Source organism: Ascidiella aspersa, chromosome 5, assembly GCF_963924565.1.
Source record: "Ascidiella aspersa chromosome 5, kaAscAspe10.2, whole genome shotgun sequence".
Classification (NCBI taxonomy): domain Eukaryota; kingdom Metazoa; phylum Chordata; class Ascidiacea; order Phlebobranchia; family Ascidiidae; genus Ascidiella; species Ascidiella aspersa.
Genome location: NC_139451.1, coordinates 17,720,584 through 17,864,762, shown reverse-complemented (window position 1 = coordinate 17,864,762; position 144,179 = coordinate 17,720,584). Strand labels below are relative to the sequence as shown.

Sequence of the window (144,179 nt, the reverse complement as noted above, 5' to 3'; positions counted from 1 at the left end):
AACAGTCGGGAGTCGGAACCGGCAATATTCCATAACTTAACCCAGTAGTTGTTAAATTTTTTTACAGAAATTTCGCAACGTTCCCCCAGCAATTTTTTTAATCGCTCACGGTTCCTTAAAAATATACACAAATAAACACAAAATTATACGTTGTTTTTAATGGTATCAATGAGACGGCGCACTTGCTTCTTTGGTATTAGCTCGGCTGTGTTAACCTCTAACGAATCACTTTATTTGAGTGAAGAAATCACGGACAGTTTTAAAACCGTGACTGTATAGCCCACAGTGTCAGTGCTGCAAAGTGTAAAAAACGTAATTCTTATTAGCATAACGGCAACGCAACACCATGACGTCACAATGGACAATTCAACTTAAAGCGAGCAATAACCTAAACTAATCAGCTTGGTTTGGAAAAGTAAGTTGCACAAAAAATTTCCTTCTTCGGGAGCGTCGTGTTATGTAACGTTACGTGCTTTGCGGTCACAGAAAATTATCTTGTGGACCCCAGTTTGAGAACCACTGGCTTAACCAAACGAAATTAAAATATTTAAAAAAAAGTGCAACAGGAACGTAAGAGCCACATATAACTGCGTGAAGAGTCGCATGCGGCTCGCGCGTGTTGGCCACCCCTGGTATATAATGTGTGAAAATATCAGTGGTCAGCACTAGGGTTGTTGGTCAGCACCAGGGAGAATTAATTAAATGTTTGGAGCTAAAATAAAATAGTTTTAAACATCATAATGATGAAATTGGGCACAAATATTTTCGTCAGGATTTTCATTTTTCAATCCTGTTTCCCAGGAGTGAAAAGATCTGGGAACAAGAGGAACCCTAGTCAGCACAGCTCCAGAAGGGCTTGGTCACAAATTGTAAATTGTTTTATTTGTTGTATATGGGCTGTTGATCTCCTTCAAATAAAGTTGTATGTAACAACAAATTGCAGCAGGCATCTGTGTTAATTGTCATGTTTCAAACAGCTCCCACTGAGCCTGTCCATGTCAGTTATAAAACGACAACAAATTTTAGACGTAGCTTTATTTTAGCACTGCAACAACCAGAGTTTCCAACTTCTAAATTGGTATACTGTACGCTTAAATATTGAAAAAAGCTTTTGTGGTAGGATTTCCAACACAAGGTGTGTAAAAACATAATTGCACACCTTGAAAGTTGTTTCTGTATGCCAGAGATCTCGGCGTAAAGTGCACTGAAATTCAAACAGCAGACTGGTGCTTATGTACTGCATGGTGGCTAATGGGTAAACGAGACATTTGCTACTTCCCCTAAACGTTGCTAAGTTTGTATAGCAAGCTACCATTTTGTACACTTAATGGCACCTTTCCATGAGAAAACACATAAAGCTACAGTGTTAAAAGAGCTTCCCTGTTGTTTGTTGAGAGGGCAGCCAATTACATAAACTACAGAAACCCTGCATATGCCCCTTCTGTGCCAATTTATTACATTTCATTATAACTAACCTACACTACAAGTACAAGAAGTTACTGGGCTGGTCTAGAATCCTACCAAAACGCACATTATTTGGGTTAGGGTGGGTCAAGTATAATAATTAAATAATGAATATAACAACACTTAACCCACCCACACGCACGCCCAAAGCCCGCTCAGCCGCGGTCATAGCCGCGGATTCCATGTAAAATCAACGTATAATGCGGCCAGCCACTAAAAATCGCTCAAACGCGCAAAACTTTCGTCGCGATAACGGTTTTCATTCTTGTATTATCAGTCGCGCTAATTTTACAAATAACGTTATTACAGGAATTACAGCCGCGCAATTTCAAGCTGCAAAATCGTGGTAGGATTCTAGACCAGCGCCAATGAAATTTATAAAACTATGTTGCTTGAAAAAAGCGCCTTTTAGCCTAGATTCGCGTTTTCCCGCGTATCAGTCGCAAAAAGGTAAAGGGGAGTCCCCATCCAACGGGAATCAGGCCTTTCTCTTTCTATGCTAACAGGCGTGATCCTGGAATCAGGAAATCATATTCCTTTGGCTTATCTTTGCGGCAAAAATGCAGTATGCTGTGGCATCGCTAAGCCAAATTTGCCGACGAATCGGGTGGATTTTGCAGTACCACAAAAGTCGATCACAGGCATGCCAGAACTTCAATTGTCATGCACTGTTACGTCATAAACGATTTAGTTATTATTAAATTCGCTATAGGCTACTTATTGATGTAGTTTTACTTTTTAGTCATTTTGTTTTTGCTCTCTGAATTGTTTTTTAGTATTGCTCTAAAACTCAGTAAGTTGCTGCTCGAAACGGTTTGCTGGCGTATTTATTTGTGTTCGATACGCAGTTCATACAATGGCAAAAGCTAAACAACTAAAGTTTAAACTTTTTGCCCAGACCCCACCTTCCTAAATTTTTGGCTGGTTACGCTACCGGTGGCTGTGCTTTAAAAATATCGCCTTTTATACTTTCCCTGTTTCTTATTTTCATTTTTGTAATAAACGTGAAAGTGTGGGGCGCAGCCACAATGAAAGAATGTAAACATTAAACATTCTATAAACATTTTTTCATTGTGGCTGCGCCCCACAAAAGCATACCGCTAATTTTTTTTATCTTTATTAGTACGATACCGTTTTTGTGATTGTTAAAGAAAAGCGTGGCTTGAAAAAATTAGTGCCACACCATCTAGAACGTCACCGCACGTCACTGGAAAATAGGTGACATTATTGACGAGTTTAGTAGCAGATTCGCTGACTTTGATTCACTGAAAGCAGAATTGGAGCTTTTCAACAATCCACTGGAAGTAGATACTGAGCCTCAACCGTCTTATGTCCAACAAGAATTATGTGAACTGCAATCAGATCCTTTTCTTATGTCAAGAAAAATTGAGCGTTACGACACCTTTTGGAAACTTGTAAGCTACGAGCAGTTTCCACGCTTAAGAGAACTTGCACTGAAGATGTGTTCCATGTTTGGTAGTACCTACATTTGCGAAAGCACTTTCTCAATTATGAAGCGGATAAAAAGTGATGTACGAAACAGAATAGCTGATGAAACGCTGGATGCCTGCTTACGATTGTCGACAACTGAAATCAATGCTGACAATGAAGTAGTAGTTAAAAGCAAGAAACAATAAATTGTTTGGTTATTTTGTTTGTGCTTTATCTATATTTCCCTAATGTAAAAAAACACCGCTCTTGGCTAATTAGTTCGGTAAGCTCGCTTATTTAATATAGAGTAAAACTTGCAGTTTATTGGTTACTTTGGAGTTTCCCCGACTGCGGCCCGCAAGGCTTTCTCAAATATTTTTGCGGCCCTTCATTCTGTCAACTTTAGACCACCCTGGTTTTTCATATTATTCTCGAATTTGTAAAAACTGTAAGTGTTGGCAATTCGTTTTTAGACATATCACAGACGGTTGCTATAAATTTGTAATACTAATTTTACACTTTATGTAGATTCAGTGATTAACTTCTGTCGGGCCGCTTTTGTTAAAACAACCGTGATTCGTCGAAAATTCAAGCGTTGTTGCAACAAACCAACTTTAATGAGGCGGAAAACGTGTCTGAAAAGGTTTCACATTTGTAAGTGAAAGTGATAGAGTTAAGTACAAATTTGTGACTTGTGTTTTAATATCTACACTCACTAAAGCAGGGGTCGAGAACCTATATGGCTCGCGAGCCTTATATGGTTCTTTTGGTGACGCCATAGATATGGCACGCTTTTGATGAAGGATGTTGTCCAAACTGTATATTTTATTTATTTAAAACAAACAGTAGCTTTTTTTCCGCGCTTCGCGTAAATTCTATGTGGCTGTTTGTTCGTTTGACTGAATCCCTTATGATCTGATGGCCCTGTTCGTAACATGGCAGACCGTAATGCTTTTTTTCGCGCGCTTAATATGTAGTGTAGAAATAAAATAAACAGACCTATTCAAATCATTATTTTCCCGACCTAAACCAGATTTTTAACAATAATTTATGGCGGTCATAGAAATAGAACCAAAAGTATTCAGCATTTAAGGCACCCTTATAGATAAAAAGGTTCCCGACCACTGCACTAAAGGGTCAAATCTCTCAGAATTTGCTTTTTAGTGAAGTGATTTTGGGTCATTACAGAAATTGCTTTTTAGTGAATTGATTTTGGAATACCACATAAATTGCTTTTTGGTGAATTAATTTTGGGACACCATGGCGATTCGCAACGCTGTTAGCTTCGTTGCTTATTGACTGAGAAATAATTTTTATAGATAAAATCGTAGTAAATGTAAAAAATTTGGCCATGTATACTGGAAGTCGTAATCTGTGTCAAAGTTTTTCAAACTTTCAGTGTAGGATATACTTTACGCTAGAAACAATACAACTATTAAAGTAATGTCCCATTTGTTTCTATTTGTAGATGTTCCAGTGTTATTATGCAAAATCCAAGTCCTAAAGCTGATCTAATAGAAGATATTTTCTTGTATTGTCACATCTTTAAAGTACACAACTCGTAGTTCATCGCATGAACTTTGTTGTCCCTAGGTGAGAGCGAAGTGATAACTTATTAGGTATATACACTTTGTCCACACACACACGCACATTTATATATGTATACATACATATATGTCGCAGTGAATGCAATAACCGTTGGTATATAAGCCGATACATTGCCCCAGTTAGGAATACAGCCAAGCTGTTTAAAACTTCTCAAAACACTTGGCAAGCGTGCTTAAATAGTTTGACAAATATATAGCGATTGAATTTTTCGCCAAATAATCTTGGAAAAAAATACACATTAAACGAGCTTACACAATCCTCAATGTAATCATTTATGTTACTATCTTACCTCTAAATTCTATGATATTTAATTTTGTGCGTTTATCCTTTTCAATATGTTATTATTATCATTATGCGTCATTCGTCTTGTTTGCATTCCTTTATTTCATAATTGTGTCAGTTTACTATGCTGCGTCATTCTTTGCTGGGTTGTGTATTTGGGTACTGTTGGCTGTTGCTCATATTCGTTATCTATTTACCGCTCTTTTTTGTTACAGAAACTATGCTGTAATTTGTTGATTGAAGCTAAGGAAACGTACTCCGTCTTTTATTGTTAGTTACTTTACTCGACAAGTTATTTGCATGTATTCTGCTGTCTATTTGCGCTTTTCACAACACCGCTTGCACAACTTGCAGTCAAAATATAAACGGCCCGCATGATTTAATTTAAGCCATAATTTTGTAACATATTTAGAAAATATGATTTTGTCCTATTTACAGTGGGTAATATCGCGTCTTCAACTTGTGATACTGACATACTTCACATGTTTTGTTGTAAATTTTGATTTTATGATACTCGCTTATAAAATTATTTTGTCTTTGTCAACTTTTATATTCCATCTTGTCCCGCCGTTCCAAACTGTTGTAAACCGTGGACTATATGAAATACATGCAGAAATCTTCACGTGCTGATAACAAATTATTAACCAACGGCTGTTGTAGATCGTTGGTGTGTAATCTTGTGGACCGACGGGGCAAATAATTAATAGTGAGCAGTGTTCCCTCTAAGGTGCGCAACTGCGCAATTGCGCAGCCACACCAGACAAGTTGCGCAGTAAAAATTGCCTTTGCGCACTTAAATCATTCTCATACTAAAACCAAAAATCTTCACTTTTTTGTCACAAAGTTGAAGCATTTCGCATTGGCTATCTTTTCATTGATGTTTGTAGCTTAAAGCAAGTAAATAACTCCAATTCGCCTTGACCATTGTGATGTAATAAATTACTTTGTCTAATCGGTTTTCATCATCCATGCTGTGTATGTTTTTTATCTTTCGTAGAATTAAATGTCTACTCAGGAAAATCAAGAAAAAAATAGTTTAGAACAGAACCCAACACAGCAGTGGAGTGTTTGACAATAGTTCGGGATCTTGAAACCGAAATTTATTTTCAGGACGTAATTTTTTTACACAAATACAGTTTCAACACGACTTAGGTGCAGGTACAGCTGTGGGGTCAATAATGGCGCCCTCACAAATTGATAAATGCAAATGAGCGGATAGTTTGTGATTCTTGATTGTGTGCCAAAGCCGTCACGCATCCTATTTTAAAAAATTAGACACCTTGTCAATTTAACCCAAATATTCGGATATTTTCTCACGCGACCGCTATGTTGCCATATGCTTGAACATATTTAACTCGATTGCAGTTGCACATGCAAGTTTATTGAAAATATTTGTTTCATCCTTTGTGACGTCATCTTTAAAATTTTCAAGCATCGCCACAATACAAAAAACATTGATCTGTCGCGGGGCCCTGTCAACGCAGCTTTAAAATATTCTTGCGCACCACAAAAACATTATTGCGCACTACAAAAAATATTTGCGCAGTAGAAAATTTTCTTAGAGGGAACACTGATAGTGAGTACACTCGACGAGGGTATTCCCTGTAACATATAGTTTGGAAAAAATGTCCACTGAACCAGTGGTTCTTAACCGCCGATCCGCGTCGACTTTCTAGCCGGTCCGCAAATTATATTACAATTCATAATTACAAATCCAAGATGTTGAAGGCTTGTCAGAAAATTCGACAGTTGCGTAATTTGCAGCATTGTGACATAACATAGGGTTACAGGTGTTCTTTGAACATGAAGAAGTAAAAAACGTTTTTCAAACAAGTTTAACTTAATATAAACGACTGTTCAATAATAAAAAAACTAACGTGCTTGTAAAACTCAGTGTAAACCACGATTATAGAGCTCCACTTGGTGGAAATAAGTTACTTTTTCATTAGGTAAAAAACATGGGATGCTGAAAAAGAGAAAATACTAGATAATACACATGGTTTTTACGGTTACATGCTGGGCACATCGTTCTGCTGTGCAACAAACGTCAGGAAAAACATAAAATAAATAGGTTGAATTTTAATTGAGACTTGTTCCTTGGTATTTAGGCATCTCTGCTGTCATCAGGTTGTGCATTTGGAGCAGTTCTGGTTGCCTGTTATAAACCATTCAAAATAAATATTCACATATAAGTTAAGCAGGTCATTTAAAATTGCATGATGCGCCAACTTTATATTGCTTCATTTTTGTTTTCACTTTTTGTTAAACTACATAGATATAGTTTAGGTTGTTAAGGTGTTTTCAGTAGTAATGCACTGAATGTTTATTTCCACGCTAGTGCCTTAGGTATTACTAGAAGTGATTCGATCAAAAAATTGTTACGGCTTCAGTAAAAATAACTCTGGAAGTTTAAAAGTTAAGTTAGCAAAGCGCTCTATGACCGATTAAAATAACAGCCCCAAACTACAAATGTCCCAGCAGGGTCATAACAGGAATTGTCTTACTTACGGGTATTAGTAAGTTGTTTTTTCTTGCAACTTTATTTGGGTCCTCCTCTTGTTTTTCCTTGTATACAAGTTTTAAAATTTTATGTGAACATTCCTTAAGTAAGCGAGAACACTCATCGCCTGCCATTTCGTTCTGACTTAATCCAACAAATTCGATCTAATATAAAAACTCAGCGTTATTATATTGAGCTGGATACATACAAGTATTGCAAAAAATGCTAAAGCCCGCAATATAAAAAGGGTGCCACACAAGTAATTAAAAACATATTGTAGTAGCAAAACGGCCCTCTATGAGTTTATATTATCCAAAATAGGCAAAAATAAGCCATTTCTAAGAATATTTGACCATTGAAACCTTAGAAACCACCAGAAACCCTATACTAATAAAATTTAGATATTTTCAAGAAAGGTCACCAATGAGGTTGTCGTTTACATAACACGGAAGAAACGTGGCTCTGTAGGGTAACGACTAGCCTTCTATCATTTTGCTAAATATCATTGTTCTAAATAGTGTTTTGGAACCTATGATTCCTACCTAAACTTTTTTTGTAACAAGCCATTATATTCGGTAATCTATGCCATCGCTGGTTCTACAGGGGTGAATCCATGTTGTTGTTTTTTTGAGGGGGGGTAGGCACACAGTTTTGAGATATGACGATCCAAGGTTCGTCACAATTTGACGTCAAAGTTGAGTTAACCTAAAGAGCGTGCTGTTCTCCAACGAATTGATGTTTAGTTAGTGGTCAACTGAAGTTATGTTAAATACGTTAAAAGTTATTGCGTAAATAAATAGCCTATTGGCTCCACATCTGCACCGAAGTTTTGCATTTTAACACAAACATTTTGCACAAGTCGCATTTTCTAGAGTGTGAACTAATAATAATAAATCTATTCAGCGCTACGGTTGACACCAAGAAAGAGTAAAAATATTTGTAGCTGAAAACAATACTTTGAAATGGGCAAAATTTAAAGTAAATGAAAAAACAGTTATTGTGAAACATGCACGAAGGACAATTTTTGCATTTAGGTCACGCAGTTAAATTTAGCAAAAACTTGTCCCTGCATTTTTGCCGAATTATGCTTATTACTTATTAGGTACACATTTAACGCCATCCGAGGCATTGTATTGGAACATGAATAATTTATCAGACAAATTTATTTTAATAGCTTATAGAGCTGCCAATTCCAGTTCCTTTCGTATAAAACCTTAACCATTGGAAGGCCGCATTTTTTTATTTATTTTAGTGTATTGAGTCAAGATACAACAACTGAGGGAGAAACCGTGCTTCCAAGGGTTTAGTCTTATTGAGAATGACTTGCCGTCCAAAACTAATGTGTTGTTATCCGTGTACGCTTTCCTAATATTTTGCATAATTACTTTAAACCTATATCTGTTGCGACCAAAGGAGCAGTCTTAAGTAAACCCACAACATACGCACTTTTACTTCTCACAACGAACCACGTATAACTTAATTAGAATGAAAATTACACGTATGTTGATGTTGACGATTTATCTATCACCAATTTTTTTATTTAAAAATTCTGCACAAGCCTGTTCTACTTTTGTACGTTTATGTCATGTATTTAAATTTAAAGAAACGTATTACGTTTTGTTATTGATGTATAAGGATAGCAATCGTGTAGATTTTGTGGAATAGTTTATATTTCAAGATGGGAAAATACAATACAATAATAGATCTTATTGTTGTCTTTACCGGTTGGTTTAAGTTGCTGATAGCAGCGCTTAAGACATCCAATTGGTCGACGTGTTTAAGACATTCATCAATCCACAAAACTTCCACTTTCGAAATACATCCGGAAAGAAGTTGAATTCCTCGTAAACCAAGGTCATTGTAGGCTAAACTTAGCCATTTTAACTAAAGTTGTAAGCGTATTAGCTAAAGAGAAGTCTTTGATTAAGGCTTACTTAACGTAGTTAGGTAATTTAGGCACATTTTTTATGGATTTTTAATACAGTTTTATAAAATATCTCTATGTCTTTAAAATTGTATATTAAACAGTTTTATTAGTTCATGGTTTGCACTGGTAGCTATATGTTGTGCCTAACAATGTGTACTGGCTTTAGAACAAGCTTTTTGTACATTGATTTTTTATAAAATGTCTTTTTATGCCACACCATGAATAAAATCCAATACAAGACATTCAAAAATATGGTCAAAATCGATGTGTAGACAAAATATTTAAAAAACACGCCAGAAATTATTTCAATGGATATGATTCTGAGCATACAATGCCAAGCCTGAACTAAACAATAAACTAACTTGGTTTTGCAGGCCATTCATCGCAGCGGTGAACATTTCCAAGTCAGAACCAGACACAGCGCAGTCGTCCAACCACAATCCCCCAACGTTAAACAAACATCGCGACAACGAATCCAAGCCTTCCTTTCCGAGTTTGTTTTGACCAAGAGCTAGTAAGTTGATCTGGCACAAAATAGCACAGCGTTAAGGAATAAGCAAGTATAAGAATTAGTGACACACTTTTCAGAACAGGACCATTATACAAAACACCGAAACTCACACCATTGAATGATAAGTGACTACCAATATGCTGGAAATCATTTTGCACCTCCTTACATGCAACAATACATGCACTTTTGCTCTTACAAAAATGCGTGCAATTTACTTTAATATTTGCATGGAAATAAATAAAAAAATCTGCTAAAAAAACGGTAGACATGCAGGGTTGCTGACTTTTGCTGACTAAGGTTGCAGGGTTTTTATACCTTTAGGCGTCGTAGGAAAAAAGTTTTTAGCCATTGTTTTTTGTTTTGTTTGTTTTTTTGCATGCTGAAACATAATAACGATTGGCAATTGAATGGTAGTATATGCATAAACACGAGTATACCTTGCATACCTAAACGATATCACTATTAAATGTTATTCTCTAGCAAATTAATTCCTAAATAACACGCAAGACGGACAAACAAAATTCTAACCTCCATTGCTACTACGTACGTTTTTTACGTTTTAATTCGACATGAAACTGACCGGTTCCTCCATAGCCGCCAGTGAATTGGTAAAATGGTCAAACTGATCTCCTGGTACGATACCACATGCTCCGAAGCCGAACACTCTTATGTTGTGAACGCAACTTGAGATGAAGGCAAGACCGGCAGATCCAAATCGGTTCAAGCTCAAGTTGAGTAGGTGCAACTTACAAAAGACAAACGGACTTAACCTTTTGTAAGTGAGGAGACATATCTCAGGTCCAAAGAAACTAATAACTGTTTAGACAGAGTTTTTTTGTGGCTTTACACAGTGCAAAAATATGTATTTAAAGTATTTATATCATAACTTCACTTTATGGCAGGGGTCGGCAACCTTTTCCTAGTCGCTCAGAAAGGTCCCTGCGGGCCGCACAAAATTTTAACTAAGAATTGTGTTATTGAAATGTTAAAACAACTGTGAATCAGCCGGGCCTTGGACATTTTTTACACTTAAAACGTGTTTAATTATGCATTAACAGGGGCGGTAAAGTGTTGACGCAAAGCGCAAAAGTGTAATAAAACAACTTTTAGGGAACGCGATAACATTTCAAGTTAATCTAGCTGAGTGTTTGTTAACCGTTTTAAGTCAAGGCGCACCTGGCGAGCGAAGCAAGCGCGATTTTTTTTTAGGTAAACCGGTATTTCTTTTAAAATTCTTGTAAGCTTTTATTACATTTCCGAAAATAATCAATCAAAAATGTTGAAAAAATATATGTCCAATATTTTTTAATATGTGTTCCGCGACGCACTTGGCAGCCTTCCACGGCGCAACGGTAAAGAAGCGCTTATCTAGTTGAAAAAGCAGCAGCAAAGCGTCAACAAACCATACGTAGAATGATCATTAACAAGTAAAACTCATAGTTAAAAACATGAGTAAAGACAGGATCAGACGTTTTGTTTAAAGGAAAATATATTTCGCCAAAGTGGCATCATCAGTTCCTTAATTCGAATTCATTCTTTACTCATGTTTTTAACTATGAGTTTTACTTGTTAATATACGCGTCAGCGGAGCAGTGATCGACTGGCTAAAACCTGCCGCCGATGGTTTTCGATTCTATAAAGATACACCCTATTGTAGAATGATCATATCACGCTGTTTAAACATATGAGACTATCTACGAAAATATGTTATCTTATTAATTATTATTTACTTAACATTGTGTCATAAAGGGGATGGAAGCACTGCAAAATACGGAATATTTTTTCTAATTTAACGAGAACTACAAGCTACTATCTTACTCGATGATCCATGTTTGCGATCGCGCAGGTCAAAACTTCCAAGTCGGCTCCGACTATTCCACAGTCGATCAAGCGAAGAGCGTTGATCTTATGAACGCATCGGGAAAGGCATTCTAGCTCGATTGCAGATAGCTTGTTTCGACTAAGATGCAACTCGATCAGCTGCAAAATGTGTCCGGATTAATTATCACGAAAGTGGAGTGATCTATTGTTTACATTTATTTGTACTACTGGCATTGTATTTTGGACGAATACAACTTTATTTATTATAGTTTTTCCTGTGTTCACTGTTAACTTAGGTCGGTGATCTTCTTGTTTTAATATTTACAATTTCGTTTTGTGACAGATAAAATTTTATTAAAGATTTTTTTTAGTTTGGAAAAGTTATAATTGTTAAAAAAGAGTGTAGTGAATTTATACCTGAAAATTGTTTTGAGTTTGTTAAAACTTTTATCAAAGCGGTTAGTTTAAGTCAGCTAATTATACAGTGTAGCTCATGGGTCGGAAACCTGTGGCCGTTGATAACGACATACGGCTCTTTTAATAACTGCTCGAACATAAACTTTCCGAAGCATAATCGTTACGAATAAACTTTTTCTGTAGTTTTTTTAACATAACAATTTATTGGTAAAAATCAACAATCAACAAAACAATTTCTTTGTAATAACCGTGCTTAAAAAAACAGACGGTATTTCGGTCGCTTGAACTTGATATGAAACGAAAAACAACAAACGGAATATACCAGTTGATCGTGAAAACCTTGAATGTGCTTTCAGATATCATGCCATACACTGCAGAGATTGCAGGCCTATACTGCTGTAATTATTATGTTTGCCCCCACTTGTGCATGTGAAAATTCATTCTTAAAATTATAAAACATTAAAATCAACCTGCGATCTCATTTACCGGATGGATTGGCCTTAATGCCTTTATGAAGCTAAACGTCTCAGCAGGATTAGAAAGCAGGTTGTTATTGAGATTATATCCAGATATTTACCGTCTAAACTTGTTGGGTTTGGTCACAATCAGGGCTGCGGAGTCGGAGTCGGGACTCGGGACTCGAGGAGTCGGTTTGTTTTTGCCGGAGTCGGACTCGGGATTCGGGACTCGAGTAAGACGTTGCAAAACTACCCGAGTCCCGAGTTCGAAATGCGCATGCGCAGTACCAAATTTTAAAACCGAAACGGACGCCAAATGGAAATTGTAAAGGCGAAACAGCATATGTTGGAATATTTTCCAACCATGTATTTTGAGTGAATGAATTATACGACACCCCTATAAGTGGATTGCTGAATATCCGCGTTATTTTAGTTACGTAAATTGGTGAAATACAGGCTGTAGAGTCCGGGCCGGACTCGGGACTCGACAAAATCGCACATTTGACCGGAGTCGGACTCGGGACTCGGGAGTCGGAATCGGGTTAATTTTTTTGGCCGGAGTCGGACTCGGGGGTCGGACTCGGGTTATTTTTAACCGACTCCGCAGCCCTGGTCACAATACACATGTGATTTATATCAAGTTTAAATAATTATTATATAACTCTAACAGAAATACAATAAAAAATGTAGCTTTTTTGGCTGACTAGCCAAAACCGTTGCAGACCCCTGTACCTGGTGCTTTTTAAGACCATATGCAGGTTGTCTAACTTATTTAACATAAGCAAGATTCGACTTTTTTGTGAATCACCTTTCTGTTATATCTTCTACTTATTTTGTACTTACCGGGAAGGTGCGATGAGCAATGCTGTCACACAAAATATTAAAAGCTTCAATGGAAAAAGTTGGACATTGAACCAGTTCTAGACGGTCGACTCTGTTTATACATTTCGCAAGAAGTGTCATGCACGTTTGGTCCATTGCGTTCCGACTTAAATCCAGAAATGCAATCTACATAAGTAATAATAAAGTTTGGTAATTTGGTATCTCTAGTTGATTGCTTATAGGTTAATGGAAAACGGAATAAAACAAGTCAGTATTGATTTTACTGTTTCGTCTACTAAAGTATTTCTTAACTTTTGTACCATACATCCCCTCGGCGCACCGGTTAAGAAACGCTGATCAAATTATTTGGCATTTTCACAAAGAAAGTTAAAAAGAACAACAAATTAAATACTTATAATACCTACAACTAACTTTAAAACCAAATTGCTTTAACAAACATAACTGCCAATATTACGATATTTTTTAAGTTTGTTGAACAACTCGTGGCCCTGTTTCTATTCTTACGATATGAGTGTATAAAAGGTTTCTATTGAACTTTAGCTAATTTTTGAAAAACGTTTATATAAAAACGAAGCAACCGATAGGCTAACAAATAAAGTATTTTAGTAACAATGTAAAATCAAGAAGTAGGCTATGGACGTTATTAGCTGAAGGACAGGTAGTATAGCGTGTTGAAATATAAAATCAAATTTATAGGTTCAGACATACTTGTTAATATATATTATAGGGTGTTGTGTTTAACAAGGTTTTTGCTTTGTAAACAGATTTTTGCTTTGTAAACTTTCAATTTTTCGTTACCGGGTTCTCTCTTTCTAAAAGTTTTTCTGCAACGAACGCAAACTTGTCCGGTGTCATGGTACATGATTGTAGAGCCAGCTCATCCAAGTCAAGAATGTAAGGAGCCAGTAACTCGATGTCGAAATTTGCTTTTGAGACGTGGAACTTTTTAATCTGTTAAAAATATTTTGTTGTATAGGAGGTATGAACTAACATATTGGCGAAAAACTCCAAAAACGTTTACAATATGCAATACCTTTAATAAGAGTGACCTATATTTTTTATGTTTTTCGGCTGTATTTCATGCCTAATGATACTTTTCAGCAATCTTATTAACTTTAAATCGACTTTGATTTAATATTTACGTGTTGAGTGTACAAACCTTGTGATTTGTAGCAACAATTTTCCTCAGAAAATGCTGGAGGGATTTTGCGGGAAAACTTGCCGCCTCGCAATACGCCCCGATATTTATCGTGATCGGGTGGTTAGTGTTGCACAGAACATAGCAAAGACTGTCTGCCTGACTCGGAAGAATGGTTCGCGATAGCAAAATCATTCCGGGTAAACGCTGAGCCAAGTAGCTCGTGAAATCCTTGTCGCGCAAGTCTTGGGCTAAAGCGCAAATCCTAAACAACCTATAATCGTCAGGGCGATTTTGAAACAAATCCCATTCCACCCTTGACTCAATGGTTGTGAGCTTCGAAAGGGGCATTGGGAATTCCCTTACGCATGTTTTTGCGTAGTCCCTTGCCATTTCCACAACAAGATTTTTCAGATGCATTCGTCTAAGAGAAATATCATCTGCGGAACGAAGGAAGATGGGTTTGATTTTCTGCTGTACTTTTGGGTTCAGCATTCCGAACACAAAGCGAAGCACCATTTCCCATTGGGATTCCTTCAGTTTTGGTAGGAGATCACAAAATTGTTCAATGCTGGTGGTGAAGAGAACCCGAAGCGCCGCAAAGAATTCCTGCCAGAGCAGATGCGAGAAGTAGTAAGTTTTATCCCCCTCGAGAATGCGCAGATGAGGAGTGCACGATGAGACTTGGATGGTGATAAAATCCTCCAGACCATACACTTCAAGATCGCTATCTGCCAAATCCCTGGCGTCGAATGTCACCTTCTTGTTCAACATTCCCTGAAAGGCAAGGTGGGCAATTTTGGCAAGAACATTTATATCGCGCTCGAATTTTTCAGATCGAACACAGTTGCCGAGAAACGACATGAACACATCGGCAATGGAAAATAGGTATTCGTCGTCATCCATATTCAAGATATAAGGCACCACAGTTTTGGCAAAAACCGGAATAAAACACAACGCCCTTGCTGACGAGTTGTGACTGAGCACGAATTTGACCCGTTTGAATTGCTCCTCGGTTTGACAAATTCTCCTGAAAAGTAATTCCTGCGACGCTTCGTTTAACCCAAGCACGTTGACAGTAAACAAGGGCTTGTATTGCGGATGCAGCAGATGATAAGCAGTTGGCCTTGAAATCAAAAGCTTGTGCGCATTTCGAAGAAGACGGCCTGACATAATGTTCTTGAAAATCACGTCGGGCGTTGCGTGGTCAAATAGGCCAAGTGCAGGAGCAACGGTGGCAGCGTTCAAACGCCGCGCTTCATCTAAGCCATCCATGATAATGTAAACGTTGGCTGAGTTGTTTAAAATCTTTAGCAACTCTGCATCGCTTTCTGCAGTGTGCTCCCATTCCGGATGACCAGAGTGTGTCAGAAAATGTAGGACGCTGATGCGGCTTCCAAAATTAAAATCTCTTAAGTTCAAATGGAAAACGTAGGAATGGTTAAAATTCTCTAAAGATTCAGCAATTAGCTTCAAATGCTGCTTGCCTAGTGTAGTCTTACCAATGCCCGCAATGCCAATAATGCCAACCCTTTTTCCGTGCTGTTGTATAAAGACCTCCTTCGCCTCTTGCGTGACGATTTGAGACTCAGTTTGCCTGACGGCGTCCAAATATGCTTCCTGGTATAGTTGGTGCAAAGCTATAACTTCGGTTTCATTTTGATCGAATGTGTCGTAATGTCTTGTGCTCGCTCCGCCGAACTCCTCGCCTGTTTGTCGATTTTCACGAATTATTTCGAGAGGCACCGTTTCCAGACTTTCGATAATGGATCTAGTCCTTTTTATCGTAGCTTGTTTGAGTTTCCAATCTAATGAAAGCAAAACCAATAAAGTTGAGTAAAAGTGGTGACCAAGAAACTTTACATACAGTGACATATAGTTCCTAAAATTTACCACACTACTTCACCATATAGCATCTATATATTGACACACACTCGCAATGTAATACACTAATGTTGCTGGAATTAATTTGCTGAGATATCTAGAGATTGGCCTGGCAGGGCCTGGCAGGGCAAGGCGGCCACAAAACACAACAGCGCAAGTTGTAACCAATTTTTGTTTGTTGCCGTGTACAATTTGCCAAAAAATTGGTGCGTCTCTAAGCCCAACAAGTTAAGACTGTCGCAGTTACAGTATCAGCAAATAGCATAAACATTTGAGTCATATATAGTCTAATGGAAACAAGGCTTTGCGTGTGACAAGCTGGGTGTAAATTAAATTGTTAAATGAGATTGTACACTATATACGAACAGGATTTAGCAGCCAACGAATTTATGGCCGTTTCTCGACAAGCTTTCACTGAGCCTGCGTAGTTCAGTTTGTACAGCGACAATTCCGGTTTGACCGGAAGTCGGGAGTTCGAACCTTACTACAGGTTATAGTTGTTTTTTCTAGACAGGAAAATCCTAAATAAGGCGACTTGTTTCGGAGGGCTTTCCGGTGGCACCATGTGTACAAGCATGTTACATTGTTACACATACATTTTGCAGGACCGGTTGGTTGCGGATCAAATGGTATTTTATGAATGGATGTTCCATGACTTGTGCTTGTCAAACATTGCCTCGGAGAATTGAATATTAAGAAAAACCTAATGAAATTTTCGGCGAACAATATTAGTCTTTCATATGCGCTGTGCTTTATTAGTCCTTAATGAGTATTTTCATGTACTACATCATTCACTTTAATAAAAAGTGGAGCGAAAGAAATCTTAGGCTATTTCACGCAATGGTAAACATTTATAAAGCAATATTAAATTTAACCCAGTGTTTCCAATACTTTTGAAATATTTTGTACGGCCCTTGCATTTAAGCCAATGGTTCTTAACCTTTGGCAACCTGTTGAATCCCTATGTTATTCTGCAAGCGTTCGTCGAACCCCAAATTTACGCTCAGTATCCGTTTCTTTATCCTAGCAGCTAAAACTGGGCATATTCAAATTATAAACTTGCATTTATATAGGTTAAATTGACAACTTTCAATTTATATCGTTGCATGACACCTTGGCACATAAAAGAGATTGGAATTTAGCTTGAAATAACAGCATTTATGTTTCAAAGGACATTTAGCTGTCTTCGATCGAACCCTGGTTAAGAACCACTGCTGTAAGGGCTGACCATCGCCGCCCGAATATAAAAATTAGTGTCGAACGTTATTAATATTTCGATAACATTTTAACTGTACTTCATAATATGTCGCGGGGCCGAAATTTATTAACCAGGCGGCCGAATCTTGACCCGACTTAAGTTAAAACCACTCTTAATATATTATTATTGGACGATGCAACAATGACCTAAATAAGTAAAGTATGTCTGAACAACTTAACATAGGTTGCATACCCATTTTTATAAACAGTTTAATAAGCAACTCACGCAAAATAGTACGAACAGTTATAATAAATGTCTGATCCAATAGAAAAATATTTTTTTATATTTGTAGGATAACAAAAGATTTCTAGTCATGTTATATGTCTTTGTGAGATAACATTCCTAGGTGGAATAACATAACTAGAAGTCTTTGGTTCAATCTCATATAAAGCGTATAGTGTACTACGTAGGCCTACCCAGTTCGTCAACGCAGAACCCTTTTTCACCAGTTTTGTCAACAACGTGGAAGTGCTGTGTGACGTCAGAAGCCACATAAACGGTATTGCCCTGAACTGGAAAGGTTTGGATAACCTGAACAACATAATAAAATATTTGTTTATAGCCTTATTTGTCTATTTCTAAATCTGTAAAACAAGTGGAATTGTTTTAACGACAAACTGTATAACAGTGTTGGCAAGCTTTCGCTCAACTGTCGCACGGGCGGGCGATAAAAACACTTATAAAGTCACAACCAGAGAGACGACTGGTCTCCGACTATAACCGTACGTTAGGTGTATTGGTTTCATAAGGAAGAATATGGCGAGGAGGTACAATTTTCAGAATTTTGACCGGCTATAGTTATATTTGGAAGTCTGCAAAACCTCAAAATCAGAAGACAAAGGAATGTACATAAATATTTTTCGACGCCTTCGACGCGTTTCATCATACCCCAATTCTTTTGGCTGCCTATATGATATTTGGTGATATTGTCTATTGTCGATCGCCATACATTTAGGTGTGCCTTCAAATTGTTTTAGTTCTGTTGGTGTGCCGCAAGTGGAAAAAGGTTGCTAGGCAGTGGGCTATAGTATACTAATGTTAGTATTGTATTTAGAAATAACACAGCATTGAGCACATGCTTACTATGGAGCAGGGGCGGGCAACATACGGCCCGCGGGCAGGGTCCGGCCCGCGACGGGATTTTGAGCGGCCCGCAGACAGTTTCCGGTTGTTGCCCGCGGTCACATTCTGCTACAAATAATAGTGATTGCTAGTTATTCTTTAGTTCTTTGTTTTCTTTGTGTTTTTAAATTCTTTGTTTTGTGTCAACATTATATTCAGAATTTACAATAAATGTTTTCCCATGGATTTGCTAAGAAACGTAAATTTGACGAAGAATGTCGCGAATTTAACAAGGATTGGATGCAAAAATATTTTTTCACTCAAGTCGGCAATAATCAGAATTTTCTTTCGAATGACAAAATCTGCCTGATTCCGAATGGTGAAAACAAACGATTACGGTTGCGAATCAATCATAAAGAATGTTTGGATGTTATAAGATGAATATATGTCGCTACTAAATACATGATTAGTATTGATGCTTTTAGTAGCGAAATATTGTTATCTTATAACATTCAAATATACTGATTTTTGGTTTCCCAAGTTTATTTTTTACGTCGGGAAAGAAAGCAGAATGTTTGATGTGCAATAAAAGTGTTGCCGTGTTTAAATAGTACAACTTTAGCCGCAATTATGCGCCAAAACATGCAAGCTTTGGCAGTACCTAATCCGGCCCGCCAAGTACTTTATTTTCCCATATCTGGCCCGCCGACCGAAGAAGTTGCCCGCCCCTGCTATGTAGTGCAGAAGTTCACCCACTTCGAGAGGCCCCAAACTAAAAATGGTAGTGAATGTATCAAAAGATTTAACCCAGACATAACTTAGAAACGTCTCGGTGAGCGGTGACAAACTTTAACTTCGTTGTTTAAATGTATACTTTTTAAACATTTTATGATAACAACTGCAGCAATCAGGCGCTGACCTATTTTGTGACAATTAAAAGTTGGTCTAATTACATTAGACTTAGAGCATGGCGGCCAAGAGCTCAGAGTGAATCCCGAAAAAAGCGTTTGTTTGATTCAAAATCGAGAAAAGGTGTAATAAAAATAATTTAGAGCAACTTTTTTTTACACAACCTTGACTTGTATGTATGGCGTTGTGGTACCCCTTAGAAATAATAAATTGAAAAGACAAAACTTGTGTTTGTAGAGTTGCATGACATAACTTTGGTCCATCTAATCAAAATGTTTAAACTTATTACCGCGTGTAGAATATTTCTGAAGAACCTTAGCTTACATCACTACGTCAACAACGTGTCAGTGGATAAACTAACATTTATTAAAATAATATAAATTTCCTTCGTTCATTGTACAACTATAAAAAGCCTTCTTTCATTGTATAACTAAAATTACGTCTTTAAATACATTAGGTCGAAAACGTAAACGTAAAGACTGCAATATTTATCACGTTTGAATGGATTTTCTAATCGCCCGCATGGATGAGGTCATTGACCCAAAACTAATTTGCAACTTTAAGTAAATAAATCCAAATAATTTAGCTATATGAGCGAGTTTTATTTCGACCTTTGCGCAAATCTTGGAACATGGCACTCTTGTACAAAGACCATGGTGATTTAGTATTTATAAATGTTAGCGGTTCGGGCGAATCACTTACTTCTTTTAAAAACTGGATAATAGGCTACACAAAGTAGCATAGCCATAGTAAATTTACAAGAACCTTTTTAAAAAAATGATAAAAGTTTTAGCATACATTGTCAAGTGTTAATGGTTTACCTTAATTTACAAACGTGTGACGGCATAACGATATTATGGCATAATTATATATTTACCGAATTAATGTTTAGTCTCCATATGTGGCCACTCGCTAAGTTCTTGTGCAAAAATGCACATATTTCTTTCAATTTATAACGAATTTTGATGATATCATAACTTCGATTTATGAACTTGGTCAATAGAAACAGTTTGAAACTTGCAGCTTACAAAGAGGCAAAGAAGAGGTCATTATGACGTCATAGACACGATTTTTGTGAGTTTCTGGGATTTAATTCCTATTAAATTAGCCAATAATATCTGTTACAAGTTTGCTTTATGATTAGACCTTTTCTTTTTGATTTACTGGCCTGTTTTGTTGTTTCAGGTGAATTTATCGGCATACCTTGTCATTATTAATGCATGTAAAACGCTAGTATTGCCACTCAGGGTAAATATGGCCTTTGATAGAGAGCGACCCTCATCTATCTGGTGAGTTTCAAATTAGCTGCTGGTTATTTTGTTTAACCGCAGATACAATTTTGTAGGTTTTTCAAACTCAGGTGACTCCAACGCATTAAAACAATAAGGATAACAAACAAAATAATTTAATATAATGCTAATTTTAGCAGTGTTGTAATGACTTAAGTCAATGACTTGACTTAAGTGCACTTAAGTCACTGTTTTCAAATGACTTGACTTGACTTAAGTCATATGGGCAAAATGACTTGACTTGACTTAAGTCTTTTGGACAAATGACTTGACTTGACTTAAGTCTTTTGGACAAATGACGTGGGTTAAAATGAAATGTTTTGTTTAAGTCTTTTTTTAATAAAATTGAGGTATTTATCCAAAGTTTGCACATAAAACAAATCGCTTGCTATATGTTGCGTTTTTCTTTTATTCTTTACTTCAGTTCATGATCGCACTAGTTTTAAAATTCTTATAATTTAACGTTTTATTTTTATAACAAGGACGTGACTTGAAGTTGACTTGATCTAATTATGACTTGACTGGGAATTGACTTGGCATTTATTCAAAAAGACTTGACTTGGACTTAAGTTTGTTTATAAATGACTCGACTGGGACTTAAGTCGTTTTGAAACGACTTGTTTACAACACTGAATTTTAGTACGCAAAGGTATTGGGCATTTTTCATACGAGAGGTTTAGCACGAAAAAAGATTCACCCAAATGGAGTTTAACCGGGGGTCCAAATGTACAAAATGTTGGATATAATTTTTGTTTAATCAACAAGAAAAAAAAAACAGAAACACACGTGGCCACTCCCCCAAAGTGTTTTTATGCCTAAAACATCGAAAAATAAAAGTTGCAACTTAAACGATATAAAACGGACAACTTAACGAGATAAGGCGTTTTGGGCTTTGTGCGAATCGATACAACGTTCTAGCTTTTGTATTGAGAACACCTGTCCAATCAAAAAATTTAACTCAATAAACGAACTGTGTGGTGTCCATAAGATTGCTTTTTATGACGTCACATTTAGATATTCTTTGTGATGTCACACTTTGACATAACCTTGTGACGTCACGGTATGATGTAACTATTTGACATCACGGTATGACGTAACTGTGTGACGTCATCTCTAAAAAAATGTTTTTCGCAGAGTATACAACACCACAAATGAACCTAAGGAATCACTAGTTTAATAGGGGTTCCTTTTAAGTTTACACTAAAATTAAGCATTTTGTAGCCAATCAGTAAAAAGAATCTTTGTTTAATGTTTACATTTGGGAGTAAACTTAGAACAATCACTTACTGGGTCAACGCTGCTTCCTTCGCTCGCCGACGCCACATCGTTTTGCTTGGATTGCTGATTTCCCATTGAACAGGGCAAGGCAATCAATCCCTTAAAGGAACTTAAAAACTACGTTTGGACTTGCTGTCGTACAAATAAACGGTGGTCTGTAAGTTTCCAAAAAAAAATAAAATAAAAATAAACGGTGGTCTGTAAGTTTCCTTTAAATAGTTCATTTCTTAGCCTTATTACTGCAACAACACTCGTCTGTCTTAACTAGTCCCTGCAGAGTGTAGCCTATAGCAATGTTTCTTAATCAGGTGAATGGTTCACCCCAGGGTGAATAATTTTTTTGCAGGGCTGAACCAACTAAAAGGGTTGAATAAGGGTGAACCGTAAGAAATAGATGAGATAGCTTGCGAGCAGAGCGGATATTCCGGGTGTTAATTTTGGTAGACGAGATAGTTTTATCATATCATGAGACAAGGGTGAATGAAATCTGAAGATAGATGCTAGGCGTGAACAAAACTAAAACAGTTTAAGAAGCACTGGCCTATAGAATGCAACGCATATTGCTTAAAGCCTTAGGCTAAATATAACTGCTTTGCGACTAAAGTGGTGAAATAGTGAAATTTATATGTTGCACCAACGGTTTTGATGGTTTAAAGTTTCCTAAATCACTAAAAATATATTTAGATCCGAATATAGCCAGATAAAATGAGTCGCATAAAAGTATTTTCACCACAGTTCGTCGATGCAAGGTATAAATCATAACCGCTTAATCTATTTTGTTTTAATTATAAGAGAGTTCTTCCGACAATAACACAAAATCGTGCAGTAGCGGCCATTAGAAGGCTGCAGCCGGTTTTCACGTTTTCACGTTATTCGCGCCTTGTTTTCTTTTTTCGCCTCGTTTTGCCACCTTTTTTTTTTCGTCGTTTTTCTTCACTGTATATATACCTCTGCAAGGTTACAAATTTATATGCCCTGATGAAGATTACCTGGATAGGTTATCGAAACGTCGGTACAGAATAAATTATTGTCGGAAGAACCCTCTTTATAATTAATATAATGCCTGGCAGCAACAGTATATTCATCTATTTTGTTTTGTTAATAACAAATCCAAATAAAAACATGGCCTAACGAAGCGTCAGAAAACAAGTAACTACCAAAAGCGAGGGTAGACAGGCTTTTGTTGTTAAATGTCTGTAAAGCCACAGCAACACGTGGGCTAGACAGGGATTATGTCATTCACCAAATATGCATGGTAAGCAAACTACCCTTTCCTGTTCATTGTGGAGCTACAGTAAGTCCATGCACCTACGTGTTCATTTTGAATTAGGCGATGAGAAATAATGCGTTTCTACGGGGGTATGCGGATTTAATATTACCGAAGCATGTATTATGCTTATGGTACGATTATACCAAAGTATATGTTGAAAATAAGATTTGTTGTGTCTTTCGCGGACGATACGCCTCTTGAAAGAGCAAAATATCTGTACTTAAATACTTTTCTTCGTTTCTATCGCTGAAATTTTAGGCCTAAGCTGCACAAAAAGTAAACTTAAAACGCACTGCCTGCTCGCAGACACGTTACCTAAATCTATGCCGTAACTGCCGAAAAAGCTGATGAATTCAAACAGAAAATGACGTACAATGAAGTAACTAAGAGATAAGGTTGTTGCCAATAAACTAAAAAAAGTATCGATTAGCGTAGCATAACATTACCAACACCAGCCGATAAAGAATCAATAGGCTACTAGGCTAGCTTCGAATTAGCAGATACTCTGAACTAAGAAAGTAGGATAGCAATGGCACAAATTTTCTGTCCCGTCCACTGATGTGGATATGTTGATTGATAGCAAATTAACCCCCTAAAACCACGAAATTTAGCCCCAGGAGTAAATTTACCCCATGTTAAGAAAGGCTGCTCTATATAACTTTTTTGCCTATCAAGAATCAGAACAAAGCGTATATCCATTAAAATAGCACCAAGCAACGAGAAATTATGTTACCTTAACGTGTACTTTGTTTGTAGTTTGGTAAAACTTTATAATAAATCTACTATTTTACAACGTTTGCAATTTATTCACGACTGCAAACTCTGTCAAAAATGTTTATGCCAAGTGGTAACAACACGCATACATTTAGCCACAACAATCGTGACATGTTTTCAAACTTAACACGAGAAATGTTTTGACGAATCGTAATGAATATGCACGGCATGGCACTTTCTTATTTACTTCTCAACAATAACCTTGCCAATGGCCCTGTAATGTTAAATACTTCCTTTCGCTGACTACTTTCAAGGGGAACTACTTTACGTCTGATAGCAGTCGCTTTGCCACATGTATATTTTTACCCACTCCAGCTCGATCTCGTGAACAGCGTCACGAAATGTGTGGGTTGATTAACACGAAGGGAGCAGCATCAGTGAACATGAGTATTCGACGTTTGTAATGGCTACAATGAATGAAGCCTAGAAACGTCACGCCTGAACGATATTCCATTTCAGTGTCAAGACGTAACGACAAAGGGCGTTACAAGTATTCTCGCAGAGAGGTCTATGTAAAAAATGCCCGAATTAGACATATATTAGACAAAGTATTTCAAAAGACTGTTGTTATAAAAAACTTAACAAGTTGTTTAAAACCCCTTACAAAATTCTAAATTACTACTTTTTCAGTTAATAGAACAATCAAATTATGCCAAGTGCCTAAAGTTGCTTAGATATGATATTACGTACTGTCTAATCATCAACAACGCAACTAAAACAATCCCTTTCACATAAAGTAAATCTCAGGGGCATACTCGAACCAATAAGTTTCTCACGTAAGCGCACTTGGGAGTAATTGAACTACATAAATGATGATTCGCTTCGTTGGACCGTGACTACAACAGGGCTCAACACTAAAAGCTGCACATTGTGCGCACAATATGCACCTAATAGTGCACATGACAATTCCAAGTCACGAACTTTCGATTTCAAAGAGTAGGATGTCATTATTTTGCCACATCCAATAATTTACATGGATGCATACAAAGTTAGTGGTGGAGTAATAATTAGGGCCCGCAAAAGTCAATAAAGTTACAATTTTTTAAGGACCTCGTATGTCCACGAATCAAAGAATAAAGTTGTTTTTAGCACCTAGGGGACTGTTTCTAAGAAGTTTATAGGTTAAAATAAAGTTAAAATTTACAATAAAGTTAAAATTTTTTAATAAAGTCAAAATTTGTCAAATTCTGTTTTTTGCCATTTTTTGTGTTTCTTGAGAGTAATTTTTGTAAAAATCGTCGTGGAAGCATTGTAAGTCAGGAACTGCGACACAACTAAACCATATTAAGCCATAAAAGCAGGAAAAATGTCACAATTCCCACTTGGATCAGCAGTAACTTTTATCGCAAATTGCCAATTTTTTTATTTATTGTTTCGTATTTGTTACGTGCTTAATTAGCACCACAAAATTATCACCGGTTGCTAATTACGCCGACTGTAAATTCTAACATTCATTATTAATTTTGCGCCTTTGTTCTTAAATGTAGGGCTAGGAATTAGGTTTTCGCATTTCGAGACATGTACAATTAATTGTAAGCACGTAACAGTATTTAAATAATTCATAAAACACTTTTATCTTCATAAACGCGGTCTTTTCGAAGGTCAACAGTTTGGATTTTAGGAATAGCCTACTGACATTTTGTAATACAAAAATGCCTAAGCAAGCTAAATCTATCGCCAAAAAAACCGACGCACTTTTTATAATCCATAAAACACCTTGACTTTGCGACAAAATGTTACGTTTGGGTCTGAAATCGACGAAATATTATGTTTTTGAGTAACTGGCATCAATTCAAGGAAGAACTGTGGCCTCTAGAAACAAGCAATTTCATTAGGTTAAAATAAAGTTAAAATTTATTAAAAATAAAGTTAAAAATTTTTTTTTTTTTTTTAGGTTAAAATAAAAATGGCCCTAGTAATAATATTATACTCGCATAAAAGAATGATATGACGTAACAACTGTCAGTAACAGACAACAAAAAGTATACTAATTAAGAGCAAGGTTGAAAGCCATTGGGATAGACTTCGCCTGTAAATGTCACAACGCTATCTGAGGGTTTCCAAGACAAATATTTGATGAACATGAATTTTATTTTATATTAAATATGACATCACAAATACTTCATAACGGAACGTAACACAAATACATAAGTAAACTTTAGGATATTTACTGTTCTCCGTCAAACTCGTGCACATAACTGCAATTAAATGGAGTATGAATATATTTAAGGAAGAAAAAGCGTTCGCTCGAAGCTCAAACAATTTTGCGTTTGTTAGATTTATATTGCCAAACTTTTTTTTTTCAAAGGATACCTTTTGTTCTGACGTAGCCTACTAATTACATATCGAACGAAATGATTTGGGCAAATATGTTGTGAGCTGTTTACCCCAGCTATATGGTTTACAAAAAACATTTAAGTTTGTTCCAAACGAAACATAGCGTTAAAAGTGCTAAATAAGTTAAAGAGGTGTTAGTTAACGCCTGAAAACTGCATTGAGAAAATTTAATTAGCAAAATGTGCAGTTTTGAATTTATGCAGCTAGCCTACGATACATATAAAATGCGTAAAAAAAACATCTTTCAGGAACACGATAACTTTTATCGTTTATTCATATGGTCTAAACTGGCAAAAATTGTGATTTGAATTGGGCCTTCACACTTTATTTTTTAGAGAATGCCATAGAACTCCTGGCGACTTTGAATTAAAAAGTTTTTTCCTAATCAATAACAAAAACATAAAAAGTCACGTATAATTTGCTTGAAACCCAAAACATTCTGCATTTACCTTGTTAAAACAGGCCAAAATACTATCAAATTGGATCACTATCGGTAATGTAGCAGCCGTGTACTGCTCTCGACCTATTTTCCTTTCGTATCACGATCCGTCAATATACAATTTCCGTTCTCTTGCGCGCAAGAGTTGTATTCTAACGAGTTTCGTTCATGGCCTCATCAGTATGTAAACGAAATTATTTTTCAGTAGCCGTGTAAGTTCCCACAGCTTAGCAACGTGTGAACTCATTTCCTCTTTGAAAATGCGATTTATGATTTATAGTCAATGCATTTTTGGTTTAAGATGAATGTCCAATTTAAACTTAACTATATTACAAATTCGTTTTTTTCCATTTGCGGGATTACCTAAGTTGCAGTTTGCTAATTGTTACATAGACAACACTGTCACTTGCAAATCGCCACATTTCTGCATTCTGTGTACTGTTTGATGACAGCTGATCTAGTCGTTTTCATTCATTGTTTAGTAGCTGTGTGATGCATGCTTTTACTTACAAAGGCTGGGAAAATAAGATTTTAAAATATATTATGTGAATCTTATTGTATGCACTATGCATGTCTACTTACTTTATGCAGCTGTAATGGAGACTTAGAATAGGCCTATATGTTACACAAATCAACCTTAATATAACCAGACCAATGAACACCCAATAACCCCCCAAAACTAAATAAACAAATCTATGGTGTCGTCAACCCATTTCAGCTTATTCTTTGACACCTTCCCACTCTTTGCAAATGCATTGCTCAGTTTTCCAGTCAATGACGAGGCTGCTAGTACACCAGGTTGATATAGCAGCAGTAACAAGGTATTTTTATAAGTTGTTTATTGAACGAAATTGTCTGCTGACTAGTTAAAAAAAAGATGCCCAAAAATCGGACTATACAACATTTTTATCTAACCCGAAAGTACATCACTAATTATTCTAAGATTTTCAGCCCTAACCCTTATTAGTAGGGACGGGGATAACAAACCGGAGCCCAAATTAGCGGCGCCGTTTAAACTTGGGAATTAGAAAATGTAGGCACCTAAACGGCCGATCGTCCCACACCCTCTTTCTTCGCATACTGCTTTAGGAGTGATTTTGGCCAGATTAGGTCTATGCTTTTGCGGGTATTGTTGCACATTTGGCTTTTATGCAGTTGATATTTAGTTTTAATACTACGGTAGCATAGAATTTAAAGCGCTGGTTTACTACAACCTAGCACAGGGGTCGGTAACCTACGCCGCCTCTTTAACAAATTAGACACAAGTCCATTTCACATATTTTAACTACGAAAAATTTTACCATCATTCTACGTCCGGCTTGTTTACATTTTGATGCTATGTTTTCCCCTTGATCAGCGCTTCTTTACCGTTGCGCCGTGGAAGGCCGCCATGTGCGTCACGGAAAACGTATTCACAAAGTTGGACATATATGTTTTAACTTTTTTTTTCGGCAAAGTAATAAAAACTTGTAAGAAATGCCGCTCGCCAGGTGTGCCTTGATTTAAAAACGTTAACAAACACCGACCTAAAACTTTAAATATTTTCGCGTTCCCTTAAAAGTAGTTTTATTACACTTTTCAGGAGTAGTGTGGATGACGACGTGTGAACTCTAAACGCTCATTTTCGCGCTTTGCGCCAATACTTTACTGCCTCCTTACACGTTTTTAAGTGCAAAAACGATCCGAGGCCCGGCTGATTCACAGTTGTTCTAACATGAAAATACCAAGATTTTTAGTTATCATTTTGTGCGGCCGGCAGAAATCTTTAAGTTTGGTTTTGGCCCGCGACTAGAAAAAAGGTTGTTGATCCCTGACCTAGCATATTTTTATCGAGGGAGTTGATATATTGCCAAAATTGTTTGGGTTGGTCACGTAATATTGTATAAGGAATATTTTTTACCACATATTTATTTGTTGTTCGCATTTTTATTTTTAAATCGGTTCGTTACTTTTCAAGTGGTAGGATTCTAGACCAAGGGCGACTTTTCTGCTTTAGGTCTTGTGTGTTAGGAGACTTGGACTACTAGGTTTATTTTGGCTTTTTACATTTTCGTTTCTCTAAACTGGATCATTTTTTTCTTCAAATTAGATTAGAATTACCTCATCCTTCAAAACCAAAATTGCATTGAGCAAGAAAGGACTCTTGTAAGAATGTGAACTTTTGTGTGCTAATAAATTTGCATTTTTAAGCATGGCGTCCTTAAAGCCTAATAGATGATCTAGAAAAATGTCGAAGTTTTTTTCAATTCCCTTTTAATCAGAGCATACAAGCAACTTACAATCCAGATTATAGAATAGGCCGCATATTGCTCAAATTCATTGAATTGGAAGAAAAATTAGAAGTATCTCGTTGTCCCAAGTCTGGTGTGTACCCTACAACACTATCACTCACGTTTTTAAATGTGCGTTCATTATTGGCTGTGGTCCCGCACTTAAGTTGTACCAAAACTAAATGTACGTTAAACGAATTTTTGATGACAATTACATCGCCTGACCTAAATAATGTACGGATTTGCTTGCAAATGTCATTATAAAGATAAGCGTTTCAGAAATAAAAGATTTACGAGACCTAACTCTAAAAACGACAGAAAGCCTTCTTACCGGTACTAAACTCACTACGAGCATGCATGAAAAACGTAACACAAAGAAACCACAGCGAAACAAAACCAAAATGAATTACACAATATGTACGAATGTGGTGATCGATCCGGTCATAAAGCAAAACGTTCTGAAAAAAATATATAGCTTATAATGTGGAGTGCTTTAGATGCCGACTTTCAGCTAAATATAACCACCGGTATAAAACCATATCGTATAAATTGCCGGTTTTTCATTACACGCCTTTTTTAAATCCTGTTTCTTATTACCCAAAAACACTGTTTTGCATAATGCTGGTCGAAACCTATTGTTCGCGTTTCCATAAGTTGTGTCAAGGGACACGGCCACAAAAGAACCCTGCGGGCAAACGCGACGGAATTTTGGCGAAAACTATTGAAAAAAATATTTGGCGTTAAAACAAACAAGTTGGAATGGCTGGGTGAGTGGCTCCGAGGGTGTCCAATATTCGATGTCGTCATTAACGCCGGCGACAATGGTCGATAACGTCTCGTCCGAATTTTGCATGAAAGGCGCCGGAGGTTCTTGAAATTTTTAAGTCGATAGAAATCGGCGAATCCAGCGCTGTATCGTTTTGATATTCATCATTATTTTGTTCTGCGTTATTTAAACAGTTGTTAACATCTTTACTGGTTACATTAGAATTCCAAATATTTTCCCAACAAGCTGTTGATTGTGGATTAAAGGAATTCATTCAGTTTACACAATTTTTGAAATCCGCAAACGCAATATATATTTTTAGCGCCTTCTATTACCAACCTCTTCTTTCAGATGTCGATCAGTCTGCGTCTTCTTCGTGCACACATTTGCCTTCGCCTCTGTTGCCTGCACCACCAAAGACTTCCCGGACTTTGGTTACCGCGAAGGACTTAACAAAAAATCAAAACGACGCTCCTGAAGAAGAAAATCTCTTGTGAAAAAAAATTCAGGAAACTTACTTTTCCAAAGCAAGCTGATTAGTTGTTCATTCACGTTATTGTACACTTTGAGTTGAATTGTCCATTGTGATGTCATAGTATTGCATTGTGCTAATGAGCGTTACGTTTGTACAGCTTGTTGCGCTGTCACTGTGAGCTGTACGGTCACGGTTTTTTAAAACTGTTCGTAATTGCTTCGCTCAAATAAAGTGATTGGTTAGAGGTTAACACAGCCGAGCTGATAGCAAAGAAACAAGTGCACCCGTCCCATTGATACCATTAAAAACAAATGTTATTTTGTGTATATTTTTAAGGGACCGTGAGCAATTTAAAAAGTTGCCGAGGGACCGTTGCGCAATTTTTCTAAAAAAGTTAAGCCTTCCCGCGGCCCTTTGGTTTCGCCTCTTTTGCCTTCACCACCAAAGCCTTCCCTTTGGTTTCGCCTCTTTTGCCTTCGCCACCAAAGCCTTCCCTTTGATTTCGCCTCTTTTGCCTTCGCCACCAAAGCCTTCCCGCGGCCTTTTGGTTTCGCCTCTTTTGCCTTCACCACCAAAGCCTTCCCTTTGATTTCGCCTCTTTTGCCTTCGCCACCAAAGCCTTCCCTTTGATTTCGCCTCTTTTGCCTTCGCCACCAAAGCCTTCCCTTTGGTTTCGCCTCTTTTGCCTTCGCCACCAAAGCCTTCCCTTTGGTTTCGCCTCTTTTGCCTTCGCCACCAAAGCCTTCCCGCGGCCTTTTGGTTTCGCCTCTTTTGCCTTCGCCACCAAAGCCTTCCCGCGGCCTTTTGGTTTCGCCTCTTTTGCCTTCGCCACCAAAGCCTTCCCTTTGGTTTCGCCTCTTTTGCCTTCGCCACCAAAGCCTTCCCTTTGGTTTCGCCTCTTTTGCCTTCGCCACCAAAGCCTTCCCTTCGATTTCGCCTCTTTTGCCTTCACCACCAAAGCCTTCCCTTTGGTTTCGCCTCTTTTGCCTTCGCCACCAAAGCCTTCCCTTTGGTTTCGACTATTTTGCCTTCATGGTTTCGCCTCTTTTGCCTTCACCACCAAAGCCTTCCCTTTGGTTTCGCCACCAAAGCCTTCCCAGCCTTTTGGTTTCGACTATTTTGCCTTCATGGTTTCGCCTCTTTTGCCTTCACCACCAAAGCCTTCCCGGCCTTTTGCCTTCACCACCAAAGCCTTCCCGGCCTTTTGGTTTTGACTATTTTGCCTTCATGGTTTTGCCTCTTTTGCCTTCACCACCAAAGCCTTCCCGGCCTTTTGCCTTCACCACCAAAGCCTTCCCGGCCTTTTGGTTTCGCCTCTTTTGCCTTCACCACCAAAGCCTTCCCGGCCTTTTGCCTTCACCACCAAAGCCTTCCCGGCCTTTTGGTTTTGACTATTTTGCCTTCATGGTTTCGCCTCTTTTGCCTTCACCACCAAAGCCTTCCCGGCCTTTTGCCTTCACCACCAAAGCCTTCCCGGCCTTTTGGTTTCGCCTCTTTTGCCTTCACCACCAAAGCCTTCCCGGCCTTTTGGTCAATAGATGTCTCTTGTCATATGAAAGAAGTTGACTTGGGCACTTCAAAATGAAAATATTTGGCTTCTTTCTTGGCGCAGCTAGAATGGCAGCGTTAATTTTTGATACTTTGCTGCCTTCGCGGTTTCAATGTTGAGGGTGGATGCCACAACAGGACACCTGTAGTAACAAAATGCACAGATGAATTACAAATATTGATTTTTGAGAATAAAAATTTCTTGGTAATAAACATAAATATAATTAGGATTGCTGTAGCTCTGGCTTATTTACCTTGGTATTGGAATATATTATTTTGGTCATGTTAATAGGATGACCTATCTGGAGGTTGATGGTTGTAGCAGACTTTCGGGTCGGTCTTCATTTGGCTTAGGTTACTTAGAATATTGTTTGTTCCAAGAGTCAGGTCAACCACATCGACAAACGGAAAAAACAATTCAGACTCTCCAAGTTAGCCCAGGTCGGGACTACAGAGTTGGATAAATTGTTATTGTAATTGATGAAATTAATTACAGATTTTAATGTAATTGAGGGGCAATTTCATTCTGTGTAATTTTAATTTAACAAAATATTAGTCTTTACCAAAAAAATCGTGTAGACCTTTAATCAAGTCTTTTCCACTATATAAATGACAGTTTGGAGCAATGAAAATTCTGCTGAGTTGCAAATCAATGTGACGCCCATGGGGGTTGTTTATATTGTTGACTTAACGAGCCAAATACCACCACTGAAAATGTTGTTTCTGTCTACAATGAAGAATTTTTTACATATTATCAAACATTTATAAATATTTACTAGCCTAAAAAGCTTAAACAACAACAAACGGACTCTGATTTGGAGGGAATAACATAAAGGGTCCAGGGGCGGATCTCGATTTTGGGGAGGGCATTAAAATTGTTATGATATCACAAAGTGGCTTATAATTTAAAAAGTAGATGTCAAACAATGAACACATGAGAGATCTCCACTTATTTAAACCTTTTATACTGATTTCATGCTTTGTTGTGTTAATTCTGCTTTTGTGCTGTCTGTCCAATACTTTACATTAAAATTCCACATGTGAAAATGAGTTGACTGAAGAACAATGGTTCAAGACACTTAAGTTTTAGCAGTTTGGACTGTATTTGTTACTTGTTAAGCCCAATTTGAACTATGTTTAGTCAGAACAAAATTATATGGTTCATTGAGATCTAAGTTGTAGACAGGGGTTGGGCACAATGCCACCCTAAAACAACAAACAATGCTTTAGCTGAGAATTACACGCCTGCAAAATGTAAACTTTCATATTCTAGGTTTTTCTATTTCAGCAAAAGGTCTCACTTGGATGTACAATAAAAGTTGACCCCCTTGGATTAGTACCGGGTAATTTTTTGCAGAAATTTAATGTTATTTGCAATAAGGCAATTGCATTGTGTCATCACCCCTTTTAAAACACGATTAACACAATGTTTAATTTTTGCACTTGGGGTGACATTTTTATGTGGCTTCTATGCAGGATAACAAATGTGGAGTCAATGTTCGAACATGTCTGTCAAAATCAGCTTAATGAAAACCAATAAAGAGCATGAACATTTTTGTGTGCCAACTGTTTTTGTAAATTGAAGTTTACCAACTCAACTCAAATATTAAAGGCATAGGACAATTACCTAAGGGTATGAGGCAGACAGGTCAAGAGCCACTGGTCTAGAGCAGTGCTCCGCCACCAATGTGCCGTGGCGTTCCCGGAGGTGTTTACTTGTGTTTAGTCAATTTATTTAATTGTACCCTTTACAGTATAATTGAATGAAAGTAATAACCAAGGTGTGTACTTTCTAAATTTTCCATAATATTTAAAACTAAAATCTATGTTACATCAATCGCCCGAAGTCTGATTTCAAAACAGTTGTTTAACTAACTCAATAACATAGGTATAAATATTCCGCAATTGTTTTCTAACCACAATAGAATAAGATCTAAAACCGCCTAAATATACCTAAACCTGTCAGAATAAGTTTGTAGAAGTGGGTTAATTATGAGTTCTCATTAATGTCTTTTGCCTCGGTCAATTAACCTTTCTTCTCCAATGGGATTATCTGAGTCTGATTAAAGTCCACACAGTTTTTGTTGGCTGGTGTTAAGCAAGCCAGCAGGCAACAACCGTTCCATTTATTCACTATAGACATGTCTGGGCTATATTCATATAATGATCTGGCTTGTACAAGTTGAGAATTTGCATGAAAAAATGGTGACACGGAAATATAATATTATACAGCGGCCTACTTCTCAAAGGGTGCGGATGTTTGACATGGCGATTACTCATATCGTTTTTTACAGTATGTCAAACACAGCACATCCATTATGTGAACTGTGCAGTGGCTTGGTTCACAGATGAAAGCTGAAGTTTTTGGTAAGCGACGTCGCTGACATTAGGGCATAGAACGCCTAAACGGCGTGAAATCGCAACACATTTAAAATACACAATTCATAAACATTTCAAATGACTCGAAATGCTTCAAGTTCAAAGTTCATGGGAATTCAGGTAACTGTTAAAATATTGAAACTTCCGGAATGTTCCTTAGTCTAGGTCGCCTTATATAGCATGTCAATTTTTAGTTTATTAGAATTAGAATAGAATGAGACCTGCTAACATATTAGAATAGAAGGTGACCTGCTAACAAAATAAAACTACAAAATGTGTTTTGGATGCTGTTGCTGAAAGTGTACAACTTTGTGTGAAAGTGAATTGCCGAGCGCTGCAATTTTTTTGTTCATGAAATGCTTTCGAATAGCTACTTATAGACATGTAAAGAAAGGATATTTAAAATGTCCGTTTGGTCTTTTTCGCTCATTAGAAATGTAATTGTTTTATATTCAATTTCAATGTTCATGTAAGTTGTCAAAAAAGAAACAAATTTCTTTGCGCATCACAGCTAAACAGTAGTTTTTTACCGCGAACATCTCAATCTAAATAAGTTTCCACAACTGAGAAAATTTGTCGCTTCTAAGGTGGCATTGTTCAGTTCAACGAAGGCCTACATGTGTGAGCAATTTTTTTGTGGTAGTCACTAACACAGTGGTAGGCCAACTGTGGACCGCAAGACCGCAAGTTATTTGTGAATAGCTTGGTGTTATCATGTACCGTAGATGTTGGCCGCATGATAACCGTACATTCATTGCACTTTATTTTAACAATTGGTGTGTCATATAATGTTTTAAATTGGCGTAGCTTGGAAAGACCCACGTGCCAAATGTGATCTTGTGAGCCTGTAAAACTATATTTTTTGCCAACTTTAACTCTTATGTAAATAATGTTTTATATTATAGCATGGCAGTGTTTTGGCCATTAAGCGCCATAGAATATTTCACCTTAAAACCAAATATCCCCCTGAATCCGCCACTGTTTTCGTAGTGGTTTTACTTAGTGGGCCTTTAAGTAGCTCTGAAAAGACTACTTTGGGCCGAAACAAACCACTGCACTATCAGGTAGACGACGAGATATGCAAGTGGCCCGTGGTCCAATCCGAATAAACATGGAAAAAACACTAAAACAGGATAGTTCTCTTTAAGCGTTATAATATTAGCATTAAAAGTTGATAAAAAATTGTTTGAGAGGCATTGTTTTTTTTACATGCATGGGAGTTGCCAGGCCATATAGCCATTGAAAAAAAATGAGAACATACAAAACGAAATGAATGATTCTTAACCTTATTAGAAATAAAAACTTACACAAAACATAATCACATTAAAAGAGGTAAAATATATAGCTTTGGTGACATGCCTGTATCCAACCGATGTCATAAAAAATTAAAAGCGCATTCTTGTCTTTTCTTATAAAAAGGGCTACCGAAATTACTTTACAAAGTCTCACTTAACTATATAGTTCAGGGATGGCAAAGCCTTTTTATCACGCGAGTCACAAACACCATGTCAGTCCTTACAAAATGCACAAATATATTTAATTATCAGCTAATTTAATGCGAAACTTTGCTGCTTTGCCGTTTTAAGTGTTATTGTCAGGGTTGTTAAGCAAGGTTTTTGTACGATTTTAAAATTCGGATTCTCATCAATATTTTAAAACCTTAATAGTTAAATGCTGCAGCATTTTTTATAGGATTACAGGAAATCAAAAGCAGACTTTTCAGAATTTTTTATTCTGCGAACTCTTATTTCCCTTAAAAGAATAGCCACCCTTTGCATTTTACAGAGATAAACAAATGCAGTATGGCAAGAGCTGGCGACTATGTCGGCCGAAGAATCAGACTTAACTGAAGAAATTGGTTAAAAAAAAACGTGTGCACGTTCTACGCATATTCAATCCAATATATTTTTTAAATGATGAATATGTAGGAACATTATGCACTGAAATTGGCAGGACCATTCTTAAAAAAGGACGAAGAACGTTGTTTAGCAGGGAAAAGCCAGTGTTTAACATAAAGATTGTTTATTAGTTTAAAAAGTGCTAAGTTTTGATAGAACTGTGGTGTATTTGCAGTTTTACTTGATTTGGCAAGTACTTCCTTATTGAGTTAAAAAAGCAATCATGATAGTCGCCATTCCTGTTAAATAGACAGGTATGACATTCACATGGGCATATCAAGGATGTACCAGGTCATGCTGTTCCATCTAAGGCAGGGGTGACGAACACGTGGCCCGCAAAAGAATTTTGTGTAGCCCGCGAAGCATTCGGGTGAGGACAAGGCAGTCTTAAAGTTTCTTTGACCCGCTTCTACTCTTTGCGATGCGATATCAAAAGCTGATAGCCGGAGGGGGGGGAGGGCGCGCCCCCCTGGCAATTCTTAAGGGGGCGCAAGCTTTACTTAATTATTTAATTTTCTTCAGTGATTTTGATGGTTTTGTTTAGGTTAGGCACCACTCATACAGATGTACAAACTCTGTTTTTTCCCAATTTTACCTTTGAAACTGCGCAAAATTGTCGCGCTACATGGCAATTTCAATTATCTACTTTTTTTCTTTAAGTACAAATTCTCTTTGAGTGCCATTTCATGTTTTCTGTCTATACGTTATACATATATCATCGAAGAAATAACAGCCCTATTTAATTTCTGTTTTGCTAACTACTAGATAAACGATACGCTTACCTATTTTCATATTGCCTCAGTGATATTAATCAAAAAATGCTGAATTGCTTTTCGTAGGGGCATAGAAAAATAACAAAAGGGGGGCGCGGCTAAAACGAACCACTGGCGTATATCATGCAGGAATCGTAGAAACTGTTGTGTTAATCCATACAGTAACCATCAATTCAGGATTCAACTGTTTATTCATTGTTGTGTCAAAAAATATCCTAATAATAATTAAATTTAACACCATGAGCCTGTTGCTGCTTCAGTACATTGCAGGAGTAACTAGTTGAGTTTAAGCTTAGCTGCCATTGAACATTTTTTTATGATTTTAACAGGTTTTATAGCTTGAGTTGAAAGCTGTGTGGCCCGCTTACTCGGCGGTAACTGCCAAAGTGGCCTGCGACAGCAAATAGGTTCGTCACCCCTGATCTAAGGCCTAAACTATATTTTTGGCTGTTTGAATCACGTAAACGCCAAAAAATTTCGCGCTTGGCATGAACGTTGCCCTCGTTTAGCCATTGTTATGTCTCTGAAGCATATCTATTCAGCCAAAAGGTGCTATGGCATGCTGCACTTCACTGTGTAACTCTAATTTCGGCAAATAATTTCTATTAACTTGGATTATAACACACCTTTTTTTTTATAAAAATTTCCCCCAGTTCAAAAATACAAATTTTCTCCCAATTTTAAGAAGTTTTTTCTCGCTTTTCAATTTGATTTTGAGCTGCATGTGTGCAAATGAGATTGCTCCAAAACAGCTTATTTATGTAACAGTGTTAGAGTAAGAAAAGCAGACATGTTCACCCCCAGACTGTACTTCAGCATACCCCATATGTATTTCTTTATATCACAAAAAATTGCGCGCCTTTAGCGTGATTTTTTGCTAATCCATTTACTTCTTAATAGTCTTGTTTATCACCTAAATATGGCAATGTTGATACATTTCTTTGACAAACACATCATTTAAGTTTTTGGGCACAACGAAAAAACCGAAGAATTTGCGCCAAAAATGCTCGTCACCAGTAGGCTGGCAAGATTCTGTCAGCCTGAACAAATGCTTTTAGTTGTTGAAAAGCAGTTAACGTAGACCTACTTAACATCCCTAAAACACCTTTGCATGACCCACAGAGACAAAGTGGGTCATTAAAAATCGGACAAGTGGGTCTTAAAAAAAATCTGTGGTGGGTCACTGGTACGCCATCCCTGCTCTAGTCTAAAGACTAGCGGTTAATGCCTGGATAATTAATTGTAAAGTTTGATCACCTGCACGGACATTAATTGTGACATATTTTTAGAAAGCTGTAAATGGCTTCATTTGACGTTGTTATTTTTATTTTCAGATTAAATTATTATTTGTCAAATATAGAAGTTTTTATAGTCCATATACATGTAACCTTCGGGAGACATGCTATTCTACTTAGTTTACACAGAAAACTGAAAGTTGGCTTGAAAGCACAAAAAAAATTCAAATGCACTTACCATGTTAAATTGAGTTGAAGATGTTTTCTATAATTTCTTACAAAACGATGACCATCCTGCAAAGACTCTATATCACAAGATGTGTATTTTGCTCTCCTGTCTGTAGTTTCAACCTTCATTGTTTTTTCCAGATTTAATCTTGTCTGCTTTGGGCAACTTTACATCAGTAATTCCCAACCTTGGGCTAAGGGCATGTCGTTGTATTATTTGTAAATGAAATACTGAAAAGAAAAAACTGAATTATATAAAATTAAGTTTAGAAATAGAAAAACCACCAATTAACAATTGTGTTTATTGCAGATGCCTTAATGTACCAATAGTCTTTGTGACATTACCATTGTGTTGGTCTTCAATCAATTGCAGCAGGAAAAAACATCTGTAATAACATTTACACATAATTAAATTTGTGTAACACAATTTCCCTTACTTATAAATGGATGTTCAGGATTAAACAGGGTAAAAAAATTGTTTTACAATTGTGGCATTAGGTATACAAATTGACTTTTGAATAATAGTTTCATTAGTATAATATAAATATTCACATCAGAAAAAATAATAACGAATAGCTAAACAAATTGATTTTGGCCCATTGTTGTATCACTGTTTCATTGTTAAGTCTAATAATACCATTAACTGAGATAGGTCTATCAACACTATTATTGAAGATAAGTCTAATAATAATCCTTCCAAAATTAAGCCTATTTCTGCAACTCTGCCAGAACTAAACCTGGCATTTTTCATGAGTTAGTCGTCCCATAACACTTTGATATCAGAAATTAAAAAAATGCCTACTTTTATAAAGTCAGTTACATGTTTCTAATATTTCCCTTGGAAGTTATCTGAATATAGAACAATATCCACTTATCTAAACAGAAATTTTGAGGGTCATATATTTTAAACCCCACATTAATAGTGTTGTCTGGCCCTTTATTTTTTACTGAAATTGAGCTTAGAAAATTAAAATGATATGTTTGATGCTTAGTCGGCATTATTTGTTTACTGGACAACTGAATTTCAAGGATTTTTTGCTATGTGTATAGCACTTAAAGTTTTTGTAGTTTCAGAAGCATGAAACGTGATCATGAGCGATTTACGCAATATAGACTTTTCGAAGTAACATTTTTTTGCATGGTTTGGCTTTATACTACATAACAGAAATTTTGGAAAGTCTATCAAGCTCAAAGTAAAAACATTTCCACCACACTAGAATTAAAAAAACAATCTTCACAAAAATTCTACTTTTCAGGCAAAATTATGCTATTAAGATGTGACACCCTAACCTCGGGACTATTAATTATAAAATCACTAAATGTTTTAACCTTTTAATGAGCTGTAACCCCTTCCATGGACTCTCAACAAATTTTGGCCCCCATGTTAATGTTTCAAAAAATAATGTCACAATAGAGGAAACCTCAACTGAAGTTTAAGTTAACTAACAAATTAATTAATTTCACAAATAAAAGCAACAAGACCTGATATGTGAAGTAAACTAAGAAAATATGACAAAATAGAAACAATGGCTAAATCAACAAATTATATTTGGCCTAGCACTGCCGGTCTAACTTTGGGTTGCTGAAACTCAATGGTAGAATATTCAGGTAACTAAATTCAAGTTGATTTAAATAATCTAATTTGTCAAACTGGACACTATTGAAGGCTTAAAAGAAAAAACATAATTCCTCTGCTTTTGTGTAACCTTGATTTAAAGATAAAACAGTATATTCAATGAAAATGATGTTACAACTAAGTTTTTATCAATATTCATATGATGAGTATACCCCAAAACAACAAAAGGGGTACACCCTAAAAAACAAAAGGGGGTACAAACTAAAAAAACAAAAACAAAGGGCGTATACACTAAAAAAAAAAAAACAAAGGGGGTAGCCTTGTACTTCTTGTCTAATATTTGGTTGCTCATTGAATTTGTGGAGAATGGTGAATTAATTAAATGAAAACAAATTCAAACTGATTTAATTATCCTAGTGCTACTTAAGGAAGTTGTTTGATTGAAGACATATTACGATGTGCACTCTAAAAAAAGAGAAATTATGTACAGGAGAAAATAAAAACAATGACAAAATCAACAAATTATTCAGCCTAGTACTTCCTGTCTAATATTTGGTTGCTCCTAGAATTCATGGAGAATGGCGAAGTAATTAAATGAAAACAAATTCAAACTGGTTTAAATATTCTAGTGCTACTTAAGTAATTTGTTTGATTGGGGGAAGACATATCTAAAGTCATTTTTGATACTTACAACAAACATTTGATGTGTTCTTAAAATAAGAAGTGTAAATTGAAGAAAAATTATAAATAGGAGAAAATAGAAACAACAAAATCAACAAATTATTAGCTAGCCTAGTACTACTTGTCTAATATTTGGTTGCTCCTAGAATTAATGGAGAATGGTTAAGTAATTAAATGAAAACAAATTCAAACTGTTTTTATTATCCTAGTGCTACTTAATTAATTTGTTTGATTGAAGACATATGATGTGTACTCCAAAAATGGACAGGAGAAAATAGAAACAACGACAAAATCAACAAAAGCCTAGTGTAGTGAAGTAATTAAATGAAAACAAATTCAAACTGTTTTTATTATCCTAGTGCTACTTAATTAATTTGTTTAATTGGGGGAAGACATATCTAAAGTCATTTTTATTACTTGCAACAAACATTTGATGTGTACTCTAAAAAAGTGTAAATTGAAGAAAAATTATGAATAGGGGAAAATAGAAACAACAACAAAATCAACAAATTATTACCAAGCCTAGTACTTCCTGTCTAATTTTGGTTGCTCCTAGAATTCATGGAGAATGGTGAAGTAATTAAATGAAAACAAATTCAAACTGTTTTTATTATCCTCGTGCTACTTAATTAAATTGTTTGATTGAAGACATATGATGTGTACTCCAAAAATGGACAGGAGAAAATAGAAACAACGACAAAATCAACAAAAGCCTAGTGTAGTGAAGTAATTAAAAGAAAACAAATTCAAACTGATTTAAATATCCTAGTACTACTTAAATAAATTGTTTGATTGAAGACATATGATGTGTACTCCAAAAATGGACAGGAGAAAATAGAAACAATGACAAAATCAACAAAAGCCTAGTGTAGTGAAGTAATTAAATGAAAACAAATTCAAACTGATTTAAATATCCTAGTGCTACTTAAATAAATTGTTTGATTGAAGACATATGATGTGTACTCCAAAAATGGACAGGAGAAAAGAGAAACAACGACAAAATCAACAAAAGCCTAGTGAAGTAATTAAATGAAAACAAATCAAAACTGATTTAATTATCCTAGTGCTACTTAAAGTAATTTGTTTGATTGGGGAAGACATATCTAAAGTAATTTTTGATACTTACAACAAACATTTGATGTGTACTTAAAAAAAGAAGTGTAAACTGAAGAAAAATTATGAATAGGAGAAGATAGAAACAACAACAAAATCAACAAATTATTAGCTAGCCTAGTACTTCCTGTCTAATGTTGGTTGCTCCTAGAATTCATGGAGAATGGTGAAGTAATTAAATGAAAACAAACTCACACTCATTTATATTTGCAACCAATATGTGATGTGAACCCTAAAAAGAGAAATCTAAATTGAAGAAAAATTATGAACAGAAGAAAATAGAAACAACGACAAAATCAACAATTTATTTAGCCTAGTACTACCTGCCTAATATTTCGTTGCCTATAGAAGTCATGGTGGAAGTGAAAACAAATTTAAACCAATTTATCCTAATGCTACCGAAGTAATTCTTAGGAAAATAATCTGGGTATTACCAATGAAGAATATTAAAAACTAAAATAAAAAAAATTCCACAAAATTTACCTTTTTACTACCTAAAGTGATTTTAGATATTCTGAAGAAATTACAATGTGTTAAATAATAGGAACATCTGATTTATGTTTCCTGAAAAAGAAATGTCAATTTAAGAGAAATCACGAGCAACCAGGACAAAATAGAAACAACCTCGATTTATTTAGCCTAGTGATGCCTAATATTTTGTTGCCAATATAATTCATGTAGAAAATGGTAGTTTGAACAAATCCATACCGATTTAATTTAGCCTAGTGCTACATAAGTAAAAACACATCATATTGGAGAATAATGAGGACATAAAATGAAAACCAAATCAGTGATTTTAACCTTTAAACTAGCTTATTTCATATTAGATATCCTAAAGATATCAGACTATTCTTGATTTCTAAGAATTTTACGACTTAACTTTACAATAAACATCTTGTGTGTATACCCCCAAAAAAATTAAATGACAATTTAAAAAAAGTTAATTTTACTGGGGGTTTTACACAATAACATTTTGTATTCAAACTTGTTTGTGGTAAAAAATGCTTTTAGATATTATCTTACCCTGACATGAAAATCAAAAACATTTACTAAAAAATTTGAGTAATTTCTTCGGTTTAAGAATTTTACTAAAAATAATAGAAACGCCTTTAGGTGGTTGCAGTTCGAATTTTTCCTAGCATAACAAAAAAGTTTAAGAACCACTGAATATTTGGTCCTTTGTGTAGCCATGCTGCTAATGGGTAAATAAGTAGATTTCTAGATTTAAAGAATATTAAGTCCTAGTATGTTTTTAATTATATATCTTCCTACTTTGAGTGGATTAATCATAACACTCAAAAAACACAACAAAAACATGGTTTTGCCAATATAATGAGTTCAATGGCACACTTAACAACTTTTCACAAATTCATTTTGTTGAAGCACCTTATTGTACTTAATCAATTAAAACCGGCTTGATTATTTATGATTTGAACTGTGCTTAAATCAGGTTAGGCTATATCGATCCATCGGTCAAATGTTTTTTTTTGCCTGAGCGAACTGCACTTGTATTGGGGAGAGTGGGCAAGTGCAAAATAATAATTGTGTCAATTCAATTACATTAAAAGAATAGTTTGATAAGTTTAAAGGCGCAGGTTTGGATATAATACAATCAAAACAATATTTTAATTTGCTAGGATGGTTGTTAGCCTTTTGTTCCAGTATATTAGTTTTTATATATTTGTTGACCAGACCCTACTCCACCATTTTTACCTTTACACTAGAAAATAGCATTTGTACTTAGCTTTGGTTTTTTTCATGCTTGAGGTTTTCTCTTTCCATGAAGCCTTTGAGAAGGAATATTCTGCGTAGACCAAAAGACTTTTTTAAAATATTTAATAAATTATTGACAACCTTTTTAAAGCTATTGGGTAAGCCATCAATATTTAACAAACTATCAATCACTGTTTAACTTTTTCAAAGTATAAATTATTATAATATTATGATAACCGCTTATAAAGTTAATATTCAAAATGCAATTTAAGCTTGCAGATAGTTGCATAAAAATATTGCTAAAGTGTGAGAAAAAAATACGGGCAAGCTCTGTATACCAATGCACAATTGTTTTTTGTTGTTTAGGCAAAAAACCTGAAATAAATTTAGGCATACCAACCTATTTTTTTTGGCTAAAAAATGTTAATTGGTGTCTGTTTTTTTTCTAGGACGCTATTTAAAAGTTCATGAGATTCAAAAACATAAATTCATTGCACATTTTGCATTTCTTACTGACATTTCTAGTCAGTTAATCACCGTAAACAATAAACTCCAATATAGAGGACAACTAATCCACATTCTTTTTAGTCATTTTAAATCATTTAAAGAAAAATTAAAACTTAAAAAGCAACACAGCCTAAAACACCCTTCACACACATTCTTGTGATGAAGCAACAACATTGCAGACTACATGCCCAGCTTTGTGGACTGCATGCATCAAAAAAATTCGATCACAAGAGTATAAGATTACATTTTAACCCAACCATTTTCTGTTGAAGCTTCACATGCACCAACGAAGTTTCAATTGGAAATGATTAATTTACAGTGTAACAAGTTTGTTAAAAGCATATTCAGCAAAATACCACTAATTGATTTTTAGCAGGAGTGCCCTCAAAAGCAGGGCCGGGGAGCCGAAGCTGGAGCCCGGAGCTAAGCATTTTCTCTGGAGCCAGAGCCGGAGCCAATTTTATTATTTTTGTGGAGCTGGAGCCATTTTTCAATTTGTGGTGCTAAAGCTAAGAAATTATATTTTGTTCCATCTCCAACGTTAGTTAGCCAAAAGCAATTTTTAAAACTTGCCATTGAATAAGTGACTGGTGGCACCGAAGCTGGAGCCTTAGTGATTGGGTGTGTGTTTGATGGCTCCGAAGCTGGAGCCAAAGGATATGAGTTTTACTACTCCGGAGCCAAAGGATTGAGTTTTACGACTCCGGAGCCAAAGGATTGAGTTTTGCGACTCCGGAGCTGGAGCCGGAGCCATTTAATAATTGCCTGATGGCTCCGGAGCTAATGCTATTTTACGGTGGCTCCCCAGCCCTGCTCACAAGCAGCATAGTAAACAATGGTAATCTGGTCACTGACAATCTAGTTTTGAAATGTTACTTTTTTTCAATTATAAAGAGGATTACCAGAACGCCCAGTTTGGTGCAATGAATAGTAAAACGCTTTTATTTATCTTTATAGCAATTGTGGCATGCGAAAACACTTGTAAATTGGCCTGCAGTAGTTAAAAGGTTAGGCAGGCTTGCCTGAGAAATGCATATTCGGAAAATGGAATTTTTTACAGCGGAGTAGTATTTTAAGCTTCTAATTGCCTTTGTTAGTGATGATGCAAAAAATGACTACATTTCACAAAAAGAGTTTGCATTGGCATCAAGTGTATAGGAGTGTCTTTCTGGATCTGCTGGGATACTTGCGTGAAAAATTGTTTATGTATGTATGCTTGTACTGCTTTGATAACTAGTTTATAATGTCTATGTACGGTTATTTTTATCTTACTTAGGTTCAATTACAACACAATATCGGTAGTGAAATGTTTTATGGGAGCATTTAACAAAACTCTAAACAGCAACAAATCAAAACTTAGTTAAAAAACTGCTATGAACTTATCTTATACTGTTGTGTAAGACTAATCAGTTAAAAAAAAGAATATTAAAAACACTATTATATATTACTCGACGATTTAAACTGATACATTTATAATATTAAAAATACAGAAAAATGTTCCACAACTTACACCAAAAGAGCTCGTGAAAAAAGAAATTATTATCGAGAATTCGCCACTCGTGTCGCAACTTTTCAGCTAGGTGACGCACTAGTAATTACTTTTGTAAGTTATACAGTTAACAACTGTAACTATTTTTAAGTAAACTGTGTGGTCTTAAATTGGTATTTTACCAAATTAACCTCTTTGTTCTAGTCATTTTTTTTAGTTTGTTTTAGTCTTACTTATTTTACCTTAACTTGGTTGAGAACGTAAAATTTCTAAAATCGTCAATAGCCTATGATATTTTAGGCTTAACTATATAAGTAGAAAAGCAAAAAATATAGTTTGGTACATGGCTTTGCCTCCTCCTGGATCCGCTACTGGTAACTATGATTAAAAACCCGAATGTCAGGATACAACATTGAGACCTTTTAATAAAGATAAAAATGACGAAAGTGCGGTTGTTAGCCTATATATTTTGTCGGTGGTTATATTTTCAGGGCTTAGTGTTTATTTGATTTGATGTATTAGGGCGTCACAAAATAGCGTTATACTTACCAGGGTTAATTTTAAATATTATTAATTTCACTTTGGTTGTGGACTGGTATATTCGTTTGCATGTTCTATAACCACAAAACGTTTTCAATATATCTTCAAATCGTCTTAAACTCGCACTCGTCTTGGTCTTATTTTGGTCTACAGAAGGTCTAAAATCGTAACGGTAATAAACGTATGTTGAAAGACGTTTAGTAAACGTTTTTGAAAAAAACGCATTTAAGCAGCGACTTAAAAACATCTTTTTGTCGTCTAAAACTCGTTCTCGTCTTGCTCTTGTTTACGTCTTTTGCAAATCGTTAAGGTAAAACACGTTTAGAAAACGGTTTAGATAAGATGTCCTTTTGACAGTGTTGTAAACAAGACATTTTAAAATGACTTAAGTCCCAGTCGAGTCATTCGTAAAATAACTTAAGTCCAAGGCAAGACTTTTTGAATTTTTGAAAATAAATAACAAGTCAAGTCCCAGTCCAAGTCATCGGTTGCCCAAGTCAAGTCCCAGTCAACTCATAATTAGAGCAAGTCAACTTCAAGTCCAGCCCTTGTCAAAAAAGTAAAACTTTAAGTTATGAAAACCGGCAAACTCCTCCGATTATTATGAGCAACTCAAGTTAAAAATAAAATAAAAGCAACATATTGCAAGTAAATTCTTTTATGTGCAAAGATTGGGATAAATAACGTAATTTTATAAATAATTGCTTAATTAAAACAATTTATTTTAACCCAAGTCATTTGTCCAAATGACTAAAGTCAAGTCAAGTCATTTGCCCAAAAGACTTAAGTCAAGTCAAGTCATATTGCCCAAAAGACTTAAGTAAAGTCAAGTCATTTAAAATCAGTGACTTAAGTGCACTTAAGTCAAGTCATTAACTTAAGTCATTACAACACTGCTTTTTGAAGGCTTTGTTTAACTCGCCTAAAACTCGTTGGCAATTCGTCTTGGTTTTATTTATTTTCCAGCTAAAACTATACGGTAATGAACGTCTATAAAAACATGTTTAGTAGACGTTCTGGAAAATACCTTCTTAAGCGGCTACAAAACATCTTGGTTGTCTTAATTTGTTCATGTCATGTACTTGTTTAACTGGCGCGTATAGATAGTTTACAAACAAGTGTAATGAGCATAATTTGTAAAACAATGTCTGCCCAAAAAACATTTATTACAGTTAAGTTTTAGGAATTCAGCGGGTAAATGAGAACACATGCCATTGTAAACAAAAATGATTAGGACTTAAAGATGTTTTGCAGCCAAGTGAAAACGTGTATTTCTAAACAATATACTAAAGTGTTTCAAAAACGTTTTTCACCGTCCGTCGATGCATAAAGTTTCCGCAGATTCAACTAATGAAGGACAATTTTAGTATATTGCTTCCTTTCACCGCATCACATCAAACTATAAAGCAACAAGAAAATAAAACAAAAAATGTAAATTTCAAGGTTCAGTTTTATTTTTTTTAAAGTATGTGTTCTTCGTGAAGGGCAACTGAATGACTTGATCAATATTTCCGTAAGCAGTAGGTGAAGAGCTTGTAAAAACTGTAAAGATATAGAAAACTTAAATGTCTTACTTAAAAAATTTTCTCTTAAATAATTATAAGACAGAAAAAAAGTTATGTTAAGTACGGAAACAGCATCAAATATAATCTACTTCTATAACTACAGGAGAGAATAAGTAGTTAGTTGTTTGTAAGCGTGTCATTAAGATTATCCTGAATTTCTTAGCTGTCACCAATTTTTATGATAGGATATATAGTTTAAAATGTTTACAACGGAGGGACCAAAAGCAGTAGGCCTATAGCTTTTTTCAATAAAGACTTTCGAGTCAAGATTTAAAATACCTCTAGATATAGATATTATAAATAAATACAATGTTTTGGACTAAATTAACATTTCCCATCTATGATGAGATTATACCAAAACTAGCTTTTGCGACGAAGTCCTAACATTGAGCCAGACTTTTAGTGTTTTTGTACTTTAATATTTGAAAAAAAAACAGATGATTCAATTTCTGCTGTCCAGCCATGTAAACAAAAGATTTAGTCAAGCAGAGGCCTAGTATTGTTTTGGAACATTTTAGTAAGTGTGCTATAAGTTTTTCAACAAATTTAAACAAATTGTTTATACCACTGTTTTTATTTCTGCGCTGCTTTTGAACAGTTTGTTTCTCGGGGTCACTTGTTATGTGTACTTACGATCCTCTTTTTGGCCTAACCCCTCTCAAAATGTGTGTTTCTCATGTGGACCCCTGTAAAAATGATTGCCACCCCTGCTATACCCAAATCAATGAGAAGTTTAAGGTAGACCAGGGCCAGGCTCTTTTTACTAAGCTGTTATCATTTTGTCTGAGGCTAATAGAAGTAAACCTGTTTAAAAATACAATTTAATTCTTATTATATTTAAATTTATATAAATCAATTTAATACCTTTTGCTACATTCTAAAAGCCCTTTAGTGTTAATGATGTTCAAATTTTGATTGTAAAGTAAATGTGTGCGTTCTCTATGCTAATTGCCGAAACGGTCCCCCAAATTTCTCCAGCGGTTTCCCAAAATTTGGACTTGCAACTACTGTGGCTATTTTTTGGTATTTAAATGAAACACTTGCGGTCTCTTAAAACTACTTAGCGGTCAACCAAACCAAACCTTAAAAAAAACATGGGGTTACATATGGCAGAATGCTGGAGACTTGCCAACCATGTTGGGAAGAATGAACCAGAAAACCGAAGAAAATGTAACAAAAAATGTTTATTAAAAAAAAGAATTTCGAAAGACCTATTTCACAATTAAAAATAAATTATGAAAGAAAAACATTCACATTTTTAACCGCATATATTTTTGAAATGCCGAATATGTAGGGACATTACGCACTACAATTGGCAGGAATTTTTGTTTTAGACATATAGAGTGTTATATTTTAAAAAGTACTCAATTTCGATTATAGAATTGTTGTGTGATTGCAGTTTTACTTTGATTTGGCAAGTACATACTCCTATACTGAGGTAACAAAACAATAAAGAATTTGCCATTCCTGTTAAACAGACAGGTGACATTCACATGGGTATATTAAGGATGCATCAGGCCACGCTTTTCCAGCCTAAAACTATACTTTTTAGCTCTTTCAATTAAAACAAATTGTGCTTTACCCGAACCTGGGCCTGGTTTTGCTATGACTATGTCTTTCTTTTGAGCAAATCTATTTTGCCCTAAGGAACTATATGCATACTATGGCATGTTGCACTTGACTGTGTGGCTAAAACCTTTAGGCAAATAATTTCTATCAAATTAGATTATAACTATTGTTATTTCTATTAAAATTTCTCCCAATTTAACCAAAGAATATTTTCTGTGTTTTTATTCTGGTTTTGAGCTTCAGGTTTGCAAAATATGGCTTATTTATGTTACAGTGTTAGAGTAAGAAAAGCAGACATGTGCAGTTGTATACCCCAGGCCCCAGGTTGTACCTTCGCATACCCCTTATGTATTTGTTAATGACTTAATGTTACAAAATTTTTAAATTAAAAAAAAAAATTTTTTTTACTTTAATTTTTTTGCACTAATTTCTTCGGTTTTCTAGCTGATTCTTCGGCCGACATAGTCGCCAAGTCGCCAGTATTCTGGCATACTGCCATATGCTCTTCCGCTTTCACAATTTACAGTTTGCTTTTCACAATTTACAGTTTGTTTTATGTGGTCTTACTCGAGTCATAAGTCCGACTCCAGCAAAACAAACTGACTCCGCCGAGTCCCAAGTTCGACTCCGTAGCCCTGGTATTTTTTCGATGAATATGAAAACATCTTTATTTAGGTTGCATTTACTCGTTTTTCACCGGTTTTTTAATAAACGTTTTGTAAATAAACGAACTTTATACAACTTGTAGACATCTTCTTAAAACTGTAGACATCTTCTTAAACAATATTACAAATTTTCTGGATTTTCAAAGACGTAGCAAGACGTTTTTAAGACGTCAAATTCAACCCGAAAACGTGATTTCCAGTTCTAAACCAAAATAAGACGTCTGCCTGCCAAGACGTGTTCAATGGGTAGTTTCCTTAAGTTGTTTCTGCAAGCAAAAACATATATGGGCCGAAAATTTCTCGCTTTAACTCATGTTTAAGATGCGAAAGGGGTAGTTGCCAGGGTTTCATTTTCTTATACGTTAGTTTGGTAAATACTATGCAAAATTAATTTTAAAATCTTTTTGCAATCAAAATATTTTGTTCATTTACTTAATTAATATTTGCCGCTTCAAAGCAAAAATCCCATTCCCAGAGACAGTGACAAACTGGCACTTGACGCCTAAAAGCTTTATTCTCAAAACTTTCAAGTTTTTTTGACTTATGATCCAATCGGGCGACATAGTTCACGAACGTCATATAATAAAGCTTCTAGCAATGTCTCCCTGCGCTCAACGACGGGTGAAAGTTTATTACATGGCCTTGCATCTTCATGTATTACACAATATTGCACTCAATATGATTGTTTTTTGGGGATATTTATTGCTTCTCTAATAAACCTTTACACGTCCTGACCTCCCTGTGTTGTTTCGAAGCAATTATTTTCCACTTTTCCCCCCACAGGATGTCGAAAATTGTATATAGTCTAAGGCAGGGTTTCCCAAACTGTAGTCCGCGGACCATTGGTGATCCGCGACGATCGCACAGGTGGTCCGTGGCGATATAACAACAAATTAAAAAGTTACGCATATACGTTGTACAGCAGGGGTCGACAACCTACGGCCGCTTGTTGCGCTGTGAAAGACTGACTGCCAAGTGCCAAAGTGCGTCGCGTACAAACGGAAAACGTATTCAAAAATATTGGACATACATTTTTAATTTTTATTTTTGAAATGTAATAAAAACTTGCAAGAAATTTGAAAGAAATGCCGGTATACCCCCCAAAAAAATCGCGCTCGCTTCGCTCGCCAGGTGCGCTCGAACTTAAATAGCCTAATAAACACTGAACTAGATTAACCATTAAGGTTATCGCGTCTCCTCAAAGTGCTTTTGTTACACTTTCGAATATGAATAACGACGTGGGGACTCGAATTTCAAACCAAACAAACGCGTTTTGTCCCGCTTTGCGCCAACACTTACTAACTCCTTAAAAGTAACTAAACGCTTTTTTTTAGTGCAAAAACATATCCCAAGCCCGCCTAATTTACAGTTGTTCTAACATTTTAATAACATAATTCTTAGTTAACATTTTGTGCAGCCCGCAGAGACATTTCAGAGTTTGGTTTCAGCCCACGACTAGAAAAAGGTTGCCGACAACTGTCATGCAGTATGTGTACTCTTTCAAAGATAATTAAATCGCCCGCAGTTATTCACAACTTATTGATTTCGAAAGCTTTTGCTATCCAGTATCGTAAATCTTAATTTTGTTGCGCATTGAATTTATGATAAATTGATGATTTAAGCAGAAGGAAGCAATCCCATCCGTCCCATTATTGATGTTGTCAGTTTTGTAAATATATAAAATTTGGTATTATTTAGTTTTTGCTTTGTATAGAGGTCCGCGAAAAAACAGATTTACAAATAGTGGTCCGTGGTCCAAAAAAGTTTGGGAAACCCTGGTCTAAGGAATTGGACCAACACTAACAACACAAGGTGGAACATAAATGTTTGAGGGGACTCCAGCCATAAGACCGAGATAAGAACAACACCAAGGTCAATAAAACATAATTCGGAATGAGTCCAAAATAGGACTAATGCCTAATGGTAATTATACCGTCTAAATCGGAATTAATCCTAAATCCGTCGGAATAAGACCTAAAAGGTCAGAATCAGGCCTAAACAACACTTTAACTAACCCCTAACCCCCCCCTCCCCTAAGTACATTATCAACTCCCCTAAAAATTTCAAAACTAACCCATTTTCTAACCCCGCCCATTACCCACCACTAACCCTAAACACATCCAAAAATCCGGTGCCTAAACCGCATGCGGCCCGCGAGAACATTTTGTGCGGCCCGTGTAGAAATTTTGGATTACCAAGTATTTAACAATATTTAAGTGCCACATATCTTTTTTTATCAGATTTAAAAGTTAAAAAAATTCACACTAAAATTGCTTCAAAAAACTGAAACTATACTCACCAAACTTCACTGTCATATCACTTTCAAACGCTACCATTTATGCGGTAAAAGATCTACTATTACGTCACATTGCCTATTCAACTCGTCTGTACAGTTTTGTCACAATAACGCTGGAAAGCGCGTCAGTCAGGTGTTAGTGTAATTGGTCATCTCATAATGTATAAATTGATCGTCGAGTTGTAGGCTTTGATTGTTCTAGCCTAGTATTGAAATAAATTTCTATAGCTTGAAAAGCTAAATTTTGCTTCAAAAATGAGAAAAATCACAGACGAAGGAAAAGTTTTTCAAGATAAGTGGGAGGAGTTATATTTTGTCACCGCAGTCAGAGGTACTAGTTATTGCCTTATTTACCGGCAGAAGATCGCTGTTATGAAAAAGTATAACAAGGGTTTGCACTTCGAAACAATGCACCGCGATAAATAATATGCTTACCAGAGCAAAGTAAAAAAATAAAAAGTTAAACCAGCATTTTGCAAACAAAGAATTTTCTTTGCCAATATTAGGCAGTCCACATCTGCAGGCAACTCTAAGATTTGTTTCTGCTGACAATTTGAAGCCTAATATCGAGATCCTTATCCTTGAAAAACGCTGTCAGTGAAGTAGCCAGAACAAATAACTATAGCCTAAAATCAGCCTACATGTGTTTATATTTTATTGTGTTCTTATTTATTGTGAATTGCGGCCCTTGGCCATTTTACACGTCCTCATTTGGCCCTCAGAGCAATTTGAGTTTGAGACCCTTGGACTAGGGCGTCCAAACGTAGGCACCAAAACAGCCGATTTCCGATGAATTTAGGCCTTATTCCGATGAATTTAGGCCTTATTGCGATGAATTTAGGACTTATTCCGATGAATTTAGGACTTATTCCGATGAATTTAGGACTTATTCCAATAAATTAAGGCCTTATTCTGATGAATTTAGGCCTTATTCCGATGAATTTAGGTCTTATTCCGATGAATTTAGGTCTCATTGCGACAGATTTAGGATATTATTGCGTATTTGGTTGTATTATGTCGTTGGTCTTAAAACAATGGTTTTATAAATTTTTCTGCTTTAGGTATTGTTTTTTTTTTAAGTCTTATTGTGTGTTCCCGTTTGAGGTTGTAGTTAGAGGCGTTAAGAATATCACAGCCTTTGCCTTTTACCTTAAGATTCCCATTAGGCCTACCTTAAGATTTATTTAAAACGTTAAAAATACTCCGCCACGCTAAATCCTCTCTCTTGTCTGCGCCGCCAGTGCAATGGGCTGCTGTAGTGGGCGTCGTTATTATCGACCGTAATTTCTGCCTTTTTGTCGCGATTCAAAAACGGATTTTCGGCGACTTGGACAGATCTGGCTGGCGAGCGATCAGACGTGTGTTGAGGTCGTTTGTTTAAAGATTTTTACGGTACAAGGCAAATATTCTTGTTACCTTCAAGGTTGCGCGTGCTGTCCAAACATTAGTGGGAGTCAATGTTAACCGTGCAGTTATGTCACATAAAAGGTTTTTGTATGAAGACCAACTGTTTTCCGGTTTTGATTATGTTCGCACTGTAGGCTACGTCATAAGAATCATAACAACTGTTATATTACCTTTTTAAATGAAATGTATCGTTGTGGTATGGTAGATAGTATAATAACTGTCAAGCTTAGATTACAATTGTACATGTACAGTTGATGTTGTATGCCGATACAAATTTTTCGCACTTACATAGTTAAAATATTAAAAAAGTATGAGAAATGTACTCGTGTCTAGTTTGTCAAAGAGGCTGTGGGTCGGATAAATTACATTGGCAGGCCGGATCCGACCGCGGGCCGTAGGTTGTCGACCCCTGCTGAACATCGTGTATGTGTAACTTTTTAATTTCTTGTCATGTCGCCACGAACCACCTGTGCGTCGTCGCGGACCACCATTGGTCCGCGGACCACACCACAGTTAACCCTGTTACATGAATGAATGTGAATGGTACTGATTTTATTTGTCTATTAACAGTTCGTTTTTACTGGGATTGAATTATAATTGTGTATGACATGTGTTAATTTTTTTATGAATATAAAACTGATGTTACTATTCACTGTTGACTTTAATTCATCCCATAAGTACCGAACACCAGGCAAATATAGCTTTTAGGATTCCTCTATAGCCAGGGTAACCGTCCTTATTTCTAAGATTTGTCCTCATTTTGAAGGGTCAGGTCTTAGAAAACCTAAATGTCTATATTTCTAAGAACAGTCCTTAATTTCGACTTGCGTCCTTATATTGTCTTATTTTCAACAACTACAGAACTTCGATCGTTTTCCTCTGGTAACCGATGTTGAGTCCGAGATTTTATGGCATCATAAATGAAAAGGTATCAGGATTTTACCTCTAAGTGGTGAGATAGGTAGGGCAGTATGGTACCACGATACAGAAGCTGACGACATTTTAGCAGTAAACAGCAGTACAAGGTTACTCCTGTTTAGGCTACAGCAGAATAGGGTGCGACGAAGGCAGTATTTTGTGCAAAGTGGTTGATAATGGAAAGTCGCAAATTAACGGAGATAAGAACTGCAACGAAAAAGTATACCCGTAAGGCTTTTTCTGTTGATATAACGTTCTAAAACATCCGAGCGTCTATATAGTGACTCGTTTTTATCTTAGCCTCACTTACTGCACTGATGATGGCAAAAGAAATTGCCGAAACGTTTGCTAATAAAAGAATGAATCTTCTATCTATTATTTGGGCCACTCTCTTTCTACTTTTATCTTCTGTTTTTACGGTCTTCCTAAAACATCTTAAGACGGCCACTGGGACTTCAGCCATAAGACCGAAATAAGAACAACATAAACTCCGGTATAAAACACAGTTCGGAATAAGACCAAAATAGGACTATACTATCTAATAGTTGTATTAACGTTTAAATCAATATAATTCCTATAGGCATACACAACATTTTACCAAACCTTAAACCCAACCCCTTATTTATCACTAACTCTTCTAATAATTCAAACCCTAACTTAATTTCCAACCCAACCCATTAGGCTGCCCAACACTAACCCCCCAAAAGGGGAAAACAACACAATGCGAAAACAACGGCTCTCCAACGGCGCCCAAACCTCCGTTCCAATTAGAGCGCCCAAACGTCGACACCAAAAGAAGCGAGATGGATAATCCCCGATCGTTCCATAGCCTCTCACAACATTTTTTAGGCATTTTTTGTCCGTTAATATGCCTAATTCCCATGAACTTTGAACTTATTCTGACAGGTTTAGGTACTTAGGCGATTTTAGATCTTATTCCATTGTGGTTAGAAAACAATTGCTACATATTTACACCTGTGTTATTGAGTTAGTTAAACAACTGTTTTGAAATCCGACTTCCGGTGATTGACGTAACGTAGATTTTAGTTTTAAATATTATGAAAAATTTATAAGGTACACCTTTGATTATTACATAAAGTTAAAATGCCTGCCTTGTTATACCATTTTCATTCAATTCTACTGTAAAAAAAGTACAATTAAATAAATTGAATAAACGCAAGTAAACACCTCCGGGAACGTCGTGGCACACCGGTTGCGGAGCACTGCTATAGACCAGAGGTTCCCAACGTGGGCGGTACCGCCCCCTTGTGGGCGTTGGCGAGTTACAAAGGGGAGTTTTGGGTCTTTTTGTCATTTGGCGGCGCGGAACGCACATAAGGGGGCGTTACGTAAAACCATTTGTTACGTAATAATTGGCTTCCTTATGTAAGGTTGATGTTGCGTTCCACCGTTTTAGTCGCGGCAAAATGTTTGTTTAATTAAAGAAGGGGTCGGCATCCTACGGCCCGCGGGCCGGATCCGGCCCGCCGCCTCTTTAAAAAATTAGACACGAGTCAATTTCACATACTTTTTTACTATTTTTAACGAGAAAAATTTTCGCGCTTTGCGCGAGTCATTATTCTACGTCCGGTTTGTTTACGTTTTAATGCGGTCTTTCAACTAGATCAGCGCTTCTTTACCGTTGCGTCGTGGAAGGCCGCCAACCAAGTACGAAAAACGTTTCAAAATGTTGCACATATATTTTTTAACATTTTTTTTTATTTACGGCAATGTAATAAAACTTGCAAGAAATTTAAAAGAAATGCCGGTATACCAAAGAAAAAATCGCGCTCGCTTTGCTCGCTAGTTATGACTAGACTTAAAAAGCTTAACAAACACTGAGCTAGATCAACTTTAAATGTTATCGCGTTCCCTTAAAGTATTTTATTACACTTTTCATTATTAGTATGGATGACGACGTGTGAACTCGAATTTTATACCAATTTAACGCATTTTTTTCGCACTTTGCACCAATACTTTACTGCCTCCTTCAATGTAATTAAACACGTTTTTAATTGCAAAAACGATCGGAGTCCCGCCTGATTCACAAATGTTCTAACATGAAAATAACATAATTCTTATTTATCATTCTGTGCGGCCCGAAGAGAACTTTCTGAGTTTGGTTTTGGCCCGCGACTAGAAAAAGGTTGCCGACCTCTGATTTAAAGTTTTAGACTGGTACAGAAAGTCGAATTTTTTCTGGTAATAACATAACCATGGCAAATAATGCACTTAGATTAGGAAGTAATCTTTTATGTTGAGGTAACGACAAAACTGCATTGCATTATCGAGTTAAATTTTTTTAAGATGCAGTGTTGTGATTTAGTAGGCCTACGCATGGAAACATATGTTAAATAGTCAGCCATTTCAAAAACCTTAACGCAATTATTGTTGTATGTGAATTAAATGTCCTGTTAGCTATATACCTTATGTTTTAAGTTTTGTACTTACGTCATTAATTTAGTTCAATTTATACAAATGCTCACGCAAGTTCCTAATCCTTATAGTGAATGTATGTTACACAACCTAAAACATGACTAACAGCTCATCAAAACGAAAGTGCAGACAGTATAATGTTATACAACGATTAAAGTCAATTATCTTTTTGGGCACTACAGGCTCACATACTAAACCCCCATTCAAAATTTATTGATCAGGGAATTACCGAAAAGTATACATTTACAGGTGCATAATTGCTCCTTGATAATAAGGAATATCTGAAAGTTTTATTAATGTTTTTCAAAACTACAACCTGTTGATTTCGTACTACATGATATTGATAACTAAAAAATCAAACAAATGAAATGTGAAGAATATGAAATGTATTTAAGACTATATACAACAAAAAGGGACTTGGAGCAGTGCTTCTCAACATTTTTTGCACAAACACCCACTTTTTGATAATGTTGGTCGAAATTACCCTCCTTAAAAAAACGATGATATTCCTAGTATCAAATTTCCTCCAACGCTAATATTTTTTTTTAAATTGAGCATGTTATTGTTTGCAATTTACGCGTAGAGCTTGAACACATGGGATGTCGTACATTTGATAGACACAAGGAAAATATAAATAATTAATCAACGTTAGAAAAACGGCCCTTGGCAACAAAGTTTGGCAGTTTAAAGCCGTATGGGACTATTAACGTAGTATAAAAGTCTAAAAGTTTTAATACCAAAGCTTCCCGCATGAAAAGTGGGGTTTTGTTGAGAGCTTTGTTGGTAACATAGCCTTTAAAAGCATGTCGACATAATTTATTGACCAGGTAAGGAATTAACGAAAGATCATGAAAAGGGTGTGGTAAATCACACGTTCCACGAAGGTTCCTACTTTAAAAAAACAGGCCTAAAGATTTTAATTGTTGTTTTTACAAATGGCGAACTTAACTAAGAAAAAGTATGAAAAACTAAAGAAAACAGTTAAGGGTTGTGGGCTCGATTCTTCCCATCAACCAAGAAGAGAATTTCTGAGCAAAGTCAGTAGTGGTCTGGGTCCTGTCGCCTGACAACCTCTCTCCACTAGGAAGCAGGTGCCGCCCCGGAGGTCAAGGTGTTGAATTCTATTTATTTGGTGTCGCACAACAGCGCCACCCCGCGGAGCGTCCATCTGTCGGATCCGTGCGAGAGCGTTGTGTTTAACTTGAGCGGAAAGATGTAGGTCAGGTCGGTGCGTTTAGGCTTCTTGTACACCGGACAATCGTAGAAAGTGTGACCCGCCTTGCACTTCACCGAGCTCTCCTTGCTGGTTGCGTTCAGCGCGTAGACGTGGGCCACCGGAAGGTTAGCAAATAACACCTGCGAAGTATTACGCATTTAGTTTTTAATGAATACGCTGTTGCTTCCAGGCATTGCTTAACTTGTAAATTGTTCTTCCGACAAGTTTTTAGTTTTTAGACAACGACGCGATAGGTCTGAACTAATTGTTTAATACTGGAGTGCTCTCCCACTTTTAAAATAAATTGCCAATCTTTGAAAACTCAAAAAAATCTTCAAAAAAATGCGAAATAATTTGCCCCTCCTTGAAATCCTAAACCCTACCGTAAAACAAGAGACCCTCTTTTACTTTTAGAATACGACTGACGCAAAACTGCGTCACTTTGTCCGGTTACAAACACTCAAAACAGTATACTATGCATTGGTTTATCCAAATCTTTTATATGGTATTTTGACATGGGGCTTTGCCAACAAATCACAAATAGTCCATTTCGTAGCTCCATGAATCCACTCTATAGTAAAACCCAATCTGATATACATACCGTTGAATTGGCCAAGTTTATGTATTTATTTAATTCAAAGCTATTACCAGATATTTTTCAAACCTATTTTATTGCTACATCTGACATACACGCACACAACACCAGACGCCTTGCAAAGGGGCAATATTACTTACCAAAAATGCTAACAACACGTGGCCAGGAAACACTGATGTATGTAGGTATTAAAGTATGGGATAATATTCCTCCAAATATTAAAAAAAACAAGCTTAATTGGTTTTAAACGTTGGATGAAACAAACGATTTTAGGCAAATACGCTACTTAAAACTAACCTGTGTTTCATGTAAAATTGTGTATGTAAACACTTGACATTGTTTGCAAACAATTATTGCGCGTGGCTTGCTTCGAATTGACCACTCAACTGACCATGGCCGTGGGGAACTCAATTAATTGATTCGCATAACTGATTGCCTGAAACGTATTTTCTTACCTTGTGACTATCTCGTTCCGCATTGTGGTTTAAGTTACTCTCCTAACAATTGGTTGTTCTTTAATCTTCTTTTTATTTTTATTTTTGATATTTCCTATTTTCTTATGTAACGTGAATTTCAGGGGTCAACTGACTCGATAACTATTTTGTGGTTCTTCGTTGATCCTTTGCTACTGTGTTGGCATTTGCAGCAACAAACAAATAAACAGTTATAAATAACTGGTCTCGTTTAGGCTTCTTTATGTAACAAATGGTTTAGTTCCTGTTGATTCGAAACAATAAACGTTATTTTCCAGCTCGAAAAATAATGTTTTAACTTTAATTAACGCATAACCCGGCGTAAAACAGTTTCCGTACAAAGAACACATTCGTCATACTTGACTTTTACTTTTGTTTGTACCTATTCAAGGCTCCACTATAAAACGTAACTGGACATATTCAATCTGCGTTTGTTAGTTTCTATAACGGATGCGGAGTGGAAGTCGGAATAGGGACTCGACAGAGTCGTTTGTTTCGCTGGAGTCGGACGCGGGACTCGAGTAAGACCACGTAAAACTACCCGAGTCCCGAGTTTGGCGTGTGCATTTAAAATAAATATACTCTATAAATCGACAAATTGGATCATTTGTTTTTAATAAAGCAGAGTTTAATCCTGTAATTATGACAGCTGGTCGACTTATAATAATATGCACACCTTTAAACAGTATCGAAATGATATTTAGGCCAAACTATTTCCTATTTTCATTAAAATACACACTTTGTTTCCGGGTTCTGTCAGTCGAATGTTTCTCTTGTCCCACCCTGCGCCGTCAAGAAACAGGCCGTAAATATAAACGCCTTCGTCTGGCGATGACGTCACTTCTTCCTTGGTCATACGAGTGACGTCGTTGTGCAGCACGACGCTGTCGAGTGCCCAGCCCTGGTGGTGTCGAGTGATGTCTTGCCGCATTGCGGTTAAAAATCCCTAAAAGGCAAAATGCAGGTTTGGTCGTTTTCGAAAAATATTTTTATAGTTATAATGACCAAATTTAGTTAGTTTATAATGACGTACGGTATTTAATGCAACCTTTATAAGTTGTGAAGTTTAAGGTTTGTAAGAATTGCATGGTGGGCTCCCATAATAAAACAAGCAACTCCGCAGTAAACTAAGTAAATTGGCAAGCGAATAGAAAAGGCGATATTTCATCTGAAAGATACACGAGTACTCACTTGTGGGTTAAAGAAGCCGGTCATCCAAAACTGATTTGGTTTACCATCGAAAAGCCAGGTTCGAAATTGAGCGTTGCGATCGAGCAGACCACTAAACCAAAACCCAATGCTAGCCGATTCCCACGAAATCTGAACAAAAAAAATAAGATACTTTAAACATTTAGCACATATTGCCTTCATTCAATAAATCCTGGTGACAACCGTTTATATTTGGCCTACATTCATTGGTTAAACTAGTGGTCGGTCGGCAAACTTTTTTGTCGCGGCCTAAGGTACTCTACGTAAAACCACTACGAAAACAGTAGTGGATTTAGGATATTTGATTTTAAGGTTAAATATTACACGGCGCCTTGATGTCCAAAAAAATGCTATGCTATAATGTATACATACTATAAAACGAAGAAGATAGGCGCAAAGCGCGAATTTTTTTCGTTTAGCCTATATATAGTTAAAGTTGGCAAAAAAGGCTCTTAGGACAACATTTGGCACATGGGCTTTTCGAAGCTGAGCTAATTTAAAAATGCTATGCCACACCAAGTTTTAAAAATAAAATGCAATGAATGTACACGGCTATCACGCGGCTCACAACTTAGCTGTTCAAAAGTAACACGATGCCCACTAAAAATGACACTGCGGCCCACATTTTGGCCGCGGCCCACAGTTTGCCGACCACTGTGTTAAACAGAGCAAAACCACACTACGTGTTGCAAACCCACATGTCACACTTCTCAATTTGCTGCTTCTAATAAGATTTGACATTACATTTTGAGAAAGATGAGCAGCATATGGGTCCATTCAAACCAATTGTGCTTATTTCGCATATACCGATGGAATGACCACACTATGCACAAACAGTGCACAAAATGCTTAAGGAGAGATAACGAGGTACCAGATTATAAATCTAAATAAAACGATACAGAAAGAGAGAGTATGGCATAGGCTTAGAAGTCTGTGCTGTGGCAAGATAATAATCATAAATTTCTTGACCAAAATAAAGAATAACTAATTAACTAAATTTGTGACACTAATCCCTTTTTAATCCTTGAGATTGGCACCTAAACAGTACGACAGTTCACAGTAAAACATTAAAACTATAGCCTATATATGTTGTCCATACCAATAATATTAGCTTCATTCGTACGCTTGTTGTTAAACCTCTTTTTTACTATTACAACTGGGAAAGCTTACGCCGCCTGCCACTTTAACCTAAGTCGTAGAATAAAATCTATTTTTTTCAAGTCATGCATGGACAGGGCTTTAAACTAACGAGTTAATTGTTTGCCAGAAATCAAGTGATCTCCTACTAATCACTTGGCAGTTGGCTGGACTAAATAAAACCTTCGATTTGCGTATATGAAGTAATTTGTAAGCGTTCGTCTGTCCTACCAGGCCGCTGCATAGTTTTTAGCTGCAGAATGGTCTTATTTCGGTATTACCAGCCATTCCGCAACCATGAGCAAATGAGGTTTGGATATATTTTTGAAAAAATACGGATTTGCCTAACCTTTCTCGCGTTGATATCATATAGGATTTAAAAAGCGAATTCGATACCTTCTTCCAGGTTGCTGGCACTTGTGCGTCAAAAATGCTGTCGAGGGCGTTTCGCAGTGCTTCGTTCATGATAATGGTGCCCTCTATAGCAAGCTGGAGGTCAGTCAAGGTGGTTCGCACGCACGCGATAACCTTCTGCATGCGATCGACCTGCAACAAAAGAACAATAGGCAATTTCGAACCACTTCGTTTTTTCATTATTACTTCTATCAACCAAGGGGGTCACGAATAATACTAGGACTGATACAACCCCTTTTATCCTTTGTTTTCAAATTCAACCTGCCAACCATCAGAGTTTTGACTCGCAAATTTAGAGAAACGGTCTTCTTTGTCAATAACATTCAGACTACAACGAATGCTTGTAGACGGTTATTGTTTAAGTTAAGTAGATAATCCGGGAATTGATGAGGTCAGTACCGATTATTTTTTCTGATTACGTCGGTACAATTAGTGTTGAAATGACTTAAGTGCACTTAAGTCACTGTTTTCAAATGACTTGGGTGGACTTAAGTCATTTGGGATAACTGATTTGACTTGACTTAAGTTTTTAAGGCAAATGACTTGACAGGGACTTGACTTGTTAATTTTTTTTTAAATACTCGACTTGAACTTTAGTCATTTTAAAAAGACTTGTTTACAACACTGGCACAAATATAACGTTTAAAAATAACGAATACTTCTTGTCGGAGAAAGATGTTGAGAGGATCGCTGATTCCCATCTTGATTATCCGATCCTTCACCTCGTGTGGAAGATAATCGGGAGGAAGCTTCTCCAACATCTCGGAGGCTAGACGCTCGACCACGCTCTCCCGAGTCTCTCCTGCACCTCCACCGGAGTCCTTTGGCTGAATTGCCTGAATCGTGGAGAAAACCTAAAACGGTCATGGGAACGTTATTTCAAATGTGCTCTGTATTCAGTTTTCTTCGTAGTTTCACAGAATACTGCATCCCCATGAAGTTTGGATACACAGAACAGTATAGGACAGTGGTTTTCAAACTGGGGTCCGCGAGACAATATTTTGGGTCCGCGTAGCACCTAACAACAAATCAACACAACGCTCCTGAAGAAAAACATTTTTTGTGCAATAAAATTTTCAGACAACTTGCTTTTCCAAACCAAGCCAAACACAATAATAATAACTATGCCGTACCTATTTGTGGGAAAAAAGAAAGAAAGCAAAATTCAGGCTCGACCTACACTCAAAGTTATATTACACTAACGTAATTCCAACGTGTTTGCGCTCGTCATCACAAGCTACGATTAGTTGTTCATTCACGTGATTGCATGCTTTGAGTTGAATTGTGTATTGTGACGTCATAGTGTTGCTTTATGCTAATGAGAATTACGTTTTCACAGCTTGTTGTGCTGCACAGTCACGGTTTTCAAACTTATCGTGATAGCTTCACTCAGATAAAGTGATTTCGTTACAGTTACTGTACCAACAAGCCTATCTAAGATGGCAAGCGCACCCGTCCTATTTGAAGCCATTATTTTGGGTAGCCTTTATTTTTAAGGGGGCCTTGAGCAATTAAAAATATTGCTAGGGGACCGTTGTGTAATTATTTAAAAAAAAAATTGGGAAACACTGTTATAGGAGTTTGAAAGGTTAAAGGTTAATGTTGTAAATCAGTGGTCGGGAACCGCCGGTCCGGGAGAAGTTTGTTACCGGTCCGTAGCAGGAATGCCAGATTAAAATTTGGATTTAAACCCGAACTGTAGGCAAAAACCAGGGAAAACAAACAATTAAACGTATTTTATTTTCAAGACATTAACTTTCGTTCAAACATACTCCATGTTTGATTGGTATAATACAAAATCACAATTAGTATCAAGCACTCGTGAGGTTTAAAATAATAGTGTTCTGGCTGTGGCTATATGAGCTACATAGCACGTTCGAAAGTCGAAACATAAAAAATGCATATTTTTATTGCAAAATCTAACTCCCAGTACTTTTAATATATTGAAAAACGGGCTAAAATATCATGTTTTTTGAAGTTCAAGCGTGCTTACTCTAAAGTGCAATAGAACAAATTCATGCAAACAATGTTTATAATATAAACAATGTCCAATAAAAACATGGAAAAATTTCAGTTTTAAACCGGTCCGCATTACAACAAAGGTTTCCGACCCCTTTTGTAAGTGATATATGCACTTCTGTCTGTCAACCCCAAAATGGCAATTTTTCTTTGCAAATAACCCAGGTGCTCCATAACAGCTAATAAATGCACTGGCACATACCTGGTTTGCTGTGTTTGTTTGATACGAGATATCGGCATTTGGATGCAGGCCAAAGACCTCGGGCGAATCAACGCCCGGAAGAGCTTCGATTGCTGACCGATAGTCGTCTACATTGGCGCCCCTTGGTATCACGTAGCCCCCTGTTGATATTTGAGTCAATTTTAAATAGCCGGACCCCCAAAAGCGAGAAAACAGGTAAGTAAAATTGGGCTGTGTAAAAAAAATTTTAGACAGTTGGCTATACAAAGTTATTTTAAATAAGTCCGAAAATATAACATATTTTTCAATAACTTTACAAAAAAAAGTTAATTACAAAAAAGATATGCGCACATATACGAAAAATATGATACTTCAAGCAAATAACAGTAAACTAGGAAACCTTTACCTTTTGCGAAGAAAGCAAACTTAATGTCGAACATGTGATCGCCAAACCAGACTTTGCAGAAAGTGTTAAGCAGTCGTTTGTCGTAGTCGTCTGTTACACGGCCGCCGTAATTTACCTCACCAATCATATAGCTGACTGTCTTGAACGACACACCCTGAACATAAATCATAAAACAACTTTAGCGAACTAGGTCGATTTTATGACGAGCCAGTAAGTCAAAATTTATATGTCAGGTCAAAATTTATTTTCGGAATGCCCTTTCGTTAGTAAAAACTTTTATGTCCGCTATTATTAGAGGTAACTGAATTAAGACCAGGAATGTTAAGGGCAGGGATGGCGAACCACTGACCCACCACACATTTTTAATGACCAACTTGTCTCTCTACTAGATCTAGAATTACCGAAATGTTATCAATCATTTTCAGGAAAGGATCAATGTAAAAAATAATTGTTGGTTAGATAGCACTATAGCAGGCGTCGGGAACCTATGGCTCGCAAACCATATATGGCCCGTTTAGTGGCGCCGTATGGCTCTTTTGATGAAAGATTTGCAGCGCCATAAGTAATAATTAGTGAATAATTTGGAATTTATGGTACTGTGTATTTTCTGGTGTGTTGCTGTGTACGCTGTTTGGCGCTGTTATGTCCCTTTGATGTGACGTCACGGAAAATTTCTAAAACTTTTTAGCATGCAGTTTTGCAGAAATCGCAAAAACACGGCTAACCAAAAACTTCCGGCCTGAGCCGTAAGATATTAATCACTTCCGCAATTTATCTCTCATACTGCAAACATTTTATCAGTTCGTCGCCAGTCAATACACATAACGACTGTGGCTTGCCGGCTCGCACAAAACCAGCCAACAAAAACTTCGTGGACTTGTATTCAGAATCCGACATCCCCATTGTTAGAAGAAAGGTTAATTGATAAAAATCAAGAGACATTAATGCAGTGGTTCTCAACCTGGGGGTCGCAAGGGGTTGTCTAGGGGGGGTCGCCATGTGGAATTCCATAAAGAAAATAATTAAGAATTAGGCAATATGTACTAAAAGTTTAGCACTATAGAAGAAGCAAAAGCAATTATTATTTTCGTGTGATTTTTGCTGCAGTGGACCTGACGCGTTTATGACGTCACCATTACAATTTTCAATTAATGAATCAAACGTAGTTTCAGTCTAACAATGTCTAATACAAATAAATGAACGCTTAAAGTTTGAGCGATTGACCTAAAATTTGGGACGATAAACTGCTATAAATTGAATTAAAACGATAAATTGTCCTAATTTTAACTGCTGTGCCCGACGGTTTGTAAATCATTAGGACAGTAAGCTTTCTGTCCTAATTAGGCCTAATTTATTTGAAACATTGTGGGATGAAGTAAAACCACGGGATCACGAGACCTCCAAACTTTGTTTATACCAACTTTAACAATGTAAATACGAGTTTAATGCGTATTTCTACACTCTGGGCAGCACAAAAGCGTCAGGTCAGGTGCAATATAGGGCGCTCTAGTTCCAAATTGAAATCTAGGCCAAGTTACATTAAATTTGTGCTAGTTTTACAATAGGTTACAGGCAAAGTATTTCTATTTTTCAGCGGCATCATACATTTTTACATAGCCTTTTCCAAAACATCCACAGAATTTCAGTAATAAATTTTGGTGTTGCAATTTTGGCAAGAGGAAATAGAATTTACAGACAGCTTTACTATTGCACTGCTGTTAACGACTATCCACTCACCAAGAACAGTTACCACCATTGATTCCCTTTGGTCTCGCACTATAGGTGCATGCTAAATATTATTTGACCATACCAACAATGTCCAAATCCTCAACCAAGCATCTGTCAACCCGGGCTCAAACCGTAACTTTAGCTTGTTATATCACATTTTAGCCAAATTTTAATAAAATCCTAGACTATATTTTTTCCTTATTTGAATTGTGCCAATGTGTTTTTTATTTACTCAGGTTTATGTTGCATACAATATGATTGGGGGTCGCGCAAGTTATCGAAAACTTAAAAGGGGTCCCGAGAACAAAAAGGTTGAGAACCACTGCATTAATGAGACTCATTATCAAACGACTTTTACAGATTCTTGCTTGCAGAAAAATCAAAGCTATCAATTCTCAGCATGATAGCAAATAAAGCTGCACGCGGCCACGATCGCTTTCCTAACTTTACTGTATTTTTTTCCTTTTTTAACAGACATATTGGGAAATTTTCGGCGCTTCGCGCGATTACGTTTGTAGGAATTTCTAATATCCAAACAGCCTTATTCTTTCAACAGAACCCTGTAATCAAAGTTTCGCAAAATAAGCTAATTCATTTGCATAGCATTTGTTCTGTTCCTTAAATGAAATCAAATAAACGGCCCTGCCTAATTTACTATTTTTTGCCAACCTACAACTAGATGTTAAAAAAGTATTATAGGTCTCTAATGGAAATACAATCACAAATATTTAGCTTATATGGCTCCCTTATCTAAAAAGGTCCCCGACCCCTGCACTATCGGCTACTGTTTAAATTAGGGCTCCCAGTCTGTAAGTCGTGCAAAAGTGTCTTAGGGGTGATGAGTAGGCCAGCATTAACTGCACTTCAACAAATACGTGCAGAAAAGCAAACAACTATTTTGTTTATCGCTGTAAAACGTAAAGGGTGGCGATCCTTTAAGAAAATTGAGAGCTCGTAGACTAAAAATTTTGAAAAACCTGGTTAAACCATGATGAAAAGCTTTCTGCTGAACTCCTCCAAATCCATAAAAAAACACTGAAGCATTTGTTAACTATTTAGGTTCTTACTATTCGTGGAAATCCGATTTGGAAATCGTCCAAAACCTTAAATTACTAACCCAAGTAATAACACTTAAAACGACGCAACAGCAAAGTTTCGCGTAAAATTAGCATATACTTCAATATATGAACGATTTGTGTATTTTGTAAGAATTAAGGTCGTGTTTGTGACCGGCGCGATAAAAAGGTTCGCCATCCCTGGTTTAGGGGCTTGAGACGATTCAGGACTGTAAATACTTAAATTAGAAATTAAGGAATAAAAATTAAGTTAAGGAATTTTATTTTTAGTATTCGCGGAAAGTCTCGCTTTAATGGGTAATAAACACATATATAATATTCCAGGCTTATACACGTTAGTTAGGAGAATATATTACCTTTTTAGGGTCGATATCATCGAGATGATTTTGTATGAACTGAACGCTGGCTGTAAAGTCAGATTGATTGAATTCGTAGGGAATGTTCCAACCCAGAGGTCCGAACTTCCTGCGCTCTTGCACCACAGAGTGAAGGAAAGCCGTAGTATACAGTAGAGGGCGCCACTGGGGCATGTTTGTTATTTCAAGCTAAAAAAATAGATTATACGTTATTTATACAGTACCAATCAATCCATCAATTAATCCGGTGGTCGGCAAACTGTGGGCCGCGGCCCAAATGTGGGCCGCAGAGTCATTTGTAGTGGGCCGCGAGTTAATTTTGAATAGCTTATAGTGTTATAATGTAGTTATGGGCCGCACGATAGTCGTACAATCATTGCACTTTATTTTAAAAGTTGGTGCGGCAAATAATTTTTAAATTGGCTCAGCTTGGAAAGGCCCAAGTGCCAAATGTGGTCCTGGGAGCCTGTCGAACTAGATTTTTTGCCAAGTTAATGTGTATTGAATTAAAAAAAAATTGTTTGTATATTCTTCGTTTTATAGTATGTTTTACATTATGGTATGGCAGTGTTTTGGGCACCAAGGCGTCGTGTCATAATTCACCTTAAAATATCCTGAATCCGCCCGCCACTTTTTCGTAGTGGTTTTACTTTACGTAGTGGGCCTTTAATAGCTCTGAAAAGAGTACTTTGGGCCGCGACAAAAAAAGTTTAAATCAATACCCCCACAAAAATCAAATCTGATAAAAACAGCCCAGAAAGTAAGTCAATATTCGGGCTAATTGCGTATTAAGAAATCGAGAAATTGCTTTTGACCTACCTGTTCTTGTGTTACCCCGGCATAAGTTCGTTTTAATCCCGCCTTCATGCCCTGCGGTGGCTCGTTGGTAAACTTTGTCGACATTTGCAGGAGCGTGATGGGAAACTTGGGGTTCAACTCGGTCGTGATAAATATTCTCATTGACGCGTGAGCGTTGGTCATGCCGTGAAGCTAAAATAGGACTTTTATTGTCGATTTTCGTTGCTTGAGAAATAATTTAAAAACACATGTTTGGCGCTCGGTAATGTTAATAGTACAAAAAGAGATACATCTTTGTCAAGTGTGCTACAAATTAAATAAATAAAAAACATTAAAGCAAAACATAATTTTTATAAATGCCCTATGTCGTTTGTTAACGCAGTGAAAACAGTGGAATCATTAAAGAAATCAGAAAAATTATTCGATACTGTTCTCACCGTTTCAAGAAGTTCCTCCATAAACATGAGTCCGAGGTGGCAGTTTTGAAAAAGCACCCAACCTCCTTCCAGCATGGCTTGCTGCAACAATCTTCGCGCATGTACTTCCTGACCTTGACCCATCGATATTGACTGGCACTCTGTAAAATACCAATTGCCAGTTGAATAAACAATAAAACTCAAAGTTTAAAACCCGAGTAAAACCAGGATCAGACATTTTTTAAAGGGGATATATATATTTCGCCTACGCTGGCATCGTTAGTTCCTATGAGTAAAGTAAAATACATATACATAGTAATAATAATAAAAAATATAATAAAATTAATAACAAAGTCAAAAACATACGAAATCAGTATAGATTAAGCAAAAAGTTAGGCGAGAATGTCACCACATATTTTGCGTTTAGTAAAAACGTCGAAACAGACTGGTTGGTCTTCACCAGGTTACCACATCGTCTTTATTTACTTATGGCCTTTTTCTTGGCGAGTTTTTCGATCTGATCTGTTGGGTCGGAACCCATGGAGAGGAGGCACACCATGGGAGTCGTGTTGTTACTCTCTTCGTACATTTCCTCCAGGTCCAATGTTACTCCCTCAGCAAACTGAAGTAAAATTATACTGAAATAGCATTTTACATAAATAAGCTGTTTAATGTTTAATGGCCTGCCTCTATGCTCGGACGAATTTTTTTAGAACAACTTAAGTATATATAACGTACAACCAGCTGAATGATTTTAATTTGTAATTAAAATACATTCCTATTTGTTATTTAGTTAAATATTAAGTAATTTAAAAAGTGTTTCTTGGATCTCTTACATCAAAATACGCAGGTAAAAGATAATTACGTTAGATTAACAGAATGTGTCACAATATTTGTAACCACAATTTTAAACCAATTTCTTTAAGTGTCCCATCTATTGTGTAATTTAGTACTGTATAATATGCAGAAATTGACATGTAACTTTTGCAGGTATGAGTTTTTTGCAAGATATAAGTTAAGGAAATTATAGTCTTTTCATCCCAATTATGGGGCCCTTTTGAGGGAAATATCAAGTCGACTATGTAAAGACACTCAATTGATATATATTTTGCCATATAAAACAGTCATCATCAGTTTATGTACGAAAAACAAACATGTATAAAAACACCAAAACGTTATTAAAATGTAAAAATATTTAAGACCGCATTTAAAATTTTGAGCACCTGCAAAGTTCAGAGACAAAAAACAACAACATAGCAAATGAAAACTAGCAAAACGGGGAAAAAATCAACTTATAAACATTTTTCTAAACGGTATTGGAAATGTAGTGCACATGCACAGGTGCATTTTAGCTATTGACGGCCACATTACAAAGTCTTTATTTTTTTTACTGCCCCTAGTAGGGATATCCGATAATATTGGACCTGTGTCGATCCCAAGAGGTCGTATTGGTACATGTCCGACATAACGGCGGCATTGGGTCGATCCAAACTAACTATTAAGCAGCGTTCTCATACAAACAAGAGATGACAGCTGAAGTGAAGTTAAAAATGCGTTTGTTTTACATTAAGATGGCAAAATGTTTCTTGAGAAGAAGAATTGACACATTGCGTCCACCAAATGATTAGCACTATTGACTTTAAAAGAATGGCTGTACCGAAACTATGAATGGCTGTACCGAAACTATAAGAAGTTAGCATATATTACAATAAATGGCCCTCTTTGTTTGCATGTTGTAAGTAATCTACGTGAAGTTTAGCAAAAAAACATAGTTTACCCTTTTCCCAAGCGAATCGAGGATGTAGTATCGTGCCATGGCCATTGTACGGTCCGGACACCAGCTTCGAATAAGCAGAAACTTGCGAAATACATCCAAAGACTTAGAATATCCATCTGGAATATCGCATTCCTCGGGCGCCTCTTGGTCGAACCACGACTTCCAAGCTCTGAAAAACATAAATTAGCATAAATTGAGCGCTGTATTTACTAATATTTTTGTTTTGTGATACTAATCAAGTTTGTATTAAAAATTGCAATTCGAAAACATTGTCAATTGTTTGAGTCTACAAAATGGTTATGAGACAAAAGTTACATATCAACGGGAATATGCCAAAACTTAAAAAAAAATATTTTCTGTGTTCATATCATGTACCTCCCATATCAAATTGCGTCTTGTAAGACATTCTATGTTAGTTTACCAGAAGAGTATTCTTTCTCTTAATTAGAGTATTTTCGTATAGATAAAAACGTCTAAACGTATAGACAGATAGTAAGTGACCCACTTGAAAAACCTGTTTTAAAGTATCAAACTATTATAAAGTACATTATTAAAGTTCGCACTTATCATTCGCCGGCACTTGAGCCACAATCTGCTTAAATTGAGGTAAACTTGTGAGTCGGACGAGGTTAAGCCATGTCACATCTAATATCCACTTCTTTGGTTTTGGCTCACACGAGTTCAAATTCAGGGCTGCTCCACCTGCGTTAAATTAAATTTTCCCCTATACGTTATGTAAAGGCATAATAAAATGCCTTATGTGTATTAGGCATAAAATGTGTATTATATAAAAGAGTTATTTCAAATCGCCTAACATACAAACTAAATACAAACAAGATTTTTACAGAAAAAAAACTTATATTTAAAGAATAGTTAAATATCGTGAGTTTTCGAAAAATCACGACACAGTTTTTCGTTGTTTGAATACGCACCTTTTATAAGTACATCAAATTCATTTGGTGACAGTCGTGACGCCTGCAGGTCTATCTTTAGTGCGAGTAGCAAGGTGAAGATATATTTGTGTTCCTCGTACAGACCCCTTGCAGTGTAGCAGAACACCGCGTAAGTAAGGTAATCGATGATGTTTCCAATCCGCCTAGCGGGGATCGGAGAACCGGCAGATCTAGTTAAAAAAAGAAATAAAATTTATTTTATTGGCGCCCTATAGTGGCAGGTATACTGTGTCATAGCAAAGTATTTTTCACCAAGCTTTGGTCATATTATAAAAAGCGACCGATTTTTGTCCAAAGTAAACTGTGTTAGAGCAAAGGCACTAACGTTATTTAGCTGGTTTAAAGTTTACATAATTGAGGTTTTACTCGAAACAAATTTAACGGATGTGAGTCAGATATAAAGGAAACATTATACTTTTGACAAATGGCCTGACACCATATGCACCTTATTTGCTTAAACCAGGGATGTCCAACCTGCGTGATATTTACGTGCGGCCTACCACTTATTCTCACTTTCAGTAGCCTTTATTAAAAGCAATTGTTCCGACTATCATCAAAACGTATAGAACGCGTAGTATTTGATATAGGCCTAATCTTGTATTTTTTCTGAGACTATAATCGAGTCTAATGTTGCATTTCAACATCCATCGAACACTTTGTGCACCAATCATTGCTAAGCAAAATGAGTGTTTTTCTAAATGTGTGTTTTTGCGGACCGTATTAAGGAAATATATCAGCCCAAACATGTAAACTCAGTTTTTCGCGCTTCGCCATAATAAAAAAAATATAAGGTCGAGATTACTTGCAAAGTCTTTCATATTTGCGCACGAGTTTACTCTAGAGGAGCGGGTGTTTATAAGTTAAGTTGTTTTATGACGTCACTATATGACGTAAATTATGACGTCACCCCTTTTAATTTGAGAGGTTTTGCGGCCTATCGAAATTTTTAAAGTGGCAATGCGGCCCATTCTGCTAAAAGGTTGGACATCCCTGACTTAAACGATCATTAACAAGTTTAAACAAGGCTGAAAATGCGATAAAAACACGATTTCGACTGATCGTGTAATAAAAACATTTACCCAAACACACATAACTATAATAAATAAGTTAATCTCTGAGTAAATTAACGACAGCTGACAAACACCATTAAAGAAATTACCTCTGTATACTGTGGTCGAAAACTTCGAGGAATTGCGCCAGCGAGGTTTGGTACATGACGTTTACCAGGCTCATCTCTGTGATAAGGAAGTAGAGAATGGATCCCCGAGATGCAACAGGTCTGTATTCCTCGCGAGCTGTACTGATCTTCTGCTCCGTCTCCTCCGCTACCTCCAATTTCTCGCTAACCTCTTCCGCTGTTGCCTTGGTTACCTGACAGAGGGAAATTAATTTTGCTTACCTAAGATTTGGTAATGTTAGTAGCTTGAGTATTTGAAGTCAAATTAAATTTTTTAACAGATGTCCGTCTAACAAAACAATTACACTCATTGACAGGCAAATCCAAAAACTTAAAATCCAAATCTAGACTTTTTAGGTATATTTATAAGGTAAAAAATGTAATGAGGTCCGCAATTAAAATATGATTTTTAAAGTTTTTAGCGATATCATAGTCTAAATAAAGCAAACGTATTTTTTACTCTACATCTTATTAAAAAAAACAAAAAAAAGCAAAGTGGTAGTTGTTTGGATAACTTAATAGACAATGGTATATCGAGAATAGCACAATTATAATAAAAAAGACTTGAAATTGTCAAGAAAATCATGCTGATTTACACTATGGTAAAGCTTTTTTTTAAATGGATGCAAATGACTTTACCTGGAGCACTTGTATAAGACTGTGGTCTTCTACCAGGGATCCCTTGGTGGAGGTAAGACGCAGCAAAAGATTGTCCTCCAGCTCCTGCATCTTTCTCTTGTTCTTTGTAACGTCCTCCAGGAGTGCAATCCTCTCCGATTCGAGCTCCTAATTTATTTTTGCCCGGACCAATATTCGGTTTAATATCTTGATTTTACTTTTTTTCAGTAGGGTAGACAAATAGGTAGATGGCAGCTAATAACATAGTCCCAAACACCTAGGGCGCAGACTTGGACAACTAGATAATTCTAGTTTTCTAATTCATTGAATTAGAGCAAAATGCGGCTAATTCTAATTCTAATCAAATTCAGATTTTAGCAAAAATGCTACTTTACTTTTTAGTCTCAGTTTAAACACAGAATTTCAATTATAATTTTTTAGTTGGAACAACTTGCATGTATTTTTACAGTCTAAAAAGCATAAAAAGGCAAAAAAATTACCACACGCGTAATTGCCGATTCACGTTCTTGAAATAAATTGCTATTAAATTAAATTGGTTGTAAATAATTAAGTGTGATTTTAGTTGAAATTTCATATTTTAGGAATTCGGTAATTCTAATTCTAATCTAATTTGAGAAAACTCAAAACGATCTAATTTTAATTCTAATCTAATTTAGAAAAAAAATGTTCTGATTCTAATTATAATCCAATTTAAAAAGCTAAAATAAATCTAGATGTCCGAGTCTGCTAGGGCGATTAGTTGTTGGTTTAAAAAAAAGCAAAAATTGTCAAAATTATTTCAAGTCAAAATCGTTTACAAAACGTACATACGTAGTTTACAAAATTAACAAAAACTGTGGTGAGCTATTAGAAATTCTCGTTCAGTTTACTATTTTATCACATTTAGTTTTTAATTGAATTCAACAACATTTAACGAAATTATATCTTCATTAGAGCAATATACGATATACGTAAGCTTGCAGAATTCACTACGATTTAGTAATTTGCGTAAAGTTTGGTTCATTGGGTTAAGCTCGAACTTCGTTTTTGCTTCCGATAATAATTCGTTTTTGCTTTAGATAATAATTTTGTCAGAAAAACGTTTTTAGATCAAATTTTCTCATTTTTAGGTCAAAAAATAATCGTCCTTTACATAACATAACCTTATTGAACCCTAAAAGCATAAATATAAAAATATGAGGTACCTGCTTCTCGGAGCAAATTACTCTTGCGAGCAGTTGGTCCTCCAGGCCCTTAATGGTAACAGTAAAGTCGACAATCGAAGTTCGGGCGCTTACTTCTGGCGTGTAAGCCGGGTTTGCCAGCTTGGAGCTCAAGAACAAAGCGAAACCTTCCATAACGTCAGTTTCCTTGTCACCCAGCTTGACCTGTAGTTACGTTTTACATTTCAACAAAACAGCCGCAGAGAAAATTTCATCTCTATAATGCAAAAAAAAAACCGCTACTCAATTTGAACAATTTCTAACATCCCTATATAGCCTGTCACACTTTTTACCGCAAGTTTACCGTTTTAATTACACAGCGGTTCTTAACCTGTCGGTAGCACTAATTTCGGCAAAGAAATTAAATGCTCCTGTGCAACAGAAAAGCTTTTTCAGTTTCGTTTGATAAGTTTTTTAAACGCAAATTTGTGTCATCTAATTGTTGTTTGTAAAAAAATTGATTGTAGGTACTAATTTTATACCATAAAAAAAACTTTAGTACAGTCCGTTATAAAAAAAAGTTATTTCAAAATAAAAAAAAAATTACAAGAGGGAATTTTAGCTTCACGTGACTCTTGGATCACCACAGAAGTCACTCATAATTACCAGACAAAAAAACAGTAATATAACCCGATATCGGGCATTGGTGCCAAATCAATAAAAAAGAAGACGTAATTCTATATAATCTACAGTTCCAAATTTCTAGGATAACAATATCTAAATGGGCTCTACAAAAATTTCGTTAACTCCTGGAATGGCACCACAAACGTTAACCTTAAACGTTGATCCCGACTTAATGAAGTTTTTCTCCAGTACGTTGTCCAGCACTGGGTCGATCTCTTCGCCTATATCCTCGATCAATAGAGGCCTTCCAAGAGAAAGAGAGTCTTCGAGGTGCGTTCGAAAGTATTTGTGGTTCAACGTTGAAACCTAAAATACGCCAAAAGGGCAAGTTGAGGTTAAAGGTGGGGTTTTACATGACCATCATCAGTCGCAAACTAACTGAAAATGAAATATACGCGCATAAAGCAAAGGCGGGTTGAATTTCTGGTAGACTACGAAAACAAAAGCATACTTATTTTGCAGTTTAAAGCAGGAGTCACTAAGCTATGATGCGCACAGTAAATTTTTCGGTACGCGGCACATTGCTTTAATGAAGATAAACCAATCACGGAAGTTTTTGGATGCAAGTCCAAACTTAAGTTTAATAAAATTTAAATCTGTACAAAAAAAGCTCGCTACAGTTTTTGTTTGTTATGTTTCCTACATTTAACGATATTTAATCTAATAAATTCGATAAAAAATTTTATATCCAGCCAGCGATTTGCATGCCTTACAATTGCTTAGCCTTATATAAAACCCCCGTGTATTTAAGGGGACGCTAACATCGCACAATTAATTTTATTATCTTATTACGCATAGGACATTGTCCATGTTTAGTGAATTTTTTTTTTTCGGTTCTGGGATCCGTATAAAAAAGGACTTATAATCACAGTTAATATAGGTGTAAGCCAATTGACCTGTAAATTGTTATCCTTCTCTCGGTTTTTAATCCAGGTCTTTCCTTGTGTTTGAGGATCAATAAGAAGAGGATAGCGACTAGCCTTTGTCACGATAATGCCATTCTGCACCGATAGACCGTCGCTTGGCAGACCCTAAAATATTCAGTTTTACAAAGAAAACTGGTTATTTTAATAACATATTTTACTTGACACAGTTACACATTTCTGGTCAACAGAGTACTTATTTTAACTGTGTATTTCATAAAAGTTTAAAATTAATGGTGCTCCACGTTGAAGTTTAGATAAAGAATACTTGTAAAGTATACTGTCGGTTTCAAAATACCCTGATTGTTGTTTGTTTAATACAGGCTATCAAAGTAAATAAAAAACACAGTTATTTTTAACACATCTCAAAATAGTTGGGTTTTTGTTAAGTAAGCAGCTACCTGCAAGTTCCATTCGTTTATAGTGTTAGAATCAACCAACATTCCTGTAACATCCAGACTCTAAATATAAAAAAATGAACTTTAGGTATTTTTTAAGAACTAATAAAATACTTTTATTTAACTATTTTTTCACCAATTTAAACTAAAACACTCGAGCCTTGTGTGAAAAGGTCAATACACAAAAAAATTAATTAAATATTTTATCAGTGGAAACAAAAAGTAAAAATAGCAAATCCTATCATAATTATCCTGTGTCAAAACATTTGTCGATGTCACCAGGAAATTAATAAAACGCTGACAAAAATACTTTATAAAGTTGCTAGTTTAGCTCAATGAATGTAACAAAGTCGTGAACAAACAGTTATAACACTACAAAAAATGTCAAAGCTTATTTACTTCAGTGAATGGAATCTTGCTCTTGCGCATTTCTTTCTTCCAGTTTTCCATCAGAAGATTTCTAAACTCCTGCTTAAAGGGCCCCGAGTAAGAAAGGAACCCACAGCATAAAAGCACGTCCCCAACCAGACGCGTAATTTCCTGTTAAATAAAAAACTTGTAACATCAATTTTTTTACCACCTTTGGAAATTAGATACTTTATTGGTCGTACAACATCTTGCTTAAACAACGTTTTTTCCCGGTTTTTCTTTTAGAATATCGGTTGGAATTAAACGCAAGTTTACTTAATCTTTAAGAAATAATAAGTTACGCTTTGTTATTTCACTATGTGAAGCAGACGTACAGCTGTGTAAATGTAAATTAGACCTGTCAATTGGTCAATATTTTCAAAACGCCTAAATAAAGTCATAAATTGCAGTAAATGATTTGGTCCAACTGACTTCTTAATAAATTATGTCATATCAAGATCAATTTCGAGGTTTAAATGCATTTTGAAGTTTGTAGCAACTACCGAATATGGGTGGCGTCATGATGACGTATTAAACACGAGTTTCCGCTATTTTGAGGAGATCCTGGAACCTTTCTCGTTATGAATAAGCCCGAAACTTAAATTTACTTGAAAAACACAGACGTTTGCAGGCAGACGCTACGACCTACTTACACCGTAACCTAAAAAGTATGCGGTATTTAAACAATTATACAAAATTTTAAACGAAAAATTAATATGAGATGTAATCCGCAAGAAATAGGTATTTTGAAAACTTAAAAAATGGTAAAATTACTATTTGTTAAATCTATTTTAACAATGATTCAAATACATTCTGACTTGAGGGCCTCTTTATAAAAAAAATATTTTTTATCTAGTTGTAAACAAATATGTATTTATTGGAAGATAAAAAGTTTCTCAGCTTGTTTTCTAAAAAAGATTACTTTACCTTTTGTCCACAGAAAAAGCCCGTGAATAGATACAGATGGGCAAGTAAACGATGGCTGATGAGGAGACTAAATGAATTTCAAATGTTAAATGATGTTGTTGTGAACAGGTATTACAATGACAATGAATGGAAAATATTACTATATATTTGATTTCTGGGTAGAAAAAAATAAAGTTTTACAAATTATTACACAACTAAAATATATAATAATGGTGTTTTGCAATTACAAAGTTAGAAAGACATTTGTTAAGTTGCTACATGAGTGAAAAGTCGCCTAGTTATGTTGTGTGTACTTTTAGTTTTATTATTTCAAACTAAATAAATTTTAAAGTAACCTGTTGAAATCGTTTACTGGCTTCAGTCCATCTTACGCGTTCACCGCCCAATCCCCCAATAAGAGCCTTTGCGTTGTTCATTTTCTGCTTACATGCCTCTGCGTCGTCAATGAGATCCTAAAGGATATTAAAATAAACTTAACTCTGTTTTTGTACAAGTAAAAGCTTTTTTATTATGATTTAAATCAGGGCTGCCGAGTCGGAATCGGACTCAAGTAATACCACGTAAAACTACGCGAGCCCTGAGTCCGAAATGCCCAGTGCCAAATTTAAAAACTGATATGGCCGCCAACGGGAAATTGTAAAAATGGATGGCGAATTACACGACCCTTTAAGTGCTAAATATCCACGTTATTTTAGTTACGTAAATAAGCGGAATACACGCTGTAGAGTCAGGGCTGGACTCGGGACTCGACGAAATCGCACATTTGAACGGAGGCGGAATCGGGTTATTTTTAACTCCGCAGCCCTGATTTAAATCGTAAACCTTGACAGACTAAACTATTAGATAATTATATATAATGTTATTTTATAATCTACGGCCGGTCAACGATAAAAAGACACCAAATTGATTATATTACGAACTGGAATGTAAAACCGACACCGAAATCTGAAGTTTTTTACGTGTAACAAATATTGCGTGTTTTGTAGTTATGTGTGAAATGAACTTTCAAACAAATATTTTAAATTTGATATATGTACTTTAGGGTATAAGAAATCAAACAGAGATATCGGCCACCATAAAAACGTTTGCGCAACAGTACATTTTACAATACCTATATTGCAGTACCTGCTTACAGTATATCATTGATTACAAGATGCTAGGCAGTAACAAATATAACGACTTAACACCTGTTTAGACTTCATGGCTGCATCGTAGGTCGCCTGAACTCCATCCAATTCTGCTTGTTTTTCGTCGAGTGTTTTTTGAGCGCTGCCAAGATCATCCATAGCAACGCCCAGTCTTCTTTCTTGTATCACTAAGTTTGCCTGAGTATAGCAAGAACAGGTAAAATACACCGAACATTTTTAACATACAAGCAGTTGCCAATCATATTATTATAAATTCATTTGTGGCTAATTGTAGATGTTTTGTAAAGTTGACGAAAGTGTTTTTGTGTAATGTGAAACGAGTTGTCCGGCGGTACTATAGGATAATACATAAACTATAGGTATTTTTCACATAGCAATTATCCTTTGCCGCTCGATGGTTTAACTTTACGCGACACATTGCTATTTATAGGTCTCCTTGTTGTCAACGTTGTTTTCCACTTTCTTGCCCATGTGTCCTTAACTTTAGTTAATATACACTTCATTTTGCTATTGAATATGTTCTGCTTAAAAATGACCTTTAGTGGCAAAACTTCCTTGTTGATTCCGTAAAAGTACGCCATCGCTTCCGTCCAGGCCAGCAAACCTGCTACGTTGCCACAAACTTTCTTAGCCGACTCGAGTGTGTAATCTTCCTGGTTTAGATAAGGCTCAAGTAGGTCCACTGTTTCTCCAGTAATCGTGTCCTACAAATAGGTTAAATACGTTTTCAAAGTGTCCTAAACGTAGCGCGATAAAGTAGTAACGTGAAGAACTTCACAAATTTAGTTTATTTTGTGAAGTTTAAGTTTGGAAGGTATTAATTTCAATACAAAAGACACTTGGGAAAAATGTTACGGATTCGTGCAAAGCTGTAAAACGCCTTTATATAGTTTCCCAAACCTTATTTTCGAAGGGCGATGAGACGCATCACGTATTGGGCTTAAACGATTTGATCAAAACGGGCTTTAACATAGTAAAAAACATACTTGCAATAGGCACGTGCGCGCAATTTTTTGCATATACGTAGTTTTAAAATAGGTGTAAAAGTTGCCTTTTGGAAATCCAGCAAGTTGGGAAGGAATTTTGAGTCGTTCATGAGCTTGAGAGCTTCGCTCCATGAAGGTTTGCAGCAAGGTCGTTCTGGATCCGGTTCCACTTTGTTTATTTTTCTCTAAATTATCAAGCAGAATGAATAATAGATATTTTAGTACTTTAGATATTTTACGTACTTATGTATATGTCAAAAAACAATCGTTAAACTTTATTATAATAACCGAGAGGCATTAAACAAATTCAATTAAGGTATTCAATGAAACATGTACAGTTGCACACAGATTGACAACTGTGATCTGGTCTTTCTAAAGATACTTATTGACCAACGATAACTTTTTACGTATCATTAGTACGCCGAAAAGCGATTGCACACTAGCCGTCTGTCAAATCAATGATGCAAGCAGGAAAAAACAACTAGCGTGCAGTGAGGTTCGAACTCACGACCTCCTGCTTGCATCATTGATCGACAGTTCTGTGAGTCTGCAATGGCCTTTCGGTGTGTCATTTGATGTATATTATAAAGGTATTTCTATTAAAAACCGAAAAAATATGATACATGCGGGTGGCGATTAGAGATTCGCTAACTACTGAAAACATATACTATGTTTTTGAGACGCTACATACCCGGAAGAGAATGATGGCGCAATCCATAATTCTCATAATCAAGTGTGGTGGTTTGCCGAGTTTTCGAACAGTTGCTATGTCAGCGGGTTTTATTGTCTATTCAAAAAAGTGTACAGTTGTTACATTCAAACTAAACATAATATTTGTCGTGCGTTTATAATATAAATACAAGTAGAAGTAAGCATACAATCGCAATTATTTTAGTATAGTAAAAAACAGCACTCAAAACACAATTTAATATATACTCAGAAAGCGTGGTCGTCAAAGCTTTGTAGTGGAAAACGTTTGGCGCGGATAACAAAACAGCAGTCAAACATGTTAACCTTAGTGCTTTGCCTAGAGCATGTACGTGTCTCGTTTGTCCTTCATTTGAGACGCGCCTGTGTTAGTGGTAACATCTACTCTGTTGCGGTGTAAGTTAAGTTTTATATTTATTCTGTGTTTATTGCTATTAGTGTTGATAACTTTGTGTGATTCTATTTGAATAAGGATCTAAGGTTTTGTAACCATCGTTGTGTTTATTGTTTGTAAACTGATAAAGACTTTAGTGGACATCAACTTTCAAAACAGTTTGTTTACCAATTAATTTTTGTTTCTTAAAATATAAGCGCTAAATGCATTTTTTTCATTCAACGTGGCGAACAAATATGTAGTTTCTAAGAAGAGATGTTTTGATTGATTGGTGTAACTTTTATGTTTGCATGAAATGTTGAAACTATTTTAAACTTAGACAGCGATTAATGAACAAAATGTCCAACCATTCCAAATAGCTATATGATTGCAAAATGATACCAGTTAACAAGAACTTCACAAACTTGTAATGCAGCTTCAGCTTTTTCCAACGCTGGTTTAGCTGCAAGTAACTTCTTTTCGGCGACCGCCTTGTCAGCATGAATAACGTCGGCAACACCTTGAGCTTTATCCTTTACTTTTTGAACCTGTTAAGAAACACGATTTGTGGATGTTTTTTACTGAAACTTTACGTGACACCGTAGTAAAATTTCGCGTCAGAAGTTGTTAAATTGAACACTACAATTTTCGTCGTTTTCTGTATGTCAGAGAATTTAGTTAGAAAGTATCGGTATTATTGTGGTTTCATCTATCTAGACAATACTACAAGATTACCCTACATTAACAAAACGAGTTTTCAGTATATTTGAAAAAGAATAACACCAAACCTACGCTATTGTACCGTTATTAGACTGGCCTACTGTGGCTTTCGTGTTGCACGTTTTATGACACTTACAATACATAACACTCTTTCAGGCAACAGCAAAATACTCTAGCAAAGCTAGCAGTTCAGGTCAGACACAATAAACAGATCTTAAAAGATATACATATATATATTTTGCCAATCAAGGCATCGTCAATATATCTGAATAAAAAGAAACGCAACAGTATACGAATAAGTCAGAAACATTAAAAATTAAATAAAACAAAGTAAAATAACTAAAACATAAAAAACTATTAAATTGTAGTGACAGCCAATCGGCACAAAAACTGCAAGGCAAAAAGAAAAAAATGGAATAGAGACGTAAGGAAACGATAAGAACCAGACAAATACTACTTAATTTGGGGCAGTACCATTTTTTGAATATTCATTCTAGCTTTAATTTTGTTTAACCATCTATCCTCTCAAATGTCTAACATGTGGAACGGTGGCTAGGCAACAAACTGAACAATATAACATCTAGAAATTACCGGTCTACTATCAAGAACATCGGGGTGGGATATGGCGAGTGATGTTGCAATGCGGTTTTGTCACTTAGACCATCGTGTCGAAATGCGTTCCATAAAGAACGGTGGGTAGACCAACGGGTGGAAAACTTATTTGGTTTGCCCCACGTATTGTTCTACCCTTTCAGGCAATATACGTATTTTGCACCACATTGGGTATAAATGCGTACAGAAAGATACAAATGTGCAAACAGAACAAAATTGACATAGTATCTTTTCAAGATATTATATGAATCTTTTTTCCTATAAGGATTACGTGCATCACTATTACCTTGCTTTTAACTATTTCGGCAGCTTGTGCAGAGACGGTAACCTCGGCTAAAACGTCGTCTGCTTTCTTCGAAGCAATTACGAGTTCTTTCTCTTTTTCAACTAGTTGTTTGGAGAGTTCGTTAACCGATTGAGTAGCTTCAATTAACTTGTCTAAACCTGTTAGAATATTTCAAATTAGGAAAAAAACGTAAAGTTAAAAAAAAAATAGATTTTGTTGAACTATGTCTGTCAAAAATGGTTGGGAAAAGTTTAAAAGCGGCTCGTCTTCATTGCTATTTTGTTGGTATTCTTTTTACCTGTGTTCATTCGTTGAGCAAGGTTGCCGATAAACTCAAGTTTTTCCTTGTAGACAATTTTGTAGCCATCCAAGAACGACAAGTAAGATTTGGGAGTGACGTAGGTTTGACGCCGATAGCGCTCAAAATAGTCGATGCATGCTTCCGCCACAAGATCCTGTTTGTTTTAAATAAAATTAAAATATCACATTTTCTTGGTTGCTTTTTATTTGTAGTTTTCGTTTTAACCAAAATTTTGGAAAAAAATTAATAACAAAGTTATAGACTTAATAATTTTACTAGTGATACTGATTCAGTTGTTGACAAAAAAACGAGCTTACTATCGTCCCTGCTTATTCAAACATATGTATTTGGCAATATTAACCTGAAACATTCCCATAACTCCATAAAGGTTGATCTTAACTTCAGCGCTGCACTGAATTTCGAAATTAGAAATGAAATGTCGAGCCACTGCCACTAGGGCGTCGCGAGGCCATCGTGAAAACCAGTCAATCGTGCATCCAGAAATAAGACCGGGAAACTTCATCGAACGAGATCGGAACTTTTCACCGACCTATGTTGAATAATCATATAGTGCATTTCCCCTTGTAACTCACTTGCTACAACGCTAACCAAAGTAACGGTTTGGCAGCATGAGACGATTTACAAAAAAGTGTAGTATTGGTAAGACTACAAAACATTTCCTCTAATGAGAAATATCTACTCAAATAAAAGTTTTAACCAAAAAGTACTAAATGGGTCAAGAGTTCAAAACCTTTCTGTATTTTTGTAACATTTAAGAAGCAACTCTTTATAACATTTAGTTTAAAATACCGGTGAAAAACAGAGGACGACGTGCAGATTGCTTTTGACCCTCGTAAGAAAGTAGTCGTAAAGATTTTCGTTGGTGGGAGGCCGCTTCGGATATTCCTTCTTCATGACACCGATCAGTTCCTGCGTAATTTCATCTATTTCGTCTCGCGCGAACAGATTTGACACCTGTTTACAGTTCATAGCAGAAATAGTTGAACGTCAGCAATATTGTTTCCATGAATTGTTTTATTGAAGGCCGACAAAAAAGGTTAAGCATTAAGGCACTGGAATTTATCAGTTAATTTTAAGTAGTTATCCAAATAGGGTGTAAATCTTAAACATTCTGAACTAAGTTAGTTCTAACAACGGAGAACACTACGTTTACCTCCCCTGAAGCGAGCACGTTGTTAAGATACTCCAGGAAAGCCTCGTCCTTGATTTCATTGTCGGTGAATATAAAGGTGATGCCGTGACCTTCCTGGCCCGCAGTGCGGTATAAGATCTTTAGATCGTCCATCAAATTGTTAACGTTGTAGGACCTGAAGCCCGATTTGGTAGCCATTACTACAAATGCTATATACAATACATTGCAATCTTTCAACAGCCTATTACTTATAAAATATGCCTGCTCATATACTTATGGATTGTTCAGCTTAGTTTCATTATGGAACAATCTTATGGATTGTTCAGCTTAGTTTCATTTTTGACTCACAGTAAATTACCGTGTGTATTGCATGACTCAGATCGTCGAACGAGATTCAGCAGGCAAATGGGCAATGACCGTTTGTTTGACCAGCTTTTCACCTTAGTCTTTAGAGTGATGATCCCGGTTAGGACGAGATTTTAACAGGGTACATATTTCAATGCTTGCACTCTAATCCTGACATTGTCAACTGATTTCAGTAATAGCCTTTTGTTTTCTCATTTTTTTAACGGTCAATTTATAATTTGTGTAAATATGGTCACTGCACAATTTTTTGAATTTTGTACGATACAGATATGTAAAAAAAATACAAAAGGGAAAATTATGGACCTCAAATCAGTTTGCGAGTTTTACCTATTATTTATCACATTCCACATATAGTTACATATTTCGAGCTACCGAAAGCGAACCAAACCAAACAAATGACAAATACCTCGTCAGAGTTATCTGAAAAGTTTTGTATCCTGCGATGAAAGATGCGAGCCTTGTAAGCGATTGCTTGCCACTTCCACCAACTCCGACCAATAAGGCGTTGCCACGAGCAGTGTTGAGAATGCGAGAGATGCGAACTAGGTGAACCATGGCGTCCTATGACCATAGCGTAACATTATAGTCGTTTAGAAGAGTGGGCTCCAAAGTTTTTCGCATTTTATTTTTAGCAGGACACACTTTTAGACTCTTTCCGTTGGAAATTTTGTCGACGTTTGCTTTTAAACGAGTTGTAACTGAAGCATGTCTTACAGCAGTACTTAATTTTTTAGTTTTGTTCACCCCTAGCATATATCTCCAGATTTCATTCACCCTTGTCTCATGATATCATAAAACTATCTCTGCCATATAACAGCAGAAAATGACTTAGGTTCTTTCGATTTTTGTTAAGATCAACTCAAGCTAAGTTTAACCTTTGTAAATCTACCTTAAGGTTCAACACCCAGAATATCCGCCCTGCTCGCAAGCTATCATACATTTCTGACGGTTTACCTTCACCCCTTTTGGTTGGTTCACACCTGCAAACATTTTATTTACTCTGGGGTTTTTATTCTCTCCATTCACCTGATTAAGAAACACTGTCTTACAGAGCCAGGACAAAAATATAAGTGTGATATTTTAAAGAAAGCTATAGACAGCGTTGCTTTCACAAACTGGAAACAGTATTGGGAGTTGCCCAAGGTGAATAATTTATTCAATAAAATATTTAACAAACGTTTTTTTATCCTATTGATATTTCCGTACCAATCCTTAGTATACCGAGACAGTGCTAATTATTATTACTTGTTTATAAACTTTATAGTACCTTAAAAAATACAAGATCCATCGTTGCGCCTCTGATGGCCTCATTGTACAACGCTTGGTTGATAGTTAACCTTGATTTGAGTTGCTCCAATGATGAGATTGCCTCGTAAATCTTCGGAGCTTCAAACATCGCGTCGTCTTCTTCCTCGCCTATACGTTATACATTTAAGTCTATTATTTATGCTTGGGTCTGCACTTTAGACGATAAGGTAAACGAGATTTTTTTAACTGGCAAAACAGTAATAAACTCTAGATCGGTGGTTCTCAACCTTTTTTATTTAGTGTTTCATTTTCGTTGCACAAAAATTCTGTGGCCCAACAATTTTTTAGGAAAGAACAAACTATAAAAAAAGGTTTAAAACAAAAAAATAGCGGAGCATATATCAAAACAGATTATTATTTATTCAACCGTAGTGAGGTGCGTGTTTCTGAACAATAAATTTACGTTTTATCTACATTTCATCTCAATTTCTCCCCAAGCAACTATTCCTGTAAAATTAGGTATAGTGACAGAAATGAAACTAAATTCTGCAATAATCTAGCTGTTTAAATTGGTCTGCGGCCCACTTAAAAGGTTTCAATGGCCCACCAGTGAGCCATTGCCCACTGGTTGAGAGCCGCTGGTCTAGATAAAAGATAGCTAACTTGGTTAAGTTCGTCATTAATATATTTTTAAATAGGCCATTACAGCGTTGGTATTTTATATTCCTAATATATGCTCTCACCTGTAGCTTCAGGCGCGTCACGCAAAAAGTTTATGAAGTAAGGTTCTTCAGTCACGAATTCGCTTTCTTCCTTACCAAACTCTTCCAACACAACCTGAAAAAATCAATACACATAGGTTGAAGGGAAACATTAGGTTGACTAGTCTCTGAAAATAGGTAAACAGGTTATTAACATAATAGTTCACAAAAATCTAAGAGTGTAGGGAATGTCTGAAAATAAAATACTTTTTACTAAAGATATGTCATAATAACACTTTAAGGAATTTTAGCAATATAAAAAATTTAGACGCTGAGAGTCCCAACCTGTTTCATTGCTTTGTGGAACCAACTGTCGTCTTGTTTGTTGACAAACCTATCGGCGATAACCCTGGAACACTCGTGCTTCCAAAGCCACATCAAAACCTTCGCGTCTGGCACCACATCGCTTGTTATCTGAAGCATTCCCTAAATATCCAAGAGTATTCGTGTTGTGCAGTGTACAGTGGCATACCGATAACTAACTTGAAGAATATATTGCGTGATATTGCGTCTGGTTTGATTTGTACTTGATTAATTATGACAAATCATTTGACTGTTATGTTAAATATAGAACCAAACCACTTTAGGGCTAAAACAAAACTACTTGACTTGGACAGCTATATAATTGGAGCAAAGCACAAATACAAAAATCGTCTGTTGATGTCAGTTTTACCAGTAACTGATTTCGGTTGTACCTGCCAGATTCTGCTCAAGTCGCGCAAGTTGAAAATGTAGTGGAATTTGGCTGGAGTGGGAAGCAGTTTTGCCTTTACAGCTTGCCATAAGCGTCGGGTGGTTGCAACCAGTTTGGCAACCATCGCGCAAATGTCGGCACCAAATTCACGTTCCTAATAACAACACAAAATAGCAATGCGACACAAATTACTAAAAAATTACTCAAAGAAAAAAGCAAAACCACCGACACAGAAATATTTAATTACCGACAACAGAAATATTTAATCGATATATTCTTGATAAGTGCTAGCACTTCTAATTACGCGGTTATGGTTTTCGTATACCCTAATAAAAATGCAACATTTAACGGCCCCACGCCAAAAAGGCTGTTTGACGTCTAGAAGTAATTTAGGCTTGTTAAGTTGCATTCATTTATTTTAAACAATATTTTAAGTGATTTGGCGCGACCATACAAAAGGCTAACCAAAAGTGAATGTCAAAGTTTTCTGATTTATAGCAGCATTAATATTAGGTTTGATATACAAAAATAAGTAAAACGGTTCACATTATTAGATTATCATTTTTTGGGTATTTTGATGCGTAATTTAAGTTAATGTAACGAATTTTCAACCACCGAAAGACGTTGGCAAAAATAGAAAAAGAGCAGTCGATAATCACAGATATCAATTTATTGATTTCTTTACATTACTCAGCTACTATTTTTTTTCCGGAATAAACCTCGCAAAAATGTCCACAACCAATAGTTGAGAAGATTTTGTCAATAGAAGCGTTGGATGGCAAGCAGCTGTTAAAGATAGTAAACTGGCGCTTCAGGCGTTGTGGGATGTCGTTTCTTCCACCACCGGGTTGGATCATGGCGCAAACGAACTGGATGTCCACGATGAAAATGCAGTCGCCAGGTTTTTCTAGACTGAAGGAAAAAGGCTAAAGGTGCGTAACTAATGTACAGCGGTCGGCAAAAAGTGCCTGCCGTAACATTAGGAGCTTAAGCTCGATTATGTTGTAATAGAAAATTAAGATTGAACGATTCTTTGTAATTTACTCACATATCTATAAACAATATTTAGGCCAAATTAAAGCTACCAGATTTACCACATCGATTTCTAATATTTATTAAATGCGGTTTACCTGCAAGCTGATTGGTACCGCTAAGTGTGGTATTTTTCATTTTTAACATTGTATGTTTGCAGATAAATAAAAGATCCATAAATCATAGAATATTACAATCTTTAGATAAAGGCTTGTTACAAAATCGAATTGCCTTATATACAACTTACTTATAAAAGCCTTTGCTTTCCATGAGTTGGCGTACGATCTCATTCGTGATCTGATCGCCCCATTCGTTAATCACCGGCATGTTGACGTCATCAATGAAAACCGTCATCTTTTTTCCTGCCGGCGGGCCGTAAGTAGTGCCTACTCGCTTGTCAACGTAGCTCTCAACTGTTCGCTTCAATGTTAAAGGGTGTTAACTGTTAGACTGTAGATTTTCTTTAGGAATTACAAAATATATCAAAATACGAAATAAAAAGGATATTGAATCATTTAAAAACGACATGCGCCTCAAACGAGAACACACAATAAGACCAACAAAACAACAATATTTACAGCGGAACAATCTATAATAACATAATATTAGGACCAACGACATATTAAAACAAGATGCGCAACATATCTACGAAGGAATAAAACCCAAACCAGTCGGAATAAGCCTTAACCTCATCGCATCAAAAGTCATAAATTTATCAAAATATTTCCTAAATCGCCTATAGATAACTCTGTATAGGGTTGGATAATGTATGGCTTTAAAAGTTGTCTTAAACTGGTGTTTTGTTCTAAGTTAGTGAAGTAAAGGTTAGATCTCATTGGAACAATTTAGGTCTTACTCGGACAGGTTTAGGTCTAATTCCGACGTAGGCTTTATTCCGTCGTTTATTCGTATTAATCTGACTGCAGTGTTAAATTCAAAAGTTAACACTTATTCCGATTATGATACTTACTACTAGAATCCACCCCAAACACTCAATAAGTGAAACTTAACCTGTGGCTCTCAATGAGTACCTGAAACATTAGCGGCGTGGTAGCCGATGAGAAATTCACAGCCTTGGTAGCGTGAGACTCCGGGTTGTACCTCGTGTTCATGTATCCCTTCACAATCACCGTTTTGGCTGTTCCCTGTTCGCCAATCAGCAGTACCGCTTTTTCCTGCAATGCCAGTGATAAAGGCATGTATATAATTGTTTGGGAGTATACAAGCAGGCGATTTACCAAATTAAGAGTATGTTACCGATAAGCTAAACTACAAACAGTAACAGGGCTTCGTTACTTTTTAGGATAAACACATAAATAAAAGTGTAAAAATATAATGTAGAATAAAACCTATTTTGAAAAACCAATTTTTGTGTAATTAAAAACATTTGAAATTGGCGTAAAACTTTTCCAGAAAGCGCACTATTTTCCAGTATATTGATATTGAACACACCTGTTTCATGACAGCATGCATAAGGAAGTCCATTCGAACGTTGTCAACGTTTGGCACCAGAATCGACATATACTCCGGGGTTGAATCGGAAGGGTAATCATATGTGGGGACGCGTACCGACCAATGCTCCCACTGACCTGATTCGCCCACCATGTACTCAAATATAGTATGGCCGCTGTCTGTAGAGCAGGTAACAATGGTAAAAAGATTACTCCTGGACCCCTGGTACAAATAAGAATTTCAGTTGCTCGTACGTGAGCATTTACATAAGCAGGGGCGGCATTATGAACAGTTCCTCGCTTGCTAAGTTAACGAGCTCGTTTTAGCGAGGGATGAGCGAAGCGAGAATCTCCCAAATACATTTGGTATTACGAACGGTCCTCGCCAACACCTCGCTATAACGAGACGCACGCGCGATAGAATGCGTCAAATCACAAGAAAAAGGACGACTGACTCAGCAAAATTGCCGCAGAAACGTAGTTTGGCGCTTTGTTTTGGAAATCGTAAGCTGCTTTTGAATGTTAAATTTGTTATGAAACAATTTTCAAGGTGAACCGCATGAATTTAATTCCTAATTAGTCCTGTAGACTATAGAAAAGGGTTTTGGGAAGCAACGTTTTGGCGCTGGTGTATAAAGATGGGTGATGAACCTAAGTTTTTACGAGGAATGCTCTTGGCACCGTACGCACCCCAAACTCAGCCTCCATGGTGTGTAGGTAGGAGATCGCCTAAATCCAAATTTCACGCCATTTTGGTGATAAATTTACAAATTAATTATGAATCTCTTTGTTATGACATCCATTATACGTTTATTGATAACAAAACATATTTTAATAACAGCAGTTAGGTTTTCAGAACACAAATTTTTCTTTACCGAGTGGTCTGAGCCGCTCGTTAGTTAGCGAGGAGTTTAGCGAGATTTTTTTAACGAGAAGTGCGTTCGTAATACCAAAAGTCGACTTAACGAGCTCGCTCAACTTAGCGAGGTGTGTTCATAATGCCGCCCCTGGTCATTGAGAGATCTGTATTGTTACCAATCAGCTAACGCCGTTTGGGTGTAATAAAAATATAACCCTCCAATTAGGATCTCAAAAAACACCGATTGCAACCACTAAAAAACAAATTTATAATCAATCGACAAAATATATTACAAAATACACAAATATACTTCCTCTAGCGTCACATCTAAAAAATATACTTTATGTAACAACATTATTGATTGTGAAGTTCCACTTTAGGAGTAAAGTTTGCTTAACCAAAAACCTCCAAAAATTTTAAACAACCATTTGTACATGTTACTTTTTGAGTCCTATAGAAAAAATGGGTACTTACCAGGTGGTATTGATGGAAGTTTAAGACCGCTGTTATCCTTTTGGTACTTATATATGAACTGTTCCATCTTTTCGCGATCAGGCAGCTCTAACAAAGCACCGAGAGACCACATCAAGCAAAAAATAAACAACCTGAAAAGGGTAAACAAATATGCAGCGAAATAAGTAACTATTTCGTTTTACCTAGATAAGACAAATATGTTTTTTTTGTGAAGCCTTTTGAAAGTAAAACAGTTATATTTTAAGGAGATTATTTTTAAGCGTTTTACCATTTTATCGCACCGATCTGGTAAAAAGTTTTATAACCTGTCCTATAGGTAGGTATAGCATTTAAGTTCTAATATTTAGTGGTAACTTGTGAAAAAATTTCGACTTATTTCGGTAAACGCATGCGTAACACCAGCAACAGTTATAATAGAGAGTGTTTTTCTAATAAAATAGATTTACTAAAATATAGCTCGGCGGTACTTACCTTTCAAGGTGCTGCTTGTCGATGGCTTTGTTGTCGTCCGATGTGGGCAGCAGACCTTGCAGAAGCGTGAGAAGTTGTTGGACGTACATGCATTCAAGAACGCTCATTTTAGCTACGAGGGAGGTTTCCACGAAGCGAAAGAGTGCTGAATATATTCATTGTTAGTATTTGTAGGTTTGACTATTTAGACGTTTCCTACGCGCGTGTCCGCGAATGAAGCAATGGTTTAATATCATTTTATAGGCGGTTTGAAATATATTTCAAATCAACGTTTTAAGAAATGTAAATCGCAGCATTTAAATTAATGATAATTCAACGAAGTTTCCAATGAAAACACTACTTTAGAAAAAATGTATTCTACTGATTTTTTTCTCTAACGCACAGGCGAAAACAAACGAATAAACAAACAGTAAGTAGACAGACTTGTTCAAAATTGTGAAATTCCAAACGAAGAACTGATTCTGTATTTTAGTCGAATTCAAAGTTTAGTTTTGCATAGAAAAGTTATTGAAGAAATAAAAAGCTCATTCGATATTGAAATTTATCTTGTGATCTCCCCTCGTTACCCAATACCAGGTGGTACATATCCGATATTATAGTGGTATCGCTGCCGATCCGATATTACATTGATGTAGGAACTTCAGCCATGATTTGCGACCTAACGCAGCATTTTCAACTAAAAGAGTAAAACACATCGAAAACCAAGCCTTAACAATTAGAGGCAAATAAATTTATTACCGGTAGCACTAATTTTGGCTACCGTTTTTTGGCAAAGTAAAGTTTTTTTTAAATGTTTAAAATTTTAACATAATTAAGACATCATTTGGTTTGGGATACAACCGCGGAACTTTTTAGTTTTAACATCGGATATGGGTTTAAATAAAATTCCAAGTATCGACCCGTATGGGTATGTATGTGTGTTAAGTTTTGCATATTGTTGTTATCATACAAAAAACATTAGAAGTTGTAAATTTTGAAGTTTAATTACCACAAAATATTCCTTCAAACGCCGGCATCAAAACTTCCAACATGACGTTGGGTCGTCCTTTCAGCCAGGCGACCAGAATTGGATTCCAATTAAGAATTGAAGAACTCATGTAAACCATACCTAAATATATTTCTATGCATTTTAACATTTTTTTGTAAACAATTAAACACTTGACTATAAACTAAAATCAATTTAACACATAATATTATGTTTTAACCGTTTCTAAACTGCATTAGGTAATTAAAACCCTGAAATCATGAGGTAACATCGGGCAAAATTAATCTGTAAATACACAGGTTTAAGCAAATTTTCAAATGAAAAGTTCAGTTCATATTTACAAAATGGCAGACATCGGAAGAAACACGCAACATGGCATTTACTGAATTAGGTTGACAAAATGATAATCGGTATGTTTCAGAGTAAAGAAAGCGGCCGGTATTTCGTTCATATTTAAAAAATGAAATACATTTGACCGAAGCGCAAAAAATATGTAAATATTATGCTAAGTTTGTGAACGCATGGAAAATACAAGAAAGACTAAAGAGATTAGCTCGAAGCGCGAAAACAATTTTCTTTTTAGTATTTAAAACAGATAAAATAGAGTTTGGAGTCATTGGGTATATCTGCCCCAATGAAGAGTGTCTATAAAATAAAACCAAGCATGTAGAAACTCGCCCTTGTTTTCGCTTAGCTTTTGTGTTTTAAGAAAATAAGCCGCGAGTTGGATTTTGCCCGCGGGACGTTTGTTGCCCAGATCTGCAATACACCATAATAAAGACAGTTCGTATACTATATAAAGTTCCTAAATTTTACAATCCTGAATCACCAGCCGGTCATTCTGCCTATGTTTTCCCCCCAAAAGGTGTTTCTCACCGTTTCTGGATACTGTCGCTGGCGACGCGTTGTCGATGTTGTGCGGTTCGAATATAATCTTGCAGCTTGGTGCCATCGGGATTCGATCCCCGTTTGCAAGCGTCAGGGTCTTGTTATCGTCAAGTACCGAATTAAGGTTCTCAATCCAAATGGCGTCCACCGGACCGTCCAACACAAGCCAAATGCTCTCGCCCTACAAAACGTCGGAACATTGTAGACCAATAGGGTGTAAAGCGCTAATTCCACTTTATAGGACCATGTAAATATCCCCTCGCAGAATTTTTGACACTTCAATATTTGCAAAAATAGAGAAGTTTTATTTTTATCTGGTAAACAGTATTTTGATTTTAATGTATCTTGACGTTTAAAACTCTGACCATTATCACCTTAATTGAACAAAAATGCTGACAACCAGCCCGAAAAATCCATTTCAATAAAATATAACGTTGCATAACAGCAAACTTAATTGTATAAAAATACCGTGATTTTTTAAAAAGCAGTTGCAATATTTTTAGCGCCATGTATGGCCTTTAAAAACGGCGGGATTTCATTAATAAAAATGCCCTGTTTTCACCGGACTTTTAAGTCCAACATGTGTTGCTCATCCAGCAGTTTTATACATATATATGAGGGTTGTTCAAAAAAACAGGGGACTCCCTGGAATTGTTAGGTTGCTTCTAAAAAACCCACAAACCAAAGTTAAGCACTTTTGGTTCAGTATTAACCGTGCTACGTCAATTTGAAAATTCAGATTTCGGCTAGAATTTTGGAAAAAAATAATTTATCCTCCCCCAGAAATATTTTCTACTTTTTTGCATTGCTTTGCAATTGAATAGCTAGGAATAAACATATTTTACAGTTTAAAAGTAAGTAGTCATTGTATAAATGTTTCATTTTAACAACATTTGTTAGACTGTTTTATACGAAAAATGGCTTAAAAATTTAAAATAAAGTAGATGCAGCATCTGAATTTTCAATTTGACGTAGCACGGTCAATACTGAACCAAAAGTGCTCAGATTTGTTTTGTGGGGTTTTTACACGCAGCCTAACAATTCCAGGGGGTCCCTACTCAAATTTGACAAAAAAGTGTTTTTTTATATATATATATAATATATAACATATATAATTATATATATATATAACTGCCGGATGAGAAACACGCAGTTATACATTGATGTCTGGCAGCAATAGCTTATTTCATAAATCTTGTTGTTTCACTTTCATTACTATATTAATTTTGAAAATTAGCCTGGGTAACATTCACGTGTTGGCTAAACAATTACATTTCAAAGCTTAAGCCAAACATACCTTCTTGGCCTTATGAGTACGACGCCACAAAGTTGAGAATATTCCATCCGTCCAATCGTTGGTCGCCACGTCAAGCGATCCGAACATCTGCGAAGCCGTAATCGCTTTCGGATTCATTCGCAATTCGCGGTGTGGGCTGCAATTTGAAATAAAATCGAACCATTTATTATGATCCAACACTAAAGCAAAAATACCACCAATCAACCAAATAGAAATTTGTCCCACAACCTAAATCGTCAACATTAACACCAAAATCCAATGTTAAAGAGCAAAATAAAGTATATACAAACATGGAGAACAACACGGAAAACAGGATACGCCGACGGCAATAAAATCCGCCACCAAAATGGGTCGTACATCAGGTATCACAACTGACTTGCAATTCGACGTAAATTAGGAACAAAAAAAACTTTAAAAAAATGAGTAACGTTAAAAAGAATGAATTCGAACAAAGATTTAACCTAAAAATTGTTAACTTGAAAACATTTTACTTTTGATTTGTGTCTTTGGCTATATACATGAAAATAAGTTCAATCAAACCGCGTTAATTATTTAAATATCTAAACAAATTATTTAACATCGGCAAAATTTAAAAATATAAACTACCATCGCTATAAACTTGCTGTATTGTTGGTGACTACTTACTTTCCGCACTCCGTCATAGCCTTCATAAGAACGTGAATGCATCGAGTTTTTCCAGCTCCGCTTGGCCCCAACGTCATCATACCGTGACGTACACGTTGTGTCTCGTAGAGCTGGATTAGCTTAAGCACCCAGGGTGGGTGAAACACCAATCCTAGTTCCGTTGTCTGCGGTTACAAGCAAAACTGGTTTACGCGACTAATTCAGTTGCGACAATTTCAGTTTCATATCAAATTAGTTTTTTTTTCAGGGGTTACGTACGTGATAAAAAATACAAATTTAAAATAGTTATATTATTCCTCTAAAAACTTGAAATGAATGAGTTGTGTAGCGCGCTAAGACCTTATTGCATTTATAGAATTTAAAAACCAACAGAAGGACTACATTATCATGGCGGATCCGGATTTGAGGTTGGGGTCATGTCTATTTTTATTTTCCATTTCTTAGCCTTCTTTTTTGAAAACAATCTTTCCGGCATAAATTCGCCGTGTTCACCATGGCACTATATAATTAAAGTTATGCAAACATTTATTTTTCGCTACGCGCGAATGATATACGTTTATAAAATATAAACTAAATACCAAGTGGACAATTGCCGAGTATACCTATGCAGAATACATATTCTCTAAGTTTAGAATAGAGACAAGACAGTTTCTAGCACCGTAAAGACTCTGAATGTCTGGAAACAAATATTTACCAAAACACTTGATCATCTAGTTAGGACAATTTAGTTTCAATAGGTCACTTCTGCCGTAAATTACTTTTAAAAGGTATAAGCACTACATGTTTAGTGCAGTTTACGCGAACTTTCTTTGTATTTGTTAACTTTTTATAAAAAATGTTTTGTACACCTAGATGGTATATTTCATACCTATGTTTTTTTCATCGTTTCTAAAAAATTTTGTTCAAATTAGATTATATGCTTATTTTTAGTTTAGCAAGAGATGTCCTGTGTCTAACCGTTTAGTTTTTCCTCTTTACCTGATGCTCAATGGCGGCCTCTATCTGGGGGTATCCGGCTTTTTCAAGCTGAATCCCGGGAAAGAGATCATTGATGAGTGAGAGGAAAAGGGGTTCATCTTCGTCCACCAACTTGGAGAGGTTCATGTCTCGGAGGATGCGCATCACGATCTTCATCTCCGAATCGCCCGGACTCGACCTCTTTGCCGCACCCAGTGTCCGCAACACAGACAGAATGTTGCGCAATCCGAAATCGTAGTGAACCTGCGATAATATTAATAGAATGGAATATTTTTAATAATCCAGTTGTATTGAAATGGTACTGTAGCTCTGCTGAAAATCGTGATGGTTGTAGGTTGTGGACAACAAGCATTATTTCTTTGGCTTTTCAATATAACTTAATTCGACTGCATCATATTTGAACATGACAAAAACATACGAAGAAATAAAAAAATATTGCTGTTGTTGTTGTTGCAGAACCTACACAACTCTCCTGGTTATCTCACTGTGGACAAATGTGTTTTAAGTATATTTACAATCTTTTACACTAAAATAGCCGATTGCTTTTTGTGTCCTACTCGAAATGGAACACCGATTAAAGTTATTAGGCAAACTTCCACTGTTTGTTTAAGCAGAAATGTTAAATTATGTATATTACAATTATTAAAATATTGATAGGTATGGTAATTTACATTTATCAAGATGTTTTACCTGCAGATGCACTTATAATGCAAAAAAAAATTAATTTTTCCCCATATAGGCATGCACAAATAGGCGATCAAATATTGCAACAAGTGGCACAGATTTTTCATAGACTTTGCAAGATGGCTTTTATTGTTTTTAGCATCTACTCTCCACGCTCCCCACGTTACAAGTTACAAATTACCATTGATCGCACCTTTCTCTAATTAGTTTTCAAATTGCTTCAAAATTTACGGACAGATAATCAAGCGGTATTTGTCACGGTAAGCAAATAAAGCCTTTGCCTTTTGGGTAAAAAGTGGTACAGACCTGTTTCGTAAGCTGTTCCTCGCAGAGCTTATAGAGCGTATAGAACTTTCTGGAAAGCTGGACGTTGTCGACAAAGCCGCACGCGGCCAGCTTGACTCGCATGATGATCTGACGATCCGGAACCATCATGGCGACCAAGCGAAAGTTAATTTTCAAATTTTCAGGGAGTTCCTGACGACCAGCATAGCCAGGATTCTGTACACAAAGTGAAAATTTATAAAATATATATGACTTAGAACAGGGGTCGGCAACTCCTGGCACGCGTTCCAAAAGTGGCACGCGAGATGATTTTTCAGGGCACGCCAAATGATTTAACGCGCATGTTATATCACCTAAATAACTACCACACCAATAACTCTACTATTACATCAGTAGCGCTCAACAAATGGTTGCACACATTTGTAGTTTAATCTGCAGTGTTCGTGTCACAAATTAGTGTCTTACCTGTTGTATTTACAATTATTTTTCTAACCGTTTGTATTACGTTACAATGCCCTAAAATTGGCGTAATGGTTACTGCGTTAAAGCAGAGCAGTCTACATTAAAAGTAAGTGCGTGTGTTTTTGTGCGACTGCGAAACCAAGCTAAAAGCGAAACTGATTGTTAACACTTATATAGTCATCGGTTGAAAAGCTTCGAAATATATTTCAAATTAACTGGCAAAGTATTGTGTTCGTGACAGTTCGTTTTTTTCAGCAGGTTTGGAGTATCTTTACAGAATTTATTAGATTTAACGGCATCTTCCAAAATACGTAAATGAGATGTCAGATCACAGCAGGGCTGCGGAGTTGGACTCGAGTAAGACTAGGTAAAATGACCCGCGTCCGAGGTGTGCGCATGTGCAGTGTAAAATTTTGAACTGATAACTGTAAATTGTTAAGGTGGAATAATATATCATGGCATATATTCTATGAGCCCTATGAGTGGATTGCTGATATCCATCTTATTTCAGTTACGTAATTCGGTGCAATACAGGCTGTAGAGTCTGAGCCGTACTCGCGATAAAATTGCACATTTGGCGGGAGTCCGACTCGAACTTTTTTAACCGACTCCGCAGCCCTGGTTGCCAGTGCAAAACCAAACATAGAAAAATGTTTGGCACGCGAGTTGTTGATATTTTGAAATGATTTATAAGCTGGCACATTGCGTACGAAAGGTTGCCGACCCCTGAATTAGAACAACATCGATGTCGAACTAAAACACAGTTCGGAGTAATACTAAACCAATTGTTGTTATAACTTCGGAATAAAACCTAAAACCCGTCGGAATAAGACTCAAATAGACAGAATAAGACCAATATACAACTTTTTATCTAAACCCACTCCTAACTTTATCACTAACTTCCCTAACCCTTAAAAGGGGCAAACAATCCTGCGCCTAAACAGCGACGCCGTACAAACTCGCCGAAACGACAACAGAACGGCCGACGTCAGACAGGTGTCCCTCAATTGTCCCATACCCCCTCTCTACAACTTTAAGCGTTATTTTGTCAATCCTTATTCCGAATAATTTAGGACTTATTTCGACATGTTTAGGTCTTATTCAGACGATTTTATATCATATTCTGCCCTTAATACTATTATATGGATTGAAATTCTGACTTAGACATCGTTGCTCTGTAGGCCTTATTGTGTTTTACCTTTGAAAGTAATACGGAATCAATCAGCTAAGCACACCAGGCAACCTTCTATGGCGGACCGGTTAATAAGCGCTGGTTTAGACAATCATTCATCTTACGATTTACAATGCATTGGAAAACGCATAGCATTTTTATATTACTTAAGAGTATTTATTGTAACATTCGAGTTTGACATATAAAGTAGTTAAACGTCGTCGGGTCAAAACTTTTTAAATAATGTTGTAAAATACGGTTGAAACAACGGATTAGCGTTTCTTGCTCATTATATTGAGGATCTTTATTTTGGTCGATAAGTTTATATTGATGAACGCAAACATAGGGAACAACTGTTAAATACCATGGTGAGGAACAATCCAAACTCCGGATTCAGCGACACGTTGTCGCCATCGGTAAAAATGAATGCCTTCTTCCTGTCTTTCTTCGCAGCAAGAACGATTGCGATTTGTTGCGCCGCCACAGATAACACGGGGAGCTCGATTCGGTTGAACTCATCAAAACAACCCCAAGATCCAGATTGGGCTAAGCCTGGAAGAGCAAAGTAGGAAACGCTTTATAACCAAAAAAGGGGGATCAGTAAAAACGGATATTAAACATGGCCACTTACCCTTGTATATCCTGCCTAGTCCTCTGTAGTCCATCTGATCGGAGCAGTTAAATACAACCACATACTTGCCGAGACACTTTCCCATGTCCTTGGTTGTCTCCGTCTTTCCCGTGCCGGCAGGTCCGGCCGGGGAAGCCCCCAAACTCATACCCAGCGCTTGAGCGAGAGTGATGTAACATCTTAGAGTGCAGAAAAAATATTACAGGCGAAAATATCACCACTTGTTCATTACAATATTTGCTTGTACTAAAACGATGTGGCAAGCATTGGCGTATGGTTGTTTCTCGACTCGCTCCTCTCTGAGCTTGTATAGCTTTGTGGGGCAACGGCCCCGGTTTGACCGGAGGTCGTGAGTTCGAAACTCACTGCAGGCTAGTTGTTTTTCTAGCCTACCCTGCTTGCATCATTGATCGACAGATTCATTGAGTCTGCGATGGTTGTCGGTATACTTTTTCATCAGAGTAACAAAACTTTCTTCTCTCTTCTTCTGTTTGTTTATGGTTATTCTTTTAGTTTACAAAAATATTATCAATTAATTTCGTTTTACTAACATAGACGAATGACATAGTTTAAAAAGGTTTTTCAGCACACTTACCTGTCAGTAAGAGGTGTGATCACCAGTCTGTCGGTGCAACCAAGATATTCGTTCTGATAGTCGAAATTGACGTCGGTGATCGATACCAAGCAGCGGTCGGTGTCCTCGTGAAAGTAGAAACGCGACTGCTTCAACCACTCGAAATCTGAAACTGACTTGATGTGCATGTGAACCTACAAAAGTAAAACGGTAACTCTTCGACGAACGGCGAACGCATAAACGTAAAGATCAATCTTAAAAATAAACTATGTGGTATTCTTTTAAACCGAGGTTCGCATAGTAATCTTTGGCGCTTGTACATTGTATTCGCACCTGTTAAATTTTGGAAAACAAAAATATTTAAATTTAAATGAAAAAAAATACAATTTATTAACTTATTTTAACACTTAGTTGAGACACATTGTACTATGGAGTATAAGTAGTTAACAAAATCCATACCACTATCGTTTTCATTTTTAAACTTAACGTGAAAACAAAAAGTCCAATACTAAAATTTGGAATAAAACAATGTTTTTTTCTTTTTATGTTATATGGGATTTTAAAGGAACTAAAAGCAAAAAGTAAAATGATTGGTTATTATATTTATAGCAAAACAACTATAGTTCCTTAAAGTGACCTGACATTCCTATCCATTTGTTTCTATACGTATGCTTGCAGTACTATCGGGACACAAAACAGAAGCACTGTCAAGCGATTCTTTTTTTTTCGTTTTACTCGTTTTACAGTGACCGTATAGTCTTAATGTGTAAAATACTACCACAAATAAATCAAATTACCAGATCGTCAAAAATGTCGCGTTGGTGAACGTGGATGGTGACGAGCGTCTCATACTTGACACGTTCCATCTTAGTGAGGTCCTTCGTAGTGACTCCAATAAGTTCATTGAGCATATCGAGAAACCGCTGGTTGGTGGTTTGCATTATCTTAAATAAATGAAAAGTTTAATCGTAAAGATGGAATTCTTTTTGAATTTCGATTTTCGTTTTCTGTTGAACATCTGTAGCTAGATAAATTGTCAATTAAAACTATGGATCAGGAATTGGAGAATTTCGTTGAGGGTCAATGACTCGGCGAATAATTAAAACATTGAATAATTGCAAATTTAAAAACTTGTAAAAAACATAATACCAAGTATGCTTGTCCTAAAACCTTGTCATACAGTTTTATAAACGAGCTTCTTTATTTATACAGTCAGAATCATCTGTAATGCCAACCTTTCTGTCTGTTTTGGCATTCTTGAGAGCGACTTGACTGTCTCGAGTCCATATCATTTGTATTCCAAGAAGACCGATTTGTGCCGGGAACATTGCCTAACACGCAGAATAAACAAATACATTAAAAACCGAAAAATAACAGGATAAAGCGTTTAGAAGAAAAATATAAATTTATAAAAGTTTATAGAAATTTGTGAATGAATTATACCACTGAGTTCAAACAATTTAACTAATTTAGTTATATATAGCGTTGGATTTTTTTTAATCCTGGGCCACGTAAACGATAAGAACTTCGGAATTTGCACCGGTTTCTATTTTAACGACTTTCGTAAACGTATATTTCCTCTATTAACCAACCTGGAACTCGAGCATTTTAAAGGCAGAGTCTTCGATCCCGTAAAAGGCTTGTCTTATGATGCAATGAATGCTGTTCTGCACTTCCTTAAGTAAGTTGCCCAACCATATCTCCACATTTCCCTGGGTTAATAATTCACAAAATTAAAAAACTCGGGAAGCAATCGCGTTAAAAAGAATATAAGTTTACAAAAGTTGAAACTTGCAAGGTAAAATGTGACAATATTATGTTTTCGGTTCAGCAATTGTTGCGTCCCGAAAAATCTGTAGGGTATATTAAACGAAAAATATTTAAATAAATATATTTTATTGTTAGGCCTACTAATCTAACAAAATCAAGACAAAGGAAAAGTTTGTGTTCTAGTTTGAAAAAAGTGGATATAGTGGTTAACATATTTTTCACTTTTGCGATTTTCGTTGATGGTGGCTATTCCTAAATGTTTTGCAAAAGAGTAATATGTTTTGAATTGAGAGCTTACCTGAGCCATGACCGGTTTCTCAAGGTCCACATGTTCGTTTTCTCTTGAGTTTACTCCGATGATTTTGTCGTAGTCTTTCTCGTGAAAAGTTGCCGTGCAAACGTTGTCAAACACACCGACTAAATGGGCCTGAACATAGCAAACAATAATGCTATATGACATCTGCAAATCGCAACAAGCAATATTGGTATGTATGTTTGTTAAACAAAGTTGAATAATTGACTCACGTATAGTTTTAGTATTCTTATTTTTTGTCTAGGAGTTTGATAATTATATATAATTCTGTACAAATTAGATTAAAATCTGTTATTTTCGGCTAAAGTTTTTCTTGCGACTCTTTATGATATAATCGCAGTATTATGTGGCAAAGCTGATTAAACAAAAACTTGTTGGTATGTCACTGTTTTCAAAAGAAATATTGCAACAACGCTACCCCTATTTAAGCTTTAATTAGTATATAGCCATTTTGCGCCGAGTCTTTGTAGACTGTTTGACGCTAATCACACTTCAAAAACTATTAATACTCACGTATCTATCGGATAAAATAAAAACAGATTTGCAATTCCCTCGTTTTGCAGAACATTATTATTTTTACCAAACAGCTGATCAACAAATAAAACATTTGCCTGAATGCTGTGTGAGTTGCTGGCTTGTCCAAGTATTTCAAGTAAAGACGGGTCCGATACGAAAAAGAATCGCGGAAATACAAGTCGTTTCTTTTCTAGATAACCTGTAAAAAATTGCGTACCCGAAAATTAAAAAATGTAGCTAAACAATATGTTTTTAAATTTGACAAATAATAATAGAGGTTTGATACAAATATGTTTGGAAACGACTTAAATATAAATCTATATCCAAAGCTACCTTTCAGTCAAAAACAAAATTGGTTAAGTTTACTCAACTTTGTATGTTGAGAAACCGTTCTAAACCCATTTCCCTGGTCAACAACGTTTTGTCATGCAATTATATTAAGAATGAGCCTACAGTAGTATGTAACCAACTTAGTGTCTGTTTAGAACTTTTGCAAAAATGGAAACTTTTGTAAAAGTACAACTGTTTATACGGTTAGTTTAAAAACACTGCAACGTGTTTGAAATGAAAAAGTAATGTGCACCGGTCAACGATTTCTGACAGAACTCAAGTTGTTCGAGGAGATGTGGCAATAGTTGGTCCATAAACTCGTCCCCCACACAGCAATAAACTACGTTGGTGATTTCGTGAGCTCGCTGCATGATCTTCAACCAGGATTTGTCGATGTTGGAGAAACGCTTCGCTTCCTGAGTAAAATAGTACGGCCTAATATACCATGAAAAATGGCTATGTCGCTCGCATATCGGCTTTTGCTAGCGCCATACAACTCAAAAAAAAACCTGTGGAAGTTGTTTTGCGATGTCTCCGCCAACAAACACCGCTTCGAGGTATATCCAGAGGTTCTGTACGGTCATCCACTGCTCGATTATCTCGGTAGTTCCAGAGAGTTTGTTTACCCACAGTTGGATCTTCGGTTTGAATGGTACGTTGTACCTAAAGACGCAGTGTTAATTTGGACATTTAATGCCGAACTTCACAGTTGTTTCTAACAGAAATAATTATGTTAATTACAAATAAAGGATACAATTAATTTTGTCTTTCCGGGCTATTCGAACTAATCAATCAGAGCAAGTGGTAAAAGGGAACGGTGCAGTAAGCTGGCTTGATCAAGTTTATACTATGTTTAAAGCTTTGTTGTTTATTTAAGGACTGGGGTCCACTGGACCCTTGGGGTCCGTGAACTAGTTTTAGGGGGTCCACAACAACCTACTTAAAATATTGCTGTATATTTAAGAAGTAGGGCCTAATCATTTTTTTAAAGAAAACAGTTTGATTAAAAATAAAACGGTCCATTTCACTTTCACATGTTTTGACCAAAATTAGCAAATTTATAAAGTCTATTTGTACTGTGACGTAAATTTATGACGTATTTTTTTAATTTTTTTTCTACCGTTGTACACGCGAGGCCCAAAAAAATTTAGGGGCCTGCGGTAAAAAAAGTTTAAGAACCCGTGATCTAAGGACACAAACCATAGTAACGTTTTACAGATCAAACCTGTTGCTGAGCAGTGAAGCGAGAACCATGAGGCTGTCCTCCAGTAGTGCTACTATCTCCTGTATATCCTGACCCTTGAGCAACAATTCGCCCCGGGATTTGAACAGAGAGAAGGTGAGGTTCTGGCCTTCCCACTCGGCAACAATCGCCTTCAGCTTTGCTTCGATGTCTTTTTCTTTGGTAGCCGATATGCATATGTCCTGAAAAGGAACGAAGAAAATTTCTAATAGAGATAAAATGTTCCGATTTCGTATATGTAATATTTCAGACAGAAACCGAAAAGCGGCAAAGGTACGATATAATCAGAAGCAGATTTTAAACAAAAATACGTTATTTAAAAGCTTGTTAAACAATAAAACTAGAGTAAAATCAGGATCAGGCATTTTTTAAAAGGAATATACATTTCGCCTATGCTGGCAGCGTCAGTTCCTTATTCAAATAACCATTTCAAAATATCTATTTGAATAAGGAACTGACAATGCCAGTATAGGCGAAATGTATATTCCTTTTAAAAATGTCTGATCCTGATATTACTCTGATTTTTAAACTTTGAGTTTTAATTTTCATATACCCGTCAGCTGAACAGTGATCGACAAGCAGAAACTGCTACCAATGGTTTTGGATTCCATAAAAATACGCCCTTCTATATATATATATTAAAAGCTTGCTGTACAGTTACGATTTGAATTGTAAACGACACTATGGCAAACCTCAATTTCATCTTTGTTGGGCAAAATTGGAGCTTCCATGATGTGACGAAGAAGAAAGCTGTCGGATTCGACATCGAAAGTGTGATCAGTCAACTTTGCTATGCGATCCCAATGTCGCGATTTCATTGCCTAAAAATAATATCTAATATTAAAAAAGATATTCCCATTTGATCCTGAGAAGTTATCAACAGGCTCATGGGAGTAAAACATATTTATAGTATAATGATCTTTATCAATTGATTCAGACAGGTTCTTTTGTTCGAAAAAAAAGTTGGAAGATCAATCTTATTAACTTTCATAAACTTAAAATATTATCATATTTAAACTGAAAAAATTTATTCTGCAATTGAGGTTATACCTAATATGAATTGCGGTTATATTTTCAGAAATAAATTAATCTCCTTAAAAAAACGAATCTAGTACCAGGGGGTGGTAAACTTTATCAAAGTAAGTGTCTAGTTGCTTTTAAAAAAATTAAAAAAAACATGTCGGTGAGCCCCAGTTTGGGACTCATGGTATTAATATTATGCCTAATTTAATCATGATACATATAAGATCTTACCCCAGGCCCACGGCTATCTGTGCAATTTAAAGAAACGTTTTAAGGCTAAAAATGTAAAAGATGGTTGAAAACGCGATTAATTTTTCGTGTTTTGCTGTGCTCTAAATTGCCTATACGAGGAAATACGTGGTCACTGAAAACTTTTAAAACTTGTGTAAAAATGTTGATTTGTAGTTTCGCAAAAACCAATTACTTTAAAAAATGGTCCAATGGCTTTTAAAAATGCTTTTAGTCGGGCTAAAATGGCATTCTTAAACAGACATTCTTTGTTGCTAATTGTTTATGAAATAATTCTTAAAACTAAAAGTATCAAATAAAACGACAACAGCAAATATGGCTTCACAAAAAGTTATGTCCACCTTGTTGGCCATCATCTCCAGTAGGGGGCAGCATTCGCTAAAGTCGTCTATCTTTCTTTTAAGATCGAGAAAGGCCTGCCATTCTTTAAGGCCCCTGGGAAGTTTGCGACACTTGTTCTGGAACTCGATTAGTTCGCAGTTTACTGTTTCTATGTCCAATTCCTGCCACATAATGTCGTAGTATCCATCCACGCTCGAGTTGACCTGAGTAGCAAGCAATTGTTTTCATGAACGGAAGGTATTAGTCTCAAAAATCGAAAAAAAACACAAAGTAGTAATATGATTTATGATCTGCGGAACATATGGAAAAGGACACGGTTTTAGCACTTTGTCAACTTTTTTAACATTTTTTCAACTTACAGCATTGTACAGCGTATAGAGCTTAGAAAGCAAGTTAAGTTCCTTTTTTATCTTGTGAAGTGCTGGGTATTCGGTCTTACACAGCCCGAACAGCTCTTCGCCCCCTGAGTAGGTCCCAAACTTCCGCCAGAGGTCGTCAAAGCGGCATTGGAATATGGCCAGTCTCTCGCTCGCCTCTTGTGGCGGAATTCCTTGGATGTTGGGACCCCTGAAACAATAAATGTGAATTAAAATTTGACCAATTTATTCAGTGGTTAACTGTGTTGGAAACTTTTTAGTTACGAATTATGATTGACTGACCAATAAAATTTTGGTTCTTTCAGGACTAAATTAACATGAACTTTTTCATAAAAAATATGCTAGACAACAGTGAACAAATTTCGAAATATTTATCGAAGCAGCTTTAAACAGCATTAGGTTGGTCTATGTTTCTCAAGAGGCAGCATTGTTAAAGATAAAATTTAAAAAATCTTATGAAGTGATATATTTATCTGTGCCACCAGTTAGGACCAGATGATAACTGGAATGTAAATGAGGGGCAGTCGCCCAATTAGATCAATGTGAGGTTCACTACGTTCTCTTTTTACCTTTTTGTATAGTCGGTTTCAAATTGGTCCACGTCATTGATAAATTGGGCTACCCGATCGACCAGATCAGATCTGAATTCGGGTTGCGCGGCAAGCAGGTTAGTTTGTGCCTCACGTGACTGTTGCGTCACGGTACGCCATGCATAACCGAGCGAGTCAACTCTTTCTGAATTTCCGTCGTCAAACGTCAACTCCATTCTATTAAACAAATGCCAACACTTTTTTAGGTAAAAGTCGAGTGAATATAATCCGCACACAGCAGCGATTCTCAAACTGGGGTCCGAACAGCAGTTTCAGAGTGTCCGCAGTGAGAATTAGTTTTTGAGTTTTTAAACATTAGGCTTTAGCGGATGTTTTTTTTTTTAATTAGACTATGTTCAATTTGTTCATTCATTAGCCTTTGTTGTTCTTTATTATTCGATAAAATAGCATGTTTTTATGTCTATTGTGACATCGTAAAGCATATATTATGCTGTACTACAGGCTATCGGCGAATCGTTCGCATCAGTTAGAAAGCTGTTACATTAGAAAAAATCCTGACTGCAGTAGTGTGCTACAAAAACCATTGGTCAAATAACCCTTAAATTTTTATAGGGGTCGCGAAATATCAAAATAATTGCCACTAGGCCACTACTAGGCCAAATTTTTAGAAAATTTTGGAAACCGCTGGTATACAGGATGTAAAGCATTTAAGACTGTGGTTTCCCCGGTAGGATCAAATGACGAAGTCTAACAATCTTCCAAAAGTTTAAAAGCACTAAGGCTTTAAAATTGGTTGGAAGTATTTTACCATTGCCGAAGCAACCTTTAACTAACTTGTTGAGTATGGCGTAAGCCTCCTCCAGTGGCGCAATTGTGCCATCGATGCGAATTTCCTGCTGACGTAATTCGTCGAGGGCCCCCATTGATGTCCTTATGTCGTCAAGGTCGTCGAGAGGACGCGTCAGGCGCTTACCGAGGTTCTCCAAAAAGTTGAAAACGTCCTGAGTGCGTTGAAGAAATTATTTTCAAGGTTTTAGCGTGCCTTCTACTAGTTTTAGCGTGTCTCCTATACATGTTTGTATAAGTTAGGTTCGTGTAAAAGTACATAGCAATCTTATACAGATGCAAAAGGTAATTTGAAAAACATCAATTACCCGACAGAGTGGAAAATAAAATAGAACTACGAACACCTATGAAAGAAATCCGTATTATAAATTAAATTTAATCAGTGTCCTATCTTTGACCTCCATCATTCTCCCACAGGTTTGGTTTAACTCCCGTCCAAACGCCACTTTTGCAGCCCGACATTCCATCTTCAAGGCGTACTTGAACTGTTCGGTCTGGAATAGGATCGAACCCTCCGTAAAAGTGCTCGCAACGCTCTCAACTCGCTCCTCCATTTTCTGCGCATGCAATCAACAAGGTCGAGCAAGGTCGCACGAGTGAACTTGGCGCCTCTCAACAAGAGTTCATTGTGTTTCATTGCACTTTTATAGGCAAAAAAGTAAGTTTGGGCAACAACTTTTGTTTTTAATTTGTTGTTTGTGTGGTAATGCATCATTATGTAAACAACGGCTTTACGTTGTTTAGAATGTTTATATACCTTTGGTTATTTATTTTTTTCGATTACATTATGGATAGATTAGTAAATAGTTGTTTTTGTCACAAAGGGTAAACTGTGTTGTCACCAGTAGGTATATTATGATCAATTCGCCACCAAAAATACAACGCAAATAGGTAATTAAAAATAAACTAGAATTCGACATTTTAAATTCGTTATTTTAGGTTAGACACCTATTATTCTAGAATACCTTGCGATTCTACTTTAAACATTACTAATGCAGCACGGCATATTTGCGTAAAAGTGGACTTTAAAGATTTGTACCACAAACTTAAAATAACTTTCTTAAAAAAAAAAAAAAAAAAAATTCAAATAAAAAACGCTTTTCACTTTGTTTGCCTGCGTGGTATACTGTTAGTAGCAAATAATGCTAAGAGAGCTTATAAGCATAAATTGACATTTTTGTAACTATATGTATCAGCCTTTCGTTAGTTCATTTTTAAGCAAGATATTTAAAAAAATAAAATAAAAAAATGCGATTCACCTAACAACCATCACAACTAAACATGGTTCGCGTACTGCAATAACCTTGTAAGTGCTAGGTTGTAAGTGCTAGAGTAGACTATAGAAAAAGCAGCAAGTTAATTTCGCAGTTATAGCACAAACTTACGTGGAAGTTGCGAATCTGATCCTGGAATTCAGCCAGACTCGGTTTGTGCTCGATAAAAAGCGCCAACTTGGACTCGGCGTCTTTCGCCCACACCTCTGAGAAGTCGCCCTCAGCCTCGACCCTTGAAATTACCTTGCCGCACTCAGATTTAAGAGATCCGATGAGCGTGCTAAGCTGTGACACCATCTTCACAATTTCTTTGTTGTCTGAGATGATCTAGGATCAAATGGCAATCGAATTTATTTTGCTCTTCTGAAGGTTTATCTTTCAGTTACTCGAAACAGCTTTGACCAAAATGACTTGATTTGACTTAAGTCTTTTGGCCAAATGACTGTACTTGGACTTAAATCATTTTGGCAAATAACTTGGGAGTAAATTAAGTGTTTTTCATTAAAATTTATCTCAAGTTTTGCATATTAAACACTTTAATTGCTGTGTACTGCGTTTATGTTTTTTTTAAGTTGAATTGTTGCTTATAATCGGACGAGTTTACCAATTCTAATAGTTTAATAATTTATTTTTATGTCAATGACATGACTTGAAATTGACTTGCTCTCATAATGACTTGACTGGGACTTGACTTGTTATTTTTGCAAATAACTTGACTTGGACTTAAGTTATTTTTCAAATGACTTGACTTGGACTTAAGTCATTTCAAAATGACTTGTTTACAACACTGACAAAATATTCCCACGGCATTAGGCTGCTGATAAACAGAAAAGTTTAAAACTTTGCACGCGCCTATGAAAAAAAATTAGCGCCAAAGTAATATAAATTGAACACGATTCACGCGAAGCGGGAAATGTTTTGCATTTACATGGTTAAATTTAGTAAAAAAAATATAGGGTTGGGACATGGCCTCGTGCTACCTCTGGATCCACATTTTGTTTTTTAAGAGTTGCAAACCTATAATTGGGTTTCGTATAAACGCTTTGTCAACGAAGCACTAGATTTGTACATTTTATCTTTTCACATTAATCTTAGCTCATCAACGATGTTTATATACACCTTGTATATTGGCTTTATAGGAAGGGGTGAAGATGCTTCCGTAACGTGGGCTTCACCTTGGTGACCCTGTTCAACTTCGACCTGTGCCAAGATGCTCTGATGCCACTGCGGAAGCACTTTACAAGCATCGAGTGTATCGTGGATAATCTATAGAACGAAATATGGGATCATTTATTATTTATCGTTGTTCGAGTAAAGATTGCGTATTTACAATGTTAGCTGGGTGATAAGTACAACGTGCTTCATAACACGAATATACAATTTAAAAACCACACTCATGGGTATAAAGTTTATTTTGGCCACTAAAATACACACAAATAACAAGCACACACACGCACACACACGCACACACAGGGTAGCAACTTAGTCGCTGTTGTGTAATTCGGGCGAAGAATGATTTAGACCAGTGGTTCTTAACCTTTTTAGCATACGGACCAGTAAAATTTCAAAACTAATTTTGCGGACCGGTGGACCTTCAAAAATCAAAATCAACCCAAAATTTAATAACGCAACAGTATGCAACTAAAACACTTCTTAGCTTTCACATACAACTGATCTTAAAGTTTAAGACTTAAACGAGTTGTAGCCTTTTAAACAGTTGGCCAAAACACTTGTAGCTTTGTGACGTACAATGAAGACCAAAGTAGACCATTAGATCTATGTTACGTCACAATGCTGCAAATTACGGAGCTGGCGAAGTTCTAAATTTGATGGATAAGACTTCAACATCTTGATTTTTGCAATTGAGATTTAAAATTGTAATATATTTGGCGGAACGGCGCTGATTTACATCACCTTGTTCAAGGCTTGTTGTATTTCCTCCAGACTGGGATTAATTATGATGTTGGGAAGAGCCAGGATGATACCGGTTTTTAGCATCGGAGGAAGAACATGAAATCCTCCAGCCGGGTTTCCGTAATCGCTCTGCTGAGACCTGGCTCTCAAACGTCGACGGATCTTTTCTAAAGATTCTTTGACGCCTTTTACGCGCAAAAATAAAACTTTAAACTTTCCAAAGTAATTAATGCAAATTATTAGCCAGCAACAACTTGCTATACCTAAATCGAACTACATTATTTTTTGTATACCAGGTGCAGCCAACTTATGCTTTATTGCGATCGACTGAAATCTTTTTTAGAGACTCTCGATCGACTGGATCGGTAAAAAAAGTCACAAGAACACTTATTAAACATGTTGAGCGTTATTTGCATTTCAAGCCAGCGATGGAGGTTAATTTGTTACACGTAAAAGAACGCTTAATTAGGCTTGTCCAGACAACAGTTGGTTATTTTAATGATCTGTTTGCGAGCGACAGCTACAGTAATTACGTAACACATATTCGTCGCGATCGTCCAGGTGAAATGGGGCACCATCGACGTGTTGGCTACCCATGGTGTATACCATGAAGTAAAACAGAACATACATGAAATAATATTGAAAATAAATGTGTAAAACAAAGTTATAAATATTTTTTTTGGTGGGGCAAATTGATCATTAACAGCTTGTGAGAGTTTCACTACATTCAAAAAAAAAGTATATAAACATGCAAGCGCATATGCATAATCTTACATTTGATGAGGGCATCTGTGTTTCTTTGACAAAAGTGATTCATTGTGTTGAAGAATATACAGGAAAGGCATTCCTGACAGCGTTGAGCTTTTAACTTTGCTTCGTGATGTGTACAACTAAAGGGTTCCTGTACGACATTTTAACTGACAACAGTTAAACCACAAAACATAAAATATGATAACAAAAGAAAGACAGCAAAGGAGGTTTTTTATAACTTAGGTGACGGGCTTCAGGATTTTGTTGTAGGAAGACATACTCAGATATGACGTCACAAATCTAACTCGTGGCGTCACATAACAAAACAAGTAACTTAAAACTTTCTGCTTTGAGTAAATTGGTGTTTCAATACATTCAAGGACTTGACATTTATTTGGTTTGAATTGCCCGAACTTTTAATTTAGAAAAATACGTGACACGAAAATTTCTAGGGCTTTATCATTTTTCTGTTGTTTGACTATATCATTACATTGCCTGCAATTAGGCCTACCCTTAATAGCTTGTGAACTCGATGCGTTTTTTTAAAGGAATTACAATTAACATTATATGGCACTATCTATATTTGAGTTGACCCTGTCTCAACAACGTTTTTTTGTTTTCCATGCGGCACACTGTAGCAACACTTGCCCCTTTGCCAGATTACAATCGTTAAATTGTAATAATTACCACAACGACTTCTTTTTCTGCGGGTTTCAATCTTGCTCGCAACATTGCGATTAGTTCGATCACGCTTGCTTCCAGGGTTGTGGTGAGTCGGGTCAAGTTAGCTACTCCTTTCTGGCAACTCTTGGCTGTAAGGGCAGTAAACCTGCATAAAAGAAAACAAAATGACGTTGAAAGATTCAAAAGTCTCAAAACAAAGATAAAACAAACAAGATCAACAAAAAATATAGTTTATAACTTAAACACCAATCAAACAGAAAAAAATCGTAATTGAGATAGTGACATAAAAGCATGAAATTTAAAGTGATATGTTTGCTTAGATAACTTCATTTAAAAGTTTGCTCCAAAAAATATTTCAGATTTTGAGCGACCTTATTACTTTCAAAAACCTAACGTAGGGATATGATCGAAATAAAATTTATAGTTGCACGTTAGTATTTTAGTTATAAGAACAAGCCTGACCACACACTTGACATAAATTATTTTAAAATATTGGTATTTTATAATTAATTTTGTAGAGGTATTATATTGATCTCCTGAACCTTAATGGATAAAGACCCTTTGTGAGGTAAGTAGTCGATAGTTTCCATAAATAAACTTGCAGTCTCTGAGTCACGGGGCCTAGCACAAAGAAAAGAGCTGTGCATGCAATGCGTAGAGCATCTCAAAAAAAACAGTCCTTTCTTTTGTTAGGTTTATCTATCTACACCTTTACTATTGAGTTAAAAACAAACGAAAAATAACATAATACTCGGAAATGGTGAGTGGGTCTTGGTCCGGGACGACCAGCAGCGGTGTGTTAACCATTTCTATTAGAACGCTGTCGATCCGACACTCGATGGTGTCGTTGAGCTGCTTCACAAAAAATCCGAAGCTTTCGAGCGCAGTTTCAGCGTCAGAAATAACTGTCAAAAGGTGTACAGCTGAAACAACCCTAAAAATAGTTGCTGTAGAGAAAACTTATAGCCTACAATATAAAATGGTTCAAAATAATGGCGGCCTAAGGTCTATAGTTTTCAAAACAAGCTACGTTTCTTTGCCTTTTTACAGTGTTAGTGCAAATATTCGAAACGAATCGAAATTGATATACGGTTTTGTAATCATAAAAACTAATATTAAATAGTGGATTACTAACAGTACATAAGGAAAAAATAATTTCAAATTATAAAGGCAAAATTAATATTACTGTATTGTTTTAATTTAAAAAACACTGTAGTTTTTTAAATTTTACAAACGTCTGTGGTGGACGGCTATTTACACGTCAAAATACGTCCAGAATGTTCGTTTCTAAACTTGTCCTCATTGAAAGTGACTTTTCTAAAATGATCAAACAACGACAGAATGCCTAAACCGCCAAGCAATTGTTATTATTAACCAATCTATGTGCTCTTAGACACATCACCATAACAGAAAAGCGCACACAAATAAAAATAGTATCCTAACTGGGCATGAAAATGTCTTCTGGCAACATGGTATCTTGGCACAGTTAATTCATTGTAACTAAAAATAAGAAAAACTACTTATAATTCATTCTTAAGAAGAATCATAAAAATTAATTGTCATGCGTCAAAATAGCTTTTTAACGAGACACATTGACAAAAACAAAAACCTGGTTAAATTTAAGAGAAACAAAACGAGACCCCTTCTTACCCCTTCGCGCCCCCCCAGTTTGAGAACCGTACGCAAGATCAAAAGCATTGCGCACTTCCTATTCGGACCCTCATTCCTAGTGCAACACAATAGCACGGCAGATCGTCTGTTGAATTAACAGGGGTACAGCAGACCGACACTTACACTTTTCCACGTTCAATGAGCACCAGTTGATCATTGTTAGACCTGGCTTGAAAACCTCCTCCAGTTGACTGACATGGCTGACTGTGCACGATTGCAGTGCTTGAGGGATGCTCGAGACGTGCTTTACGCGCTCGTGAATAAGATCACGAAGCCTGGATGAAACAGGCCACACACGTAAAAGCTTTTATATTATTTTTCTGTGCTTAGTTGGCGGATACTTTTCTGACCAAACTTGCACTTCACGTCGAGCTACTTACTTACAGTAAAATATATATCACATATATTTCGATTGATCTCGAATTTTCGACTTAAAAAACATATAAATGTTCAATTATTATAAATGTAAACATCAACTATAAATTTTGGTGGGATGGGCTTAGAGTAAAAGGGGTAGAGAAAGGGGCACTTGTATTTATAGTATTTACTCTACAGATTGATTTTAGAGAGTACATAAAACTACATGCCAAACCTATTGTTTTTGTTTGGTCAGGATATGACGCCAACAGTGTTTACACTAAAGACTAAACAACCTTTCGTCCACTGGACGAATAGTCTTATGAAATAATATCACAATACTTTCTGTTAATATTTTTCGAGTTAATATTTTCATATATCACAGGAGGAACCTAAAACTCTTTGGTTACGTTTTGATGTCGCTACAAACAATAACATTTTGAAGTGTCGCTGCGACATTAAAAATCGAACCTTGTGGCTTGGAACTTGAGCCTGGCGTAATCTATTGCCAGCAGTCGGGCGGCTGCATCCGGGATGCTGAGGTTCATTGCGCGCATATGACGTGTCTCGCTTAGCAGCTCCTCAACCTTCGGGTCGAAGTTCACGTAGAGCTCGCGTGTTTCCGGGTGACGTACAAGGATTGAGGCGCTGAGACCACGACGAACATTTTCTACGCCTCGACACCACGCACGGTGGAATATCACCTTCGCAAAAGAGTTTCAAATGATCAAACAAAATGCCAGTATAAAAAACAGAACCGATGCTAGTTGCTTTTGTTTTGCGGGTTTGCCCTCATTAAGCATTGAAACAGTGGTTCTCAACCTTTTTTGGCTTGCGGAACCCTACAGAAATTAAAAATAGTTCGCGGCACTCTTGGCCGAATTTTTGCTAAGTGGTTAACTGTAACGTTACAATAAATGAAATTGAAACAGAACATTACCTGTGCAACAAGGTTGAAAAAAACTTTTTAATTTTCTGCACTTTTATCGTACACAAAATTTTTTATCAAGAAGCTTACCAATAGAGCAAAATTGGAATCCTAAAGAATTTGAAATATCTTTCGACACCCTTGAGCGTTAAAAATGGCACCCTAGAGTGAAAGAGCGTAGATTATACCATTCCTTGCGCCCCGTGCTTTATATTGAAGACATTGACACACGGCAACAAGATTACGTTCGCGACATAAACAACAACGACGCCAAGAAATCAGTTTTGGTGCTGCATGCGAGCAAATGAAATTGCAATGTCATTGACTACCGAAAACGTCTGTTTTGCGAAGCGTGGTATATCCACCAGCAGCCAGATACTATACCTATATTAAAACCGACGTCTTTGTTTCAGCTCTTTACAAACAGGTATTAAAAGATAACAACTGAGTTGTGCGTCATCGCTCTTCCTGCATAGGTTGCCAAAACGCTAAATGAAATAGATATTTGTCAGAAGAGCCTATTTTAAGATAAACTGAACTTTGCGATTAGTCACATACGAAAACCACAACAGTCCGAACCTCATATTCAGTGAGAGCTGCGGCAACTTTGTTGTAGTTACGGATGATAGACTTGGCCTCGGTGGTTTTCATGACCTCCTTGTTGCGCACTACAGCCTCCACTGACACTTGCAGGCGTCGAAAGAGATTCCGCGCCCACATCATTCTGCCAGACACCTATGAAAAAATAGCGTTTAAAGAAAATATCTCAAGCAGTTTCGAACCCAAATTCAAGTAGAATTGCCAAAGCAACGCGTACAAAAAAGGGTGTATTTGTGAGAACTATCACTTCATTGCAAGACCATCCTTTGTCACTGGTTTGAAAACCTACCACTGAATTATTATCTAAATTGCTCTAAAGTTTTGCTACCTCCGGTATTAATTCTATGCATTACAATTTTAGTGCCATCTTTGCTTAAGTGCATTATTCCGGTTAAAAATTATAGATTTTTTAAAGTGCTTTATTTTCGCAAAGTGAAGAAGTGTTCTCCAAAATCTCCTTATGCTTATCGAAAATTGTAAGCTTTGTTATATTTTTCAAGTTTTACTATTTAAAAATGAGATTAAAATATAAAATATAATCATACCGACTAAATATTAGGGCAGTTACTGAAATACACGTCTGCTGAGACTTACTCTTTGCCGTCATAAACCAACAAAACTCTAGCGTTCAAAATATTAGCTCCTACTCCGATTCCTAAAATTAGGTTTTTATCGCAAGGCTAACGCTTCAAACGCTCGTTAATAAAATATTGGTGCTTATGCAGAAGCTAGCTAATATTAAAAAACGGAAGCAATGTTTGTGACAATTTGCAAACCGGTGGCAGGTTTCTGTGGATTGGAGGGTCTTCCTTCTGTCGCTCGTACAGCTTCTTCATCGACTCGACTTCCTTACCGAACTGCGTCAGGGTCTTCATGTACTTCTCCCACAACTCTAGCTTAATGCCGCGAATATCTGCGAACTTCTCCAGCGTGGCAATCGCCTGCGGGGTCTGCCAGGAAATGTCAATTTATATAAATCGATATACATTTGGCGTATTTTCAGCTATTTTGAGTATTTAATTGTTCGCTTATTGTAAATATTTAAACCAGGGGTATTGTAAATATTTAAACCAGAACTTGCTGCCCCTCGAGGTATTAAAATTACACAATAAACTAGACTAGATTAACGAATAAATTTATCGCGTATAGCTAAGTATTTTTGCTACACCCTGTCATTGTGATCATGGATGACGCCGTGCTGACGAATTAAACAAACGCAAACGCCTTTCGACAAACGCTATACCACCATCTTCTTAAATGTAGTCCAATGTAACCACTATTTCCAAATGCAAAAAATCCTAGGCCCACTTCTCATTAACAGTTGTTGTGAAAATTCTTAAATGCTTCACGTTTAAACAACAAAAGTATCATGTATTACGGCCGCCGAGCCCTTTCTAAAATTCTGGCACGCCCGCAACTAAAAAAAGGTTGCCAACCCCTGTTTTACCACACATAACGGTCCACCGGCCGAAAATACATCATATTTTCGTATTGGTGAAATTGTATACTGTTGGAAAAGATCGCATTGTTCATACAAGGTTTGTCTGATATTTCTATCCATGTCACCAAAGTGAACTTATAACCCACCGACACGCTCCTGGTGAAGTAGTTTTCGACAAGGCCTTGTATTCCCTCGCGAATGCTGTCCACCTGGCTGTTAAAATCGTCAAAGTCAGTGCGGAACTCGTGGCATCGGTGGTTCAGGTGATCGTATGACTTCTTTTTCACGGTGGCCACTATCGCCTTGTATTTAGCCGCGTAGCTGTCAATGCCCTAGGACGAATGGTGAATTTGTAAAGGTTTTCCATCTATATATGGCTATCGTTCGAAAGTGCTAGTTTTGTACCCTACTTCTAATGTTTTACTGGTAAATGGTAGGCCAAACAGCGTTTGTCGCGATTGTTTTGCTTCACATTTTAAACAATTGTTCACTTAATATTTTCGGTAAATTATATTTTTCGGTAAATTATATAAAATGAAGTTATTTCTTTTTTTATTTTAAAGTTATCTTTTGCGTTTTTTGATCTAAAAACGCTTGCCCTACGAATTTATATTCTACGCATAGTTCAATTAATTTTGCACAAAATACCAATTGCGTGGCAGGCAAGACCATTACATAAGACAACAAAGTAATTTTGAGAAGTATTGGTAAAATACTGCGTTTGTTTTAGATACGGTTTATAAAGTATACCAATTAAAAATTGTTGAACCTGTAACTTGATTGTCTGTAGGCAATTTAGGTCTTCAAGGGTGACAGCCATTTGTCGAATTTGCATCAGACGTCCACAAAAGGTGTCAAACCTGCACGTTAAGAGAATAACAAACCATTGTTATACAGGCTAACGTTCCAAAATATTCAACACTTATGTAGTCGGCGACACAGGGCGCCTTGCACTTTTCCGACCTGCCAAAAATGTAATTTTCGCTGAATTCGAATTGCGGCTCCTCTGGGTTTTCCTGAAGCTTACGCCTGATGCGCTGAAAGCTGCTTTGGTAACCCTCGTTCAGCTTCAAGCAGTCGTCGATTCTAGCGATCAGTTCAGGCCTGGTACACAAACAATATTTGAGCAATTAAAGTCAAGGTATTTTGGCAGTACGAGAGTTCCAACGTAAACTACTATGTACATAGGAAATTAGCAGACGGCGTGCCAGCATTTTAGGCGAGTATTTTTTCTCCGGGAGAGTGCTGATGCTGACATTCGCCAGAGTGGCGAGGGCAAATTGTACTTCACTTCCAACCAGTAAAGGCAAAAGTAATTGAATTTGCATCAGTTTTAAAACGTTTTTGTCAATTTTTAGGAAATCTATTGAGCCCAAATGCGCGACATGCTAGAATATTGCGCCGTGTGATTTATAAACCGTAAGTTCAAATTCCTTATTTTTTCTTAATTTTCTTATGCTGTGATTTTAAACTATGTGCGAATCTCTTTTATATGCCAAAGGTGTCACTTATGCTATTAAACTTTTTAGTCTAATTTAAACCAAATAAACGCGTTGTTTTATTAGGCTGATTTCATCTGCCTATTCGAGCAAGACTTTTTTTAAAAACATTTTGCTATATTAATAATATTTAAAATTTTACATTTTCAGTTGTCCTAACATTAAGGCAAAAAAATTGAAAGTCGATCAGCGCGAAATGTTTGGTTACCTCGGATGGTTCCAAATTTTGCTTACGCCCTGATACATGTATGCCTTCGACGTAGTCACCATTTGATTGGTTATCTTAACGAAGAGTGACGTCATTCGCTCTGACGTGTTGTAGAATTGCGACACGCTGTAAATCATCTTCACGTTGTTAAGCAGGCTTGGGATGTGTTCTGTAATACAGGCACAAAATATTTATTCATACGTTTTATTTCCAAGTAACGACCCGCAATATATCAGTAAAATACATGCATCCCCACTCATATAAATCGCTATACATTGTTGGGTGCCCCTGTAATATGAAAACCCCGCTGTGTCCGACAAAAAGTCGTGAAACATTTGTGGTGAATCAATGCAGATCAAATCCGATAAATTAGTATATTTAGTGTGAACCTAAAATGATTCTCCAATTTCCTCATACAATGTTCGATAGTTACCGGATAAAAAGATTAGCCGATTTAATTATACGCATAAAAATGATGCATTAGAGACCTAATTTACCCAACATTTATCTAAATTTATGCAACAGCGCGCAGAGACCTTTCTGAGGTTGGTTTTGGACCGACTTTTTGAAGCAACAAAGGGATGCAAATTAAGCAGAGCTCTTTGTTTATAAAAAACTAACCTGAGTTACTGCACTAAATTAAGGTAGCAGGTGCATTGTTGTGCCAACAAAGCCTTATAAAACTAGCTTGTGAATGTGCTGGTATTTTCCACACTCTGCTAGTTGTGATTAAAATAGGATAAAACTTAGACCAGCCAACCTATTAAGCTTTTTGGTGTTGACTTCATTAGCGGACCGAAGAATTTGTCCAAGGTGTAAAGATAGCGAACGTTGTCCTTTGCTTCATTCGTTGCATCGGTTATTTGAGCATCCTGCGCATAATATTATAAACAGTTTCCGAGAAGGTATTGTTGTCCCATTTACTTCAATTCAAAGCTACGTACGACCAAGAAATGCCCAAACTAGTTTCATTTGAGCTACGTTTAATCAAAAAAGTGCTCAAATGAGTTTTATTGGAGCTACGTGTGGACAAAAGAGTTCCCAAAATATTTTGTCTAGGCTTCGTAAAAAAAGAAATGTTCTGTGTTGTGTCATACATGGATCGACTAAATGACATCCCGAAAATATGTCATTATAAACAGGAAAGATGCGTGGGCGAAATCTCATTTTATTTAAAGTTATCAACGTGAGAAAAATCCGTAATTTGTTCAAAAGTGAAATTTGCTTACTTTTAAAAGCGCTGCAATACGCGCGATAATTTCCTCAAGCATTGAGGTACGCGCGATAATTTCCTCAAGCATCACGCTACACTTGGCTAAGTCAGCCACACAAACGACCGAGCGAAATCGCGTGGCAACCGAGCGCAATTTTCCAAATAAAGAGACTCCTTTTTGTATATCTGGAAGATTAATAAAGATTAGTGCGACGGCTGCGACGCCTTTCATGCTCTCCTGCCCATATTGCTGTGTCTCTCCATAGCAACAAAAACATCTTTCCCTAACAAACCAAGCCGAAAGTAATTACTAAAAACACAAGTAGCTTGCAAAATACTTTTCTTTGCGTTTGGCTACAAGTTTTATAGAATTTACAAGTTAGACAGGATGCTCTTTTCAATGACAGGTAAACTAAGTAGTGATTAGGTGGTGTGTTACATCGCTTCGGGTGAATTTACGCGCGCGGATAATCAAAGACTAAAAAAGTGAAGACCAAAAGAAAGGTCTTCCACGGAGTCTATTTGGGTACATTGCGCACTGATTTTCGGCTCTTGCGCAAAATTTTGGGCACCTGCGCACGTGGCAAAAAATAGAGGGAACACTGTTTCCAAGTTAGAATTAAACTGCTGGTAAATGCTTTATTTAACCTGGGCAACGCCTGGTATTTCATTTAGCACTTTATATTGTAACAGCAATAAGCTGTTTTACTAAAAGGAGCACTTCGCACAAAGAACGTAGCACACATGGCTATTTCCCCGGGGACAATAAAACGCAGCGTGACGCTAATCGCTTCTTTGCTTCGCGACCTGAAACAGTCGCTTTGTTGCTTCGCCAGCAGAGCAAACAAGCGAATATGAACGAATCTCGCATTGGAAATATTGTTACCGCTAACTAGGAGTAGAAAGCTATATAGAACTAAATCGATGACGTCACAATATCGTTTTTTGTCTCTTAATCAAAGGCCCCTGGGGGTGCAGACTCCTAAACCTATTATATGCACCTAAATACCATAAATTCTACGATGTGTACTTTTTCTACAAAGCTCCGGACAAAAACCGGTCTAAAACATACCAAGCAAACCAAAAATGAAAGAACAGCGGAAAAAACAAGATATGTCCCATATAATTATTGTGAGACAATGCTAAAACTGACTACAAATAACACATTTTTTGTGTGCTAAATGCAAACCATAAATTTTAAACAAAATACGTCGCTAAACTGTACTTAAATTTTTGTTTTTGTTTTTGCGACTCAAAATGAACGGTATAGCAACCCGAATTCTCACCAACTCTTTCCACTTCTTAATGCTTCGAGACTTAAGCGCGTTCAGGGCGGCGGTTATGGCGCGAACACGCGGGTGCCTAATCTCGGCCAGCAGACAGTCGAACTTGGCAGTGCGCTTCTTCCAGTGGTCTAGCTCGGCTGATGGGCCGATGTCGTCCGCCTCGCACTGAATCTGCTCGCTGACCACCAGGATCTTTAAAACATTCGGTTCGTTCAAGCAAAACAACGGAGCTGGTCGAGAATCCTACCATAGTGTTCAAACAATCTTTAAATCAACGCACACCATTTCGGTTCGGGCTAGCGTCTAGGTTGGGTGGGCATTTAATATTTTAGTAATACCTGACCCACTCACGCTCAAACGTTAACCCGCACCCGAACCAAAAAAAGGGAGGGTAGCACATTGCTAACCCAACTACCCCTGAGGTACCTGAGCCCTCAAATGCAAAAAAAATGGGTTGTGGTAGGATTCTAGACCAGCGGCAAAGTGACTAATTAAAATTGCAAGGAAAGGCATAAATATCTTAGAATTAATATAGTAATAATACTTGACCCACCCGAACGCAAACGCTAACTCTCACCCTAACCAAAATATTGTTAGCAAAATAACCCCGGACGAAAATTTAGTAGGATTCTAAACCAGCGCCGGCAGTCTCTATGTTAAACAAAATAATTCTCGATTTCTAGGTAATCAAGAAAATCTATATGACTTATGCATATACCTGATCAATTTCCTTCATCCATACGTCAAGTTGATTTTCCAGACATTCCAGGACTTGAGGGTCGTTACCTAAATAATATACAGCTATATACAACCAGTAGGGATGTTTAAAGTATATGGGGTTCTTCGAATTAAAATCCCAAGACATTGGATTCCTATTATGCGGTTTATATCTGGTAACTGGAACCGCAAAAATTACTTTGTTTTACCTAAAGGTTGCGCCTAACAGTACATATGCGAGTGCCGAGTTGTAAGTTTAAATAACACATGTCGCTGTGGCGAAACATTTATAGGACTAGATTCAATTAGACGTAACTTAAGTATAGCCGTAGCAGCATTTATTGGGCACCCAATTATTACTTACAGATACTGTTCTAGAATCATTAGTAAGTGTCAATCAAATGGTATTAGGGGAGCGGCAAACCTGTATTAGGTACTTGATTTCAATTTAGCCTTTTTTCGGGCGGCCAATTACTTGCCGATAACATTCGCATGATCATTAAGTGTCAATCAAGTTTCGTAAAGTGAGCGGCTAACTAGTAATGCCAGGAGCAGAGATTTGCAACTTCTTTAATGGTGTAAGTTGCACTAGCAGCATCAACACTCATTATGCACTGGCCAAAAACACGCTAGAGGCCATGGTTACCGCAAGGTCAACTGTAGGTCAATATTCTTCGCTGTTGCTTGTAGCGCAATTCTCGCGTAATGGTAAGACATTTCTGGTGGTAGTAAGTTTTAGTTATTTATAGCATGTTATTTAAATGCTTTATAGATCAGGTTTTTAGTAAAGTACAACTGATAAACAACAATGTTTTATAAAGATGACTAAATTTTTTGCGAATTAAGTTTGGCAACAACCCGGTACGGTAATTCTATCATGTTTTGTTTTTAAACAAATTGCTTCAAATGACAGTTGTTTAAAATGTTATTTAATTTTTACAATAAACATGTATTAGCAAATTAGTCGATTCATTGCCGTTTTGGAACAAAATGGTATATTATGATCAATTATCAAAAAAATAGCAATTAAATGAAAAAATGTACTAAATTTATTGTGATTCGACATTCCCAAAAACCCAAAATTCAATATCATTTGGCAGACTTTATATTAATATAGATGTGCAAATATGTTACAATATAGATGATGTTAAACATAAATTACCGAGCGATGCAAACTGGGCCGGGGACATCGAAGTTATGTCCACATTGACCTCAACGTGGGTCAACTTAATTTGCAGCTCCCTTACGCTGGTTCGAGCGCTCGACAGGCACTCAATAAACTTATCCATTTCCTCTAAAAAGTTGCTACGGTGTTCTTCCAACCTTTTACCTGTGAGCAGGCCCCAATTCTGCACACAAACACAGCTTTTTGTGCGTAAATAATTGTATTGTTGCTTGAACTTTGATTACTTCAAACGAATGCGATGAAACCCTACAACTTTTTATGCAAAATAATACGAAAAAATAAAACTAAAAAAATGCATTATAAATCAAAACAAAATATAAATAGGCAGACACAAGAAGGCTATTAACCTTGCAAAACTTCATGCACTGTTGTATTGTGCTTAAAGACACAACCTGCAGTTTCAAACGTACTACTATAAAACACATATCGCAAAAAAAATGTTTTTTTTATCTAAATTGCTTACCGTTGTAGCTCTTAATGCCGGCATGACGATCCGCGACAAGTAAAATTCGATACCACCAAGCAAGTCGCCGTTCTCCACAACGAAGTAGTTGAAGTACACGTCCTTTTGTACATTGTCGACCTTGATCGCTTTTTCGTTGAAATGACGGACGAAAAAGAAGCAGTGGCCGAGAAGAGGCTTTGAGATATAACATAAAACTTTCTCATAACTGTATATGATGAGCATAAATACAATAATGGTAACTGTAATCTTAAGTTTTCTGTTATTATAGTTTAGGAAACCTTAATTGTTTTAACGATCTAAATTTGTTTTAACGTTTTTTAAGATTTTAACGCAACCCTGTTATATGTTGGCCTGATATAAGTTTAGGACCTTTAACAGCGTTTATATCCTATACGCTATTACAGATACAATATTGCGGTGTAAAATGACATAAATTTTCAGTTTGTGCTAGGTATTTTATTAAAGGTTATTTTTAGAACGCAAACCAGACCTAACAAGGTATCAAATAATATAGATAATTAATAATCAAAGCAGCTCCCCTGGAAATTGTAATTGTAAACTACCAGAGAGCTGTTTGTGCATATCATTACTATGCCTGGTAGCTACAGTTTATGTATAATATTGAGTAATTAAGTCGTGTACAAACCTCTTCCTGAGCGTTTGTTATAAAGAGGTATTTCCCTCGTTTTTCACCACGAACTGAACTGGCATTGGATGGTTGCAACGAAGTAGTGGCTCCATCCGCTAACAGACGACAATACAAGAATTGTTGTAAAAAAAAGTGCGCAAAAAACTTGTGATATTCCAGAAACATCATATACAATAAAATAGAGCAAATTGAACCAAATTTTCAAAGTGTTTTAAAATACATAACATATCATATCCTAAAATAATTTCCTCGCGAAAAGTCCTCATTAGTTTGCATTTCACTCATATTTATATTCTATACCATGGATTAACAAACTTTTTAGTCTGCAACTACTCCATATAATAATTTATTAAAACTTTTTGCGACCCCTTTGGTAACGTAATCTAACAAACAACAAACATCTTACACTGAGGTGGTCGCAATCCGCGACCGGTGTGGTGGTTAACATGCTTCTTTCTTTGCACATACCAGTTCGGAGGCTGGCTTTGGTAGAACATAATTAAGGTGCGCCTGCCACCAACTTGAAAAAAATCCTCGAAGAAAGAAAACTTGAAACAAATTACATTAGGCGTTTTTTTTCGTTGTGTCACGAAGTTGCTCGGTGCGTCACAAGGAAATGGAAAAACAAGGTAAAAATTATGAATATATATATATTTGTCTTTTAGCCAACAAATAGGAGCGACAAGGCTTTGAATTTCGAATGATTCTCATCCCATCATGAAATTATCCCAAAATTTCCCTGTGAACTTAGCTTTGCAAACGAAAAATATTAATACAAGTTGCGTGATAAATAAAGGTAGCCTGTTAGAGTTAAGGGATATTCATTTATTCTGCTATATTTTTGATGCAGTGCTAGGTAAACAAGAAATTTAAAGTCACTTAATTACACTATTGGTAAACGTGTATAACTTTAGCCTTCTTTAAAATGCAACTTACTTTGGGATCTTTGACAAGGATATTTTCCACCTCATAATGTTCCATATCCAAAACCCCTCCAAGCTTAAAGCAAAATAAACGCCAAATGAGACTAAACCACGGCGATCTATTACATATCAGAAACTTATTGCTATATATTTAAAGTATCCTTGAGCTTAACTAAACGAAGCTGTAATTATAACAAGGGGGTGAATTTCATTATAGCACTATACGGTGAACGTCTAACGTGCCCACCAAAGCTTCACCTATAAGAATGGTTCATATTTTTTATAGTTTTAGTAAAACGGCTAATAAAAGCATTTTTAAGTCGACAATTGATGTAATTTCCTTAGGTGCAAAACTTTAGTCCTGAGCCGTAGTTTTGAGATTCCTTTGAGCGAAATTCAAGCAACAGTTACGTTTGACCATTAAAGTCACCATCTGCGCCGAATATTATACAACAAACGTAGTTAGGTCCCTCTAGGTCGGGGGTGACGAACACGTGGCATAAAATATACTAATAATAATATAACACCATGAGCCTGTTGCTGCTTGAGTACAATGCAGTAGTAACTAGTTGACTGTAAGCTTCGCATGGGTTTTGATTAGTTCCGTTTGATGAAGAATTGTTTTTGATTTTAACAGGTTTTATAGTATAATTAAAAAGTGCGTCCCGCTTACTCAGCGGTAACTGACAAAGTGGCCCGCGACAGCAAATAGGTTCGTCACCCCTGCTCTAGGTCTAGGCATATTAGCGCATGCAGTGTAAATAGAAAGTAATTTTTTTTGTAAGTTACCTGGCCACAGATGTGATGATGCCGTTCGTCACATTTATTTGTTCCAGCAGGGACAGCCATCTCACCAAAGTCTATGCGCTTTCTGGCATTCCCTTTTAACAATTCACAAGTAACAAACTGCAATTCTTGTCGCACGGAGAACGACTAATCAGCAAAGTGAAGTAGGGTTTGTGACAGACTGTTCAACACTCACTTGAAACTCGTTTAAGAGGCAGGGAAAGCGTTTTTTTTTTGTTTGAATCACGAAACTCCTGTTTTATGGCCCTCAGAATACTTCAGAGTCTATCAACTAGAAATGCATTTATCCAACCGTAAACACAGTTTTTAACATAACGAAAAAATAATAAATTTTCTCCATTGTTATATTGACATGTAATAAATCTAGGTTCATGTAATAAATCTACGCCAATTGTAAATCATGATACCAGCCAAACAGAATGAAAGCAACAAAGGCATTTCAAAAATCGTAGAAAACTTTTGACTATGACTCGGACCTTTTTAAATGTGCCCAAAACAGGTACCGTAACTTGTCACAATAATGTATTGCAGCTTGTGTCGGATTTACAGAGGGTTTTTTTGCCGTTTACCAACTATTAACATTATGTGTCTGCGCACTTCTACTGTAATAGTTACATACGAAACATATTTGACATTTAGCTAAAATACCGTAACTAGAAACTTTCAGCGCTCGTTCTAATATGAAGGTTGGTTAATACTAGACGCGTCTGGCGTTCACGTGTTTTACACGCTTTCGGTTGCGTAAAGTTAAAAAAAGATTTATAAATAGCATAAAATTTAAATGCAATTCAATTTTTAGTTATCTTATAGATAGTGTACATTAAAATCTCGCATGCTTATCTACATTCCTATCCGTTATACAAAGAAGTAGTTTTTCAAACTTTAACAGAGTTCGCTAACCTCTTCAGTATCTCTTAGTCGTAAGGCACACAGTTTTTAATTAATCATAATTACTGTACTAAGCAAACCAATAGCTCAACCGAGTCAGACAACAATAATAAAAAGGCAAGCGTGAAGCGTGTTATATTAAAATATTTTATTACATAACAATCATAATATAATAACTTTACAATAACACTCACTCATACAAGGTAATCTGTAAGTACTTTAAATCAGCTGTTCTCAACCCAGGTGCCGCGACACTCTCTGGGGCAGGGATTGCGAACCACTGAAAACTTCTTGACCCACACAGATTTTTCATTACCCACTTGTCTCTCTATAAATACCGAAATGCTATAAACCATTTTCAGGATAGGATAAATGTAAAAATAAAACAATTCTTCGTTAGAAATCACTATGCTATGGCTGCTCAGCCTGTGGATCATGAAAAAGTGTTTTAGGTTTGACGAGTAGGCCTATATAATCTGGACTTCAACAAATGCGTGCAAAAAGACAGACAACCTAAAACATTTTGTTTAGCGTTGTGAAACTTAAAGGGTGGCGATCCTTAAAGAAAAATTAGGAGCTCGCAGAATAAAATTTTTGAAAACCCCGGTTAAACCATGTTAAAAAGCTTTCTGTTGAACTGCAGTAATCCCATATAATATGCTGCAGCATTTGTTAACTACTTACGTTCTTAAAATTCGTGGGAATCCAAACTTGTAAATCGTTGAAAAACCTTGAATTACCAATCCAGGGAATAAAACTTAAAACGACGGAGCAAAGTTTAAAAAAACGACGCAGCACAGTTTTATCAACCTTGTTGGACAGTTAAAGTGCTGTTTCAATCTTGTTTATTGTAACGTTACAGTTAACCACTCAACAAAAAATACGAGCAAGGGTGCCGCAAACTATTAATAATTTCTGTAGGGTGTCGCAAGCCAAAAAAGCGAAACACTGCCTTAAAATTGTTGTCCAATTCTAATGGAAAGTGTGAAGTCTCGTGCTTTACCGGCATGTTTGTATTACGAATAGGTTATTTTTTAAATTAGAAAAAAACAAAGACAAACAAATTCGTTACGAAAACAGCGTTCAACTATAGAGCGCCCTAACGTCGACACCAAAACGGCCGATGCTAAAGAGGGAGCCGTCAATCGTCCCATATACCCTTTATCCGCATTTGGTGTTTTTTCATTTTTATGTATTATTCCAATAAATTCGGCACTTTTTGCGACGGATTCGGGTCTTATTTAGACGATTTTAGATCTTTTTATTTCGTAGATATTACTGCGTTTTTGGTTTATTGTGTCCTTGGTCATACTATGGTGTTATATTTTATTATCGTTGAGATATGGTTGCTTTATAGGTTTTATTGTGTGTTTCCATGTACGGACTAATGTACATTTTGCCAAATAAAGTAAAGAAGAAATTGTACTTAAAACAGGTGCTCCTAATCAGGCTCTCCGTCAGTCATCGAGGTCTCCCAATAAAGCGTTGCGGGGACTACTAAACCAAAATCGACGTAGCCTACGCCTGACAGCGGCAATTTTGACGTCTAATTTGTTCTGAAATACATTTTCTTTACAATCGGTGCAACTATGCCTTCATTATAAAAGGGCTCGAAATTAAAAAAAAACATTAGCCAAAAAAAAAAACATTTACCCACTGGACTGCTGAAACAAAACCACAAACGCACCACAGTAAAAATTCTGTTTACAAATATTCGCCATCAGTGAAAATTTTAATATAACATACAACAACAAAGTGATTTCGCTTATATGCAGCACAAACCTCGACCAACTGTAGGCTTATGTTGCATGATTAAAGCAAGAAAGAGCTACGGAGTAAAAAGTGCATTTGATGGGTCAGTCATGACAACATTTTGCGTGTTTGACACTAAAACATTTTGTCATAGTTTGCTAGGAAGGTGGTGCACATGTCCATACTAATCTTCCACAGTGTGGCACCATCCGCTTCTGTGTGGCAAACGGGAAGCACTTTCGTCTTTTTACAATCACTAAAAACGACAAAGTTTGAAAAAAACTAGGAAAATAGTCACAGCTTATGTAGATTTACGTTGTACGCAGTGGCGAGTACATGACACAAAAATGTTTATTTGTTATATATACATGAATATAGATATAGGTAAAGATATTTATATTTAAATATATTTTTTTTTGTATTTATCTACAGTATAGTTTTTGGAATAGTTTGTATTAATACCTTTAAACAAACCACTGAAAAAGTGTTGAATTCATGTTTCTAAACAAAAACAATACTAAATCAGGAGATTTTCTGACATCCATATCAAATTAAAAAAAGCATATCAATTTACGTAAAGAATCCTCCTGATACGTTTTCCAACTCCGGCGCGATTGCGCAATAAATATAGACGTCTGCGCACCGTGTTTTGGTTGTTTGATATTCGTCAACTTGTTAAGCAGCGGAAGCAAGAACAAGAACTTGATGGCTTTCCAAAACTTATCGCCGTTCGGCCAGTCTATGTGACGCATTACATCAGTTTCGACCATGCCCGGATGAACGCTGTTTACTGTGACACCCGTACCTGAAGAAAGTGCAAACGTTTTTTACGAACATTACGTATGTGTATGCACAAACTGTAATGTTTATTTACACGAACTCGTATAAAACGTCCAGCTGATATAACGTGTACTATATAATTAACTCTTCGGTTTTAAATATTGCTCTTTAAGAGTTTGGCCAGATAACGTCAAGGAATGTTGTTTACGGTCAATTGTCTGAATTAACCATATTTAAAATTTTGGATTCACCTTGTTTGACCTAATTATTATACAACAAAAATACGACAAAATAAATATTAGTCATATTGTCATGCGGCCCTATGTCGAAAATAATTTTCCACCTTTGTTTTAAAGCGTTGTTTGTAAATTCGCCAGCGTCTCACTTGCATCTAAGGTAAGATATTTTCCTATTTTGCACTAAGTTTTAGCATTCTAACCTTGTAAAAGTTTAGAAAGATGTTCACAACACAGAAGATTTGCAAGCTTGCTTTGGGCATATGCAGCTGAGCTGCTATAGGATCTTGTTGAATTGAGGTCTGACCAATTCATCTATGCAAGGATGTAAGCAATAGAGCTGACAACGAAGATACGGCTGGGCGCACTTTTCTAGAAATGCCATTAAAAAAGAAAAAATATTTATTCAAATAAGCTAACGCTTGGGTTATAACTTTTGTCGATTTCTAATTAGATTACTAAAAAATTAAACAACCTACAGATTTATTCCTAAATATTTCATTTATCAAGCATTTCCGTAGTAAGATTTTTCTAATTGATCAATTATGTGTTAGGCCCCGAAAAGAACGTTAAAAAACACAAATAATTCGATATTGCCATAAGTTACCTTCAGTAGGTACAAGAGTAAATTTGTTAACAAGAAATGGCCAAGTGGTTAACATCAAAATGCGTCTCATAACCGTCTTCTGTTCGACCCAACGGACACATCGTTACTCCTTCAACAAATCAAACATGTCAGCATAAAATTAAAAATTATACAACTTTTGTGAAAAAGTTAAAAAGCCTGAAAACCAAACATATAGAAACCTGTTAAAATCAAAAACAATTGTTCATCAAACGGAACTAATCAAAACCCATGCGAAGCTTACAGTCAACTAGTTACTACTGCATTGTACTCAAGCAGCAACAGGCTCATGGTGTTATATTATTATTAGTATATTTTATGCCACGTGTTTGTCACCCCTGACCTAGAGGGACCTAACTACGTTTGTTGTATAATATTCGGCGCAGATGGTGACTTTTGTTTGCCTTACTAAGAGCTAATAGTTGTAATACAAATTGGTCAAACGTAACTGTTGCCTGAATTTCGCTCAAAGGAATCTCAAAACTACGGCTCAGGACTAAAGTTTTGCACCTAAGGAAATTACATCAGTTGTCCACTGAAAAATGCTTTTATTAGCTGTTTTACTAAAACTAGATAAAATATGAACCATTCTTATAGGTGAAGCTCTGGTGAGCACGTTAAACGTTCACCGTATAGTGCTATATAATGAAATTCACCCCCTTGTTATAATAACAGCTTAGTTTTGTTAAGCTCAAGGATACTTTAAATATATAGCAATAAGTTTCTGATATGTAATAGATCGCCGTGGTTTAGTCTCATTTGGCGTTCATATTGCTTTAAGCTTGGAGGGTTTTTGGATATGGAACATTATGAGGTGGAAAATATCCTTGTCAAAGATCCCAAAGTAAGTTGCATTTTAAAGAAGGCTAAAGTTATACATGTTTACCAATAGTGTAATTAAGTGACTTTAAATTTCTTGTTTACCTAGCACTTCATCAAAAATATAGCAGAATAAATGAATAACTCTAACAGGCTACCTTAACTCTAACAGGCTACCTTTATTTATCACGCAACTTGTATTAATATTTTTCGTTTGCAAAGCTAAGTTAACAGGGAAATTTTGGGATAATTTCATGATGGGATGAAAACCATTCGAAATTCAAATCCTTGTCGCTCCTATCTGTTGACACGATACATAGGCTAAAACACAAATATATATATTCATAATTTGTACCATGTTTTGCTATTTCCTTGTGACGCACCGAAAAAAACGCCTAATGTAATTTGTTTCAAGTTTTCTTTCTTCGAGGATTTTTTCCAAGTTGTTGGCAGGCGCACCTTAATTATGTTCTACCAAAGCCAGCCTCCGAACTGGTATGTGCAAAGAAAGAAGCATGTTAACCACCACACCGGTCGCGGATTGCGACCACCTCAGTGTAAGATGTTTGTTGTTTGTTAGATTACGTTACCAAAGGGGTCGCAAAAAGTTTTGATAAATTATTATATGGAGGAGTTGCAGACTAAAAAGTTTGTTAATCCATGTATAGAATATAAATATGAGTGAAATGTAAACTAATGACTTTTCGCGAGGAAACGGTTTTAGGATATAATATGTTATGTCTTTTAAAACACTTAAAAAAATTTATTCAATTTGCTCGATTTTATTGTATATGATATTTCTGGAATATTATATGTTTGTTGCGCACTTTTTTTTACAACAATTCTTTTATTGTCGATCTGTTAGCGGATGGAGCCACTACTTCATTGCAACCATCCAATGCCAGTTCAGTTTGTGGTGAAAAACGAGGGAAATACCTCTTTAGAACAAACGCTCAGGAAGAGGTTTGTACACGACTTAATTACTCAATATTATACATAAACTGTAGCTACCAGGCATAGTAATGATATGCACAAACAGCTTTCTGGTAGTTTACAACTACAATTTCCAGGGGAGCTGCTTTGATTATTAATTATCTATATTATTTGATACCTTGTTAGGTCTGGTTTGCGTTCTAAAAATAACCTTTAATAAAATACCAAGCACAAACTGAAAATTTATGTCAATTTACACCGCAATATTATATCTGTAATAGCGTATAGTATATAAACGCTGTTAAAGGTCTTAAACTTATATCAGGCCAACATATAACAGGGTTGCGTTAAAATCTTAAAAAAAACGTTGAAACAAATTTAGATCGTTAAAACAATTAAGGTTTCCTAAACTATAATAACAAAAAACTTAAGCTTACAGTTACCATTATTGTATTTATGCTCATCATATACAGTTATGAGAAAGGTATATGTTATATCCCAAAGCCTCTTCTCGGCCACTGCTTCTTTTTCGTCCGTCATATTAACAAAAAAGCGATCAAGGTCGACAATGTACAAAAGGACGTGTACTTTAACTATACTTCGTGGTTGAGAACGGCGACTTGCTTGGTGGTATCGAATTTTACTTGTCGCGGATCGTCATGCCGGCATTAAGAGCTACAACGGTAAGCAATTTAAATCAAAAAATATTTTTTTGCGATATGTTTTTATAGTAGTACGTTGGACACTGCAGGTTGTGTCTTTAAGGGTTCTCTTGCACAATACAACAGTGCATGAAGTTTTGCAAGGTTAATAACCATTTTGTGTCTGTCTATTCATATTTTATTTATTTATAATGCATTTTTTTAAGTTTTATTTTATCGTATTATTTTGCATAAAAAGTTGTAGAGTTCATCGCATTCGTCTGAAGTAATCAAAGTTACAATTATTTACGCACACTGCGCGGAATAACGTTTACTTCTGGGTTTGGGGGTCTATTTATATTTCACGCGAAATAACGAATTTATCAGGGCGGCACAGCTGCTGGCAGGCTACGTTCATACGTAACAAGTTAGCGTTTGTATTTTAAAAATATCATTTTCAAAGATTGATCACGTTACCCAAGAGAGACAGATATGGATATGTATCAAGAGAGTAAATGCTTTAAGGTGCTATTAAAAAGCTTTTAAATCTTCATTTGGGTTGATCTGGTTGAAAATTCTGAGAATACTAAACCGCGTTTGCTTTGAATGACTATATAGGGCATGTACACATGTCATAATTGAAGTATAGTAATTAATTGCAAACTAAAAGTAAATTGGGCATCACAGAGCATGCCAAAAATATCGTATGAATAGATCCCTACTGCACCTTTGGTTTCTTTCAAAAATGTGCAGTTGTATTGTAAGACTGAAGTATACCTACTTTACCTCGCAAGGTAATTTGGTATAACCACTAGTCAACTCATTCCAAACGCCATTGTTTTGCTTCGGAAGGTTTACCAAAAAAAGGAACTCTGAGCGATTTAATGGCTTTGATATAAAGTTCCCAACTTGAAAAATATGACGAACAACATATTGTAATTTATAACGTTGTTCTTTTACTGCTAAATCTTTTTCGTCTATCTCTAAAATTTTGTCAAAATTTACACATCATTTAACAGCATTTGCTGTATTTTTTCGCTATTTACAATCGTCTGTGGTTTACAATTGTCTCATTTTCTACTTCAATAATGCTCGGTCTCTTTTTCTTTCTTCTTTAATTTTTTTTTTTAATTATTTTATCTTAAATTCCAACTGTTTACATACATCTTTCTAAAATAACCAGCGTCTTTTTTTTGGCATTTTTGTTGTGGTTTGCTTTTTGAAATTTTTTGTTTGATTTTAAGGCTTAAAGTTGGAATTTGAAAAGTAAGTAAATAATAATTTTAAGTCACGATTTGTATAGTTTGGCGTAAATGTTAATAAAATTCGATGAATGATAAAAAAAATCTTTTCTGCACCATATAGTAACAGAAATTTAGGGTAGGATTACTGTAGCATGCGAATCATTCATGCAGCTGTTGCACCTTTTCCGTTTTTTACTTAAAAATGAACGACCCGAATTATCTTTGGCAGAACGTATATATATGTATATATTGAATTGAAGTATAAACGCATTTTAATCGCCAACTTGTTCGGACTTGATTTAAATCTGCCTAATTCGCCACCAATGACAGGTTGCAACACTGCTACTGCTTTTTTCTTTACAATACCATTTAAAAAACGCTAAATCGCCCACGTGCCACAACGAGGAACTGCAATAAGAAACATAGCCTAAAGGCAACTTTACGTAGCGCTTTAACTTAAGTTTCGCGCTTTCCGTTTAAACGTCGCCAACAAGCACCACGTGCTTTTTCTTTGAGAAAAAGGCGGTGACGCTTCGGCACGCTGTTGCCGATGACGCGCCACGCAAATGACGCAACCGCGTTGCCCAGCGTAATTTGTAATGCGTTACATTGTGGCATAGTGGAAACCGAAATCGAATGGGAAAAAATGTTTTTTAGGGGAATAATTGGCGCGGGATTCTGTCGTATAAAACCAGTCGTCCAACTGGATTTCAAAACATACTTTCAAACAGTTTGCAGCAACAACAACAACAAGAAAGGTTTAAAGGAGAAGGATTGTATATACGTTTGTAGATATACATACAAAACTTATACGCCAGTTTTAAAACGAAGAAATTTACCGAAAGAACTAAAAGAAAAATGTCGATAATTTTTGGATTACTTGTCACATGTATGTTGTACACATACACCAACGCTGGTCCCATCATGAGCGAAAGGCAAACAATCAAATCGCATTATAACTGCGATCATCCAGGAATTATGAACAGGTAAGCACGTGATTAGGCAAAAAGTTTTTTTGCGGTTAAAGTACATCCAACGACAAACAGCCTGTTTGAAAAAAAGACACGCTTTGTCGAGACCGGAATGAAAGGCCCGTTTGGTCGTGACTCGACTCGCAAAATAATTAGAGCTAAGCTGTGTATGCATCTAATAAACCATCATTTTTTTTTGCAGAACCGAATGCGAGATAATAATGAGTAACGCCATACTGTCGCAATCTCGCCATCGACTTCTCCGATTCAGCGAAGGCGCCTTACGGTTGGCCAAAAGTCGACCTGCTCGAAGCGCCCATCTCAGCTACGGTCAGCCTGGATGCGATTTCCCAGAAAATTACCTTGGCACTCACACAGCGCCAGAGGACAGAAGCTTGTCCCCCTGGACCAAAGTTGTGACCAATGACGAGAAAAGGTGGGTACTCTCGCAACTCTTTATATGTTCTTTTAGAAATTATAAAAAAAAAATCTACACGCTACATTTTCCTCAATTAGTATATGAAACTTTTAGTTCTAAAATTCTATAAACGAAAAGTTTGCTTACTTAAAACTTTATTATCCTATTCAGGATTCCGTCATACATCGAGCAAAGCACGTGCAAGTGCAAAGGCTGCATTAATCCGCGCACGATGACTGAATCGAAAAGCCTGAACTCCGTTCCAATCAAAGTTTTGGTGACGGTTTACCGATTGCAGCCAGACAACACCTATTCGAAAAAACAAGAGCTTATTTCAGTTGGCTGCACCTGTGTTATTCCGAAGCATATCTAAAACGTTCCATGTACATACGATGGGTCATTTTATATTTATTTCTATTTGTGCGATCTTGATTTAATCAAGTATATATATGGCGGCAACAACGCCTATTCGCCGGGCGACCGTTTTTTTATACTTTTTATATTATCTATTTGTTATATGATTTACCGCATATTTTTTTATTTTCTTATTGATTACGAAGTACAACGAGGTTTATTTTATTTATTGCAACGCTGTTTTTTTGCATACATTCATTTCACTTTCTTTACAGATCACACAATTCAAATGCTTTAAATTTAAATTATACTTGAAAGTATAAATTATACTTGAAAGTAATTCCCTGCTTACGCACATTCGAACGGTGCTTTTTTACTACTATTTTTTTAAAAAAATTTTAAAAAATTTTTCAATAAAAACCATTAACAATTTTTTAACAGCATTGTCGAATTTGTCAGATGTTATTCCTCGAATAGTATTTTTAGCACAACGAAACGCTAACAACATTGGATAACTACGTGGTTATTTAGTCAAATGTTAGTTTGTTATTTAAACACTTTCGTTCAAGTTCCATATTTATTTTTGTTTCTTTTTTTTCCTTTTATAATATTCATATATACACTTTAGTATGTATGCAACTTATTCCTATGATATATATTTATATTTATTATTATACTTTTTCTATCAATAAATTGCAATATTTATTACTTAAGCTTTGCTGTATAGAGTGTAAGGGAAGTGAAAAACATCAACCCTTTGAAAAATAGACGTTTCTTGTGAAACGTGACGTAACAAACAGTGCCACTAGTGGCTTCATCCTCGAAATAAATTACCGTAATTTCGTCATACTTTGTTGGTCGAGGATGGTAACCAAACGCCGAACACTCAGTTTAAAATCGACGATTGCAAATAAAACTTTTATAAAACAATTGGGGACCTATAATATAGCAAACGGTTTAAAAAGCGAAATTTTAAAACAAAATTATCATAGCTTATACCTAGTTACTAGTGTACGTGTAAGCCAAATCTGATAACCAGAAATGGTAGACGGATCTCTGGCTGGCCTATAACACTAAAACCCCGTCTAGTTTTAGACCTGTCTCAAAGTTCCAATGTGCAAAAATGCATGAGGTAAAACGCAAGTTTGTATCAATGTATGGTCGCCAGCTATACTGTCTGTGGTTTATGATTTAATCTTTTTTATTTTTTGGTATTAACAAAATACAGATTTTTTTGTGTGTGGCCATTTATTCCTCCATGTATTCTTTCTCGATTGGCTCAATAACAGTTTAAGATGCACTCATACAATCTTATCGTTTAAACAAGGCTTTCTATAACTACCGCTCAACCTGACCCACAGTTTTGCCATAATTTCACTCAAAAACACGCATAACACACGCCTGCTCAGACGTTAAATATGTATCACCATTTCTTATTTTTTCTTTATATGACATCACCATTCAAACTGTTAAACATCTCTTACAATGATTTCTTTGTGCATCAATCAATCAATCAAAGAAATCAATATTTTCAGCGCACGTAAGAAATACGTTCACTGAGAATGTAGCGAAAGAGCTTAGCTCACTGATAAAAATTTCCAAACTGCATTTAGCACAGGGGTGGGCAATTATTTTTAGCCGCGGGCCGCATGAGAAACCTAAAATATTGTGGGCCGGGTCAAATATAGGATCTAAAATACATACAATATGACGTCATACTCTGACGGTGTAAAACAAATATTCAACCAATTTGTTATTACGTTTAGAGTTGTGCGAAAATGTGCAATTTAAGTCGAATTTAAAGAAGGTCACGAAACGTCGCGCGAAGCGCGAAAAAATTGCAACTATGTTTGTTTAAAAATGCAAACTTTAATTTAGATTTAGATGGTACGTGAAGCATTGAGCACCGACTAAAAATGTATATTGCTTAATATATTAGCGTTTATCAAATTGTGGGGCTCGTTGACCCAAAACTTAAGATTAAAATACGTGAAAATTTCGTACGAAAAACTTGCCTATATGTTTTTTCTTCTTTTTTAAAACTTTAAGTTACCGATATGTTACAAAGTTCAACAAACTTGGCCTAATATTTATATATATTTTAAATATTTGGCTAAGTTTGTTAAACTTTCGTTGGAGAGAGTGCCACTGAGCAGAGGACGCTATTTGTCTGTAAAGTTGCCAAAAAATCGCGTGGAACATACGAGCAACACAGAAGAGATTCGCGCGAAGCGCGAAAAGAATTTCCGTTTTAGCATTGCATTTAGAACAGGCTAAAAATCGAACTTGGCGGGGTTGACAAGATCTGTCAAACTTGCCCTGGTTTTCGCTTAGCCTATGTATATTATTGAAAATAAGCCGCGGGCCGGATTAAACTGCTTGGCGGGCCGGATCCGGCCCGCGGGCCATATGTTGCCCAGGTCTGATTTAGCATATCAACCATTACCGCATGCCAGCACGGACACGGCCGCCAACACATGTTTATTATAATACGTGTTAACGGCCGCACAATTTTTCATCGACGGCCGTAGGTTGGACACCGTTGCTCTATCTCAATAACTATCGGAAATAAGAGCACTAGTTCTCCGTGGTGGGTAGTCGTTCACTTAATTGCGCCAGTTTAAGTTTGTAGGTCGTCAGATACAAACTACAGATTTCGCAAAAAGTCCCATCGATCAATACTGACTATAGTGAACGCAGGATGGTTCATGATTTTCGGTATCTGGGGTCAAAACATTACTTGCATATTGTTTGAAAAAACATATTAAACACTAGCGAGTCTGGGTTTGGACAATCTAGGTTGAAAGAAAATACAGTTTGCTTGTTAACCACAAAATAAAACTGGCAAATATTTCATAAAAACTTTATTGAAAGCTAAGAAAGTTAATATATAAGTACTAACTGCTAAAACTCTTGTTAGGGAAGTATGATATATTGTGAGAGAAGGTTTAAGAAATTTAAGAGACAGTTTTGGTTCCTTAAAATAACAACACTTGTATCGACCATGATTTCACTCGCCACCACTGGATGTGCCAACATAACAGATCATAGGTATTTTACAGAGTATTTACGTGTAAGTAAAGTAGCATCCTTTGAGTCGCAATGCAAAAAATACACTTACAAAACCTGGCTAACTATCAGATTAAAAATAACAGTAGAAAAATGTGTTTTAATACTTATGAACATTGTATCCTAGATTGAGTTACACTTATTTTAAAGCATAATAGCGTTTAAGTTATTGTTGTTCAAGTCATTTTCCGAACAGTCACATATAATTGACCAATGATGTTTAGCGGCGTCTAGTGGAATACAATTTAATATGGTTTTCCGCTAACAGCGTACAGAAGCAATTGTTATTTCGGTCGATGAGTCCAATCATGCCTTTGTGTTACGCAGCCTTGAAGCTTTAAACAGTACAGTTCGGTAGCATTGCTGTATGCAAAACGGCTGTTTACGAAATTAGCATTTGTAGAGACAGAGCAACGTGCAGCAGGATGTTGATTTTTGAAATAATGAAAGCGAATTTATGAGGAAATTAAAAGCACTTCTAGGAAATGACTGAAATGTGTGTTTTATCTTCATGAGAACCCGGATAGCAAAATAAGAATATCTTAATTAGAGTATAATTGCATTTAATTAATAAGAAATCGAACTAAAAGAGGGCTGTGTCAAATATGAATTAATTAGCGAACATAGAAAGAAATTTATATTAGGAACATAAAAATTAGCAACACGGTTTCGTGACCTTTTTTTGAAAAAACATAATTTTCTTAACCCTTTTAAAACACAAAAACAAACATACCCAGGTGTACACTTGAAATGTATTGGATTCTAACCTATTGCAACATGACATATTTTTCAGTGCAAACTAGAGAAAAACTCCTCATATTTGCAGTTCAACTTATGTATAAACGTAAAACTAAATGGTAATTGTGAGTGGAATACGTGCAATTTGCAAGCCAAACTAAAAAATACGCAAAGTATCTCGTGACGTTTGTCTTCGGCAGTTACTATCTAGAAAAAGCTTTAAATTTCTCACCTCATTAGCATACAGATTTCAGATTTTGTAGAAGATGTTCTAAATCTATCGACCCAGTTCTATCTTGGTGGCGACTATTTTGGGCGCGACATTTTCGAACAGGAGTTTGTCCCTGTGCCACTTTCGGGACAAATTTCGGCAAAATGTTTATTGAACCCGTACGACTCTTAGCGTGACACGCATGATGGGCGATTGTTTAGAATGGAACATCGAGTTAGCTATGTCATAATCTTCACAAGACGCAAGTGTGCGGAGTTACAGAACGCAGGCAAGAAGCCTTACACAACTCTATATGTTCACCTGTTTTGATTAACTAAATAATTCCTCTTAATAAGACGATATGTCATATTTCATTTCCCCAGCATGATATGTGTTAATCAATTGATGTTGTTTTTGGCCGGCGCTGTGTGCTTTCAGATTTCCATCAATATATTTACGATATCCAAGTTACTGCAAACCATTTTGGTTTGATTTTATGTATCCTACGAGACAAGTCAATAAAATGTGACAGGGGGGCACCGCCCTATACCGAAAAAATATTATAAAAATGATTTTCTACGTATTGGCATACATTTATCGTATTGGCATATTTCCAGGTGCTTTTTTTAAAGGGGAATTTAGTTTAGAACAGCAATTAAACGATTTAAGTGGCATACAATATTAAAAAAGGTTTGAAAACCCCTACACTACGCGCCGACATAACGAAAAATTCGTTTGTTATATTTATTGATTTTACATTTTGCGGTTCCAAATGAAGGGTAACCGAGAAACATGGTCCACTGTGTTTTATTTCGGTCAAAAACGTTGTAACGCGAACACCGGCAACCACCGCATCAACTAAAGCTCTATCTATTTTGTTGTTTTCTGCTTGAAGTGCTTTATCGGGGTTTTCACTATAGTCAGTATTGATGGGACTTTTTGCGATATCTGTAGTTTGTATCTGACGACCTAAACTTAAACTGGCGCAATTAAGTGAACGACTACCCACCACGGAGAACTAGTGCTTTTATTTCCGATAGTTATTGAGATAGAGCAACGGTGTCCAACCTACGGCTGTCGATGAAAAATTGTGCGGCCGTTAACACGTACTATAATAAACATGTGTTGGCGGCCGTGTCCGTGCTGGCATGCGTTAATGGTTGATATGCTAAATGCGGATTAGGGTTTTTTTATCATTGAGCTAAGCTCTTTCGCTATATTCTCAGTGAACGTATTTCTTACGTGCGCTAAAAAATTTGATTGCTTTGATTGATTGATGCACAAAGAAATCATTGTAAAAGATGTTTAACAATCTGAATGGTAATGTCATATAAATAAAAAATAAAAAATGGTGATACATATTTAACGTCTGAGCAGGCGTGTGTTATGCGGGTTTTTGAGTGAAATTATGGCAAAACTGTGGGTCAGGTTGAGCGATAGTTATAGAAAGCCTTGTTTAAACGAACAAGCATGTGTGAGTGCATCTTAAACTGTTATTAACAAACCGAGAGAGAATACATGGAGGAATAAATGGCCACACACATAAAAATTTCTGTATTTTGTTAATAACAAAAAACAAAAAAAGATTAAATCATAAACCACAGACAGTATAGCTGGCGACCATACATTGATACAAATTTGCGTTTTACCTCATGCATTTTTACACATTGGAACTTTGAGACAGGTCTAAAACTAGACGGGGTTTTAATGTTATAGGATAGCCAGAGATCTGCCTACCATTTCTGGTTATCAGATTGGCTAAAAGCAATGCGAGTAGGGGTAGATCCAGAGGGGGCACCTGGCCATGCGGCATGCACCCTAAAAAATATTTTTTTGGGCAAATTTCTATGCAAATACGTTTTTTCGCGCTTCGCGCGAACTTCTATCTTTCTTTATTGTGTTTTAGTCCCTTTGAAATAAATCCGTTAATATCAAACGTGCTATGTATATCATGGCATACTGCGCCGCAGTATTCCTCACACTGTAATTAGATTTAGTGTACTTCGCCTACCCATTGTTTCGCTACAGTGTAGCGTGCGTTTGCTCTCGTTATGAAATAAGTTATGCTTTGCAACGAAAGACTTTAAATTCCATTTATTGAGGAATATTATCATTTAAGTCCTTGTAAAGGAAAATAGTCCAACATTTAGACTACCTTGTTTCTATTATTACCGAAAGAGTGGTTAAACATCCTGGAAAGGTAAGCACGTTTAAGAATCGATAAATGTATACGTTAGGTGGCGATATGGCCCTAGAACAGGATAGAACTATCAACGTTTAATTGATTCGTGAATCAACTAAATTGCATAGTGCTGTGCCGCTTTACATTTTGCTTTTTTCGTACGTCCTCGAGATAACTTAATCATTTTAGTTTTGAAACATAATTTTAAGACACGTACACTAGTAACTAGGTATAAGCTATGATAATTTTGTTTAAATTCAATTTCGCTTTTTAAACCGTTTGCTATATTATAGGTCCCCAATTGTTTTATAAAAGTTTTATTTGTAATCGTCGATTTTAAACCGTGTGTTCGGCGTTTGGTTACCACTCTCGACTAACAAAGTATGACGAAATTACGGTAATTTATTTTGAGAATTAAGCCACTAGTGGCACTGTTTGTTACGTCACATTTTAAGAAACGTCTATTTTTCAAAGGGTTGATGTTTTTTACTTCCCTTACACTCTATACAGCAAAGCTTAAGTAATAAATATTGCAATTTATTGATAGAAAAAATATAATAAAAAATATAAATATATATCATAGGAATAAGTTGCATACATACTAAAGCGTATATATGAAGATTATAAAAGGAAAACAAACAAAAATAAATACGGAACTTGAACGAAAGTGTTTAAATAACAAACTAACATTGACTAAATAACCACGTAGTTATCCAATGTTGTTAGCGTTTCGTTGTGCTAAAAATACTATTCGAGGAATAACATCTGACAAATTCGACAATGCTGTTAAAAAATTGTTAGCCATGGATAAAAAATAGTTGTAAAAAAGCACCGTTCGAATGCGTGTGTGGTATAATTTAAATTTGTTAAAACGTGAATTGTATGATCTGTAAAGAAAGTGAAATGAATGTCTGCAACCAAAACAGCGTTGCAATAAATTAAGTGAACCTCATTGTACTTCGTAATCAATGAGAAAATAAACAAATATGCGGTAAAGAAAATAAATAATATAAAAAGTATAAAAAAACGGTCGCCCGGCGAATAGGCGTTGTTGCCGCCATATATATACTTGATTAAATCAAGATCGCACAAATAGAAATAAATATAAAATGACCCATCGTATGTAGATGGAACGTTTTAGATATGCTTCGGAATAACACAGGTGCAGCCAACTGAAATAAGCTCTTGTTTTTTCGAATAGGTGTTGTCTGGCTGCAATCGGTAAACCGTCACCAAAACTTTGATCGGAACGGAGTTCAGGCTTTTCGATTCAGTCATCGTGCGCGGATTAATGCAGCCTTTGCACTTGCACGTGCTTTGCTCGATGTATGACGGAATCCTGAATAGGATAATAAAGTTTTAAGTAAGCAAACTTTTCGTTTATAGAATTTTAGAACTAAAAGTTTCATATACTAATTACTATTGCAGTTAACGTTTTAAAGAGGTTAGTTTTTTTGAGGAAAATGTAGCGTGTAGAGTTCTTTTTTTATAATTTCTAAAAATACATATAAAAAAGGAGATAAAAATGTGCGAGACGCGTTCAAAATTCACAGCGATAAAACAACTGTTGTTTTATCGCTGTGAATTTTGAACGCGTCTCGCACATTTTTATCTCCTTTTTTCTTATTGTGATTTTACTTTGTGTCTAGTTGGCTTTGTGTGTCAGTCCCTGACGAAGGCTTGCCGGATAGTAAGCCGAAACGTTGGTAGAAAGTAATATATATTGCCAGAGGAACCTGTTTTAAATATACATATAAAGAGTTGCGAGAGTACCCACCTTTTCTCGTCGTTGGTCACAACTTTGGTCCAGGGGGACAAGCTTCTGTCCTCTGGCGCTGTGTGGGTGCCAAGGTATGTTTTCCGGAAATCGCATCCAGGCTGACCGTAGCTGAGATGGGCGCTTCGAGTAGGTCGACTTTTGGCCAACCGTAAGGCGCCTTCGC

At 36.2% G+C, this 144,179-nt stretch overlaps 4 protein-coding genes, 1 long non-coding RNA gene and 1 pseudogene across 5 annotated transcripts in view; 1 reads left to right on the top strand and 5 right to left on the bottom strand.

Annotated features, from left to right (window-relative positions):
* Positions 1-5,100: 5,100 nt before the first annotated feature.
* Positions 5,101-22,229, bottom strand: LOC146145148 (NACHT, LRR and PYD domains-containing protein 3-like). Its single transcript, XM_083389771.1, has 11 exons — positions 22,090-22,229; positions 17,959-18,073; positions 14,422-16,208; positions 14,061-14,213; positions 13,263-13,427; positions 11,542-11,703; positions 10,304-10,468; positions 9,575-9,736; positions 9,008-9,169; positions 7,294-7,449; positions 5,101-6,940 (listed from the first exon to the last, which is right to left on the bottom strand). The coding sequence occupies exons 1-11, from the start codon at positions 22,153-22,155 to the stop codon at positions 6,890-6,892; spliced, it is 3,144 nt and encodes a 1,047-aa protein (XP_083245897.1). The 5' UTR covers positions 22,156-22,229; the 3' UTR covers positions 5,101-6,889.
* Positions 22,230-32,013: 9,784 nt separating this feature from the next.
* On the bottom strand, positions 32,014-38,610 carry LOC146145147 (uncharacterized). Its single transcript, XR_014498758.1, has 3 exons — positions 38,483-38,610; positions 32,214-32,407; positions 32,014-32,102 (listed from the first exon to the last, which is right to left on the bottom strand). It is a non-coding gene; the product is annotated as an uncharacterized LOC146145147 (long non-coding RNA).
* Positions 38,611-58,072: 19,462 nt separating this feature from the next.
* Positions 58,073-126,417, bottom strand: LOC146145146 (dynein axonemal heavy chain 8-like). Its single transcript, XM_083390492.1, has 89 exons — positions 126,358-126,417; positions 125,582-125,644; positions 125,052-125,193; positions 124,643-124,731; positions 123,994-124,170; positions 123,507-123,693; positions 122,346-122,413; positions 121,628-121,819; positions 119,889-120,000; positions 119,129-119,297; positions 118,385-118,525; positions 118,191-118,281; positions 117,568-117,753; positions 116,757-116,930; positions 115,960-116,115; positions 114,924-115,156; positions 114,219-114,370; positions 113,176-113,329; positions 112,428-112,569; positions 111,765-111,891; positions 110,991-111,175; positions 110,196-110,342; positions 109,188-109,403; positions 108,201-108,359; positions 107,791-107,957; positions 106,975-107,172; positions 106,388-106,595; positions 106,028-106,231; positions 105,107-105,235; positions 104,397-104,596; positions 103,681-103,834; positions 103,425-103,587; positions 102,937-103,040; positions 102,311-102,439; positions 101,835-101,954; positions 101,478-101,573; positions 101,040-101,186; positions 100,264-100,436; positions 99,669-99,847; positions 99,402-99,589; positions 97,426-97,620; positions 96,436-96,678; positions 95,458-95,621; positions 94,813-94,948; positions 93,504-93,696; positions 92,631-92,750; positions 91,643-91,787; positions 91,172-91,302; positions 89,840-90,018; positions 89,419-89,562; positions 88,635-88,807; positions 88,075-88,267; positions 87,357-87,509; positions 86,947-87,087; positions 86,644-86,737; positions 85,920-86,068; positions 85,059-85,213; positions 84,308-84,461; positions 83,944-84,108; positions 83,495-83,683; positions 83,131-83,287; positions 82,833-82,990; positions 81,640-81,762; positions 80,825-80,920; positions 80,199-80,318; positions 79,684-79,851; positions 79,187-79,324; positions 78,335-78,451; positions 77,064-77,204; positions 76,668-76,727; positions 76,240-76,374; positions 75,494-75,649; positions 74,702-74,884; positions 73,518-73,664; positions 72,861-73,072; positions 71,681-71,871; positions 71,312-71,450; positions 70,749-70,917; positions 69,458-69,593; positions 68,993-69,132; positions 68,577-68,747; positions 67,758-67,946; positions 64,598-64,751; positions 64,213-64,352; positions 62,651-62,845; positions 61,974-62,123; positions 60,423-60,551; positions 59,971-60,177; positions 58,073-58,303 (listed from the first exon to the last, which is right to left on the bottom strand). The coding sequence occupies exons 1-89, from the start codon at positions 126,415-126,417 to the stop codon at positions 58,073-58,075; spliced, it is 13,749 nt and encodes a 4,582-aa protein (XP_083246618.1).
* Positions 126,418-129,585: 3,168 nt separating this feature from the next.
* On the bottom strand, positions 129,586-130,739 carry LOC146145145 (retinol dehydrogenase 14 pseudogene; annotated as a pseudogene).
* A 4,412-nt stretch (positions 130,740-135,151) lies between these two features.
* Positions 135,152-136,055, top strand: LOC146145144 (interleukin-17A-like). The gene is made up of 3 exons (XM_083390491.1): positions 135,152-135,279; positions 135,467-135,700; positions 135,854-136,055. The coding sequence occupies exons 1-3, from the start codon at positions 135,152-135,154 to the stop codon at positions 136,053-136,055; spliced, it is 564 nt and encodes a 187-aa protein (XP_083246617.1).
* A 6,765-nt stretch (positions 136,056-142,820) lies between these two features.
* Positions 142,821-144,179, bottom strand: part of LOC146145143 (interleukin-17A-like) — a 2,025-nt gene continuing 666 nt past the window's right edge. The window contains exons 2-3 of the mRNA XM_083390236.1: positions 144,014-144,179; positions 142,821-143,575 (exon numbers count right to left, since the gene is read on the bottom strand). The exon at positions 144,014-144,179 is cut by the window's right edge and continues 68 nt beyond it. Coding sequence (XP_083246362.1) covers positions 143,374-143,575; positions 144,014-144,179 — 368 coding nt within the window. The 3' untranslated portion in view covers positions 142,821-143,373. The remainder of the gene's footprint in view (positions 143,576-144,013) is intronic.

Coding starts and splice junctions, on each gene's coding strand:
- LOC146145148 (XM_083389771.1), bottom strand. CDS start 22,155: ATGGGAAATCAGCAATCCAAGCAAAACGATGTGGCGTCGGCGAGCGAA. Junction 13,428..14,060: donor TTTTAGAAAGAGAGAACCCG/GTAACGAAAAAT, acceptor TTACTTATGTAG/ATTGCATTTCTGGATTTAAG. Junction 9,170..9,574: donor TGAATGGCCTGCAAAACCAA/GTTAGTTTATTG, acceptor TTACAACTTTAG/TTAAAATGGCTAAGTTTAGC.
- LOC146145146 (XM_083390492.1), bottom strand. CDS start 126,417: ATGGCTGTCCCTGCTGGAACAAATAAATGTGACGAACGGCATCATCAC. Junction 119,298..119,888: donor AACACCAAAAAGCTTAATAG/GTTGGCTGGTCT, acceptor CCTGTATTACAG/AACACATCCCAAGCCTGCTT. Junction 106,596..106,974: donor GAAACCGACTATACAAAAAG/GTAAAAAGAGAA, acceptor TTATTGTTTCAG/GGGTCCCAACATCCAAGGAA.
- LOC146145144 (XM_083390491.1), top strand. CDS start 135,152: ATGTCGATAATTTTTGGATTACTTGTCACATGTATGTTGTACACATAC. Junction 135,280..135,466: donor CATCCAGGAATTATGAACAG/GTAAGCACGTGA, acceptor TTTTTTTTGCAG/AACCGAATGCGAGATAATAA. Junction 135,701..135,853: donor GTGACCAATGACGAGAAAAG/GTGGGTACTCTC, acceptor TATCCTATTCAG/GATTCCGTCATACATCGAGC.